The sequence below is a fragment of the Trachypithecus francoisi genome, unplaced genomic scaffold (assembly GCF_009764315.1).
Source record: "Trachypithecus francoisi isolate TF-2019V2 unplaced genomic scaffold, Tfra_2.0 Lachesis_group4, whole genome shotgun sequence".
Taxonomy (NCBI): domain Eukaryota; kingdom Metazoa; phylum Chordata; class Mammalia; order Primates; family Cercopithecidae; genus Trachypithecus; species Trachypithecus francoisi.
This window is the reverse complement of record NW_022681469.1, coordinates 16772997-16917175: the sequence shown is the minus strand read 5'-3', so window position 1 is coordinate 16917175 and position 144179 is coordinate 16772997. Positions and strand designations below refer to the sequence as shown.

Here is a 144179-nt window from a genome sequence, read left to right as displayed (position 1 = left end):
CCCAGTGATTAATGATGTTGACCATCTTTTCATGTGTTTATTGGCCATTTGTGTATCTTCTTTGGAGAAATGTCTATTCAAGTCGTTTGCCCCCCACCCCCTTTTTTTTGGAATGAAGCAACAAAAGCAAAGATGTATTGAAAATGAAAGTATACTCCACAGTGCGGGAGCAGGCCCAAGCAGCGGGCTCCAGGGTCCAATACAGAATCTCCCAGGTCCAAATACCTGCTAGAGGTTTGTGTTTCCACCTTCAGAGTGGCGAGTTACCCTAGGCCCTGGGAGGGTCCACAGATGATATCTGGGAGCCAGGGACTGAAGTAAAAAACCTTAGAAATTTACCTGGTGTCCCATTCTGCTGAAGCTAAGCTGGCACTTGAACCACAAGACAAAATTCTTCCTATTCTTCTCTGCCCTTTCCCCAGGCAGAGGAGCCTGTCTTTGTGGCCACCACCATCACGATTCCACAGGGAGCTCTGCCAGGCCTCCACTGATGTTCACTTAAAGATTAAGAGCTCTTCAGTCAGCTTGCGATGAATGCTGCCAGGCCTAGAGCTCATTCTTCAAGGTAGTGGATTTCCCTCCAGCCCAGGACAGGCTCAGAAATACTGACCAAGAGCTTAGACCTGGATTCAGGGACCCCAAGATCCTGCTTGGTGCTCTGACCTACTGTGGCTAAATTGGGACCTAAGGTGGAAGACAGAGCCCCATTTTCTTTTCCTCTTGCTTTTCTCAAACAGAAGGGAGTCTTTCACCATAACCACCACAGCTGGAGATGTGCTGGATCACACCCAAAGCCAACATGTCTCAGAGCCCAAACTGCAGCATATTATGGGGATATCACTGTTGGTTATTCAGGGCCCAGGGTCTCTTTAGTCTGTAGGTGATGCATCCTGCCAGGTCTCCACTTTGACAGGGCAGCACTGAGTTCAATGTAAAGTCTCTCAATCACTGCACTCTCCCTATTCCAAAGAAATTGATTTCTCCACATTGTGTGGCTGCTTCCGGGGTGCGTGGGCAGGGTGGCACAAACACTGTCTTAGCCACTCTGACATAGGTCACTTGCCCCCCAAGTTGACTGGCTTCGAGCCTAGGCTAGCACTAAGATTTGACTAGGAATTGCAATCCTTGTGGCCCAATCTGCCCCTCAAGTTTACTTAGAGCCCTAGAGCACTCCATCTTGCAGTGGTTAGGTTGGCCAGAACTTAAGTTCTGGCCTCTGGGATAGGCTTTCTGGCTAGGGCCAATTCAAATGCTCCCTCCATGGACAGATGTCAGCTGACTTTTACTTGGTTCTGCTTTCTGCTGTGACAGGGCAGCACTGAGTTCAATGCAAAGCCTCACACCTGCTGTGCCCTCCCTCAAGCATACAGATTCTCCATGCCATGTGGCTGTTGCCAAGGGATGGGTAGGGGTATAGGCTTATATTCAGCCACCTTGCTGCATCCCTTCCTCTGTCCTTTTCTAAGCTAAATAATTCTTTAAATAAATTAGTCTTTTTTTTTTTTTTTAACGGAGTCTCACTCTGTCACCCAGGCTGGAGTTCAGTGGTGCCATCTTGGCTCACTGCAGTCTCTGCATCCCAGGTTCAAGCAATTCTCCTGCCTCAGCCTCCCTAATAGCTGGGATTACAGGCGCATGACACAATGCCTGGCTAATTTTTGTATTTTTAGTAGAGATGAGGTTTCACCATGTTTGCCAGGCTGGTCTCCAACTCCTGACCTCAAGTGATCCACCTGCCTCAGCCTCCCAAAGTGTTAGGATTACAGGCTCTTAAAAATGAGCCACCGTGCCCAGCCTAAATTAGTCTTTTAAATTATTTACAAAACAAAACATGGAGTTACAAACCAAAGTTACAATAAAACTAGCTTTTAGACTCATAATTTTTTAAGTGTATTAGTCCCTTTAATTATGTAGAGAACAAAAAGTGGAGTTACAAACTGTTGTTACTAACTTACGCTAGCTTTTATTAACCGCCCATGTAGCTTCATTAAGGTCTTTTTTTTTTTCATACAGCTTTGAATTCCTATCTAGTGTTGTTTTGTTTCACTTTGCAGGGCTCCCTTAAGCACTTCTTGCAGAGCAGATCTGCTGGTAATGAACTCTATCAGATTTTCTTTGTCTGAAAATGTCTTAATTTCTTCCTCACATTTGAAGGACAGTTTACTGAATACAGGATGACTGACAGTGTTGTTTTAGCACTTTGAATATATTGGTCCAGTGCCTTTCTCTTAACAGACAAATTTGAAAAATAAAGAGAGATTTGAAAGTAATAGGATAGAAAAGTTAACCAAGTGATATAGTTTGAATATTGTTCTCTCTAAATCTCATGTTGAAAGGTAATCCTTAATGTTGGAGGTGGGGCCTGGTGGATTGTGTTTAAACTATGAGGGCAGATTTCTTGTGGCTTTGTGCTTTCCTTACGATGGTGAGTCAGTTCTCATGAGATCTGGATGTTTAAAAGTGTAGCGCATCTCCCTTCCCCTCTCTCTCTTGCTCCGGCTCTTGCCATGTGAGATGCCTGCTCCCCCTTCAGTTTCCATCATGACTGTAAACTTCCGGAGGCCTCACCAGAAACAGATGCTGTTGCTGTGCTTTCTGTACAGCTTGCAGAACCATGAACCAATTAAATCTCTTTTCTTATAAATTACCCAGCCTCAGATATTTGTTTACAGCAATGCAAGAATGACCTAACACACCAAGAAAACAAAAAGCATGTGAAAGCTAGAGTGACTATTTTAATATCAAAGTGAACTTCAAGGCAAATATTATAAGAGATGAAGTATTATGAGAGATAAAGGTAATTGTAAATTATTTTATAATTCTAAAATTATAAAAGGGTAAATTCATCAAATACACATAGCAATTATAAAAATGTAAGAATTTAATATCAGAGCTTCAAAAAGGATGAAGCAAATACTGACAGGACTACAGAGAGAAGTAGACAAATCCATAATTGTGGTGAAAGATTTTTACACTTCTCTCTCATTATTTGAGATTAAAATGAGACAAAAAGTCAGTAAGAATGTAGAAGATCTAAATAACACTATCAAGCACCTTGACCTAACTGATAGTTATGGGGCACTACATTCAACAACAGCATATCTTTTTCAATGTACATGAATTATTCACAAAGATAGACAATATGCTGGGCCATAAAGTAAGTCTCAATAAATTTCAAAAGGTTGAAATATTACAGAATATGTTTTCTGATGGCAATGGAATTAAATTAGAAATTAGAACCAATAAGGTATCTAGTGAAGTCCCAAATTCTTAGAAATTAAACAATGCAATTCTATATAAAACATTGGTTAGAAATTAGACCAAAGAAATAATAAATAATAGAACATAAATAGGAAGAAATAAAAGAAGTAGAGAAAATCAGATGAAACCAAATGATGATTGCTTGTAAACATCAACAAGTTGATGAATCACTGGCTAGAACAATAAATAAAAAGAGACAACAAAGTAATCAAAACTGAGAATGAGGGAATAGAAAACCGTCTACTACAAACATTCTGATCAAATTTATGGCAAAAAGTTAAAAACTTAGATAAAATGGACAAACTCCTTAAAAAATGAAACCAAAATAGACACAAGAAGAAACAGAAAATCTTAATGGTACTATATCTATTAAATAGGTTGTAATTGCTTTGAAAAAAGCAAACCTTCCTGAATAAAAAACTTCAGGTCCAAATGGTTTCTCTGGTGAATCATATCAAATATTTAGAGAAGAAATAATACCAATCTTACACAAAGTTTTAAGAAAATAAAGATGGAGGAAATGTTTTCTAATTTGTTTCATTAGGCCAGAATAACCTTGTCACCAAATCTTGACAAAGATATGTAATTAAAAAAAGAAAAAAGAAAAATAGAGGTTGGTATTCCACATAAACATATATACAAAGATCCTTAACAATATATTAGCAAATAAAGTAGAGCAACATATAAAGAGAATAATACACTAAGTGAGGCTTATACCAGGAATGCAGAGTTTATTTAACATTCAAAGATTAATCAGTGTAATTCACCATGTTAACAAAATGGAGAAGAAAAACTGTAGAATCATCTCAATAAATACAAAAAAATTTAAAATAAAATTCAAGACTCATTAATGGTAAAAATTGTTAGCAAAGTAGGAATACAAATGGGCTTTTTGCATCTGACAAAGGGAATCTAAAAATGACCTACAGTTAACTTTATACCCAATGATGAAATAGTGAATATTTTCTTCCTAAAAACAGGAACAAGGCCAGAATGTGTATTCACATTAAATCTAATCAGCACAACACCAGAGATCCTAGCCAGTGAAATACATTTTTAAAAAATAAAGGGCATATGTATGGAGAAAGAAGAAATAAAATTGTCTTTATTTGCTGATGACATGATTAAGTATAAAATTTCAAAGAATCTTCAAACAGCTACTAGAACCAATATATTAATTTGGTATAGTTATTTTGAGGTACGTTCCATCAATACCGAATTTATTGAGCGTTTTTAGCATGAAGGGCTGTTGAGTTTTGTCAAAAGCCTTTTCTGCATCTATTGAGATAATCATGTGGTTCTTGACTTTGGTTCTGTTTATATGCTGGATTATGTTTATTGATTTGCGAATGTTGAACCAGCCTTGCATCCCAGGGATGAAGCCACTTGATCATGGTGGATAAGCTTTTTGATGTGCTGCTGAATCCGGTTTGCCAGTGTTTTATTGAGGATTTTTGCATCGATGTTCTTCAGGGATATTGGTCTAAAATTCTCTTTTTTTGTTGTGTCTCTGCCAGGCTTTGGTATCAGGATGATGTTGGCCTCATAAAAAGAGTTAGTGAGGATTCCCTCTTTTTCTATTGATTGGAATAGTTTCAGAAGGAATGGTACCAGCTCCTCCTTGTACCTCTGGTAGAATTCAGCTGTGAATCCATCTGGTCCTGGACTTTTTTTGGTGGGAAGGCTATTAATTGTTGCCTCAATTTCAGAGCCTGCTATTGGTCTATTCAGGGATTCAACTTCTTCCTGGTTTAGTCTTGGAGAGTGTAAGTGTCCAGGAAATTATCCATTTCTTCTAGATTTTCTAGTTGATTTGCATAGAGGTGTTTATAGTATTCTCTGATGGTAGTTTGTATTTCTGTGGGGTCGGTGGTGATATCCCCTTTATCATTTTTTATTGCATCTATTTGATTCCTCTCTCTTTTCTTCTTTATTAGTCTTGCTAGCGGTCTGTCAATTTTGTTGATCTTTTCAAAAAACCAACTCCTGGATTCATTGATTTTTTTGGAGGGTTTTTTGTGTCTCTATCTCCTTCAGTTCTGCTCTGATCTTAGTTATTTCTTGCCTTCTGCTAGCTTTTGAATGTGTTTGCTCTTGCTTCTCTAGTTCTTTTAATTGTGATGTTAGAGTGTCAATTTTAGATCTTTCCTGCTTTCTCTTGTGGGCATTTAGTGCTATAAATTTCCCTCTACACACTGCTTTAAATGTGTCCCAGAGATTCTGGTATGTTGTATCTTTGTTCTCATTGGTTTCAAAGAACATCTTTATTTCTGCCTTCATTTCATTATATACCCAGTAATAATAAGAGCTATTTATGACAAACCCACAGCTAGTATCATACTGAATGGGCAAAAACTGGAAAAATTCCCTTTGAAAACTGGCACAAGACAGGGATGCCCTCTCTCACCACTCCTATTCAACATAGTGTTGAAAGTTCTGGCTAGGGCAATCAGGCAAGAGAAAGAAATCAAGGGTATTCAGTTAGGAAAAGAAGAAGTCAAATTGTCTCTGTTTGCAGATGACATGATTGTATATTTAGAAAACCCCATTGTCTCAGCCCAAAATCTCCTTAAGCTGATAAGCAACTTCAGCAAAGTCTCAGGATACAAAATTAATGTGCAAAAATCACAAGCATTCTTATACACCAGTAACAGACAAGCAGAGAGCCAAATCAGGAATGAACTTCCATTCACAATTGCTTCAAAGAGAATAAAATACCTAGGAATCCAACTTACAAGGGATGTAAAGGACCTCTTCAAGGAGAACTACAAACCACTGCTCAGTGAAATCAAAGAGGACACAAACAAATGGAAGAACATACCATGCTCATGGATAGGAAGAATCAATATCGTGAAAATGGCCATACTGCCCAAGGTTATTTATAGATTCAATGCCATCCCCATTAAGCTACCAATGACTTTCTTCACAGAATTGGAAAAAACGGCTTTAAAGTTCATATGGAACCAAAAAAGAGCCCGCATTGCCAAGACAATCCTAAGTCAAAAGGACAAAGCTGGAGGCGTCACGTTACCTGACTTCAAACTATACTACAAGGCTACAGTAACCAAAACAGCATGGTACTGGTACCAAAACAGAGCTATAGACCAATGGAACAGAACAGAGTCCTCAGAAACAATACCACACATCTACAGCCATCTGATCTTTGACAAACCTGAGAGAAACAAGAAATGGGGAAAGGATTCCCTATTTAATAAATGGTGCTGGGAAAATTGGTTAGCCATAAGTAGAAAGCTGAAACTGGATCCTTTCCTTACCCCTTATACGAAGATTAATTCAAGATGGATTAGAGACTTAAATGTTAGACCTAATACCATAAAAACCCTAGAAGAAAACCTAGGTAGTACCATTCAGGACATAGGCATGGGCAAGGACTTCATGTCTAAAACACCAAAAGCAACGGCAGCAAAAGCAAAAATTGACAAATGGGATCTAATTAAACTAAAGAGCTTCTGCACAGCAAAAGAAACTACCATCAGAGTGAACAGGCAACCTACAGAATGGGAGAAAATTTTTGCAATCTACTCATCTGACAAAGGGCTAATATCCAGAATCTACAAAGAACTCAAACAAATATACAAGAAAAAAAACAAACAACCCCATCAAAAAGTGGGGAAAGGATATGAACAGACATTTCTCAAAAGAAGACATTCATACAGCCAACAGACACATGAAAAAATGCTCATCATCACTCACCATGAGAGAAACGCAAATCAAAACCACAATGAGATACCATCTCACACCAGTTAGAATGGCAATCATTAAAAAATCAGGAAACAACAGTTGTTGGAGAGGATGTGGAGAAATAGGAACACTTTTACACTGTTGGTGGGATTGTAAACTAGTTCAACCATTATGGAAAACAGTATGGCAATTCCTCAAGGATCTAGAACTAGATGTACCATATGACCCAGCCATCCCACTACTGGGTATATACCCAAAGGATTATAAATCATGCTGCTATAAAGACACTTGCACACGTATGTTTATTGCGGCACTATTTATAATAGCAAAGACTTGGAGTCAACCCAAATGTCCATCTGTGACAGACTGGATTAAGAAAATGTGGCACATATACACCATGGAATATTATGCAGCCATAAAAAAGGATGAGTTTGCGTCCTTTGTAGGGACATAGATGCAGCTGGAAACCATCATTCTTAGCAAACTATCACAAGAACAGAAAACCAAACACCGCATGTTCTCACTCATAGGTGGGAACTGAACAATGAGATCACTTGGACTCGGGAAGGGGAACATCACACACTGGGGCCTATCATGGGGAGGGGGGAGGGGGGAGGGATTGCATTGGGGAGTTATACATGATATAAATGATGAATTGATGGGTGCTGACGAGTTGATGGGTGCAGCACACCAACATGGCACAAATATACATATGTAACAAACCTGTACGTTATGCACATGTACCCTAGAACTTAAAGTATAATAAAAAAAAAATTTGGTATAGTTGTCAGATAATGGTTAACATACAAAAATCAATTGTATTTTTACATGCTGGTAGCGAATAAAAATGTAAACAACTCTATATACAATAACATTATTAATATTAAATACTTAAGAATAATTTTACCAAAAGACCTTTACACTAAAAGTTACAAAACATTGTTGAGATAAATTAAAGACAAAAAATAAAGAGATATGTTTATAGATTTTCAGACAGAATCTTTTTGAATATTTAAAAACTCACTAGTAATCTACCATAATCCAAAAGTGAGGTATTGGTTAAAGTCTGGACAAATAGATCACTGGAACACAACATAGAAACCAGAAAAAGATTCATGCATATATAGTTGTATGGTTTTCAACAAGAGTTCAAGTCAATTAGAAAATAAAACTCTTGGCCGGGCGCGGTGGCTCAAGCCTGTAATCCCAGCACTTTGGGAGGCCGAGACGGGTGGATCACAAGGTCAGGAGATCGAGACCATCCTGGCTAACACAGTGAAACCCCGTCTCTACTAAAAAATACAAAAAACTAGCCGGGCGAGGTGGCGGGCGCCTGTAGTCCCAGCTACCCAGGAGGCTGAGGCAGGAGAATGGCATGAACCCAGGAGGCGGAGCTTGCAGTGAGCTGAGATCCGGCCATTGCACTCCAGCCTGGGCAACAGAGCGAGACTCCGTCTCAAAAAAAAAAAAAAAAAAAAGAATAAAACTCTTCAACGAATGATATTGGCATACTTAGATAGACATATAAAAACAGTAAAGTTCAGGCCTACTTAATACTACACAAAAAAATTAATTCAAGATCAATTATAGTCCCAAACAAGGAAAAACTATGAAAATTCTAGAGAAAATCATAGAGACTGTTTTTGCATGTCAGAGGCAGGCAGATATTCTTTCTAGCAGACATAAAAAGCACAAGCATTGTAGAAAAAAATGACATTAGGTTTTATTAAAGTCATCATTTGTGCTTATCAGCACACTATTAAAAAATAAAAAGGAAAACCACAGTCTGGGCCAAAATATTCACAATGCATATATCAGACAAAGGACTTGTATCTGTATATGTTATATATATGTATATTTTTCGTATACATATATGTATGTATATACACACACACAAATCAATGAACTTCTACAAATCAATAATAAAAAGATAATATAAAACAGTTGTGTATACATAGGCGTTGTATATGAATACATATATGTATATTATCAGACATATACAAATGCTACAAATCAATAAATTCTTATAAATCAATCATAAAAAGATAACTCAATATTAAAACGGGTAGTTACTTTATAATAGAAAAAATACAAATAGCCAAGAAGCACACACAATTGTTCTGCATATCATGAGTTAGAATACAAATGCAATGGAAACCACAATGAGATACCATTTCATCCCCACTAGAATGGCCAAAATTAAAAAGACTGACAACACCGAATGTTGTTGAGAATGTGGAACAGCTCTCCTACCTTATTGAGGGGAGCATAAAATGTTAGGATCACTTTGGAAAACTCTTTAACAGTTTTTATAAAGTTAAATGAATATAAATGTTTTAACATAGTAATTTCACTCCTAGGTATTTACTTGAGAAATGAACCTATGCCTACAAAGAAATGGATTCAAGAATGTGTATAGAAACTTTATTCATAGTAGCCCCACACTGTAGGCAATGCAAAATGTTCAGAAATAGTGAGCAAGTAAGCAATCAGTGACTCGTATAATATTATGGGTGAATCTCAGAAATACAATGTTAAAAATAAAGCCATACAAATAAACATATGAAAAGATGCTCCATCTCTACACCGACAGGGCATCTAGAAGAGCGGATCTCAACATTGGCTGCACCCTGAAATCACCTGAGGAGCATTAAAGAAAAAGAAGCCTCATTTTGTCTCAAGATATTTGATTTTATTGGTCATATTTGGCCTGGACATTGAGATTTTAAAAAAGCCCCTTAGATAATTTCAATGTGCAGCCAAGAGCAAGGACCGACGTCTTTGAGGGAATCCTGGGACAACTTCAGTGTCCACCAAGGAGAGGAAGCCAGATGAAGTTGCAAATTTTGTAGCCACTGGAGGCTAATTTTTGGAGGAAAACTGAGGTGAAGATTTGGATCTATTAAGACCAAGTGCCTGAGAGGAGGAAACAGTTCTCTGGCCCCACAGCTGGCAGAACTAAGAGCCTTGCTGGTGAGCTGCTACAACTGTGAAGCCTGTGAACTGTGAAGCCTACCAAGATTTAAATGTCTCGTATACCTTGTTTTCTCCTGAGTCTTTCAGTACTTGATTTGAGGAAAGCCTTCCTGGCTGGGTTGCTGTGCAGGAATACAGAGAATGCCAAATCTCTACAAATATACCTTTCAGCTAGGCGATTTGGATAGGGACCCCAACTAGAGAGACAAATACTTGGTACCAGGCAAAGCACCATCTTCAAAGGCAAATTGGGCATAGCCAGAAAGTCCACACAAGGCACCTACTGGCATCCAGGTCACCTACTAAACAAATATCTGCTTTTCTTCCATCATTATAAAGTAGGTCAAAGTGCATTTCTGAATCAGTGTATTTTCAGACAAAATACACTATTCTCTTGTGCCTCTTGTTTTTTTTTTTTTTTTTTCTCTTGTGCCTCTTGAAGTTACGTGGTACCTCTTGAAGCTGAAATTATGACATAACTATCTTTCCAAGTTTGTCTTTGTTTCCATGAAAATTGTGGAGTTTGAAGAGGATTATACACTTATTGTAGTAGTGAATATTTCCAAATATGATGCTAGCACCAGTTCTGAGAAAGAGGTTTAGCAGTCACGTTAAAAGTCAAACATATAATCTTGGGATATAGATATTTCAGAAGAGGTGATTTCTCATGGTTTGATTCATACCAATAATAAGCTATAGTATATAAAGGATTTACACCAAATATCTCACCTAATTATTTTGTTCATTTTATCAAAACAAACCTAGGGTACCAACAACATTATTCTTGCCTAGGCCATGTATAGTGCATAATTATTTTATTCATCTATAAGTTAGTTCACGGATACAAAGTGGAGAGACTTTCCATTGTGTTTTACAGAAGAAATCGGAAGGCTTTGTGAGGAATCAGAGTTGTATTCCTGAGGAATCAGAGGCATATTCATGAAGACTCATGGGCGTATTAAGGAAGAGTTCATTTTATGTCCATTCTCAGCACAGTGTCTTGGAATCTGCCATGTGGTCGGCTCTTACCTTCAGGCTGCTCTGAGCCCAGAGCAGAATGGTTGTCACAGCTCTCCTCAACTTGGCATTGCCTGAGATCAGGACGGCTGCATGCCCAGAGGGACAAGCTGCCATTATCCCAACACAAACCATCACCCCTATTTTGTCATGCCACAGAATAAGTAGGGGCACTGAGATGAAGGCAGCACAGGATGATATCACAAAGAAGCAGAAAAATGAGATAAGAGACTTGAGGGCTTTAATGTGGGCCTCCAGGCTGGGGTCACGAGAGTCTCTGGTATAGACCTTCATTGTCCTCATGTGCCTTCCAAGGGAGACAGTCAGCATCCCAGAAGAAACTAGAAACAATAGGAAAGGAGGGACAGACCACAGATAGCAGAAGAGAAAGGAATAAAATAAGTTGAGATCTTTAATCTGCCAGTTGAGCCTTGTATTGTTATTCATGAATAGCACAGTTGTGACTGTGAAGTGAAGTCTGCTAAAAAAGCACCAAACACAGAGGACAGTGCAGATGCAGGAGCAAAGAAAAATACCCAGGAGCATCTGGGAGATCTTCCTGGAGACCCAGCTTGCCAAATGGATCAGGAAGGTGTGAGAGAAACGGATGAGCTTGGAGCAGTAGAGTAGGCTGAGGCAGGTGGCAAGCCAGAGGTTGGCTTGGTTTGCAATCATCCATAGCACGAGGATGGCTTCGTAGCTGTGGTTCAGTGGTTCACTCAACTTCTGGAAGTGGGTAAGCTGGATAGCACTCAGGAAGAGCAGTCCATGCAGGAAAAGCCGGCTGATGCTGAGACACAGAAGCACACAATCACTGTTGCTCAGTGGCTGCCTCTTCACTATGTCCCAAAAATTCACCAAGAAAATGAAGGCGTTGGTTAGAAACCCCACTGCAAACTCCAGGACTGAAATGAACAGAAATGTGCTCCTGACTTCATAGGACACAGTGCAGATGTGAGTTAGAGTCAACATGATGTCACTTCTCTAATTGGCTATTCTACTTCTCTTCTCTAGTTGGCTAATCTTCTCTAGTTGGCTAATCTAAAGACCTAGTTGCCACCCAGTGGAGAAAGGTAAATGTACGTTCCAAGCCAGGACCTTTCCTTCACAAAGCATCCAGTCCTTTGCCTAGATCTATCCCAAAGCAAGAGCATAAAAAGTTCTGGCAGGAAACTTAGAGGGATGTTGTTTCTCTAGAACATCTCTTGGATACATATAAGAGCTTATCATACGGTGGAAGGCTGATGGTTCTACCCTTGGGTGATGCAAGATTAATAAATCCAGGTGTTCCTGTACAACCGCCTCCCCAGAAGGCCACAGCACAGCATCAGGGATGCAAACAAAACAGAGCCTCAATTTCCCAAATCCAGTTTTGCATGCCCATCTGGACCTGTGAGGGTAGAGTAGAGAACAGGATTTGCTTATGGTTTTGAGAAAACCCGCAGCAGGCAAAGCAGATATTCTTGGTGATCTAAGGTTCGAAATAGAGTCTCTTTTCATTTGCATTCCTTCTCTCACCTGTGAAGTAATGACTTATCACAGACTGTGTTTTTAATATAGACAAACGCATGGTTCCTTTCCATGTGTCAGTGTATGACTGCAGTTTTATTTGCTCTTGCCAGAGGTTTCATGCAATCATCATTATTATGCCAGGCACTGTGCTTGGCAAGGAGAATATTAACATGAACAAGACTAGCACTGTGTCATGAAGGGAGAGGAAAGGGGGCATAGCTGGTTCAGATTATTATTATTTTTATTTTTTTAATTAGTATACTTTAAGTTCTGGGGTACATGTGCAGACCATGCAGGTTTGTTGCATAGGCACCCATCAACCCGTTATCTACATTAGGTATTTCTCCTAATGCTGTCCTTCCTCTTGCCCCCCAACCCCTGACAGGCCCTGGTGTGTGATGTTCCCCTCTCTGTGTCCATGTGTTCTCATTGTTCAACTGCTACTTACGAGTGAGAACATGTGGCATTTGGTTTTCTGTTCTTGTTTTTGTTTGCTGAGAATGATGGTTTCCAGCTTCACCCATGTCCCTGCAAAGGACATGAACTCATCCTTTTTTATGGCTGCATAGTATTCCATGGTGTATATATGCCACATTTTCTTTATCCAGTCTGTCATTGATGCGTATTTGGGTTGCTTCCAAGTCTTAGCTATTGTGAACAGTGCTGGCTTGAATTATTACAGGAGCCTTTTAACTGTTCTTTCTGCTTCCCAACTCTCTTACTCTATTTTCCACAAAGCAACAGTAGCAATCTTGACAAGATGTAACTTACAGCCTGTCATTCCCCTGTTTAAACCTTTCAGGGCCTTTAAACTCCCTCACTATTGTTAAAAGAAAAACCTTATTCAAATTAAGTTTAACAGAGTTTAGTTGAGCAAAGAACAATTGATGAATTGGGCAGCCTTCAGAGCCAGAGTAGGCACAGAGACTCCAGCGCAGCCACGTGGTGGAAGATTCAGGGACAGAAAAAGGAAAGTGATGTATAGAAAACAGAAGTAAGGTACAGAAACAGCAGGATTGCTTACAGCTTGGCATCAGCCATATTTGAACACAGTTTGAATAGTTGGCCACCACTGATTGGTCAAAATTTGGTGATTGGCACAAGAGTAGGCTATGGTCTGTTTACAACTCTGTTTATGTTACAGTTCACAATGTACAGAGAAACGTTTAGGCTGAACTTAAAATATGTAGTAAGGTAGCTTTAGGCTAAGCTAGATTTAACACTATAAAAAAACTAAGTTCCTACAGTGGCCTACAGGTCCCACATAATCAGAGCCTCTGTTCCTGCTCAGATGTCATCTTTGTCTCTGTTTCCGTACCAGCCTCATGGACCTTGTTCCTGTTCTGTGAACTCACCAAGCACCCTCCTACCACGGAACCACTGAACTTGCACTTTCCATTCCCTGAATTATTTTTCCTCTATGTCCTCCTGTGTCCCACTTTATTTTTAAAAGATCTCCTCTCAAAAGTCATCTTATTAGAGAGACTTTCCCTATAAATTGTATCCCTTGCCCTATATTAGGTGCATACTATAATACTTAACCTGTTTTGTATTTCTGCATATATTCAGTTATTTATTGCCTATACCCACCACCCCCCACTAAAAATGTAAGCTTCTTGAGGGTATTCATTACTTAACACATATTTTTGAATGAATGAAATTTTTGTAAACGAAACATTTAGTAGTCTATAGCATCCCCACGTTATATTTATAACATAATGTTGTATTATATTTTTAACATTCCAGGAATTATATTCTAACATACATGTCTATAATTTCTGAAGTCTAGCTTTTTCCCCTTTTAAATATTTTCAAATATTTGTTGAGCTCTGGCCTTCCAATATTTCTAACTCTCTTTGATTTCTAAAGGAATTGGATGGATTTCATGATCACATCTATAAGCTTTGGAAAAATTCAGGCTAGTTACTCAGTGGAGATTGGAGAACTGATTATTTAGAGACTGGTTGTTATTTTCCAACATTTCCTCCCACTCTGATGCTTCTTTCCCACTCTTACAAATGCTGTGACTTTTCCAGTTCTTTTATGATTGCTCTTCATGTTTCACTCACTCATACTGGGGAATGAGTGAAGATGGAAGGAGAGGAGCAGTCGAGTGGCTCTGCCTTGGCTTTCCATCTGTTGTGTGATAACGTCTTCTCTAAGAAGTGGAGCTTGCTCTGCCTAGTGCTTTGCTGGCCCCCTCAACTTACTCTTTATACACAGCCACACTTTGGGCATCCTACTTTCTCTAAGTGTGCTCCCAGCTTGGAGGCAAAGGCTTGTGTTGAGAGTGTGGGCTCTGGATCCAGGCCACCTTGAGTTAAGGTCTGGCTCTCCTGCTGACTCATTGAGTGATCTTGACAAGTGATCAAACTCTTTCCATTCATATCAGATGAAATGGAGATGATCAAAATAACACACACCTTAGAGGGATGCAAGGATTACCTAACTTAACACACGTGATGTGCTTGGAATTGTGACTGGCACATGATGGCCCAATCAATAAATGTTAGTTATTATTACCACTGTTCTAATGTGTTGCTCTTGAAGTTCCTTACCCAGTCCTATTTTTTGCATATTCATTTAAAATACTCCTTTAATCATTCAAGAGCTATTGGCGCTGCCCCTTTGGTGTTTTTAGATACTTTCTCTTTGTATTTTTAAAGTTTTCTTTTGACTAAAGCTCCTTATGTATTATTAGTAGTGATATAAGTCAGTGATTACTAAAGATGTTCACTCTTGTTTTATTCCGAACTGTTCATATGCAGATATTTATATAGTCCTTATTTGTGCATCATGATGTAGCAGTTGTATTTAGTTAATTGTGTTTGTGACCACTTCATTTGGGTCATTCAATCTTACAGGGTATCAAACACAGACAGAGTTCTGCACTTTGAACTTAAGCTAATTTTCTCCTTGTCTTCACCACACCAGGTGGCGGTATTGCACTAAAGGTGTTTAGAAAAGATGTTTGCCTCCCTAAAAAGTCTAGGTAGAAACTCGCTCCACTGCACAAGCAGAGATATGTAACTGTACAGTTAGAGCCATTTATATCAAGATTATAACCTTTTATTAAAAAATAAAGCTCTTTATGTTATTTCTTGGAACACCAGATCCAACCTTAATTTTTCAATAATTGAGACCATCCTGGCTAATGCGGTGAAATCCCGTTCTCTACTAAAAATACAAAAAAAGTAGCCGGGGGTGGTGGTGGGCGTATATAGTCCCAGCTACTCGGGAGGCTGAGGCAGGAGAATGGCATGAACTCGGAAGGTGGAGCTTGCAGTGAGCTGAGATCATGCCACTGCACTTCAGCCTGGGAGACAGAGTGAGACTGTCTTAAAAATAAATAAATAAATAAAATAAAATAAAATAAAATAAAAATTTCAATAATCAAGGGCTCTAAGGGCTCTTTCAGAGAAACGTAACACAAACCTTCGTTGATACTCCCTGTCCATTTGACTTATATACATACATTGGGATCATCTAAATAATCTCCTTTGTAGATAGTCTTTAGCAATTGGCTATTTTTTGAAAAATAGTTTACTCAGGAAGCTAAAAACAGTAAAGTGAACTACAGTGCCAGTAATAGCAGTGGTAGGAACACGAAAGCTCCTTATTTGTTATGTAAAGTGATGTAAGTCAGTGATTACATCTTTATCAGATGTAATAAAAAAAATCTTAGTCCCTGGATTTTGCAACTAAACAGATGTTAAAAATTCTTAACCTATATAAATTTGTGTTTAGACTTTTGCTGCCATTTATTTTTGGAGATTGGAATTCCGTTCTTTGGATTGATTTTTAAAAATTGGTCTTCGTTAGCTTGACAGAAGAACACTATTATTAGTAATATCAAACCTCATTCCCTTAAAATACCTTGCTTAGATGTTTCCACTGACTAGAGAAATGGACATACCAATATATGTTTATTAAGAATAAAATATATTCCAGTTGTTGCAATGGGCATTGAGGACACACTGGTGAACAAAAGGTATTAGAGGAACTGAAAGAGCACAGCCTTAAAGTCATAAAAGTAAAGCCATGAAGCTTAAAGTAAGCCATACCTTATTTCAGAGGAAAAACACCACTAGATGACTTCAGATAGCAAAGTTAACTGAAAGAAACAATGTTGGGGGAGAGACAACGGACAGGAAACAGACAACTGGGGTAGTGTCAATAGGAAACACTGGCAGTAGCCACCATCAACAGCACTCAAACAGATGAAATGGCACCTAGGAAGTCGACGAGGCAGGAAGGAGCTCGGTGCTTTCACCGGGAGACGGGAGGCCCGCGTGGCTGGCTTGTAGCCACAGGTGAGACTGAAGGTGAGACTGGGCTCAGGGCCGGGGCTACTTCTTCCACTACCGCGTGATTACAATATAAAGTAACCAGTGATTGGCTATCTCCCATCCTTCCCCCGTGATTGGCTATCTCCCGTTCTCCCCCTGCCCGAATTCCTAGAACAGCGAGACAGCTGGGAAAGAACAGACCTAGGAGGAGTCTCTGCACCTCCAATCTCCCCGAATAATCAGGCAAAGCAATGGATTCCAGCTTTTCCAGGAAGTTCCAGCTCCCCTGCGGCCAGGTACGCCCCGATCGCTATTTAACAGCTCCCACCAGGTGGCGCAGAACACCGTGAGGCCTGGAACTCCGGGCAGTCTCGCGGTGCATCCTCACCTCAGCCATTTAACTCTAGCAGTAATGTGGTCCCATATCTCACGCAATTGAAATTTTAGACTCCACTTACTGCGTTATGATAGTCTGAATTTCCTTGAATCTCACAGTTGCCCTGCGAAGAATGTAATGACATTTCCATTGTACTGATGAGAAAGTGGTTTCAGGACGGTTAAACAGTTAAATATCGTGGCCAAGGAAACTAACCTACTGAGGCGCTGGGATTCCAACCACAGGTATTCTGATTTCACCTTTGGCGTTCCTTCCTCTAAGCCTAACTCCCAATCTAGAGTACGGGCTGGAGGAGATACCCTTGCTTTGATAAGATGCCTGGTAACATTTTTCCTACCTCAGCCCTATCTGAGCTTTTCTCTTTTTCTTGTTTTTTTTATTTTTTTATTTTTTTGCGTGGGCAGGGGGAGTGCAGTTGCTCTTGTGGACTCCTTAGGGCGATAGAGGGAGGCAGGTGATAGCTCATTCCATTCCCAGGAGAGAGAGAAACATTGAGTCTGGATAGGTTTATATCTCAGGAGACCACTGTTCTGGGAAGGAGTGGGGGAAAATTTCGCTGCGCTCGTTGAAAGAACATGTCGATCTATGCAACAGGTTAACATAGCTATTCATAAGTTAGAGCCCTAGAGCATAAAAGGAAATTCCTCAGAATTTTTTCAGGTGGATCTGGGATGATGTCTTCCTTTACTCACTTTCTACAGGCTTCTTGTATCTTCTTTGCTTCCATTATACTTTGTTCATAGCACTATTGTAACACTTACCATATGTATTGAAATATGTATTTGTGGCCGGGTGCGGTGGCTCACGCCTGTAACTCCAGCATTTTTGGAGGCCGAGGCGGGCAGATCACAAGGTCAGGAGATCAAGACCATCCTACCTAACACGGTAAAACCCCATCTCTACTAAAAATACAAAAAAAATTAGCCAGATGTGGTAGTGGGCGCCTGTAGTCCCAGCTACTTGGGAGGCTGAGGCAGGAGAAGTGTGAACCCTAGAGGCAGAACTTGCAGTGAGCCGAGATCGCCCCACTGCACTCCAGCCTGGGCGACAGAGCAAAACTCCATCTCAAAAAAAAGTATTTGTTTACATGGGTATCCTCAATTATATTGAGTTCTTCAAGAGTAGGGATTATATATTGTTCTTTTTTTACTCCTTATTGTGTATGACAAGTAATTAGATTTTTGTTGGTTTATTTGGCCATTCACTTTAAATCCAAAGTAATGGTTTGACCAACCTTGCTTTCTTTTGAATGTAGGTACATTGGCCATGCTTAAATCTAGGTGAATTCACTCCTGGGATTCTTTTTATATTTATTTCCTTTTATGAGACAGGGCCTCACTCTGTTGCCCAGGCTAGAGTGCAGTGGTGTGACCTCGGCTCACTACAACTTCTGCCTCACGGGATTAAGCCATCCTCCCGCCTCAGCCTCCAGAGTATCTGGGACTACAGGTGCACGCCTCTATGCCCAGCTAAGTTTTGTATTTTTTGTAGAGACAGGGTTTCACCATGTTGCCCAGGCTGGTCTCAATCCCCTGAGCTCAAGCCATCTGCCCTACTCAGCCTCCCAAAGTGCTGGGATAACAGGCGTGAGCCACCGCGTCTGGCCTCCTGGGATTCTAACATGTTTTCTGCACAGAAGATCAAAGGCTGAATGTCTTTAGAACCCATTATGTAGCCATTCAGGAGGGCACTCATCCTAAGAGAAGAAAAAATTAGGTAGTGAAATGATCCAGTAACAAAACTGTAGGCACCAAAGTGTAGGCAGGCTCTTGTTCGCGGGACATGATGTTTGCTATGAGGCCTTGTCCTCTGTTCCGGTCCTATGGACTCTGTCCGAATCCAAAGAACAATTCATTAAGTAGGTGCTTTTGGCTGCAAGCAGTAAAGATTCATTCAGGTGAGCTCCAGTAATAAGGATTTTTATAAGCTATATCAATAATTCTCAAGGCTTAAGGTGCCCCACACTAGGGAGATCAGGATCACCAGGGACTTGTTAGAAATGTAAGGCCCCTGACCTGTTGAATAAAAACCTCTGAAGGTATTCATGACTCTGGTCTAACAAGCCATTCAGGTGATTCTGATGCACACTCATGTTTGACAACTACTGGGATATAAGAAAGGATGATTTTCCAGGACTTCAGCAATGAGCCACACTTCACAGAGATTAAACATCACTTGGGTGCTGAAACTTTATTCAGGACCCATATTGGGTTTTTTTTTTTTAGCAGTAGGAGTTAATTGCCATTCACCTGAATGCTCCGTTGTAAGTGAGATTCAGACTCTTGTTAGAAATTGAAGAAGGCCTTTGATGGTTTTAGGTGGTATAGCACCAAGAGTTCCAGGAATTCCCAAATCTAGCTCTGCCAGTTATTCCTGTTACCTGAGAAGAATAGCAGCGAAAGGGGTGTAATGTGGGTATTACCCTTTTAAATGTGACAGCAGCACCCAACAGCTCTCGCTGCAGAGCCCTGGCATCAGTTGGGTTGAAGCAAGCAGTAGGCCTAGGTAGAATCCACACACCCAACTTGCCATTCTTTCCAGGGAAGTTACTACCAATCGCCTATGCAGTATTCTCCCCATTGTCAACGGAACTTTGGTGTTTATTAGGCATGTCAGTATTTCCAACTTAAAAGAACTGCAAATCTCATCCTTCTTTCAGATAGGAATGTCCAAATGACACAAGAAAAAGTAATTGGATGGAATTTCTTAGAAAGCCCTTGTTGCATTTCCCTTTTTCGAGTTCATTGCCTGAACTCGAATGTTATTGTTGGACTCTAACCATGAGGCAAAAGCCAAGAGAATCTCAAAGGCTTCACTCTGAAATCCTTGACGGCTGAAACCACACCAGCAACTACTCTTTTCCAGCCTTCTCATTATGTGATAATGGGAAACTTATGTCCTTAAGCCACAATGCTTTGAACATTATTATCAGAAGCTGAGTGCAATTACTAACTTATCCAATATTAAACCTATACCTTGGGACCAGAATGCGCAAGAGTGGAGAGAGGGAGAGAAGAAGTTGGGGGTGGGGAGGGGAGGGGAGAGAGAGAGAGAGAGAGAGAGAGAGAGAGAGAGAGGGAGAAAGAGAAAGATTACTTACCTACTTATTTGGAGAAAGAAAGAAAGAAGAGATAACTTACCTGCATGAAGGATATTGGATCTAATTGCCCATCTAAGCATGTGAAGCCAAGGGTGGAATGGAGAGAAGGGCAGCCTGCTTCCTGTCTAGGTTTGCTTGTCAAGAAGAGGCAGGAAACAAGAAGTACAATAGAGGAAACCAAAGAAAAGATGTCTTTCTACATTTTAAGACATATTGTTTTTGTCCACATGTATTTGTTAAAGGGAGGTTGGCAGAGTGGTACTGGTATAAGGACATGTGGTTAAAGATTTTCTCTCACATGAGTTTTTATTTCTGTTTTTCTATTTTTTCATTTTGTTCTTGCTACTAATTGATCTTGCTAGCAATTCTTTCTGTGTCTTACACTGAGAAAGAGAATCTGAGTCGTTGAGTGGTGACAGAGTGGGATGCTTCCTGAGCTGTAGGCCAATTTAAGGATTGGCTGTCTTTGGGTTAGGTGCCCATCCCTGGTCCCAGCATCGTTAATGGCAGCATGGAACCTTGTGATTAGGGACATAAGATCACTTTTCTCAGCAGGGACCCGTGGGTGGGGATTCCTTTTGAGGGATCTCTGGACCCCTCTTAGAGTTTTATTTTGTTCACAAACATGAGCTAAGGGTGAGGAGGTTTTAAGTAAAAGCTGATAGAGTTGTAAGCCATTGGATGACAGCCCTTTCGTGCTTCTTCCTAGCAGATTTCACATAAGAGAACACTGTGCAGCACTGACACTTCTGACACTTGGAGGATTCTTTCTCTGTCTGCAGACATGGGAGCTCAAGCCATACCCAGAGACAGTGTGGACATGGCGATTCCCAGAGAGCAGGCCAGGAGGAGAGGGAGGTACCTGGAGGAAGGATGCTGAGCCAGAGAAGACAGCAAACATGACAGAGACTGTACATGGCTGTAAGACATTGTTTGTGAATTTAAGACATTTCCTACTGCATTCTTTTCACATTTTTTCCCTTGGGGTAGGGGACTGAGGGGAAATATACCTATCAGTGGCTCATTATAGGGGAAAATTTCTGTAGAATTTAGTGTTTGATGTTGAAAAACAATTGTGTACATTTGCATACTATTATACTGCCACAATTTTAGCAATTCAAAATATTGATTGAAATTACTTATTCTTTTCCACAAATCTTGAACTAAAATGGAATTTCCAAGAAAATGCATTATGAATCTCTCAATATGCCACCACATACCTCCTATGGTATATGTACCCTCATCTAAAAAATAGAACTCAATGGGGATGCCCAAACCCCATGGGGAGGGACTTTGTGGAGATTTGGAGGTCCTACAGTTGCAAGTGGTGGTAAAGCCAGAAAAATGCAGATAACAGGAGGATAACGTTTTGCTCATAGGGTAGACTATGATTAGACATTTTTGGTGGATATATTTATTTATACCGGACAATGGGAGACAACCCGACCCTGTCATAGCAGGGCTAGCAGGGACCATTTTGTCACATGGCACAGAAACTCACAGAAACTGGAAGTTAGGATAGTGGTGGTGCTGGTGGTTGTGGTGGTAGTCATAGGCATAGTAAAGGTAGTGTTTTGGTGAAGAAATAGGAGAATCACATGAAATTAAGTTGTACCCTGGCTTTCACAGAGATGAAAAGAATACTGGCAGTTAATGTCTCTGCTTTTCCTTTGGGTTTGAATGTTTTCTTTCTGCTACTCTCTACATGTGTATCCCATTCTCTTTCAGACAAACAAGGATTTTCACTAAAACGAATTTCTGCATCTTAATAACATGCCGTAATCCCACAGACATAGTGCTCACTCAGTGCAGTATGATTCAGGCACTGTGTCTCAAATCCAAATTTTTGGGAGGGCGAATCCATCTGGACGAGGTCGGATCATCTGTCCAGCTGGTTCACTTGGCTGAGATCAGAGTATTAGGGTCATGTTGAGCTTCCCATACAGAAGTGGACCGTACAGGTGTCAGCGAGGCACAGGGGAGGGGGCCGTGGAGGAAATGATGGGGGTTTCTAGAACAAGATTTGAGCTTGAAGAGAAATAGCCATCTCTGAGGTGAGGATGGTAGAATTTGACAACTGATAGGATTTGAGGGATTCCTGTTTGGGAGACTTGGTGGCAAATCCACTTTGAATTTGTTGAATGAATGAACAAACATTTAGTTTGAAAAAGCCATTTTCTGTATTTACTGCTTTCAAACCCTACGAACATTGGATTCCTGGATTGAAATTAAATTAGTTTAATGAGTTTAATTAAATGAGTTTAACTCCACCACTATATGAGTGACCTTTAGCAACTCATTTCTTATAGTTTCTGTTTCCTCATTTATACATGGTCATTAAAAATACCTGCCTTATCTTAAAGGATTGTTGTGATCAATGAAATAGTACAGATTAAAGTACTCTGGGGCTGGCTGTGGTGGCTCATGCCTTTAATTTCAGCACTTTGGGAGGTCAAGGTGGGTGGATCACCTGAGGTCGGGAGTTCAAGACTGGCCAACATGGTGAAATACCATCGCTACTAAAAATACAAAGATTAGCCGGGCGTGGTGGTGGATGCCTGTAATCCCAGCTACTCTGGAGGCTGAGGTGGAAGAATTGGTTGAAACTAGGAGGAGGAGGTTACCGTGAGCTGAGATCACACCATTGTACTTTAGCACTTTAGCCTGGGCGACAGAGCAAGACTGTCTCAAAAAAAAAAAAAAAAATTAAAAGGTACTCTGAAAACTGCAAAGTGTCATACAAATGCAAATCTTTTTTTGGTTTGTTTTTTGTTTTTTGTTTGTTTGTTTGTTTTGAGACAGTCTCACTCTGTCACCCAGGCTGGAGTGCAGTGGCGTGATCTCAGCTCACTGCAATCTCTGTCTCCCAAGTTCAAGCAATTCTCCTGCCTCAGCCTCTTGAGTAGCTGAGATTACAGGTGCCTGCCACCACGCCTGGCTAATTTTTGTATCTTTAGTAGAGACAAGGTTTCACCATGTTGGCCAGGTTGGTCTCGAACTCCTGACCTCAGGTGATCCACCCACTTTGGCCTCCCAAAGTACTGGGATTATAGGCATGAGCCACCGTGCATGGCCAAATGTAAAGTTTTATGTGAATACTAGGTGATGTGTTATTCCTAAAATTCTCTCTGTACTCATACGTGTGTGTGCATGTGTTCTTGTCTGTGGTGGTGAAGAGGAAGGAGTAGAAGACAGTGTAAAGCTGCTAAATAATAGACATTTCACAAGACAAGGAAATGCTGTAATGTCCTGTGTACATTGTTTCTGCTCTTACCTTCCTCTGAACATTTCTGGGCAGAGAAATTACTCCTCCTCCAACCAACTCCTTTTTGCCCTTTGCAGGTGGCATGCGATGTTAAGGTCTTTTATATAGGACGAAAGAAGGAAAACAACTTGGCTGCAACAAAAACAGAGGTAAAAATTAATGTTTATAGGCTATGAAGACTGTGAGAAATCATTTTGATAGGTAGGGGATGTAGATGCCATTTGCTTGTGAATGTGTGTGTGTGTGTGGCACATGCACATGTGTGAGAGAAACAGAGAGAGAGGGGGAGAGAGAGAGACAGAGTCTTGTAGTAATGGTTTTTCTCCATTGGCCTGTGGAATCAGTTCAGTGTGGGATGTGTTGACTGTTTACTGTGGCTATTCCTAAGGGTTGAGGAACTGGAGGAGTAGTTCTTAACAGAATTTAAGCTAATGATACTGCTTGTTGGATATGATTTCATTTTCAGAAAGGACTGGCTGAGGAGGGGTTGGGAAACTGACATTGGATGTCAGGTACTTATGTCAGCTTAGGCTCAAAGTAACATCATGAAGTACTCAGGATCTTCCCTGATTTCCAGATAAGGCAACTGAGCTTCAGGAAATTGAAATGATTGTCCAAGTTCTGCAGAAAGTAAGTAGACGACCTCATGTTTAAGCCCAGGCTAGTTTGATTTGAAACTCCATGTTCTTCCTTCTTTTTTTTTTTTATTAGAGACAGGGTCTTGCTGTGCTGCCCAGGATGGAGTGCAGTGGTGCTGTCATAGCTCTCTGCAGCCTCAATCTCCTGGGCTCAAGTGATCCTCTTGCTGCTGTATGGGGGCTGAGAATCCCTAAAGAGCATTCTCCAAATTTTCCAAAATTCCTCAATTTTTATGGAAAATTCCCCAAATTTTCAGACTAAATCATTTGAAAATTTAACATGAAAATACTCTCCAAGCAATGATTTATCTTGAATGAAATACTATATTTGACAATTTCATACTAAAAGGATACTTTTAGGGACACCTAATCCACCCACCGTTAATTACCAGTCAAATCCACACAGATAAAATTATTATTTTCTACAAGGATTTTATTCCAAGAAGGGAGAACACAAAGTCATGTTCCATGTAGGAGGAGGAAGAATGCACACTGGGCCTCATCTGTCCCTTCTGGGCTCAGCATTCAGAATGGGCTCTTCATGTGGGTCTGGCTTTGACAGAGAGTTTGAGGAAGCTCTGTGGGCAGGGACTTAAGGAGTGGCTAGCATTCCTCTGAGCACTTTGGGGAATGCACACCTATAAAACAGAGCAATATATTCTTGAATGCACTATTAAACTGGCACTGTAGTAAATAAAGAGTTTAGTAATCACAGGGCTGGCCAAACAAGAGCAGGGAAAAACTTCTCAATCCCATCTCCCCCAGGATTCAAAGGCTTAGGTTTGTAAAGGGTACTTTGGTGGGTATGGGGCTGGAGAACTTGTGTAATTGATTGGCGGGGAATGAAATCACAGGAGCACCTAAAACTGTCTTTGTGCAGCCGAGTCAGTTCCCGGGAGGGGTGTGTGTGTTGGGGGAGCCTCAAGACTAGGTGGTGTCTCTTGGTCTACTGAAATGCTAACAAATATCTAGAAGACCAGTTATTTAGGTTTCACAATAGTGATTGATATGGTTAGGCTTTGTGTCCGAACCCAAATCTCATCTTGAATTGTAATCACCATAATCCCTACATGTCAAGGGAGGGACCAGGTGGGAGGTGATTGGATCATGGGAGTGGTTTCCCCCATGCTGTTCTCTTGATAGTGAGTGAGTTCTCGCGAGATCTGATGGTTTTATAAAGCAGTTTTCCCTGCTGTTGCTCACTCTCTCTCTGGCATGCCGCCATGTTAAGATGTGTCTGAGTCTACTTCCACCATGATTGTTTCCTGAGGCCTCCCCGGCCTTGCAGAACTGTGAGTCAACTAAACCTCTTTTCTTTATAAATTACCCAGTCTCAGGTATGTCTTTATAGCAGTGTGAAAACAGACCAATACAGTGATGTTATCTTTGGTAGCTGAGGAAGTTATAAATTTTATGACATTGGTTATGTGACTGGGGCAGCAAGCAACTAACAGAAAACAAACTAAGCCATGGTGGGACATTGTTTATGCCTATTCTTTAGCAAAGTCCAAGCCCCTACCATAATGCCAACCTTGCCTTATGAATGTGGCTTTAAGCTCCAGGCAAGGAGGGGGATCATTTTCCCTTGACTCCAAGTTTAACTATAAACTAAATCCCTCTCGTAGTTATGTTGGCCTTTGTAGTAGAATAAGCAAAAAGCCAACCAAAAAAAAAAAAATCCCCCAGAAAACATAATTTAGCCTGGGAGGTTAGAAGCAAGATGGAGTCAGTCATGTTAGATTTCTCTTATTTATAATTCTGCAAAGGCCGTTCAAGAGTCACCAGACTGTTAAAGGATTTCCATACTGCAAACAAGCTTAAGGACACCTGAAAGAAGAAAGAAGAAAACTATTTTAAAAACATTTTTTTTTTTTTTTTGAGGCGGAGTCTCGCTCTGTCGCCCGGACTGGAGTGCAGTGGCCAGATCTCAGCTCACTGCAAGCTCCGCCACCCGGGTTTACGCCATTCTCCTGCCTCAGCCTACCGAGTAGCTGGGACTACAGGCGCCGCCACCTCGCCTGGCTAGTTTTTGTATTTTTAGTAGAGACGGGGTTTCACCGTGTTAGCCAGGATGGTCTCGATCTCCTTACCTCGTGATCCGCCCGTCTCAGCCTCCCAAAGTGCTGGGATTACAGGCTTGAGCCACCGCGCCCGGCCTTAAAAACATTTTTAAAACAACTTCCTTCCATCACAATCATCAGATTGTGCTACTAAATGTCAATGAGTTCCTGAGAGATTCGGAGTCACTGCAAGACACCTGGGCTCTTTTGGAATACTGGGGTCATTTATTTTTTGCTCTTTATCATCTACAAATTGTGTCTGTGTTCTCTTACCAGACACACGGAGTGTCCTTACCACTGATTAAACATTCAGTGCCTGGAGGGGATGGAGTGGGTCATGGGAGCTGACTTTTCCTTCCAAAAGTCGTAGGGATGTCCTTCTTAGAGCAAGACCACGATTACTAATTAACTAAAAATTCTGATGCTGGAAATAAAAGCTGGCCATTCATTTGTGTTTGAAAGCCATTAACATTTTCTTGATAGGTAAGTAAATAGTTACCAGATCTTTGGTTGCTTTGGTGAACTGTGCTCCTCTGCTTTTATTGCTAAGCCATCCTTCAGATAGAGAGGGAGCGGCTGCAGGAGGTAATGAGGTATGTTTGTGAACCTTGGGTTCTTTTATGGTTACAGATGTGTGTCTACAAGTGTGTGTGAATTTGAGTTGGTCTCTTTTAGTCAAAATGCCCTTGTCAATTTGTTAAACACAGACAAGATAAACAACACCAATAATAAATCAAAAATTATGCAGATGCATACACATGGAACAAAATTCTCATTTATCTTTTTTTCTTAGTGTGTGCATATTTTTCTGAACTAAGGCCGGATCTATAAGCCTGATGTAGTGAAACCTGTGTTTTTATATGTGTGTTTCTGTGTGAGGTGTGATGAATTACTTAATACTTAGGTTGAAGTAGCAGGCAGAAATTCTTTCAGATTCTGGAAATGAGGTGAGAGAAATGAATAAAAGGAGTTAGAATTTGGGAGTGAGATTAGAGCATTTCTCTCTGAAAGGATGTGGAGTTATGATTGAGAAAATGTAATTGGAGAACCAATTATAGTCAGAAAATTGAGAAATCTATCACTATGCTTATGAGTTTGGTACCTCTGTTGATCAAATACAGAATAATTTTAGAGAATAGACTGAGGGTGTGTGTAACATACTGGGATGCATTTATGAGTTGGTATGCACTGGGGGTTAGGAGTGGTTTCCTGTGGAATCTGGAAGGAGGTCATAAAGAGAAAGGTAGGGTATCTGTCCTGGCAGTCATGTGTGGAGTAGAATGGGAGTGCCCGTGGGAAGAGGAGAAGGTGATAAATTGTTTTTGGCCCTCCCTGGTAATACTTAAAATAAAAAAAAAATTGGATCCTTACTAGTTGCCAGAGTCTAGCTAGACACATGCAGGCATTTCTTTTCTGACTGGTTACAGAGGTGGGAAGGGAGAGTTACTCTTGGGGAAGAGAAAGAAATTGAGACTAATCCCCATGGGTCTCCCTGAAAAAGGATATCAGTAGGTTCTTGTTGCAGAATCTGATCAGTGGCTTTGCTGGGCGAGGAGGACTTCCCAGTGTCCAAACTGTCTACAGTCTGTGTCCTGGTGTGGGACAATAAGTGTATGTCTGCAGGTGTGCAAGAGGGGGTGAGATGGAGGGGGTCTTTGGTTTGTTGTGCTGGTAGGACCCTGTGCTACCAGGGACCAAATGAAGTGCTACACTAAATTTAAGACAGCTCATTGCTATTTCACTCACACTCTGACAAGATGCCAATGATCATTTTTTATTATCAGGAATTCCCTCACAAATAAATTTTAATGAGCTAATAAAATTACTATAAAAATTGTTCTGTAAGCAGGGAATGGAACTAGAATAAGAAAATTTCCATTTAAAATTAGTTCAGGTGGCAGCTGTGGAACGTGATGAGAAATATAAGCCTTCGCATACTCTGTTGCTGGGCTTGAGGAGGAGTTAGCTGTCTCCTAGAGATGATCCCTTTGCAGTTCAGATGGGGAAACTGAGACCCAGAGGGGTTAAGTTGTTTTTCCAAGGTCACACAGCAGGCTAGGGTAAGAGCTTACTCTTAGATCTCTCACTTTGGATGTGACCAGACTTGCAAGAAAAAAGCCATTCATTAGCTACCTTATCCCTTCCCACTCACCAAGCAGCTGGGAAAGGATAACCCAACCTACTAATATTGCCCAGCATTTTTGATGAATAGCTATGGCTTGCTGGGGTCCTCTTTGCAAGTTGTTCTTGGTCTATCTACAATGAATCCTCTTTTCCACTAGATCTCATGCCTTGTGTTAGCAAAGGATTTTAAAAGAATGGCTTAGATCTCCATATACACATCAAACACTGGCCATAATGCTGAAAAGAGGACAAATATCTAGTTTTTCCAAATTAATTTAGATAGCCATTTTAGTAATTTGGGCCCCCATGTGGTTTGTCTACTTTGCCTAAAGAACTATAATGGTTCCAGGACAATGAGCTTTGACAATTATTCATATACTAAATAATTCAAGAAGAAAAATTCTATTGCTTTTGCATAATGTATATATATTAATAATTCTTTTTTAAAATTTTACTTTAAATTCTGGGATACATGTGCAGAAGGTGCAGGTCTGTTTCATGGGTATACATGTACCATGGTGGTTTGCTGCACTTATCAACCCATCATCTAGGCCCCACATGCATTAGGTATTTGTCATAATTCTCTCCATCCCCTAGTCCCCCATCCCCTACCAGGCCCCGGTGTGTGATGTTCCCCTCCCCATGTCCGTGTGCTCTCATTGTTCAACTCCCACTTATGAGTGAGAACATGTAGTGTTTGGTTTTCTGTTCCTGTGTTAGTTTGCTGAGAATGATGGCTTCCAGTTTCATCCATGTCCCTGCAAAGGACATGAACCCATTCTTTTATATGACTGCATAGTATTCTATGGTGTATATGTGCCACATTTTCTTTATTCAGTTTATTATTGATGGGCATTTGGGTTGGTTCTATGTCTTTGCTATTGTAAATAGTGCTGCAGTAAACATACATGTGCATGTGTCTTTATAGTAGAATGATTTATAATCCTTTGAGTATATACCCAGTAATGGGATTGCTGGGTCAAATGGTATTTCTAGTTGTAGACCCTTAAGGAATTGCCACACTGTCTTCCACAATGGTTGAACTAATTTACACGCCAAACAGTGTAAAAGTGTTCCTATATATATAGTAATAATTCTTACATTTCAGTATGATTTTTTTCTGACCAACCTAATTAAAATTGCAACCCTTACCCCAACATTCCTCATTTACCCCCCCACTTTTTCTCCATATACTTATACAGTATAACCTATTGTATATTTATTTATTTTGTTTATTGTTTCTTTTTTCTACTCATGGGAATGTAAGTCTCATGAGGGCAGGGATTTTTATCTGTTTTGTTCATTGTATAGCCAGTGTTTGAAAGAATGCTTGGCACATTGTAGGGACTTAATAAATAATTCATGAATGAATAAATAAACTGCAAGCAGATTTCTTTCTTCCAGAGATATAGCTTAGATAATGATGAATGAATGTGGCAAATAAGGCACATCAGTAGCTTCTTCCAGGTCTCCCAGAGAATTTAAAACAGTGCTATGGGCCATAAATTTAATGTGGTTTTATTTGATAAAACTACAATCTCACAGAAAGCCCAAGCTGGTGTACACTGTGGGGCATTATAGCATAGACTATAGAGTAACGGTTGAAAGCCATGGCTGTGGAGTCCAAAGGGCAGGTGTTCAAATTGGGGCTTTGCTCCTTATCAGCTGTATGACATCTGGCAGGTTATTTGATGTTTCTGAAGCTTAATTTTTTCATCTGCAAGTGAGGATAGTAGCCATAATCAACTTGCAGTTGTTATAAAAATTGCATGTGACAAATTATGGAAGCCTCTTAGGATATCTTCTCAATCACTGTTAACCATTATTATCATTAGCACTAAAATTGCATAATTATATATTTGTCCTATAAAAATAATAGTCAAAGATTAAGGACAGATTGCCAAGTAGCGTTTTTTTTTTAAACATTTTTAAAAGCACTTCACCCTATTTAAATTATTTCCTTTTTTATTTGCCTCTTGCCATTTTTCTTGATCTTAGTTTTTCTTCAATTGCATTTCTAATTGAGATAGGAAGCTTCACCACCAAGGGTTCTATGCTGCAGGAAGTAAGGTCAATCAGATAATGCTGGAGTTTTTTTTAAAGGTTTAAGGAAACCTTTCTCTTGTATAGCTAGAAAACAGATATTATTGTTCTGTAGAGCAAGTAACCATATTTGAATATATAGAGCAAAAGGACTATTGATAAACAGCAAGTTTTTAAAAAAATGTTAATGATATTTTGTTAAAAAGTCATATTTACCTATGCATATTAGTTATCTATTGCAGGGTAACAAATTACCTTACAATTTTGTAGTTTAACACAACAAACATTTATTATCTCCCAATGTATACAAGTCAGAAATATGGGAGTGGGTTAGCTGAGTGGTGCTGATTCAGGGTCTCTCATGAGTCCAGCCGAGACGTCAGCCAGGACTGCAGTCATGTGAAGGCTTGAATGGGGATAGAGGCCTGCTTTCAAGGGGACTCACTCAGATGGCTCTTAGCAGAAGACCTCAGTTCTTTGCTAGAAATTTCCATAGTCTTGCTTGAATGTTATGATGGCATGGCAACTGTTTTCTTCAGGAATTGATCCAAGAGAAAGAGCAAGGAGGAAGCTGTAAAGCCTAGTCTTGGAAGTTAGATGCCATCCCTTCTCCATATCCTATCTGTTGAGAGTGAGTCACTAAGTCCAGCTCATCCTCAAAGGGTGGAGTTGTGGGGACTTGGCCTACCTCCTCTTCAAGAGAGGAGTATCAAATAATTTGTGAAATTAAAAATACCTGCCATGTCGTGATTTTTAAGTAACATTGTATTATATTTTACTTCACATATTTACTGAGTACTATCTCTATGGATATTTACACTGTCCTCAATCTTTTGCTGTTACATGTAATACTGTGATGAAAGCCCTTTATTTGTGTATACATTGATTCCCAAATGTGTAAGTGTATTTATGGGATGAATTTCTATAAATGCAATTGCTGGGTAATGGGCATCAGTAATTTTAATAGTTTTTGCCGAGTCTTCATTGAGCATAGGGTGTTTATAGTTTGACCAGCAATGGGTGGGTGTTTCTTCACAGTGTCTAACATAGTGTGTTAATAAACATTTGGAAAAAAATTAAATATTATTATAAAAAGCAGTCTCACATCTTACAACTATTAGCATCTACCAAACAGGAGACATGGTCACTTGGATAGACATTCTAACTCCCCTTCTTATCAGTGAACATAAGATCACTCTTTGCTTTATTAGTTCATTTAATTATACCAGGCATGAAAGGTTATTCATCTTTATGGAATTTAACAAGCAAGTTTAATTTTATAGGATTTCTTATGAAGCTCTTTGGAATGTGAGATCGTGGAGACAGTCATGGTAAGAAAGACTAGAATTGGAGTAATTTATTCTAGAAAACACAAGACAATCCTTATTGTAGAGAAAGATTGCTTTCACAGCTCCATTTCCTTTTGCATAGTAAGATGGCATTATGTTGACTAATAACAGTTTCTTATCAATGTATGAGAAGTAAGTCCTCTTATTCAACCAGTCCTTGGATAAATGACTAAGGAAGACTGCTTCCTACTGAAGAGAATACGGGAGGAAATGTTGATTGGGTGGAGAATGAGACTGCAAGGAAATATCAAATTCCTGATTTAGGGAGTCATGAACTAAGACCTCTCAGGAGAAGAAAGGGGATGTTCTTTTTGAGTAAAGAGAGTATGATTTACAAGGCAGCCTGGGAAAGCAAGCGTTGGTGGGTTGGTGGGGAAAGTAGGCCTTGTATAGGCAAGACTGCAGCTATGGCTTCTCTTCCTGGCTTTCTGCACTTATGTCCCAGGCAATGCATGAGTCATTCAACACATGGGGCCATAAAGCACTTAATGGAGGTCATACCAGAGCAAGTGAACCAGGACAGCAGTCAGCATTGTTCATCAGCTGCTCCACCAGAACACCAAGTCGTGTGTGGTGCCACACTCAGGGAAAGTAGGACTGACATATTTTGTAGAAACATTCTGTTTCTTACCCAGGACCCACTACCTGTCTTCTCTTTGGTAAATAATAATATAGTGAGACCTATGCTTTATGATTTAGAATATTTTTACTTGACTTCCACAATAAGAAGCTGGCAATAGATAATAATAACAGAAGAAATTGTAGTTTCGTTTTACAGATAGGAAACTTGAGACTCAAGAGTATTACATAAATTGTTTTTTTTTTTTTTTTTTTTTTTTTTTGAGAGGGAGTCTCGCTCTGCCACCCAGGCTGGAGTGCAGTGGCCAGATCTCAGCTCACTGCAAGCTCCGCCTCCCGGGTTTTACGCCATTCTCCTGCCTCAGGCTCCCCAGTAGCTGGGACTACAGGCGCCCGCCACGTTGCCCGGCTAGTTTTTTTTTTGTATTTTTTAGTAGAGACGGGGTTTCACCGTGTTAGCCAGGATGGTCTCGATCTCCTGACCTCGTGATCCGCCCGCCTCGGCCTCCCAAAGTGCTGGGATTACAGGCTTGAGCCACCGCGCCCGGCGAGACTCAAGAGTATTACATAAATTGTTACAGCTACCACAACAAAAAATGGTAGGGTTGGGAATCAAGCTCAGGGATTCTCGTGCTCTATTTAGCACTGCCCTCTCTTCCGAGAAGAACTTGGGAATAGAATAATAAAAAAAAAAGACACTAATGAAATGTTTAGCACATGTGTCTTTTGTGAAAGGGAGAAATAGAATAGTGTGAGATTTCTGTGACTCACTTGAAAATGAGTTTTAAAAACTAATATTGAAGCCAACATCACCCTGATACCAAAGCCAGACAAAGACACAACAAAAGAATAAAACTACAGACCAATATCCCTTATTAACATAGATTCAAACATTCTTGACAAAATACTAACAAACTGAATCCACCAGCACGTGGAAAAGATAATACACCATGATTTAGTGAGTTTTATTACAGATACGCAAGGATGGTTCAACATGCACAATTCCATAAATGTGATTCATCACACACACAGAATTAAAAACAAAACCCATATGATCATATTAATAGATGTAGAAAAAGTATTTGATAAAATCCAGCATTCCTTCATTAAAAAACCCCCTAACAACCTTGGTGTAGAAGGACCATACCTCAAAATAGTGAAAGCCATATATGAAAAACCCATAGCCAAAATCATACTGAACAGGGAAAAGTTCAGTATGATTGAAAGCATTCCCCCTAAATGGAGACAAGACAAGGATGCCCATTGTCACCACTCATATTCAACATAGTACTGGAAGTCCTAGCTACAGCAATCAGGCAATAGAAGAAAATAACAGGCATCCAAATTGGAAAAGAGGAAGTCAAATTACCTCTGTTCACTGATGATATAATCTTATACCTAGAAAACTCTAAACCCACCAAAAGACTCCTAGATTTAATAAATGACTTCAGTAAAGTTTCAGGACTCAAAATTAATGTACAAAAATTAGTAGCATTTCCATACACCAATAACAATCAAGCTGAGAACCAAATCAAGAATTCAATCCCATTTACAATACAATAAAAGAAAATACCTAGTAATACATTTGACCAAGGAGGTTCAAGGATCTCTACAGACAACTATAAAACACTGATGAAAGAAACTGTAGAAGACACAAATTGGAAAACATCCCATGCTCAAGGATTGGAGGAATCAGTATCATCAAAATGACCATACTGCCCAAAGCAATCTACAGATTCAGTCTAATTGTTATCAAATTACCAACATTATTCTTCACAGGTTTAGCAAAAACAATCCTAAAATTCATATGGAACCCTGAAAGAGTGTAAGTAGCCCAAGTAATCCTAAGCAAAAAGAATAAAACTGGAGGTATCACATTACCTGACTTCAAATTACTCTAAAAGACTATAGTAACCAAAACAGCACAGTACTGGTATAGAAATAAACATATAAATCAGTAAAAAAGAATAGAGAACTCAGAAATATAGCCACATACCTACAATCAACTGATTCTTGACAAAAATATGCACTGGTGAAAGGACTCCCTATTCAATAAATGGTACTGGGAAAACTGGAATGTCATATGCAGAAGAATGAAATCTCTCACCGTGTACAAAAATTAACTCAAGATGGATTAAAGACTTAAATGTAAGACCTGAAACTATAAAATTCCTGGAAGAAAAACCTAGGAAAATCTCTCTGAACATTGGCCTAGGCAAAGAATTTATGACCAAGTCCTCAAAAGAAACCACAACAGAAACAAAATTAGACAATAGGAGACTTAATTAAACTAAAAAGCTTCTGCACAGTAAAAAAATAAAATAGAGTAAACAGACAACCTACAGAGTGGGACAAAATGTTTGCAAACAATGTATCTGACAAAGGGCTAATATCCAGAATCTATAAGTAACTCAAACAACTCAACAGGAAAAAAAAAACACATAACCCCATTAAAAAGTGGGCAAAGGACATGAACAGATATTTTTCCAAAAAAAGGCATACAAGTGGCCAGAAAACATGAAAAAATGCTCAACATCACTAATCATGAGAAAAATGCAAATTAAAACCACACATGAGATGTCATCTTGCACTGGTCAGAATGGCTGTTATTAAAAAGTCAAAAAACACATATTGGTGAGGATGCAGAAAAATGGAAATGCTGATACAGTTTTAGTGGGGATGTAAATTAGTGCAACCTCTATAGAAAACGGTATGGAGAGTTCTCAAGGAACTAAAATTAGAACTACCCTTCAATCCAGCAAGTTCACTACTGAGTATCCCTACACAAAAAATAAATTGTTTTATCAAGAAGGCACCTGCAATTGTATTTTTATTGCAGCAGTGTTCATAATAGTAAAGTCATGAAATCAACCCAAGTGGTCATCAACAGATGATTGGATTAAAAATGTAGTGTACATATATGCCACGGAATACTACTCATCCATAAAAAACAATGAAATCATATTTTTATAGCAACATGGATAGACCTGGAGGCTATTTTTTTCCTGCATGAAATGACCCAGAAACAGAAAGTAAAAAACTGCATGTTCTCACTTATACACAAGAGCTAAACAGTGAGTATATTTGGACATACAGAGTCATAGACACTGGAGACTCCAAAAGGAGAAAGGGTGGGAGGAGGGTGAAATACTACTCATTGGGTACAATGTACACTATTTGGGTGATGGGTACACTAAAAGCCCAGTCTTCACCACTATGCATACAAATCCATGTAACATGTTTGCACTTGTACTCCTAAATCTGTAAAAATTAAAATCAGTAAAAAATATTTTTAAAAAGTGAAAAAAATGCTGGTAGGAATATCATAGATCTTCTAGTTGAATTTCTTTCATTTGTAAATGAAGAAACTGAGAATGAGAAACCTTAAGTAAATTTTCCAAGGTAATCTAGCTGGTTATTTTCAGAATGAAGATTGCAAAAAAGAAAATTAACTAGATTTAAAGTCTCCTGGAAGATGCTATATCATCTATGTACCATTCTTGCTAAAAAAACAAACTTAAATCTGATAAAACTATAAAGCTAATAATTAATTTACAGGAACTATAAGGATAGAGAAATATGTTAGCATGCATAGAGATGTAATCAACAAAATTCAGACTGCAGGAAAAATCTACAGAACAAATTCTGTTTCTTAAAAAATACATAACAGATATAAACCAATTACGAGATATAAATCTTACTTGCATCCTCAGGAGAGCAGAACAAATTGTAAAAGTTTATCAGACAATGAAAGAAAATTCAAAATTTACTAGATATTTGATGACAGTAAAGAATTATTATAAACATAGGTGTGATAATATTTTGCCTTTTGCAAAATTTCTTATCTTTCAAAGAAACATACTGAGTATTTTTGGATTAAAAGACATGAGACCTGAGATTTGCTTCAAAGTAATTCGGGGTAGGGAGAAAAGTGGACCAGAATAAAGACAGAATGAATTGGCCATGAGTTGATAATTTTTAAATTTAGATAAGGGGGCTTGGGAGGCTTGTTACCGTATCCATTGCATACATTTGAGCTTTTCCATTAAAAATCTTACTAGTTATATAGTAAATCAAGTTCACATCTAAAATTGTTTTCTCTTACTTTTTAGAGATGGCAAGAAAGAAGCTGAAAAAATTTACTACTTTGGAGATTGTGCTCAGTGTTCTTCTGCTCGTGTTGTTTATCATCAGTATTGTTCTAATTGTGCTTTTAGCCAAAGAGGCATTGAAATCAACAGGTAAGAAGTAACTCTGGGGCTCTCTCCATGTGTTGTTTTTATTAGAGCAAATCTTCATCAATGGCAGGAAAGTAATGCTTTCATGCTCATGTGTGTTGTTTGTTGTGGGGGCTGTTATATGTGTGTGTTCTATGTGTTTTGGGCAGCTCAGTAGATATTCATTGTCAGTTTAAGTTGTGATACTTTGATTTAGCAATTAATGCATTGCAGGATTCCATAATTGATATTTTACATACATTTGCCAAATTTCCTTAAATAGCTCTAATTCTGCTAAGAATGGTAATTAACAATACCCTTACGTGAAAGGCAAGCAAATGAGTATATGAGAGACTTCAAAAAGTTTGTGGAAAAATAGAAATATAGAAATAGAAAGACAGAAAGATAAAAATAAAAACAATAAACTTTATTTCTCAATGTAAACTCCACCAAGTTCAGGACACTTTTGTAAAAGATGATACCAGCCATTTAGTCCATCCATAAGGACTAAGGGTCCTGGGAATTTAACCTTTTTAATGCAGTCTTTTTTACATTATTAACTGAAAAAAATGAGTGCGCTTTATAGATTTTTTTTTAAGATTAGGAAACTAAAAGAAGTCAAAAGGAGCCAAATAAGAACCATAAGGTGGATTTCCCATCAAAACTCTTCAAAATTGCCTTTGTTTGATGACGAAATGAGCAGGAACTTTGTGGTGGTGGAGAAGGACTCTCTGTGAAGCTTTCCTGGGCGCTTTTTCTGCTGAAGCTTTGGCTAACTTTCTGAAAGCACTCTCATAATAAGTAGATGTTACTGCTCTTTGGCCCTCCAGAAAGTCAACAAGGAAAATGCCTTGAGCATCTCAAAAAACTGTTGCATGACCTTTGCTCTTGACTGGTCTGCTTTTGCTTTGACTGGTCCACTTTTACTGTGACTAGGCCACTTTCCCCTCTTGGGAGCCATTGCCTTGTGCTTTGTCTTAAGGCTCGCACTGGTAAAGCCATGTTCCATCTCCTGTTACAACTCTTGAAAGAAATACTTCAGAATCTTGATCCCCACTTGTTTAAAATTTCCATTTAAGGTTCTCCTCTTGTTTGCAGCTGATATGGGTGCAACAATTTTGGCACCCATAGAGTAGAAAGTGTGCTCAACTTTCATTTTTTCAGTCAGGACTGTGTAAGCTGAACCACTTGAGACATCCGTGGTTTTGCCTATTGTTTCTGCTCTTATTTGTCAGTCCTCTTCATTGGGGCATGACAAAAATAATTTTTATCTTCACAAATGGATGTGGATGGTCTGCTGCTGTGGGCTTCATCTTCGATATTGTATTGGCCCTTCTTAAAATGAGTTATCCTTTTATAAACTGTTGATTTCTTTGGGGCATTGTCCCCATAAACATTTTGTAAGTATCAGTGATTTCACCATTTTTCCACCCAAGCTTCATCATGAGTTTGATGTTTGTTCTTGCTTCAGTTTTAGCAGAATTTATGTCGCTCTGATAGGTGCTCTTTTCAAACTGATGTCTTATCTTTCCTACTGACTTAAGCTAAGTCCTGTTCAGACATTTTGTAACAATCTACTGTGAGTACCAAAAATATTTGAAATTTCTACATAGTTTTTTCATAATACATATTTTTCATGGACTTTCTGAAGACCCTCATCTAATCGAAGTTTTTTTGTTTATTGAATTTTTATATCCCCAAAAGGAGCTGGATTATGCAGAGTTATCCATGGTTTCTTATCTGATTCATCTAGGAGCAACTTCCTAGGAGAACCAGGCAATCAAGGGTTAACCTGTGGCTTCTCTGTCCCTCCTACCCCATCCCTTGTTAGAACAATTTCTACTTTTTGTAGAAAAAAGTCCCAAAGGTTGCTCAGCTCTTAAAATTATGTGATTCTAAAGATGTAACTAAAACCATTGTGCAGACATTGGCACAATTTGAATCTGAAACCCTGAATGAAAGGAAAACCAATCAAAAGACTAACTGTTTTGTCTTAATGTCATTATTAATTTATTGTAGAACACCTTCAAGAAACCTCACCTCCTTATTTTAGGATACAATAAAAACACCTTTTCTAATTTACTGATTTTTAAATCTGAAATCAAAGTTCTCCAGCCCTTAGATAAGTCCTAGCTGTCAGTTTTTAGACTGGTGGGCTCCCTTTACATCTTTTGTCATGTAGGACTTTGTATTTACAGAAGAATGACGTTGCTCAGAAGCATTCTTTGTCCTGGGGATTGGTTGTTGACTGAGCAAGCAAAGTTAAGGTTACTGTGACTAGGATGGCACTTGTACTGCACATGTTCTGTGTGCCCTTGCTGCTGGGGTTGGAAGTAAAGAATCAGATCAGAGATCTGCAGACTTTACTGTAAAGGACCAGATAGTAAATGTTTTAGATTTTGTGGGCCATACAGAGTCTGCCGTATGACTTAATTTTGCCCTTGTAGCACAAAGCAGCTAAAAATAAATGAGTGTGTAATGTGTATAACATGTAATGTGCATGTGTGTAATTTTCCACTAATACTTCGTTTGTAAAACAGGCTTTGACTTAATTTGGCCTGAAGGCCATAGTTACTGACCCCTAAACTAAAGGAAGGGTGGTCCCCAACTTCATGAGCTTCTCGTCTAAAGGTGGAGTCCTTACTCTTATACATACCATCTTGTAGGGGATGGAATTGGGAGTAGAAGGAGATGATGTAGAGATACACAGAGGTAAATACAGTCAGCAGGAACAAAGTGACATTTTATAAAGTGAATGCATAAATTTTGAGGTCATCAGAGTGAAGCCCACTCAGTAGTGGAGTTAACTGGAGGTGTTGAGAACTATTGAATATCTGTGAAATTAAATTTGTTTAATGGTCATTTTATGTTTGCTTTTGATATAGCCCCAGATCCTGGGACAACTGGTACCCCAGATCCTGAAACAACCGCTTCTACGCAGCCTAGGACAACTGGTCCCCCAGATCCTGGAACAACTGGTACCACTCCTATTTCTGCTGAATGTCCAGTGGTAAATGAATTGGAACGAATTAATTGCATCCCTGACCAGCCACCAACAAAGGTTTGAGTTATGAATTTTGTTTCCATTTCAGAATTTATGCAACCTGATAGTTGTTTTGTTTGTTTTTGTTTTGTTTTGGTTTTCTTCATTAGTGACTCTCAGGAGAGGTGTTTATGTTGCAGCCATTAGCCGCTCAGGCAAATTAACCTTTGTCCATGCTGGCTGTGCAGCTTCGGGAAAGGAAGACCTGGAATATTCCCCTGGGTTGCCAGATTCAGCAAATAAAAGTGCGGTTGCCCAGCCAAATTCAAATTTCAGAAAAACAATGAGTCAGGTTTTAGTATAAGTGTGTCCCATGAAAGATTTTGGGCTTACTTACTAAAAGTGTATTTGTCTTTTATATGGCAACACTACATGATTACTAGTTCTTTCTGCCTCTGTTCTTGCCCTGTATGTCTCTCCTTCTCCTTTCAGAATTTCCAAAGCTCATCTGGGATCTACAGTAAAAATTCATACACGTGCACAAAGCATTATTTAAAATAAGGGCAAAGTTTCAAGGGCTATGTTTTGGAAGGAAGGAGGTAATTAATGCCAGATTAAAGATAGTGCAGACATCTGGGTATTTACTTTAGCCCATTGTTTCTAGATTATCGGCTGAAGTCCAGCTGATTATGATGATTATAAAGTACTTTGCCCACACCCTATGTTTGTTGTGCGAAACTTACAGAAAGCTGATGCACACGCATTTACTTTCCCTGTCATATTGTGCAAGTTACTCAATAGCTCAACTGGGCTGTACTCAATAGCTCGCTAATTACTTGGAAGCTCACCTAGATTATCACATTCTCAGTATGTCACGCTACTGCAACACTCCATCTTGTTATTGGGTATTGGTGAACTTCAGATACAGCCATAGTAATGTCTCTTTGGTGCTTTATTGTAAGATCTTTTGATAAGTACTGTGGTATCAAGATTGAAGTTCAATAAATGATCTTTGGCTTTTCTACATGTCATACCCAACTGAATTACTCCATGACCTTGGCGTGTATTAATTGGCATGCTCAGCCAGAGAGAAATACTGGCACTTTCAATGATTCATTTTCTTGTAGAAGGTACATCTTAGGCCTTTTGTTGTATGTTTCACGAATCCTGAGAGCTGTATGCTGATCCAGATTGTTGTTAAGAGCTGAGGCTATGGATAGTGATGTGTTTGTATGGCGTTCACATTAAAGGGAATATAGCTGAAAGAGGATGGTGGGAAGAAGTTATGAACACAACAGATAGGGTAGGCAGAATGTTCTGGTGTTGAAGCCATTCCCATATAATTTTTTCATTCTTATCATCTGTCCTCCAAGATTATATGTAAAAGAACTAAAAGAATAACTTTCTCTGCAGATGGTTCTTGGTTGTAAATACCATTGTTTCATTCTACCAATTATGGGAGGGAATCCTTTTCCAGTACAGAAGGAAGTAATGTATCAAGCCACCCTGACACCCTGAGTACTCTTGGGAGACTCTTCTTTGTCGAGAGAATGGACTCTAGGAGTCCCCTTCATGGATCTTAGAAAAAAAGATCACTCAATTATCTAACTCCAGTTCGTATCTTTAGTTCTGGGCTTGAAACTGGGCATCTTGAAGAGGGCATCTTCACTGAATCCCTTCCTATCACATCAGCTGAACTCATTACCTCCTCACCAAATCTGCTTTTTCTTCTCAGCTACCAGATTTCTGTTAGTAGTTCTATTAAGCTTCTCGTTCTTGAGGCAGAAACAGCAGAACTTCTGCTTGGCTCATCCCTTCTATCCCTTTGGCCAGTATTTCATATATTTTAAAATGTTTTCCTTAACAGTATTTTCCAGAAGAGGCATTTCATTTTCATTCTCACTGCCATCCCTAGATCATCATTTCCTCATGCTTGGGTTGGTCCAGGTGCCGCCTGGCATCCCTTCTGAATTCCATTTCTCCCATCCATTCCATTACATGAGGGATTAGAATTGCTCTTTTTTACATCCAACTTTTGTTATTAGTTCTACCCAACTCCAGTACATATAGTGGTTTATTACTGTATGTTGAGTCAAGTTCAAACACTGTCTTCTATCATCTAAGACCCTACCTCTGTGCCTCTATAGGTTCACTTAGGCTATACTTCTATGCAGATTTTAAAGACAACTCTCTACACTTATTCTGAACCTTTGAATTCTAAAATCCTTTCCACTTCCTTGATAAAGTCTTTTATCCCCAATTCCAGAACTCAGAGTTGAAAGATCCCATTGATGGCAGGGAGCAGGAATATTTCATCAAATTCCAGATATCCGGCTTAGGAAAGAAATGATAGTTAATACTTTTAAATACTTTGATTTTTCAGGGCTATAATGCACTGTGTAAACATGGGAGAGCAGGTTACATGCTTAAAGATAAACCCGCGTGTCCTAAGTGAACATTGTAGAGTAATTAAGCTGAGAGAAATTCACAGTTGTTTTCCAAGGATAACAATAATATAAGTGGTAATCTGAGTAATTTGAGAGGTTACCATATTTCTTAAGCAGAAGCTTTGCCATCTTTTACAGCAAACACACTTGGTAATTGTCTGTGTATTACTCATTTATTTGGCTTATGATATCTTTTGGCAAATTCCAGTTTATTATCAATGTGTTGGGGATCATGTTTTATGATATAGCAGCAAGGGTATTGCATTTTGCCAAGGTCATTGTGAGTCTTCATCTTTAAATTACTCTTTGTTTATACAACATCAGTTAATAGCCATTATATGGTGCTAGGAAGAGCAGTGAGCCCAGATACAAACTTAAACTCTTAAAAGACTTAAGTTTATGTTTGGCACCTTGAAATGATAGTGTAGCCATTGGACAAGTGAAAGTATGTAAGGGGAGCCAGGTTATTGAGTTACTCAGTCCTGGCTTTGCTTCTGGAAAGCTCTTTGACTTGATCAGTAAGTCACATTTTCTTATAAACTGTCAAATCCTTCTAAGTAAAATGAGACAGTGTGCTCAGCTAAAAGTGCTCATTAAACAAATAACTATTGAACACTATACTAACCTCAAAATATTTTAGAATAGTGATCTCTAAGGTTCTGGGAAATGTTTCTCTGAAAATTCATCACAGTCTGATTTGGGGGACTAGAAAGACTGGATTCTGGTGGCAACTTTGTTTTAAAAAATCTTTGCTGTTAGACTTCACCTTGAGGTTAAATGAAGTGGCCAATCTAACAAGCTAAATTTCAAAACCTAACTCAAGATGCACATATTATAAAATAGCCTAAAATTAAGATATTTCACAGAGTCGAGACTAATTTTATTCATTCATTTGTTCAAACTTGCTGCACATAAAAACAGCTAGAGAACATTTTGATGAATAGAGGGTGATTTGAAATTCCTTTATCATCAAGTGCTTTCAACTTCTAAAATTCCTGCTCTATTTGAAGATGGGATACTTTGTTTCATTCTATTCATTTTCTTCATGTGGAGACTTTCTGATTCCACCTTTTTTGTTCACAACATCAGGTTCTTTTGTGCTGCTGTAACATAATGCCCAAGACTGAGTAATTTATCAAACACAGAATTTTACTTCTCAGTTATGGATGGAGACTGGAAAGAACAAGACCAAGGTGCTGGCATCTTGTGAGGACCTTCTTGCTACATCTTCACATGGTGGCAGGCAGAAGGCAAGAGACAGCTCACTGTCTCCTTTATAAAGGCACCTAATTCCCTTTGTGTGGGAAGAGCCCTCATGGCCTAATCACCTCTTAAAGGCCCCACCTGTTAATACTAACATATTGGCAACACCTGAATTTTGGAGGGGGCCCATTCCAGCCAAAGCACCAGTCTAACTAAAATTGCTCTAAGTCTTCTATTTTCTTAGACTTCTGTTTTCTTAGAGCACAACTTCTCCATTTGTCTACTGAATTACAAACTACCCAAACTTACTGGTTTGCAACAACGATTGTTTTATTATATCTAGTGATTTTATAAGTCTGAGATTCTGGCAGGGTTTGACTGAATGGTCCTGTTCCACATAGCATTTACTGAGATTACATGATGTGGTGGTATTTAGTTGGTGGCTGGTCTGGTCTGGAGGTTTCAAGATGACTTTACTTACATACCTGGTACCTTGGCGAAAATGGCTGTAAGGCTGACTGCGCCCTCTTCCCCTCCATGTAGTCACAGAGTCTGTCTTGGTACTCTCCCCAGCAGGATAGCTGAACTTCTTACATGGTGGCTCAGTGCTGCAAGAGACAGAGACTTAAGCTTCCAGTTCTCTTAAATACCACACCTAAGCCAGCATAGCATCACTTTTGCTGCATTTTATTGATCAAATCAGTCTCAGGCCGGCCCAGATTCAACAGGAACAATGATAGACTCCACCTCTTGATGCAAAGTGTGTCGGAGAACTTGATGGCCATTTAAAACAGTTGCAGAGGAATGCTTATTTTTTTTTCTTCAGAGTAGCATAAAGGCTGCTATTAATGGTCAAGGCTGTGGTGAACTGGACAGTACAGAACAGAGCAGGATGGGGTGGCACAGGTTATTGGAGTCAGCACTGGGAATAGGTTGGGTGGCAGAGCTGAGTGACTTGAGGTCTAATGCGAATGGGAAGGAGTGCCTCCTGTTCCCTCCAGTGGCAGGAAATGGTTGATGCCACTGACACACTCAAGCTGACTCTCCCTCAGTCTGGGATCATGTCCTTTTAACCAGTTTGCATTTGTCCTTGCAACTTTGCCCTCTTTCTCTTCTGAATGCTGCAGCTGCTGAAATTTTGATTTTCTTTTTTTTAAATCTTAGATCTGCTGCTTCCTAATGACCTAATGGTTTATGCATTTCAAGGCACCTGTAATCTTATCAGTAAATTATTTTCACCTCACATTGTGGAAAGACATAGGGAATTACTTCTGAGAAAGTTTCTGGTTGATAATTGATTTCACCTTTAGAATAGGCTTTTGCGAATATAGGGTGGCGATTTCTCTTTTTTGTATACAAATATGTGAGAAAGTATTTTTAAAACTAAAAGGCCCACATACTTACTACAGAAAATGTGTTAGGAGAGAAAGTCTGTGACAGGATGATCCCTTTAGGCTTCTTCTGGTTCTTCTCTCTACCCATTACACTGATCAGCCCAGCAAGCACCTGGGGCTTCTCTGGTTTCCTGTAATAGTAGGAATCATGGATTATCATTTAGTGGTTTTCATTTTACTACTTTCTGCTTGCTTCTCTTTTTCTGTACTTCCCAGGCTCTGTCCCAGAAATTCTGATTTAATTCTTAAGGAGTGGATCCCAGGCCTGCTTATTTTTGTAATTTTCCAGGTGATCCAAATGTGCAACTAAGATTAATAACCACTGGTCTAGATCTGTTTTAGCATCACCTAGAGAGCTAATAAAATCCTTAGCACTCCAGCTTCAGTGAAGGAGGATAGGGCCTGTGCTTTTACACTTTTCCTAAAGTTTCCAGGTGATTCTGAGAGGTACCATAGTTTGAGAGTATAGTAAAATGTGTTTGACACAATGTGCAAAGTTGTACATTTTCAGCAGTTCTGTAGGTCGTTATGTAGGAAGGGATTTTGGCAAAATATAGAATGTTTTCAGTCTGTATTTTTATATTGTTAGTCATGATTATTATAGTCTTCTTGGTAATCCAGTATATGAAAGCTTGAAAAATAATGACATATTAGGTACTTGTTAAAAGCTGGGGAGCTGAGAAAATAGGCAGTTCTATATTCTTTCCTATTATTTATTTTCACATTGGTTTTGATTTTTTCTATGTAGCACTAACTTCTTTGAAATAATTATTAATAAATCTTTAAGATATACAAAAATATATAACCATTATCCAGCTTAAGAGATAAAATATTATCAGCAGAGATGAAGTCCCCTGCATATCCATTCTGTATTATTACCTTTTCCTCCATCCTCATTAGAGGTCACCACACTTTTGAAATTGATATTTACCATGCATTCCCTTCGACCTTTACTACTTCTATATATCCTTGTAAATAAAAGACATATACAGCCTATAAACATTTTTGCTTATGCACTTAACATTGTGAGATTTAACTAAGTTGATAGATATCTCTAGTTCATTTATTTTTGCCATAAAATTGGTACACAATTGTATAAAATTGTATATCAATTTTACGGCAAAAATAAATCAAAATCACTCTTTCTAAGTAAAAAGATTAGTTTTTCTCCAATATCTTGAAGTTACATCAGTTCTATTCTGAATATCTTTGTAAGTTTTTTTACTTGCACCTGTGTGATTTTAGATATATATCTTCAAGTTTACTAGACATTATCAAATTGATCTCCAAAGCAGCTGTGCTGATTTACCATCTCACTTTCATTCTCTGTATCCTCTTTGGAATTGACAGTTGATTAAAGTTTTGCCATTTGGGGATTATAAGATAGTATTCTGTTGTGGTTTCAGTGCTAATTTTTCTGAATACTAATATTGGTGAACATCTCTCATTTAGTTCTTTTCTGTGAATTTTTCTGTCTTGCCCAATTTTATATTGAGATGTTTTTCTTCTTGATATGTACAAGCTTCCTGTTCATTCATTGATGTGATTCTGGATTCTTATTCTTATCATATGTGTTGCAAATATTTACTGTTTTGAGGCTTTGCTCATCTATTTTATATTGTCTTGATGAACAAAAGTTTTACATTTTAATAGAGTCAGGCCTATCAACAATTGTGACTTATGCTTTGATAACTATATATTCCCATATTACATTGTATCTCAGGAACAATTCCAGGAAGACTAAAAGCCTAGAGGCAAAAAACAAAAAGTTATAGATTTAAGAAGAGAAAAAAAGAATCTAATATAATAATAATTGAGTTATTTATTCTATTTTTTTCTATAAATTTTCTTGAATTTCTACCTAGACAATATTTTGTCTGGAAGTAATGAATTATTTGGCTTCATTGTATTCAGTTTTGTACATTTTTTTCTTGTTCTCTTGAATTGTTAGGCCCTCCAATATATTTTTAAATTATAAGCAATCGTAGTGATGGGTCACTTAGGTTATTTTTCCTGATTTTACAAGGAATCCTTTTAATATGTTACCATTTAGTAAGATACTTCTTGTATAGTTTTGGTGGATATCCATTATCAAACTGAGGAAGTTGTTTTCATTCCAAGTTTGCTAAAAATTTTATTATAATAGCTGATGAATTCAAATGATTATATGGTATACTTTTTAAAATAAGTTTTTTTTTTTTTATTATACTTTAAGTTCTAGGGTACATGTGCATGACGTTTATATCATGTATAACTCCCCAATGCAATCCCTCCCTCCTCCCCCCTCCCCATGATAGGCCCCAGTGTGTGATGTTCCCCTTCCCGAGTCCATGTGATCTCATTGTTCAGTTCCCACCTATGAGTGAGAACATGCGGTGTTTGGTTTTCTCTTCTTGTGATAGTTTGCTAAGAATGATGGTTTCCAGCTGCATCCATGTCCCTACAAAGGACGCAAACTCATCCTTTTTGATGGCTGCATAGTATTCCATGGTGTATATGTGCCACATTTTCTTAATCCAGTCTGTCACAGATGGACATTTGGGTTGATTCCAAGTCTTTGCTATTGTGAATAGTGCCGCAATAAACATACGTGTGCATGTATCTTTGTAGTAGAGTAATTTATAATCCTTTGGGTATATACGCAGTAGTGGGATGGCTGGGTCATATGGTACATCTAGTTCTAGATCCTTGAGGAATCGCCATACTGTTTTCCATAATGGTTGTAAACTAGTTTACAATCCCACCAACAGTGTAAAAGTGTTCCTATTTCTCCACATCCTCTCCAACACCTGTTGTTTCCTGACTTCTTAATGATTGCCATTCTAACTGGTGTGAGATGGTATCTCATTGTGGTTTTGATTTGCATTTCTCTGATGGCCAGTGATGATGAGCATTTTTCATGTGTCTGTTGGCTGTATGGATGTCTTCTTTTGAGAAATGTCTGTTCATATCCTTTCCCCACTTTTTGATGGGGTTGTTTGTTTTTTCTTGTAAATTTGTTTGAGTTCTTTGTAGATTCTGGATATTAGCCCTTTGTCAGATGAGTAGGTTGCAAAAATTTTTTCCCATTCTGTAGGTTGCCTGTTCACTCTGATGGTAGTTTCTTTAGCTGTGCAAAAGCTCTTTAGTTTAATTAGATCCCATGTGTCAATTTTTGCTTTTGCTGCCGTTGCTTTTGGTGTTTTAGACATGAAGTCCTTGCCCATGCCTATGTCCTGACTGGTACTACCTAGATTTTCTTCCAGGGTTTTTATGGTATTAGGTCTAACATTTAAGTCTCTAATCCATCTTGAATTAATCTTCGTATAAGGGGTAAGGAAAGGATCCAGTTTCAGCTTTCTACTTATGGCTAGCCAATTTTCCCAGCACCATTTATTAAATAGGGAATCCTTTCCCCATTTCTTGTTTCTCTCAGGTTTGTCAAAGATCAGATGGCTGTAGATGTGTGGTATTATTTCTGAGGACTCTGTTCTGTTCCATTGGTCTATATCTCTGTTGTGGTACCAGTACCATGCTGTTTTGGTTACTGTAGCCTTGTAGTATAGTTTGAAGTCAGGTAGCGTGACGCCTCCAGCTTTGTCCTTTTGACTTAGGATTGTCTTGGCAATGCGGGCTCTTTTTTGGTTCCATATGAACTTTAAAGCCGTTTTTTCCAATTCTGTGAAGAAAGTCATTGGTAGCTTGATGGGGATGGCATTGAATCTATAAATCACCTTGGGCAGTATGGCCATTTTCACGATATTGATTCTTCCTATCCATGAGCATGGTATGTTCTTCCATTTGTTTGTGTCCTCTTTGATTTCACTGAGCAGTGGTTTGTAGTTCTCCTTGAAGAGGTCCTTTACATCCCTTGTAAGCTGGATTCCTAGGTATTTGATTCTCTTTGAAGCAATTGTGAATGGAAGTTCATTCCTGATTTGGCTCTCTGCTTGTCTGTTACTGGTGTATAAGAATGCTTGTGATTTTTGCACATTAATTTTGTATCCTGAGACTTTGCTGAAGTTGCTTATCAGCTTAAGGAGATTTTGGGCTGAGACAATGGGGTTTTCTAAATATACAATCATGTCATCTGCAAACAGGGACAATTTGACTTCTTCTTTTCCTAACTGGATACCCTTGATTTCTTTCTCTTGCCTGATTGCCCTAGCCAGAACTTCCAACACTATGTTGAATAGGAGTGGTGAGAGAGGGCATCCCTGTCTTGTGCCAGTTTTCAAAGGGAATTTTTCCAGTTTTTGCCCATTCAGTATGATATTAGCTGTGGGTTTGTCATAAATAGCTCTTATTATTTTGAGGTACGTTCCATCAATACCAAATTATTGAGCGTTTTTAGCATAAAGGGCTGTTGAATTTTGTCAAAAGCCTTTTCTGCATCTATTGAGATAATCATGTGGTTCTTGTCTTTGGTTCTGTTTATATGCTGGATTACGTTTATTGATTTGCGAATGTTGAACCAGCCTTGCATCCCAGGGATGAAGCCCACTTGATCATGGTGGATAAGCTTTTTGATGTGCTGCTGAATCCGGTTTGCCAGTATTTTATTGAGATTTTTGCATCGATGTTCATCAGGGATATTGGTCTAAAATTCTCTTTTTTTGTTGTGTCTCTGCCAGGCTTTGGTATCAGGATGATGTTGGCCTCATAAAAAGAGTTAGGGAGGATTCCCTCTTTTTCTATTGATTGAAATAGTTTCAGAAGGAATGGTACCAGCTCCTCCTTGTACCTCTGGTAGAATTCAGCTGTGAATCCATCTGGTCCTGGACTTTTTTTGTGGGTAGGCTATTAATTGTTGCCTCAATTTCAGAGCCTGCTATTGGTCTATTCAGGGATTCAACTTCTTCCTGGTTTAGTCTTGGGAGAGTGTAAGTGTCCAGGAAATTATCCATTTCTTCTAGATTTTCTAGTTGATTTGCGTAGAGGCATTTATAGTATTCTCTGATGGTTGTTTGTATTTCTGTGGGGTCGGTGGTGATATCCCCTTTATCATTTTTATGGCGTCTATTTGATTCCTCTCTCTTTTCTTCTTTATTAGTCTAGCTAGCGGTCTGTCAATTTTGTTGATCTTTTCAAAAAACCAACTCCTGGATTCATTGATTTTTTGGAGGGTTTTTTGTGTCTCTATCTCCTTCAGTTCTGCTCTGATCTTAGTTATTTCTTGCCTTCTGCTAGCTTTTGAATGTGTTTGCTCTTGCCTCTCTAGTTCTTTTAATTGTGATGTTAGAGTGTCAATTTTAGATCTCTCCTGCTTTCTCTTGTGGGCATTTAGTGCTATAAATTTCCCTCTACACACTGCTTTAAATGTGTCCCAGAGATTCTGGTATGTTGTATCTTTGTTCTCATTGGTTTCAAAGAACATCTTTATTTCTGCTTTCATTTCGTTATGTACCCAGTAGTCATTCAGGAGCAGGTTGTTCAGTTTCCATGTAGTTGAGCGGTTTGGATTGAGTTTCTTAGTCCTGAGTTCTAGTTTGATTGCACTGTGGTCTGAGAGACAGTTTGTTATAATTTCTGTTCTTGTACATTTGCTGAGGAGTGCTTTACTTCCAATTATGTGGTCAATTTTGGAATAAGTGCGATGTGGTGCTGAGAAGAATGTATATTCTGTTGATTTGGGGTGGAGAGTTCTATAGATGTCTATTAGGTCCGCTTGGTGCAGAGATGAGTTCAATTCCTGGATATCCTTGTTAACTTTCTGTCTCGTTGATCTGTCTAATGTTGACAGTGGAGTGTTGAAGTCTCCCATTATTATTGTATGGGAGTCTAAGTCTCTTTGTAAGTCTCTAAGGACTTGCTTTATGAATCTGGGTGCTCCTGTATTGGGTGCATATATATTTAGGAGAGTTAGCTCTTCCTGTTGAATTGATCCCTTTACCATGATGTAATGGCCTTCTTTGTCTCTTTTGATCTTTGATGGTTTAAAGTGTGTTTTATCAGAGACTAGGATTGCAACCCCTGCTTTTGTTTGTTCTCCATTTGCTTGGTAGATCTTCCTCCATCCCTTTATTTTGAGCCTATGTATGTCTCTGCATGTGAGATGGGTCTCCTGAATACAGCAGACTGATGGGTCTTGACTCTTGATCCAGTTTGCCAGTCTGTGTCTTTTAATTGGAGCATTTAGTCCATTGACATTTAAGGTTAATATTGTTATGTGTGAACTTGATCCTGTCATTATGATATTAACTGGTTATTTTGCTCGTTAGTTGATGCAGTTTCTTCCTAGCCTCGATGGTCTTTACATTTTGGCATGTTTTTGCAATGGCTGGTACCGCTTGTTCCTTTCCATGTTTAGGGCTTCCTTCAGGGTCTCTTGTAAGGCAGGCCTGGTGGTGACAAAATCTCTAAGCATTTGCTTATCTGTAAAGGATTTTATTTCTCCTTCACTGATGAAGCTTAGTTTGGCTGGATATGAAATTCTGGGTTGAAAATTCTTTTCTTTAAGAACGTTGAATATTGGCCCCCACTCTCTTCTGGCTTGTAGAGTTTCTGCCGAGAGGTCTGCTGTTATTCTGATGGGCTTCCCTTTGTGGGTAACCCGACCTTTCTCTCTGGCTGCCCTTAGATTTTTTCCTTCATTTCAACTTTGGTGAATCTGGCAATTATGTGTCTTGGAGTTGCTCTTCTGGAGGAGTATCTTTGTGGCGTTCTCTGTATTTCCTGAATTTGAATGTTGGCCTGCCCTACTAGGTTGGGGAAGTTCTCCTGGATGATATCCTGAAGAGTGTTTTCCAACTTGGTTCCATTTTCCCCCTCACTTTCGGCACCCCAATCAGACGTAGATTTGGTCTTTTTACATAATCCCATACTTCTTGCAGGCTTTGTTCATTTCTTTTTCTTCTTTTTTCTTTTGGTTTCTCTTCTCGCTTCATTTCATTCATTTGATCCTCAATCGCTGATACTCTTTCTTCCAGTTGATCGAGTCGGTTACTGAAGCTTGTGCATTTGTCACGTATTTCTCGTGTCATGGTTTTCATCTCTGTCATTTCGTTTATGATCTTCTCTGCATTAATTAATCTAGCTGTCAATTCTTCCACTTTTTTTTCAAGATTTTTAGTTTCTTTGCGCTGGGTACGTAATTCCTCCTTTAGCTCTGAGAGGTTTGATGGACTGAAGCCTTCTTCTCTCATCTCGTCAAAGTCATTCTCTGACCAGCTTTGATCCGTTGCTGGCGATGGGCTGCGCTCCTTTGCAGGGGGAGATGCGCTCTTATTTTTTGAATTTCCAGCTTTTCTGCCCTGCTTCTTCCCCATCTTTGTGGTTTTATCTGTCTCTGGACTTTGATGATGGTGACGTACGATGGGGTTTTGGTATAGGTGTCCTTCCTGTTTGATAGTTTTCCGTCTGACAGTCAGAAGGACTGTCTGTTGGTCTGTTGGAGATTGCTTGAGGTCCACTCCAGACCCTGTTTGCCTGGGTATCAGCAGCAGAGGTTGCCGAAGATAGAATATCTTAGAACAGCGAGTGTACCTGTCTGATTCTTTCTTTGGAAGTTTCCTCTCAGGGGTGACGCCACCCTGTGAGGTGTGGGGTGTCAGACTGCCCCTAGTGGGGGATGTCTCCCAGCTAGGCTACTCAGGGGTCAGGGACCCACCTGAGCAGGCAGTCTGTCCGTTCTCGGATCTCAACCTCCGCGTTAGGAGATCCACGGCTCTCCCCAAAGCTGTCAGACAGAGTCGTTCGCGTCTGCACCGCCCCCGCTCTTTCCCCTAATGGACTGCAGCTGTGCGCTGTCCGCAGAGGTAGAGTCTACAGAGACAGGCAGGCTTCCTTGAGCTGCTGTGAGCTCCACCCAGTTCGAGCTTCCCAGCGGCTTTGTTTACCTACTTAAGCCTCAGCAATGGCGGGCGCCCCTCCCCCAGCCTCGCTGCTGCCTTGCGGATAGATCGCCGCAGACTGCTGTGTTAGCAGTGAGGGAGGCTCCGTGGGCGTGGGACCCTCCCGGCCAGGTATGGGATATATTCTCCTGGTGTGCCTGTTTCCTTAAAGCGCAGTATTGGGGTGGGAGTTACCCGATTTTCCAGGTGTTATGTGTCTCAGTTCCCCTGGCTAGGAAAAAGGGATTCCCTTCCCCCTTGCGCTTCCAGGTGAGGCGATGCCTCGCCCTGCTTCAGCTCACGCTGGTCAGGCTGCAGCAGCTGACCAGCACCGATTGTCCGGCACTCCCTAGCGAGATGACCCCAGTACCTCAGTTGAAAACGCAGAAATCACCGGTCTTCTGTGTCGCTCGCGCTGGGAGTTGGAGACTGGAGCTGCTCCTATTCGGCCATCTTGCTCCGCCCCCCTAAAATAAGTTTTTATTATGAATTACACAAGTAGATTTTCTATCATTGAAGGATCTCCTTATTTCTGGAGGAAACACCACTTGGTCATTATTCATTTAATATGTTACTGATTTCTGTTATTAATCCTGTGTGCTTTTTCTTTTAGGCTTTTGCATTTATGTTCATGGATATGACTGGGCTGTAGTTATCCTTTATGCTTCATGTTTGCTTTTGACATAAAGTACTTTCTTTGTTTCTTCCCTTCTCTCTCTTTTAAGTGTTAACAAGCATTGGGAGTTGGAGGAGGAGGGGATTAGGGTGAACAGAGCTTGATTTACTCTTAAGCAGTGTCTTCAGGATCTGACTTCTCTCTATCTCTGAATTCTATTCACTCCTCCTCTTCATGTTGGCAAAAGAGCCTGTATAGCTATTATATAAAAAGTAACATATCTTTCCATCTTTTTTTTTTTTTTTTGAGACGCAGTCTCGCTCTGTCGTCCGGGCTGGAGTGCAGTGGCCGGATCTCAGCTCACTGCAAGCTCCGCCTCCCGGGTTTACGCCATTCTCCTGCCTCAGTCTTTCCATCTTTTATGTACATTATCCATCAATTACTCTGGGTGCTCTTAAAATATTCTGTTATGTACTATCTCCCTTAATTTTACCTTGTGATTCTTTAAACTTTTCTTGTATATATTTTGAGTCTTTATTATTAGGTGTATATCAAGTTTGAGCTGCAATATCTTGAAACTTTAATCATCATGTACTGACTCTGTCTCTCTAATAATGAATTTTTACTTAAAGTCTATTTGCCTGATATTAATATGGTTTTTATTTTATTTTATTGTTTTGAGATGCAGTATCACTCTGTCATCCAGGCTGGAGTGCAGTGGCACAATCTCAGCTCACTGCAACCTCCACTTCCTGGGTTCAAGCAATTCTCCTGCTTCAACCTCCTGAGTAGCTGGGACTACAGCCACAAACCACCATACCTAGCTAATTTTTGTATTTTTAGTAGAGACAGGGTTTCACCATGTTGGCCAGGCTGGTCTTGAACTCCTCACCTCGAGTGATCTGCCTGCCTCCCAAAGTGCTGGAATTACAGGCGTGAGCCACTGCCCTCAGCTGGCATTCTTTTTACGTATTTGTTTTCCACTTAACTTTCAGGGTTTTTGTCAATTTAAGTTTAGGATGTGTAAACTACAAGAAACATTTAGTTGGACTTACTTCTTTAAATGTAATCTATCTTTGTCTTTTAAATATTTAAACCATGTAATAGTTGACACGACACATTCTTTCTAAGGTCTCATTTTGTGCTTTCTCCTTCATTCTGTTTATGTGCTAGTCCCCACCCCCACTCCTTCATCAACTTGTCTTTTTTCTTAATTTTTTGGATCGAGGATTTCCACACTCCCCCCAACTCCAACACTTTTCCTTCAGTACTGTTTTGGTAGTTACACATTCTATGTTATTTTGGCAATTTCCCTTAAATTTTTAATTCTCATATCCAACTTAAAGGGGCATTTTGTGTCCTGGACCTAATTTTTCTGTGTGCCCTATTTCTATTCATGCCATCATTGTCCATAGTTTCTTTCTAAATCTATTTTCCTAGGTTTTATATACTTTGTTTTCTCTTATTATGTGGGTCTTGCTCCATGTCTCTTCCCACTTCTTGCAATGGCTCAGCTCTACTGTAGAAGCTGGCATTTTTGACTTGGCTAGCAAAGACTGTTTGCATTCCTTGCTCTTTTGGCCACTCTGATCTTTGTCCTTTCCAGTTTAATGGAAAAATTATTAAACTCTGGGCTGTATACAAAAACCGCTATGCTTAACACCCTCCCTTTTCAACACTTTTTTCTTTTTATGCTGAGGTTTCATCTGAGTGGGTTTTACAAGAACAAAGACAAAACCGTGGATTGAGGTTGAGTTCACAGTGAAACCTGATCTTACAGCAGTATAAACCACATGTGGACATCATTGTTTATCCCTCATATTGGCTATTAGTGTAAAAAATAGCATTTGATTAAATTTCATTGTTTGTATAACTAAGCAAAACATTTTTTCTTACCATTTGCAAGGCTGCCTTCTTGTGAAAATGTGCTTAGAGATACTCAACCCAGAGTATAGAAAAAAAAAGAAATGGATAGTAAGAGAACTAAGTTATGTTCTTGCCTTTTCAATAGCTGAGTAACCTTTGGCAGGTCACTTTATCTTGGAGAAGCTTTACCACTCTGGGCCAAAGGTAATTTATCTGTAAAGTGATCTGGCAGGAGGTATTAGTTATCTATTGCTGTGTAATAAATTATACCAAAATTTAATGGCCTAATAGGACAAATATTTACTCACAGCTTCTGTAGTCAGACATCTGACCTTGGCTTAGGTAGGTGCCTCTGGCTCAGTGTCTCTTGGAAGGCTGTAGTCAAGGTGTCTTCCAGAATTATGGGATGATTGTTTTCAAGCTCACTCATGCAGTTGTTGGCAGGACAGCTCTTCAGGTGTTGTTGGACTGAGAACCTCAGTTCTTTGTGGGCTGCTAGCTGGAGACCTCCCTCGGTTCCTTGCCATGTGAGCCCCTCCACAGTATGACAACTTGCCTCTCCCAGAACGAGGACTCCAACAGTGAAAGTGAAAGAGAGCAAGCAAGACGGAAGCTTCAGTCTCTCTGTGATCTAATCTTGAAAGCAACATCGTGTTATTTTCTCTGGTTTCTATTACTTGCAAATCACTTGATTCAGTGCGCACTCAAGAGGAGAGACTTCTTTGTTCTTTTTTGTGTTTAACCTGGTTGCTTTTCCCAAATTAGTTGGTGTGAGAAAGAAACTATCTTCATTTTGGCCTCCACTTGATTCAGTCATTAATTATGTTAGAAGGCACATACCTTTCTTAAGTAAGAATCTATTTGGGTGTCAAGAGGGACTACTTTCTGCCTCTGGAGGAGTTCAGGGACTGTGTACATGTCATATATCTCACATATGTATAATCCACATAAATGTAAGGCATATATTTAAAAGTCAAAACAACATTAGTTTGATTTGAAAGCTTCAGAATAAAATTGATTGCAAAGTCTTATTTTTAAAAGTCAAAGCCAATATAAATGAAACTCCATTTGTAATTTTGGATTACTGGTGATATAATTATATTATTGTTTAGACTATTTAAATATATTTATGATATATATTTGTGATACATATATGAAATATATTTGTGATAAAAGATACAAAATGCATTTTGCTTCCCATACTGTTACATAGGAAGGACACTGGTCAGAAAAATTGGTTATAGGTAGAAGCTCTGCCATTCCTTGGTATATGGCACAATTTATCTAAATATCAGTTGCCTTATTTGTAAATGAAGTTCTTGATACTATAGTCTCAGATGAGATGTTTTATGCTTTATAAATGATCGTGTTCTACGACTGAATGGAGCTTCTTTGACTAACCTGTTGTTTCAGGCCACATGTGACCAACGTGGCTGTTGCTGGAATCCCCAGGGAGCTGTGAGAGTTCCCTGGTGCTACTATTCCAAGAATCATAGCTACCACTTGGAGGGCGACCTTGTAAACACAAATGCAGGTAAGCCAGAGTCTGCCATGATGCAGGAGGTCCAGACCCTCTGGAGGCTGACTCTGTATCCCCCAGAGGAGAGCTGGGGCAGCCTGCAGAGTTCTGCTCTGTGGGGCCACATAACCACATGTGACAGAAGGTAGGCACTGCTCTTAATCAAGGACTAGAATCTATGTGGGCACCAAGCAAAAAATTATTCTCTGCCTTGGGAGTTGAGAGGCCGTGTCCTCTTTCCAGCTTCCCCATTATGGACCTTCATGACTGTGCAATAATCATTGATCATTTTTGTTTTCAAGTTTATCCCTTTTAAAGTGGGGGATTCGAAATCAGTAACCTCTCAGACTACTTCCAACTCTAATTTTATGCTATTTTTATGAAATGGAAATAATTCCAATTTTATAAACATGTTGTGAAAGTCAATATAAGTGTTCATGGAGTGAATAGCCCCTCTTCTTCCTCTTCCTCTAAAATGCAGAGCATAGGCTGGGCGCAGTGACTCACACCTGTAATCCCAGCACTTTGGGAGGCCGAGATGGATGGGTCATGTGAGGTCAGGAGTTTGAGACCAGCCTGGCCAATATGGCAAAACTCCATCTCTACTAAAAATACAAAAATTAGCCGGGTGTAGTGGCATGCGCCTGTAGTCCTGGCTACTCAGGAGGCTGAGGCAGGAGAATGGCTTGAACCCAGGAGGCAGAGGTTGCAGTGAGCTGAGATTGTGACACTGCACTCCAGCCTGGGTGACAGAGCTAGACTCCATCCAGCACCCCCCCAAAAAATACAGAACATAATGATGACCATTCTAGGGGATGGCAGAAGGTGACGCTTTAGGGAGGCTCTCAGTGGAAAGGAAGAGGCACGTTCCCCTTTTAGATGCTCTGGGCCTGATGGACTGTTCCAATAAGGTCTCAACTTTCACCTGGTTTACCATTTAATTAGGGAGATGGCATCAATGGATATAATCACCTGTAATGCAGTATGAAAATGACTGAGAAGGAATTGTGTATATATATGTCAGGTCTGAGAATGTAAAGGGAATCTGATTAACACCAGATGACTGATGGGCTTGTGGAATGAGTGTTAGGCTTATTGGGGGAGGTTTTCAATCAGATTTTGTAGAAGAGAGACGGATTTTTATATAATGTAATGATGATATCTAGCGCCATAATCTGCCATAGATAGTATGTGCATATGATGGCGTCTATGCCTGTATTTTCCCTTCTTTTGAGAAATAAAGCCTTTTCATCAATCCCTTTGACATGTATCCTGATCTTGTTTTTTTTTTTGAGACGGAGTCTCACTCTGTTGTGTGGGCTGGAGTGCAGTGGCGTGATCTCGGCTCACTGCAACCTCTGCCTCCCGGGTTGAAGCAATTCTCCTGCTTCAGCCTCCGGAGTAGCTGAGATTACAGGCGTGCACCACCATTCCCGGCTAATTGTTGTATTTTTAGTAGAGACGGGGTTTCACCATGTTGGTCAGGCTGGTCTCGAACTCCTGACCTGGTGATCCACCCGCCTTGGCCTCCCAAAGTGCTGGGTTTACAGGTGTGAGCCACTGCACCCAGCCCCATGTATCTTAATTTTTATGTAGGTATTATTTGAGAATTTGCAGAGTCAACTATGAAAACCTTTTTTTTTTTCTCTCCTGTGTTAGGGTTCACAGCCCAGTTGAAAAATCTGCCTTCTTCACCCGTGTTCGGAAGCAATGTTGACAATGTTCTTCTCACAGCAGAATATCAGACATCTAATCGTTTCCACTTTAAGGTTGTAATTTGTCTATTTTTTTTTTAAGTTTTTTTTGAGAGACTTTTGTTCCCTATCCGATGACTGCAGTTACTACAAAATAGAAAAATTCGTTACTGGAGGTATTTTTCTCTACTGTCATTATTCATTGGCATCTGTATGTTAAAGACATATACGGAATAGTCTTCCTTTAGTGTGACAAATGCAGGTAATGCAAATGGAGGTAAGCCAGAATAATAACTTCCTGAATATGTATTACAGTTTACTAGTGAGTTTGGCTTTCATTTATTTACTCTAGATAACATGTGGAATGTGGTAGGAAGATAAAATAAGGGAGATCACAGCTTTCAATCCATCTTTGCAGATGTGCTGTGTATGTCTCTACCTAAAGACCAACTTATGCCCAAAGGTGAACCCTTTGAATTTGGTAACATACTGAGTACATCTACCTTAGATATGAGGTCAGTTTGATCAGTACCTGATTCCAGTATCATAAGTAGGGATATTGGGAAGCTCTGACAAGTTTTTATTTTGGCTTTCCTTCTATTTCTGTCTCTGCACAGTTGACCGACCAAACCAAGAACAGGTTTGAAGTACCCCATGAGCATGTGCAGTCCTTTAGTGGAAATGCTGCTGCTTCTTTGACCTACCAAGTTGAAATCTCCAGAGAGCCATTTAGCATCAAAGTGACCAGAAGAAGCAACAATCGTGTTTTGTAAGTTTTGGAAACCTATCGAAGGATCAGAGTAGGAAGGTTCCAGGGAGGTCTGTAAGCATGCAGAAGGGGGTGTTTCAACAATATTCCTGAAGGTTGTGAGACCATTATTAGTGACCAGACCCTTTACCTTCTAAAGTATGTATTTTTTTCTGACTTTCCTTCTCTTTCTTCTGTTTGCACAATCTTTTTTTTTTTCTCTTTAGTTTTCCCTTTATTTCTCTCCATCTATAATATATAATCAGCTGTCCACCAGTAAATATTTACTGAACATCTCCTATTGTAAGTATAGTGTTCTGGTCATGTCTGGTCTGGGAGTAAGAAATTTGCACATGGTCCCTTTCTTCAAGGAGTCCTAATCTCTTGTTGTCCATAGAAAAATGTCACAGGATGGCAAATGGGACTGAATGAATGGGGGCTATTGAGTCATTGAGATATAAAGGATGCTTTTCCAAACACTTACATTCTCTCCACACCGCTTGCTCACCCATCCTTGTGTTCTCCACCTGTGTCTAGGTTTGACTCAAGCATTGGGCCCCTCCTGTTTGCCGACCAGTTCTTGCAGCTCTCCACCCGACTGCCTAGTGCTAATGTGTATGGCCTGGGAGAGCATGTGCACCAGCAGTACCGGCATGATATGAATTGGAAGACCTGGCCCATATTTAACAGGGACACAACTCCCAATGGAGTAAGCTTTCAGATGGGTCCCTTTCCACTGAATATCATAGTCTCATTCTTGAAGGTCACCTCTAGTATTACAGTGTAGTGTTTAAGAGTAAGAGTCTAGAGTGGGACTACCTGGCTTTGAATTCTGGTCTTGCTACTCACCAGTTACATGGTTCTGGGTGTTACTTACCTCTCTGTCTTCAGTTTCTTATCTATAAAATGGAAGTAATATCTCAATAGGGTAGTGGTGAGGATTAAATGGACTGATACATGTAAAGTATCTAGAAGAATGGCTGCCAGAAGGAAAGTGCTCAGTAAATGCCAACTCCTTCATATTTTTCCTAACCAGATATGGAGAAGATCTCATTAATATCTGTACTCTGAACAACAGTTGATTGTGATCACCATACTTTTAGGTTCCCCTTTAATCACTGACTTACCAGGTTTATCAAAATAGGATAAAGTCTCAGCTAAAACAATCATGTTTTGTATAAAGAATGATTGTGGTAGTGAAAGAATAGACAGAGTTTTGTCGTTTTATTTTATTTCCACTTTTGTTTGTTTTGACTGCTAAAACTGGAAATAACATTGTTTTCTGAATTTGGCAGTACTCTGTTGTTCAGGGCCTTTCTTTTTCTTTTCTTCTTCTCTCTTTTGTTGAGATGGGATCTCACTGTTGCCCAGGCTGAAGTGCAGTGGCGCAACCATGACTCACTTTAGCCTCAACCTCCCTGGGCTCAGGTAACCCTCCCACCTCAGTGTCTGGAGTAGCTGAGACTAAAGGTATGTGTCACCATGCCTGGCTAATTTTTTTTTTTTGTATTTTTTTGTAGAGACTGGTTTTTGCCATTTTGTTCAGGCTGATCTCAAACTCCTGGATGCAAGCAATCCTCTGGCCTCGGTCTCCCCTAAGTGCTGGGATTACAAATGTGAGCCGCTGTGCCTGGCTGGGCTTTCTTGACTAAACAGAATTAATGGATAGATGAAAGGAGATTACAGCAATAATTTATTAGTCAACAATTTATATATATATATATATATATACACACACACATATCACACACATACATATATGTGTGTGTATATATATATTTCTATTTAGCCATAGAGTCTAGAAAATATAATAATTTCTTGTTAGATAAAACCAAGGTCCAGAGAAGCCAAATTAATAGCTCAAGGCAAAAGAGTTTGTAAGAACAAGAATGGCCTGAACCCGGGAGGCGGAGCTTGCAGTGAGCTGAGATCATGCCACTCCTCTCCAGCCTGGGCGACAGAGTGAGACTCTGTCTCAAAAAAAAAAAAAAAAAAAAGAAAAGAAAAAAAAAGAGTTTGTAAGAACAGAGGAAGAATCTAATCCCTTCTCTGTGTAATTTTAAGGCCAGGCTCTGTACTGTACGTATATGCCTATCAGAAAAGTAGAAAAGCTGTTGAGTCAGAGCAACTTAACCTAGGAATAATTGGTGACAATTGTTTCATTAAGGAGCCTCAGATCCTTGCTACTCAAAGTGTGTATGTAGCAGGGGAACCACCATGTGAGAGAGGTGAGTTTTCAGCCCCTTCTTCCATCTATTGAATTAAAATCTGCATTTAGTGCCAGAAGTAGTGGCTCACGCCTGTAATCCCAACACTTTGGGAGGCCGAGGCATTTGGATCATTTGAGGTCAGGAGTTCAAGATCAACCTGGTGAAACCCCATCTCTACTAAAAATGCAAAAAAATTAGCCATGCATAGTGGCAGATAGTAGTCCCAGCTACTCAGGAGGCTGAGGCAGAAGAATGGTGTGAACCCGGGAGGTGGAGCTTGCAGTGAGCTGAGATCATGCCACTGCACTCCAGCCTGGGCAACAGAGCGAGACTCCGTCTCAAAAAAAAAAAAAAAAAAAAAATTTAGCCAGGTGGTAGTGGCATGCATCTGTAATCCTAGCTACTCAGGAGGCTGAGGCAGGAGAATCGCTTGAGCCTGGGAGGTAGAGGTTGCGGTGAGCCAAGATCGTGCCAGTGCACTCCAGTCTGGGCAACAGAGTGAGACCCTGTATGAAAAAAAAAAAAAAATCTGCTTTTAGATGCCCATGTAATTTGTGGATACGCCAAATTTTGAGAAACACTTTTCCAGAGCAATAGTTATCAAATGTGACTACATGTGGGAGTTATCTGGGGAAATTAAAAAATAACAGCTATGTCTGCTTCTATCTCCAGGGATTCTGTTTTAATTGGTCTGGCATGCAGTCTAGGTTGAGAACTCCTGTTCTGGAGTCTCGAAGACAAGCCTAGACTAGAGCTCCATCTAGTTACCTGATTCATATTAAGGCATATTGATGGAGCTTAAGTCAGGTTAAGACAGGCCTCTTTGAGAGGGCAGCTTTTTTGAATTACGTTTTAAAAATTCCTATCCTCTCACCTTGTAAAAAACATCACAGCCTTCACATCCCTTCTGGATGAATGATCATAGCTGGCTCATTCTGTAAGAAAACAGGAGTTCACTTGGTTAACATCAACTAGATATAGACCCCATCTTTTAAAAATGTGTCTTTATGACCATGAATTTCCTGTCAATTAGTTGCATGATTAGGACTGATTTCCTAAACCAACCACACAGTGTGGTGCTGAGACTTCTTGGTTGTAAATTTTGGTTTTTAATTATCTTTCTGCAGAATGGAACTAATTTGTATGGTGCGCAGACATTCTTCCTGTGTCTTGAAGATGCTAGTGGATTGTCCTTTGGGGTGTTTCTGATGAACAGCAATGCCATGGGTAAAGGAATATTAATGGAAAAAACAAGCGCAAGAGTGATTTTCAGTCCCTTTCTTACAGCACTTTGATAAAAGGAATGGATCCCTTTAAGAGTGACTGAGCCATAGTGTAGGGAGGGCCATATAGATTATCTAATTGTGCTATCCCTACTTCATTACCTGTTGATCCATGGTAGCCACGAGTAGGGGATTTTCTCCTAGTTTATGATTTTCCTGAATCTGGTGGCCTCTGTTGGAATATTTTCTATTATCAAGTTGAGGGAGCTAACCCTTCCCTATAATTTACTCTGAGATAGTTTCCACCAATGTGTTCTTCTCCATCGTCAGCCTTTTCGTCAGTAGATCCCAGTGGCAATGAATTGCCACAGGGGAAGAGAAGATGTATCAGAAGCTCCCAGGATTGATGGTGGGCATAGGGTATTGATCGATACCTCTTCTCAATTGAGAGTCATTGATTCAATCAGTGCTCCTCAAAGTGTGGTCCCTGATTGGGTCACAGACTGTTTCAGGTCTATAGTAAGATGAGTATAGAAATGGCGAGTAAGCAGTGCTGTAGCCTCCACATGCACACATGAACCTTTTTCTAGTAATTCATTTTCATGTTGTTTTATGAAAATATCAGCTTGCAGTGAAATGGAAATTAAACAAAATAAAGATCTGATTCTCCAACACAGATATCTGAGAAACACTCTAAATCATCTAAAATGATTCTAGGACATCTAAGAGATGAATCTAAGATGATTCTAATAGAATCTTAGATGATCCAAAGGTACTTGAAATGCCAAACAACCTAAGAATAGACTGAGATAATATATTACAAGGACTGTACAGTTTTAGATAGGTGAAAGGAACCAGAAAATAAAATGAGTCAGACTTAGTGGGAAAGGCCACAAGATCCTAGATACTCTGTGTGAGTTGTTCCTATGACCAAAGAGTACATTGCAATATTTCTTGAGGCATTTTATTCCTGGATACAAATCAGTGTAATGACACAACTTTTGAGAATGGTGATTGGCACATAGAGGGATTTTGAATTTATGGCACAATTTCTGACTTTTTTTTTTTGGTTTGGCTTTTGTTTGGTGTGAGATTTACTGAGGATAGTTATGTCCATGTCTAGTTGAATTATATTCTCACAATAATGATAGGGTATGTGGTGGGACATGTTCTGTGGTTATGAAAGTCAGAGAGGAAAAGCTTTTCCTCTAACCTCTTAGGGTTAATTCTTGGGAGCCTGCAAATTAAACTGGCAAAAAGGTAGATTAGCAATAGAAAAGACAATGTATTTACACATGTAATGCGTATACACACAGGATTTCTCAGTGATGAGTAACTCAAAGCAGAGATTAGAACTTGGGGCTTCTATACCATCTTAATTAATAGGTGAAAGGGAAGGAGGAAAGATGCTTAGGAGAGAACAAATGATGTTTTGGAAAGATAAATGGGTCCTTAGAAGATAGGGAGGATGAGATAGTCTTGTGACACTGTCTATCTGGGAATGGTGCCTGTTGTCTCAGAAGAGATTAGAGGTACCCCTTGGTGCAGATTTATGACAATTGCTTTTTATTGAGTTTTTTTGGGAGGCTATGCTTTTAGACACATCAGGGATTTCAGTAACTTAAATGCCTTCAGTCTAAAATAATTTTTTTTTATGTCACAGTGGCTTATTCTGGACCCCTTCATGAGCCTGGCTGCTTTTTCCCCAGAGCCTGGGGCCTGGCACAAGGCACTAAGACACTCCAGTCAGTATTATTAAAATCTGTCACAGAAAAAATGCCTTGGCTGCCATGTGCTGTGAGGGTGGACTTGGATGGTCAGGGTTTGTCCCTTAGTATTCAAGATGTGAGACACTAGGGTCCCTTTGTTCATGTTCACATGGTTAGTGATCCTGCATTATTTTAAAACTTGGTAGTTGCTATTCAGTAATCAATTCTGATTTTCATTTTCTTCATTTTTAACCTTTCAAGAGGTTGTCCTTCAGCCTGCGCCAGCCATCACTTATCGCACCATTGGGGGCATTCTCGACTTCTATGTGTTCTTGGGAAACACTCCAGAGCAAGTTGTTCAAGAATATCTAGAGGTAAACTTAGGATGTCGAGATTGTGACTGAGGAAATCCTAAACAGCAAATATTTTATAAAAGTAGATTTCCTGTGCAAGTGTGACCCACAAAATCTGCTGTTACAAATTTCAGTTATTAAAGAACAGATTTCATATATGCAATGGAAACCTGCTGTATAGCATTTTTATGTTATAAGAACGTGAGAGAATATAAAGATGCCCCAAACATGGCCCTACCCTCAAACATTTATGAAGGGTTGGAAAAATAGACTAACATTCTAACATTAATGAATCAGTGCATTGGGAAATGGACTATGTTTGGTGCTCTGAAAGCAATGCTTCAAAAACTTTTTATTAAGAACAGAATATTTGCTAATTTTCACTTCACATATGTCTTTCAGCTTATTGGGCGGCCAGCCCTTCCCTCCTACTGGGCACTTGGATTTCACCTCAGTCGTTATGAATATGGAACCTTAGACAACATGAGAGAAGTCGTGGAGAGAAATCGCGCAGCACAGCTCCCTTATGTAAGCAAGGTTTTCAATAGTTCTCCAAAAGTAAAGAAATTTCCTTGAAGAAAAAGAACAACTATTTGTATTTTCTCTCCCTGAGTTTAATTGATTTATTTATTTGGTAATGAAAGGAATTTTAGATACTCAGAATACTAGACTTTTTTTTGTTGGACCAATCATTTTTTGAAGGAACCGTAGTTCTTTATAGTATGAAATAGACTAGGAGACCACAGTTATGTGTTGGGAGGTAATCTGTTTTTGTCTCTATTTTTCTTATCGTGTATTTTATTAGTAAACATTTTTTGTGCTTACTGTATTGACTACATTTTACAGGTTTTTTTTTTTTTTATTATACTTTAAGTTCTAGGGTACATGTGCATAACGTTTATATCATGTATAACTCCCCAATGCAATCCCTCCCTCCTCCCCCCTCCCCATGATAGGCCCCAGTGTGTGATATTCCCCTTCCCGAGTCCAAGTGATCTCATTGTTCAGTTCCCACCTATGAGTGAGAACATGCGGTGTTTGGTGTTCTCTTCTTGTGATAGTTTGCTAAAAAAATATGGAACGCTTCACGAATTTGCTTGTCATCCTTGCGCAGGGGCCATGCTAATCTTCTCTTTTACAGGTGTTTTTATTTGAGTTTTCAAGGCATTTGTCTCTTCAGTTTGAATTGTAGCATTTTAATGCTTCTCAGTAGGGATTTTCTTGCCTTACGCGTGTTCTTGGTTTGTTTTGACTCAAAAGTGTCATGGCAGGAACTTACCATAAAAGTTGTATCATAATTTTAGAAATTCCTCTAAGATTCTGGCATAAGATTTAATGTCTAAATTCTTAGGTTCTTAGGTTTAGTGTCAGGTCATGAATGATGCAGATTCCCAGTCTCCCTACCTATGTTTTAACAGATGTTTTAAAGAGGAATTGAGGAAGCAGAGTAGTTCTAGACCCCATGAATTTAGCTCAAAATAATTATATTACTGGAAGGACTATGAGCCATCTGGGTTAGCATCTTTTTTTTTTTCACAGATAGTAAATTGAGGCTGTCAGGGGAAATAACATGACCAAGACCACATAGATAATTGATGACAGAATGAATACTGCATGACTACATGAATGTGAAAAATAATACAACAAGTTTCAGGTCCATGTGTTTTTACGTTAGTATTTTGATTACTATTAAATTGGGAATGAGCAGAATTTGCCTTTCTCTGTAGTGTGGTCATTTCACAATTGAAACCGAGCTTCAGTAGACATTTTGTAATTTGGCAGAAAGTTCATAAATATGAAGTGTAAAAGAAAGTGCTTAACGGAATTGAGATTCAAAAAGCCTAGGAATTGAGGAGATGGGGGAAGCAGAAAGTCAGGGCAGATTAAGACGTTTGGGTCAATGAATCCACTCTCAGGCTAGATGCAGGTCCCACTACTCATTCTCCAGCACGACGTGGCTTTATACGTGTGGGGGAGCTGAGGCAGGCAGATCACAAGGTGAGGAGTTCAAGCCCAGCCTGGCCAACACAGTGAAACCCTGTCTCTACTAAAAATACAAAAAAAAAAAAAAAAGATTAGCTGGGTATGGTGGCAGGTGCCTGTAATCCCAGCTATTCGGGAAGCTGAGACACGAGAATCACTTGAACCCAGGAGGTGGAGGTTGCAGTAAGCCGATATCGTGTCGCTGTACTCCAGCCTGGGCGACAGAGCTGGACTCAGTCTTGAGTAAAAAACAAACAAACAAACAAACAAAAACACAGAAAAAACCCCACAAAACTCCATTTAAGATTAGAAATCTCATTTAATATTAGAAAACCAGAGGAACTAGTTTTCAAGCCCAGATCTCTAACATCATAGTGGCCATCTCTTTTTTTATGCCATTTTCCTTACATGTAAATAGACATTTTCTTTTTAAGTGATCCAGGAAAGGAAAGAATTGGACTATTACTGCTGCCTAGCGGTGTGAGATGTGAAAGGGGGTGTTTAGACAGGGAATTGAACACTATTACCTGAGTTCAGTATACATGTCAAAATCTGTCACTTTAAGTGAACAAAAAGGTATAATATGGACGTGTAATAAAACATTTTTGTGCTTTGAATGGCTAACTTTGAATGTACCTATGATATTGGGTACTGTTGGGCGTGAAATTTAATAAGAGATGCAAAGGGAAAAGCTTAGTAGTCTCTAGAATAATCCTCTTCTCTCCCCTGCTCTATTCCCTTGGAGACAAACCTAGGTGGTAGAGAAGGGTACATTTTATTCTGGGCTTCACTATGTTTATACAGGTAAAATTGGGATAGCATAAACAGCAAAGATGTGGGGTAGAAGCGAAGTAACAGAATAAAATGTGGGGTAATAAAATGAGGGAGATGTGGGAGAGAGTCTCTTCCCTTCTTTATTTTGTGAATAAGGTGAAATTTAGGTCATTTCTTAGGTGGATATGTCTGATTGTCTTAGGGGTTTGTCATAATTGGTGTTGTTTGCTTGATTGGTTTTTAATGCCAGAGTGCCAGGCAAGGATAGCATGATGCAGTTAACCTGATGGCAGGGATGAGGCCAAGCCCTAGGGAACCAACCGGTCATGTGTTTTTGAAATCACCATTGGAAAAGAGGCACTCAGCTTCCAGGAACTGATTAAGAACTCTGTTTAGAGCCCAGAACAGAGTTGTTGTTTATCCTGAATAATCACAGTGAAAATTTGATTTCGTTTTACCATGGAAATTTCTAGGCGCTAATTGTGGACTTTGTATATTCTTCCAGGATGTTCAGCATGCTGATATTGATTATATGGATGAGAGAAGGGACTTCACTTATGATCCAGTGAATTTTAAAGGCTTCCCTGAATTTGTCAATGACTTACACAAAAATGGACAGAAGCTTGTCACCATTGTGGTACGTACTGCCCTCTTTCCTCCAGATTAGGTATTTGCTCCTCCGTTTCATACACCCATCTCCTTTGCTTTCTCCCCAAGTTCCCAGTCTCCTTTCAGTGCCTCCAGCTTCCAGTTGGTTTCTTCATTGTATTCTTTCTCTTTTTAGGATCCAGCCATCTCCAACAACTCTTCCTCAAGTAAACCCTATGGCCCATATGACAGGGGTTCAGATATGAAGATATGGGTGAATAGTTCAGATGGAGTGACTCCACTCATTGGGGAGGTAACTTAATGGGAAGGCTGGAGGCGGTAGAGGGGCTGCATAGGGGTGTGTGAATGTGTGTGTGTTTGTGCAGGTAATTGTTTTATTGTACATTTTCAATGTATTTATATATTCTGGGAATAAATTCTCCTCTGCCCTTTTGTGCCCAAGTGCATGCCAGCCATCCTAGATTTTTGATTCCCTTCACAGCCAAGTCCCTTTAAACAACAGCTCACACACTGAGTGTCCACTTTCTCACCTCCCACACACTCTGCAGCTGACTGTGGTCTCCTTTCTTCCCCCATCACTTCCCTGACACTGCTCTGGCAAAAAACACCCATTACTTTCTCATTGGTAAGTCCAGGGGAACTGTTTCTTGCCTCTTCTTACTCAATTTTCCTGCAGTATTTGACAAGTGTACCCACTTCTTTCTCAAATGTTTGTTTGTCCTTGTCTTTTCAGGAAGGTGTTATCTGCTTGTTCACTTCTAAGGTCTCTGATGACTTTTTCAGAGTGTAGTGTCTGGGGGAAATTGGATAGGAAAGAAAGGGAAAAGTGAATGATGTTAGAATCCACAGCTTATAATGGACTAGCTGAAATTTACACAGTGCTCTTCCCCCATTTACTATTCCCAGAATTAAGAACAAAAAAAGTGTGGAGAGTTAAAGATGACTAAGTTAGTCAATGCCTTTATCCACAAATTTATTCATTAAGGACTTAAACATTTTTTGAAATGCATTTTTCTTCAAGTGACCCTGGCATTTATTTTAAATATTCTGAGCACTCCACCTTCCTAACTAAATAGGATGTGTTCCTGGGTACCTCGGTTGCTGTGATCATGTTAGGAATTTCTTTGCAAAGTACTTTATTTTATTCTATATTTGTTTAATTTACTCTTATCAGTGTTTTTCTTTTTCTCCTGAAGGTCTGGCCTGGACAAACTGTGTTTCCTGATTATACCAATCCCAACTGTGCTGTTTGGTGGACAAAGGAATTTGAACTTTTTCATAATCAAGTGGAGTTTGATGGAATCTGGATTGTGAGTTGTTTACACTTGGATTATTGAGTGACAGATATTCAGATTGTGTATATCTGTATCTGTAACTTTGAGTCACAGAGCATAGGGAGAGGAGGAGGAGGCGAAGAAAGGAAGTATAGCAATCATTCTCAATATTCACTATCTTTCTATTCAAATAATCTTACTAAAACACATAGCTTAGAATAAAAATCAAGTTGTTAGAGCTAAAAGGAAACTCAGAAATTTTTTCCCAAGTCTAGCTCTTTTTTTCTTTTCTTTTCTTTTCTCCCTTCCTTCCTTCCCCCTTCCTTCCTTCCTTCCTTCCTTCCTTCCTTCCTTCCTTCCAGGAATGAGCTGAACTCAGAACAGGTCATGTACTCCTTACCTTGTCGCAAAGTATACAAATTATTCAATTGCTAGTTCAAGGCTCTTCCATTTGGACATGTTGAACAAATTGATCAGAGTCAAAGCACTCAGGTGCATGAACAGACTATGCCTGTGGTAAAGAAAAATGTCTCATATGATGTCAGGTGAAAGAAAGTAACCCAGCCGAGGGTTAGCAAAATTTAGGGAGCTCCAGAGTTGAAACTTTTTCTTTTTCTAACAGAACTGTAGAAAATTCAAACAATACAGAGAGTTAAAAAGATAAAAGCAAAAATCCTCTGAAATTATAGCAACCAAAGACATTTATTATCGATATGTTAGAATGCATCTCTTTAGACCCTCATGTGCTCTTTCCCTCCTTTTCTGTGTATGTATGTTTATATGTATTTTTATGTGTATGTATTTACAGTTATATTTTGATATATGGAAAATGTATAAGTTGAAACATGTCATCATATAAATTGAAATTTTTTTCACCTGGTATGTTTAGGAATTGTTCATTTTCAACAGTTATAGACATATCTGAAGAAATGTTAAGAACCTTCTTCATGAAGCCTTCAGTGGGTAGACAAGAACACCCACTCTATTCCATATATATAAATACCCCCTTAAAATATCTGGAATAATTTATCTGATTAATTAAAAAAAGACACCATCAGTACATCATAAGATAACATGTTACTTTTTCTTAATAGTTTTTGCTCTTCGTCTTGCAGGATATGAATGAAGTCTCCAACTTTGTTGATGGTTCGGTCTCAGGATGTTCCACAAGCAACCTAAATAACCCCCCATTCACTCCCAGTAAGTCTTGGTGGTCAGCAGATTAAAGTAGCAATGTGTATTTCATATTATAAATTCGTAAGAACAGATCTGAAAAATTTGACAAGGGAATTTGTTCATAAGTGTGCATAGAAAAAGAAAAATGTGGGTAATATATAAGGAAAACTAGGAAGGAAAATAAAAACATGCTATGCTTTCCTAAAAGAGGCACAAATTCAAAAGGGGCAATGTAGTACTTCTACTGATAGTCAAAGCTATTTCTAGGGAAGATCTAGAGAGGATATGGTGTAGAGGCTGGAGGCTAGTGGTAAGTTTATGTCATTCTCAAGTGTACACCCGCAGGCCAGGGTTTACTAGAGAGACACCAGGTAAACAGCCTTAGTCTTAAGGTGAGGGTCATGTCTGACATGTCCACAGTGTGAAGAACTGAGCCACAGGATGAAAAGACAGAACTAGTGACTTGGGAGGTCAAAGTCAGTGAACCTGATGATATCCAGCTTTGACTGAACTTTGGACAACACTATCTCTTAGGGTGTGGCCTTGGAATCATAGCATTGGCCATAGTTTGAAGAACGCTGGAAGTTCAAGGATAAATTATATCTTGATTGAGAAAGGAAAAAACTGCTAAGATGATAATAACTTATGAAGGCTTCAATATGGTGAGAAGAGAGGAAATTGGGGCAGGTAGCGTAGAATCAAATGCTGAGGGTCTTGGATGAGAGGCTAAACAGTTCATATTTTATTCTTTTGGTGTTAGAAGCTACTTTCTCTCTTAGTAAGAGAGAAGCATGGTGGTCAGATGGTTTTGGAAATTTGAACCTGGCATTAATATATAGTGTGAACTAGAAATAGATACATGGGAGGTAAATAAGACATGATGAAGCTACTGCAATAGTTAAGATCCACAGATAATGTGGATCTCATCCAGAGTGGTGCAATGGGAGCAGAGAGGAACAAATGAATACAGGAGAGACTGGAAATCATTCTCTAAAATATATGATCAGGGGAGAGAAGGAGTCAGAAATTAATTTACACTTTCATTCAGTATTTCTATTCTTGGACCATTTAACTTAGCTCAGTTTGGAGAATTCAGATTGAACCTCAGGGCTGACTGAATCTTCTTGCTTCCGAGTGTCTGCCTCTAATCACATGAGAGCTCGGGTGGGAGGATGTGTGTGAGTCAGCAGAATTCATTTATATGTCAGAGAAACCACTCCATGTGGATAGCGTTCTCATAGTGAGGGAGCAGTGTGACTGTCTACAGGATGCCCACAAGAGTGCCTGCCTGGGGGGCTGTCATGTCGGATTGTGTGATAGTCAAGGAGCAGGAAATGTGCAACTTAGGCTGTCGCTGATTGATCCCACTTTGGTTTCAGGAGTCCTGGATGGGTACCTGTTCTGCAAGACTCTCTGTATGGATGCAGTGCAGCACTGGGGCAAGCAGTACGACGTTCACAATCTGTATGGCTACACCATGGCGGTTGCCACAGCAGAGTAAGACCACTGTGGCTACGACCTGCTAATTATTGAATATAAAGAATATATATATGTTTTTAATTCTTGGAGATTATGGGGCTAATGCATAAAATTTCTTAAGACAAAACAAAGCAAAACAAAACATATTTAATGATACAGAATGCTCCCAACAGGGACTCTAATTGTACTGAAAGGGAGTTGGAAGAGAGTGGGTTATTCACTTTTAATGTCTTTGGTATTGTTTCTGTATCCCATGGACTGAGACAAACTAAGATCTCACACTGGCTCCTTCAATCTCTCTCCCTTTCTAGAGCTGCCAAGACTGTGTTCCCTAATAAGAGAAGCTTCATTCTGACCCGTTCTACCTTTGCGGGCTCTGGCAAGTTTGCAGCACATTGGTTAGGAGACAACACCGCCACCTGGGATGACTTGCGATGGTCCATCCCTGGCGTGCTTGAGTTCAACCTTTTTGGCATCCCAATGGTGAGCTGCTACCTCAAGCTCTCTTATGAACCTGAATTTCCAGGTAGCCTCATTCTAGAAAGTTTTCAAGCCGCAAAGCTCCCCTCTCCTGCCTGCCATGGCTGGGAATTTAATGTCTTGAGAGCATGTGTTTCATCCACATCAGCAGGGCTTTGATACCATACCATTCTTTCCTGTACTGCCTTATGAAGACAGAAGGTGCAACTTTGATCTTTCTATTAAAGTATAACATGTGTAACATACTTTATACAGAAAAGTGTATGTATCCTTAAGAATACAGCTGATGAATTTCACCAACTGAACACTTCTGTGTATCTAGTGCCGAGATGAAGAAGTGTAACATTGCCAGCACCCTACAGGCTTTGGCATTTTTTAGTTAAATCCAACATATTTATGAATTGAGCTCTTAGAATGTTCAAGGTCTTGAGCAGAGTAGGCATGGTGAGAGGGGAAGGAAAGCATAAATATAGTAAAGATGTACCTCCTCTTTGCCCCAAGGGTTTGCAGTTTAGGAAGAGGAGACATATGTGTAAACAAATAATTATGACAAACTAGGGTAAAAAGACCGACAGGGACATATGAGTTAAATGTTATGGGAGATCCCGAGAAAGGGTTTTATCTGACAAAATTATGAGGGACAAAAGGAATCAAGGCAGGGAGCCAAGGGACACTTCATGGAAAAGATGACATTTGAGATTAACCTTGAAAGGTGAGTATTTTTTCATCTGACTAATGAGGGGGGAAGTTCATTTTAACACTGAGAAATAAAAGTGAGCACAGACAGTAGAAGGGGGATTATTTGATGTATCTATGAGGATTGGTGTGTGGGACTGGAATGATAAGTGATGCTAAAAAGATGGGTTGGAACCAGGTTTTAAAGATCTAAAAGGATGAACAGCAAGGAAGTCCTGGAGACTTTTTAATAGGCGAGTGACATGGTCAGAGTTAGGCTTTAGAAAAATAATGCTGATAGTAGTGAGGTCAAAATAATAATATCAGCAGTATTAGGTACTATGCATCCAAAAGCTCTCGTATGTAAAGTATATTACTTTCATTATCTCACTCATTTACTAAATGCCTGTGTAGTAATTTAGTACTCACTGACAAAATGAGGAAATTGAGGCACAGAAGGATTGAGTAACTTACTCAAAGTCATCCAGCATTCAAGAGTGGACACAGGCTATACCCGAATTTTGACCACCCTCCTAGCCTTCTCAGTAGGAAGTTTAAGCAAGGTTTAGTTGGGAGGTCCCTGGTGGAAAGCAAAGGAGGGTGGTGGAAGGAAGTGAGATATACCTGTTGTCTGTGTGTCCTTCCAGGTGGGTCCTGACATATGTGGTTTTGCCTTGGATGCCCCTGAGGAGCTCTGTAGGCGGTGGATGCAGTTGGGCGCATTTTATCCATTTTCTAGAAATCACAATGGCCAAGGCTTCAAGGTAAGGCTCCTAAGAAATAGAGTCAGAATGAATTTGGCGTACATTAGGACTAGATCTGTCTGCATCCTTGCCAAGAGATCTGCTGAACCAACGTCTTACCTGGTCTTCACTTACTCTGATTTGCACCATCATGTGCAATTAACCAGAACCTGTGCTGTATCATCGAAATGCCCAACAGTCTCAGCCTGTTATTTACTGCTGCATTCAAGGAAATGGCGTGTCTGTAAAGGTCTTTCATCAAACTTCTGTACACTTTATTTATATTGTTTGCTTTTAAATAAGAAGCAAACGAGGAAATACTTCAAAATTATTTAAATTGCAGCCTCCCAAGAGAGGAATCTTAAAGAATGAGGGAGGCAGGATGAATCGAAAACCCAAGGAGAGACCCTTACTTGGTACTGCTCAGAAGCGAGGTTTGCAACCTTGGCCTCTGTCATTCAGGAGGGAAATTCTTGGTTGTAATGAATGAGGTCTAGAATTCTGCAGGTGCTTCTGATATTCTGCAGCCAAACCACAACTGTAAACTCCTATTTCCTCCCAGGACCAGGATCCTGCCTCCTTTGGAGCTGACTCCCTGCTGTTGAATTCCTCCAGGCACTACCTTAACATCCGCTATACTCTATTGCCCTACCTATACACCCTCTTCTTCCGTGCTCACAGCCGAGGGGACACGGTGGCTAGGCCCCTTTTGCATGAGTAAGTTCACCTAACCTCCTCAAATTTATTAATGCATCTGGAATGACATTGACTATATCATCAAATATCGGAGTGAAAACTGAAACAATTCGGGCAGTTATTCATATCTATCTATATCTATATCTATAATCTATATATCTCTATTCATTTATCTATCTAACTGGAATACCTAGTTGGTATTTGTAAACCTCGCCTGTTCCATTTTGGTGAGAGAATTAGACTAAAAGTCATGGGACTACAGGTCTTTTCTTTGTTCTGCCGCTCACTAACTCACTCTATATCTTAGGGGAATCATTTTTTCCTTAGTTTCTTCAGTCTTAATTTAAAGGATTTGAAGTCTTGACTGTGGTGGTCTCGTCTGTAATGCGCTATAATGCCAGAACTATGTTCAAGCTATAGGAATGAGCCTATAATATAAATACAAATGAGGCTATTATAAAGGATTTTTAGAATTTCAGAATTCTTATTTCTCAGGCAATGAACATCTCTAATTTAATTCTAAAACAAGGCACTTAAGAGTATTTTCTTGTCAAAATACAGTCAACTCCCTTATGTGGGTGACATATGAGGCCCTCAGGCACATATCAAGCTATCATATATTCATTATTTTGGGAAGTTTTTGTCTGTTCATGAAATTTCTTGTTAAAAAGCAAATATCCTGAAAGAGAAAAAAATAAAAGGTTAAATTATCTGGTATATTTTATGATCAGATCCAATTTCTTGATAGTCAGCTGAGGTTATGAAATGTATTGATTATTTAACTTAATTTTTTAATTTTAAATTTTTGTGGGTATATAGTAGTTGCATATATTTATGGGGTATATGAAATGTTTTGACATAGGCATACAATGTGAAATAAGAACATTATTGGAATGGGGTATCCATCCCCTTGAGCATTTATCCTTTCAGTTATAAAGAATCCAAGTACACTCTTTAAGTTACTTTTAAATGTACAATTAAGTGATTATTGACTATAGTCACCCTATTTTGCTATCAAACGGTAGGTTTTACTCATTCTTTTTAACTATTTTTTTTTGTATCTGTTAACCATCTTGACCTCCCTCCCAGCCCCTCACTATCCTTCCCAGCCTCTGGTAACCATCCTTGTACTCTCTGTATCCATAAATTCTTGGTTTTTAGATCCCACAAATAGGTGAAAACATGTGATGTTTGTCTTTATATGCCTGGCTTATTTCATGTAACATAATGATCTCCAGTTCTATCCATGTTGATGCAAATATCTAGATCTCAACTTACTTTTTTTAAAAAGGAGGGATATGGAAAATAGAATTACAGCCTGAGACCTGCCTAGCATACATACTGGAATAGAAGCATCTGTTTATCCTGAGGGAATAGGAGACATAAGCTGGGGAAGGGGAATCTGTCTAGGGGTGCAGAGGGGCTTGAGTAGGTGTCACAGAATAATTTGGGAGGTTTGCCCAGGCAGGCGGCCTGTATGCTTTCAACAGGTTGTGAGTAGAACTGTGACAAATCTCATTGGCAGTGGCTCAAATCTCAGTGAGCTGTCTTTCTGGTCTTCAGGTTCTACGAGGACAACAACACTTGGGATGTGCACCAACAGTTCTTATGGGGGCCCGGCCTCCTCATCACTCCAGTTCTGGATGAAGTAAGTGTTCCCACAGAGATACACTAGGGATCTCCACTTCTGTTCCTGCTGCCCTGCAAATTCCTCTCTCCTCCTTATTCCAAACTAATTTCTGACATCTGTGACTGAGTCAGCCTTGAAGAGAGTGTGCTAGGTTTTGAGAAGCTAGACATCTGGTAATTACACATTTTTCTTTCTAGAATTTTTTTTCCCTCGATCAAGTTCCCAACCAGTTTAGAAGCATCTACTGGAAACTCTAGATTTAAAAGTTATGTTAGGTTGTTCTTGCATTGCTATAAAGAAATTCCTGACACTGATTAATTTACAAAGAAAAGAGATTTCATTGGCTCACAGTTCTGAAAGCTTTACAAGAAGCATGATGCTAGTATCTGCACAGCTTCTAGGGAGGCCGCAGGAAGCTTACAGTCATGGAGGAAGGGGAGCAGGGATGTCACATAGCAAAAGCAGGAACAAGAGAGAGAGTGGGGGGGGTTGCCACGCATTTTTTTTTTTTTTTTTTTTTTTTTGAGATGGAGTCTCACTCTGTCACCCAGGCTAGAATGCAGTGGCACAATCCCAGCTCACTGCAACCTCCAACTCCCAGGTTCACGCGATTCTCCTGCCTCAGCCTCCTGAGAAGCTGGGATTACAGGCACCTGCCACCATGCTCAGCTAATTTTGTATTTTTGTAGAGATGGGGTTTCATGTTAGCCAGGCTGGTCTCAAACTGCCAACCTCAGATGATCCACCTGCCTCCGCCTCCAAAGTGCTGAGATTACAAGCATGAGTCACTGTGCTCAGCTGCTGCGCACTTTTAAACAATCAAATCTTATAAGAATTCACTCACTATCACCAGGACAGAACCAAGGGAATGGTGTAAACCATTCATGAGAAATCCGCCCTCATGATCCGGTCACCTCCCTCCACACTCCACCTCCAACACTGGGGATTACATTTCAGCATGAGATATGGGCAGAGACAAACATCCAGACTATATCAGGAGTGGTCCTATTTGTTTTTGGATTCTCATAGCAGATCCTGACTTGCTCCATGATGCAGAAACAGGATGGAGCAGTCCCAACACTCACTCTAAAGTCAGGCGGATAGGGATGTGATTGTTGTCTCTGCCACTTTGAGCCTGTGTGATCAGGGGTGACAGTTGTACTGGCTTCTTATCTGTAGAGGTGTAATAATAATAATAATAGTACCTACCATTTGGGAGTGTTGGGAAAATTGAATGATATAATCATGTAAAGCTGGAATGTTTGTCACCACATGTTTTATTATTATTATTATTCCTAATGTGGCTACGTTTGGGATTTCTCTCTGGGTTGCCAAGTTACAGCTTCTATTATTTGTATTAGAGGAGAAGCAGAAGAAAGGCATAATAACAGAGGATGGAAAGGGCATTCCTGCCCTCTCTGTGTATGATTAAGAAGTTCCCTAGATAATAAAAAGAAATCCATTTTATTTCTCTCAGGGGACACTATACTGTTTTAATTTCAGGGTGCAGAGAAAGTGATGGCATATGTGCCTGATGCTGTCTGGTATGACTACGAGACTGTGAGTAGCTTTGGCTTTTCTTCTACTCCTTAAGACTGTAGCTGCAGCTGCATAGACAAGTTACCTTTCCTGAGAGAGAAACATCCATCTACCTGCTGAGGAGTATTTTGGTAGTGTTTTCTGTAATTTCATAGCAGAACCTGGGTAAAGTCAACCTAAATCCCTAACATCAGTCATGATGAAATGTGAAAAAATACCTTCATATACTTTATTCAGCAATAAGATAGAGGCTGACATAGTATCTCATAAATGAATATTGGAGGAACTGATGGACAATGTGAGCTTGGTCAGGAATCAGATTATTTGTTTAGAACTCTCAGTTTATATAATATTTATCAAATAGCCTCAGCATGGCGTAAATGTTTTCACAAACCCCCAACTGGTGGCAGAACATGTTATTCCTGATTTTTTTCCTTCTGTTGTTTGATTGCCTGGCTAGACTGTAATTCAACTAATTGGAAAAGGGAGAGAATTGTGGATCACTCGGCACGTAGATAATCAGTGGAGGGCAATATGCTGTCATGCCAATATGTTTGATTTATCTGCATGCATCAGGGGAACCAAGTGAGATGGAGGAAGCAAAAAGTCAAGATGGAACTTCCTGGAGACAAAATTGGACTTCACCTTCGAGGAGGCTACATCTTTCCCACACAGCAGCCAAATACAACCACTCTGGCCAGGTATAGCATGGCTGGAGTGTCCTTTAAGAATTGATATCCTTCCTGAAACCCTTTGAATTTCTTTTTGAAACTAACAGCCGGGTGGTCAGCCTTTTTTGTTTGGCCAGGACTGTTGCAGTTTTAGCACCAAAAGTCCCTTCCCTTGGGATGCTTCTTGATTCTGGGCAAACCAGGTCAGTTGATCCCTCTGTCTGCCTTGGCCACACTGTGCATCCATGTTTCTTTACTCTTGACTCACTTGTTCTCTTTTCTAGAGAGTCAAGATTCAATTTCCACCCTCCTAGAATTTCAACTTCATATTTCTTTTCTCCCATTAAGTTTTCTTTCTTGTGATTCAAATATTACCTTCTGCAAACCTCAAATCTCCAAGTCACTGACTTTTCCTTTATACTTAATTGATTCCAAAACAATAGATTCCATCTGTACTAAAGAGGTACACATTTATATCTTCATGCGTTTGAGAGTATTAGCCTACTTGTCTTTAATAGACTAGGAGTTCTTTGGAAGCCAGAAACCTGTCTTTTCTTTTGAACTTCTCTTACTGCTTTAATTTTCCAAATTATAGACTTTTTATGATGCTAATGGAAAATATCCCTAAATCCAACACCAGTTGGCTTCTTTTTTCGAATTGTTCACTTTCAAGCTGTTCTGCACAGTGATACCAAATTGATTTTTCCAAAATGAAAATCTCGACTGGTTGCTCCCAGGCTTTAAGTCCAAAGTCTTCTATTAATAGGGTATTTAAAACCAATCACAACCTGGTTACATGTTACCTTAACAAGTCTTATCTCCTGCCATACCTTCATGTACATACAGACCAGCTAGTCCAAAAGCCTGCTATTTCCCAGACATACCTGTGTATTTTACTGCATTTGGGCTTTTGAATTTATCCTTTCCAACATCTTTGCCCTGGTGTATTCTTAATGACCCAAATGAAACTTACATTTCAGTAGCAAGAAATCTTTCCCTAATCTTCCAGCGGAGGAAGCACTGCCACATTCAAATTTCTGGTCATTTCATATATATATATATAATATATATATATATATATATATAGCTCCTTAGAAGATTTTGTCTTCCTTAATACTGTTAGCATTTCAATAATAGTTGTATACTCTGTGCTAGAAAATTTTATTATCTGAAATGTTTAGGGGAATCTAAGTCTATTGTTACTTACCTTTGCTGACTTTCTTTCATGTTGACTTATTACCTTGTGTGCTCGGTGATCTTATTTTTTTTAAGCTATGATAATCTTATAAATGTAGGTCTCATTCCTTCAGAGATGATTTGCCTTCTCCTCTGTTTGCAAGCCAAGAATTGCTTCCAACTGGCATTACGTTAGCTTCCTTTAAGGATCCCGGCTTCATGTGGGAATCAGAGGTTCACATTCTCTACCTTGGATTGCTAGGCTTAGTAGCCCAGTTTTAACCTTGCTATGGGAATTTGCTGCACGGAGATTCTGGGTTTTGCTTACTAAGCACCCTTTTAGTTTTAGCTCAGTGTTTTGTTATCCTGTTATTGTTTTGGTCTCTTGGACATATTTCTTACTTTCTTGCAAATCCAACAATATTTTAACAGGAATATGTGTTGTAATTTATCTAGAATCAGGGAATATTTTACTGGGTAAGTCTCCAGAAGAATATCCAGTCCACCATATTTCTGGAACTGTGGTTCTGGACTCCTAGAATATCTTAACTTTTGTGTTGTGTTCACTGTCCGCCTCCGTTTTTTTAATGAATGTGCCTAATTTTTCCGGTAATATTTAAGGTCATTCAGGTCAGGACTTGTGATTTATTAATTTTTGTATCTCATTGACTTCCTAGAAATGACTGCTACTCAATACATGAATATTTAATGAAAGCAGATGATTTTGTTGATAATAAAAACTAACTCTTGTATAGTGAAAGGCTGAACTGTGAAATAATACAATGGAGAATGTGAGTCCAGTGACAGACAGAGAAGAAACAAGAAGAGCAGGAAACTTGGAGGTTGCCTAGAGGAGTGACAGAATGAGGAGAGATTCCAAATAAAAATTTTTCTCTCTCCCCCTCTTCCTCTCTGTCTGTCTACTTTACCATGTCTTTGAGTAATGTTTTGTGTTTCTTATTCTAAATTATAAAGTAGATCATTAGAATGATTTGTTTTTCTTTCAAAAGAAACTAATACCTGATAATCAGATAAGTTACTACTAAATAGATGGGCCTTATTGTGTGTTGTTGATTTCTGGGTATAAATGGTCCTTAGGCAGGTGAAACTCTATCTTCCTCACAGCACTGGACACTTCTCCTGAGGGCATCATTGCTAAAATGATCTGACTGAACCAGTTATTGCCTAAGATTTCTTTCTCTTCTCATAGTCTGTATTCTAAGTAGTAGTTGCAGAAGCAGCTTTTATTTGAGCTATTGAAGAGACTCTGGTGCTTAAATTCTTGCCTCCAACATAGATGTTATTGCTAATGTTTGGGGTATTTCTATCTATTGTGACACTGTTGATATTAAAGATAGGGGCGCCTGTCAATTTTGTGTTTGTGCCTGAAGAAAAGCAGAACCATCTGCTGCTAGTAACTTTTTCAATTTGAAATTTGATGGAAACATTCTCAATTCAGTTGGCAAAATTCTCTGACTCCTGTCTTTGTCTCTTGAATCTTGTTCCCCACAGTCGAAAGAACCCTCTTGGTCTTATCATTGCCCTAGATGAGAACAAAGAAGCAAAAGGAGAACTTTTCTGGGATGATGGGGAAACGAAGGGTGAGCGCTGAAACGATCATGTTGCTGTTTCCAAACCCGCACCTGTGACTTATGGTCCTTCCCTCCTGCCTGTCATTGAGCTGTGGGAGAAATCTCAGCAGGCACAGCAGCAAGAGTCACTGAAGTATTTTGTTTCTGGTTGCACCATTCAGAGGTAGTGGTAGATGACCTACAAAGGAAGAAAAAATACATTTCTATCTCTGACAATTCTTCTGTTGGCCAGTGATATCAATAATAGGCTCTCTTTTGTTTGTTTGTTTGTGGTGGAGTTTTGCTCTTGTCGCCCAGGCTGGAGTGCAGTGGCACAATTTCAGCTCACTGCAACCTCTGCCTCCTAGGCTTAAGTGATTCTCCTGCCTCAGCCTCCCTCATAACTAGGACTACAGGTGCCTGCCACCACGCCTGGCTAATTTTTTGTATGTTTAGTAGAGATGAGGTTTCACCGTGTTAGCCAGTGTCAGTCTCCTAAGCTCTTGATCTACCCGGCTCAGGCTCCCAAAGTGCTGGGATTCTAGGCGTGAGCCACCACGCTTGGCCAATAGGCTCTCTTTTTATTGTCAATGGGTGCTTAGAAGAGATGGTTTCAAGACTGTTCCTGTAATTCAATGTTAATGTCTTCCACCCAAAATTCTTATGAGCAAATGTCGGCGATACAGAAATCATGCCCCTGCCAATGAGGCAGTGAGAATATACTGTTGTAGTGTGTACTCACCTGGCCATACTTTTTAGTATTTGTGGGTCCAGTATACTAACAATTCCTGTGCTTCAAGTTTAGGAAACAGATCCCCTTGAGGCATATGCCTTGGAAGCCTTTGGAAGGGAAGCTTTGCAATGTTCCAGTAGGAAAGAGAAGGAAAAACAATGGCTTGACCTTAGAGACTCTTGTCCATCTAATCCAATATGTAGATTTAAATATTTATTTATTTTTTAATTGTAAAATATTTAAAAGATGAAATATATCCAAAGTGGACATGGATGTGAGGATTTAATATATATATAGGCATAGTATAATGATTACCACAGCTATTTTAAGGAACACATCCATCGCCATCCATACTGTAGACTGGATCCCTACAACCTATTCATCTAATAACTAAAAGTTTGTACCCTTGACCATCATCTCCCCATTTTCCACACCTGCAGGCTCTAAGAACAACTGTTATATTGTCTGCTTCTAGGAGCTTAACTTTTTTAGATTTCACATGTAAGTGAGACCATGCAGTATTTGACTTTCTGTCTCTGGCTTGTTTCACTTAGTATAATGTCCTCTAGATTCAACCATGCCATTGCAAATGGCAGAATTTTCTTCTTTTTATGTCTGAATAATATTCTTTGTATATATGTACCACAATTTCCTTATTCATTCATCTATTGATGGACATTTAGGTTGTTTTCATCTCTTTGCTACTGTGCAATGTAAAATTAAACACTTAAATGTAAGGGCTGAAATTGTGAAGCTCCTAGAAGAAAACAGGAAAAAACCTCCTTGACATTAGTCTTGGCAATGACTTTTTGGATATGATACCAAAATCAAAGGAAAAATAGCAAATAATAGCAAATAATAAACAAGTATGATTACATCAAACAAAAAGTCTTCTGCACAACAAAAGAAACAATCAACAAAGTGAAAAGGCAAACTACAGAATGGATAAAAATGTTTGCAAACCGTATATCTCAGAAGAGATTAATATGAAAAAATAAGGAACTCAGGCAACTCAGTAGCAAAACATCAAATGACCCAATTAAAAACTGGGTGAAGGACCTGAGCAGATGTTTTTCCAAGGAAGACATACAAGTGGCTAACTGGTATGTGAAAAGATACTCAACATCACTAAATTACACAGAAATGCAAGTCAAAAATCACAGTGAGATATCACCTCACACCTGTTAGCATGGAAAGCATAAAAAAAATAAGAGATGGCCGGGCGCGGTGGCTCAAGCCTGTAATCCCAGCACTTTGGGAGGCCGAGACGGGCGGATCACAAGGTCAGGAGATCGAGACCATCCTGGCTAATACGGTGAAACCCCGTCTCTACTAAAGAATACAAAAAACTAGCCAGGCGACGAGGCGGGCGCCTGTAGTCCCAGCTACTTTGGAGGCGGAGACAGGAGAATGGCGTGAACCTGGGAGGCGGAGCTTGCAGTGAGCTGAGATCGGGCCACCGCACTCCAGCCTGGGCGACAGAGCCAGACTCCGTCTCAAAAAAAAATAAAATAAAATAAGAGATAAGTGCTGGCGAGGGTGTGGAGAAAATGGAATTTTTTAGACTATTGGTGGGAGTGTAAATTGTTACAACTGTTATGGAAAATAGTATGGAGGTTCCTCAAAAAATTAAAAACAGAACTTCCATACAATCTCATGAAATTCCACCTCTGGGTGTATATCCAGAGGACATGAAATAAGTGTCTTTAAGAAAGATAGTCACTCCCACATTCATTATGGCATTATGTGCAACAACCAAGATACAGAAACAATCTAATTGTACATTGATGAATGAATGAATAAAGAAATGTGATACACATATACAATTGAAAATTATTTATCGATAAAGAAAAGGAAAACTGCTATGTGCAACCTCAAGACATAGCTGAAAGGAGTGGCAGGTGAAATCTTTTCTTCTGTGGTGGGAAGGCTAGGATCTGACTTGTCTTTCTCTCACTTTCAGATACTGTGGCCAATAAAGTGTATCTTTTATGTGAGTTTTCTGTCACTCAAGTAAGTAGCATACTTTTCTGAATCTTAGGTGTGGGCTTTGGACTGACCACTAGCACATCTGTGCTTGTGTATATTGTATATGCGTGATTGTATTTGTAACTTTATATGCATTATTGGCTATAGGTGAGCACATTTCTATTTATGATTTCATAGATGTTTTGAAAAAGAGGCATTAATATAGCAAGTAGTGTTTTTAAATACAGTTTTTAAATGTCTCTGTGTTTTTATGATTGTTTTAAATTAGAGGATTATCAAAATAATTATGTACTTCTTGAGCACACACTAGTAGAGAAAGCAGAGAGGCATTCAGGGCAGTGGGGGGTATCCGGTCTGGAATGGAATATTTGAGTGACTTGAGAATCTGTGTATTACAGACATACCTTTAGGCATAATTGGACTTAATTGTTTTGCAGAACCGCTTGGAGGTGAATATTTCACAATCAACCTACAAGGACCCCAATAATTTAGCATTTAATGAGATTAAAATTCTTGGGACGGAGGAACCTGGTAATGTTACAGTGAAACACAATGGTGTGCCAAGTCAGACTTCTCCTACAGTCACTTATGATTCTAACCTGAAGGTAAAAACTCATTTTGTTGAAATGGTGTATTGAGAATTCTCCATAGTATCATGGTGTTCCTTATGCCAAGGTCGCATGGGTTCCTGAAGGAACAGAGCAACTTTGAAGCCTGTTTTGGGGAAGTTAGAGGACTGGGGAAAAATATGAGGTGGCCAGAGATAGAATGAGTTGGGTGTTTACCTTCTTATTCTCTTCTCTGCCTCTCAATGTTCTCTCTCTAACTGGTTCCACTTCCTTTTCCCAAAAGTAGAATTATAATTATGATGAGACACAAGAAGAGCAAAGTTAGGAAAGTGGGGAACAGCCTTACATTATTAGCCTGTGAAAATTATATGACTGGAATAGCATAGATAAGATTTAGTTTTGAAAAAGAGGCGAGTTTGCATAGGAAACTTGTGGTCAGATTTTGGAGGGTCTTAGGTACCAACTTGATTTAATTCTCAAAGGGCCTCATGTTATCCTTGAATGAAGGCTGTGCTACTGTGTGTGAGCATTGCTGGGAGTGGGAGTGGGTTTTGGGGACTAGTAGAACAGGGAAGTACAAGATGGTTTGGACTGGGAGGAGACTGGGAGAAGGATGATAATTTTAGAATGTGATTTTATTACTCCAGACAAGTGAGAACTTTTAACTTGGGAAGTGTTGTTTAAAGAAGTATCAAAGATAAGAAAAATATGTAGAAAAATATTAAATATTTGAACTAATGGTATTAAAGGAAGATTTCAAAGTTGGAGTCTTCAGGCTTAGAGAAATGAAGAGGCTGGGATGTTAGAAATGGAAAGAAATATAATTTTTTTCCAACTTTTCAATTTTGCTGTTGCTAAAATTGAAACCCAAAGAAATGAAACAGAATGCCTGACCTACCCTGATGTGATGATTATTCATTGTATGCCTGAATCAACATATTTCATATAACCCATAAATATGTATACCTATTGTATACCCGTTAAAATTAAAAATTAATAAAAGAAATCATTTGTCCAACATTCTACAGAAATGTGGGCTTGATAACTAGGTCATATGATTCTTATTGCTGTGTTCTTTCTGCCACTCCATGCCAATGGGGGATACTGGTTTGGGGACTGGAGAGCAAGGGGATCAGCTGACTTCGGGATGACACCATGTGTCATGCTAAAGAGGAAGTGCAGAAGAGAGCCTGCGTGACAAGACACAGAGGGCTAAGAGGAGTCAGGGCAGAAAAGAATAAGGGGTGATCATGACGGGTTTTATTTGACCGAATTGTTTTCATTATGCTATGGACAACATTCTGCTAGAGGGGAGACATTTGCCCTATTGCTGCTAAGTAGTTTCCCACAATGTGCTGTTCTCTTCTTAGGAGCTCAGGTCATATGTTGCTTGGATGGTTGAATGTCTGGTCTAATTTCTATTTTTTTTTTCTTGAAAAACAAAAGCCTCAGATCTTGCAAGGCCTATCTCCTAAAGATGAATTTCCTTGTGATTTCTGCATTCCTACAGGTTGCCATTATCACAGATATCGATCTTCTCCTGGGAGAAGCATACACAGTGGAGTGGGATATAAAGATAAGGGAGGATGAAAAAATAGACTGTTACCCTGATGAGAATGGTGCTTCTGCAGAAAACTGCGCTGCCCGTGGCTGTATCTGGGAGGTAACCATGCTGCTGGGGTTCGTGTACATGAACATCCTCCACACCTAATCTATAGTTTCTTAAGCATAGCAGTGGTACTTACATAAGTACTTAAAATCCTTAGAAAGAAAGGACTTCTTAGGGGACATGCTCTGGATATGAAGAGTAGGTGGGGACATGTGTGAAAATTTTTAAAATGAATATTTTGCTTGGAGACCAGGAAATTAAAGTTATGTTATTGCCAAGTGATGAGTGATAAACTGGTTTTATTGTCATATAAAATGACTTTATTAACCCTGTTTAGGTTAGAGAACTTTAAGACCACATGCTGTGCTGATCTATGACTTTGGCCTTACTTTTCAGGCATCCAATTCTTCTGGAGTCCCTTTTTGCTATTTTGTCAACGATCTATACTCTGTCAGTAATGTTCAATATAATTCACATGGGGCCACAGCTGACATCTCCTTAAAGTCTTCCATTTATGCCAATGCCTTCCCCTCCACACCCGTGAACCCCCTTCGCCTGGATGTCACTTACCATAAGAATGAAATGCTGCAGTTCAAGGTAAACAGAGTACATGTATCAGGTAGTGATTAGACCCTTTTCAGTTCCATTACCTTTTTTTGGTCCAGGCACAGAACCCTAAAATAAGTTAATCTTGCTACAATAGACTAGATCATTATCCAGAGAGCAGTGAGAAATCATTGAGGGAACAATGAGACCTGCCCTGATTTTCATTTGGAGAAGATTACTGTGGCTGCTGTTAGGAAGATGGTTGGGAGAGCAAGAGTGTATACAGAGAGACAAGTTGGGAGGCTGCCAGTTAAGCAGGTCAGGTGAGGGCTTAGGCTTGGACTAGACACTGGAAGGAAGGTGGAGAAGAGTGCACCTGTTTGAGATTCAGAAAGTTGAGTTACAGGATCTGGTGTGTTGGTATCTTGCATCTTGATATGGATGGTGCTGACATGAACTGGAATAGGAATACTGAAAAGGTTTGTGCTTGATCAGTGTAAGATGCTATGTTCAGTTTGGGATACTGAATTTGAGATATCTCTAAAATAGCCACCAATGTGCAGTGATTTCATTTCTTTCCAGGATTTAATTGCATTTAAGGACTAGGGATGGACTAGGTATTATGTCTGTTTTTCTATTAAATTAGGCTTCTCCAGGACAGGAATGTGCCCTTTTTCTTTGTTCTTCTGAAATCGAATACAGAGCCTGGCAGATAGTTAGCGGTGTAATGTTATTGACATAGTAAGTGAAAGTGATCAGGACATTGTTGCATTACCTGAAAGATTCTTTACAATCTGTCATCAACCCGAATTCTGAGTTCTTGTACATCCTCTAATGCAGGGAAGATGCTCTTGTATGTCTGTATCCTCATCATAGTGCTAGCATGTTGTAGGCACCTAATGGGTTTGAAATGAATGAACCTCCTTGGAGTTTTAGCCTTAACCATTGCCTACTCTACCCCTTGACGATACAGTAGCTCTTTCCAAAATATTTGTCTGTTTCTGGCCCACATTTCTCTGTAGTTGTTATTCTTCAGCAGAATGACTTGATCTCCTTCCTTTGTTTGGTTAATGCCTACCAAGCTTTTAATACTCTAGACTGTATTTCTCTCGTGACACCATCTCAATCTCCCAGAAACAGTGTTAGGCATTTCCTTCCCTAGAATCTCACAGCACTTCTACATAGCTGTCCCTTAGCACACATCCCCCAGTGTTGTTAGCTGCTCTCTTTCACTTCTCATTCGCATGTGAATTTTGTAAAACCATAACACTTCCTTATTCAGCTCACATCCCTAGTGTCTTGTGCAGTGTCAGGCAGGGACATAGTAGATACTCATGAGTCAGTTTAGATACCACCTTCAGCAAGGAGATTTTGATAATTTTAATCAAATAGATTTCATTTTGGGAAGACAGGGTTTTTTTTCAATTCATAATGGTTTTAAGGTATTTTTATATACTCATATGCCCACAGAAAATAACAAGTAACATATTCATAAATACCACACTGATTCCAGAATGACTTTCCACATTAGCACTAATGTCCCATTGAGTATATTAATGTAATAGAGGCCTTAATAATGAGAAATGACAGAAAAAATGTTTAATCTGACATTGTTACTTGATATATTAATTAAATCTCAGATGTCATCAACTTAAAGTAGACAGAAACATAGCATCTGAACTTTTTGTCCAAAAATAAAAAAGGTTCTGCTAAGGGTATAGGTTTCAAGAGCACTATTCTTGCCTAAAATCGATTTCCTCTGGCCTAGATTTATGATCCCAACAACAATCGGTATGAAGTTCCAGTTCCTCTGAACGTACCCAGGGTGCCATCCAGCACCCCTGAGGGTCAACTCTATGATGTCCTCATTAAGAAGAATCCATTTGGGATTGAAATTCGCCGCAAGAGTACAGGCACTATAATGTGAGTGGCTTCTAGTGTGACTCAGAGCTGATGGCTACCTGTGCCTTCGCGGCCAGGTCCATCATCCTTGGATGTATCCTGGTTCCAAGCATCACATTGTCCACTTCCAGATCCATGGATGAGTTGTTTCCTTCAGACCTGTTCTCATGGGAAATCTTTAGCATTCTGGAAATAATGACTGAGGCAGTTGAGTGTGCCTGAGGATTCATCCAACAAATGTTTATGGGGTGCCTTGTCTAGAGGAGGTGCTGCTCCCTGTAGACAGCTGAGGGTTCTCTTCTCATGACAACCAATAATAAGTAAACATCACTTTGAGTGCTATGTAGAAAATGTGCTGAGGGGTGCAAGGGTGGAAGGCGGAACTGGTGTGGAGTGGTCCCAGCTGTGATGGTGAGGTGTGCTTGGGTTGGTATGTTGGAGAACCACTGAAAGGAGGCAGTGACAGTGGGAAACAGTTGAATGAAGAATAACTCCTGGGCTTTTAGTGAGGATATCTATGATACTTTAATCAAGTTGAGTTTCTGTTTTGTTTTGTAGATGAACAGGTTCTGGATAAAAATCAAGCATTCTGTTGTCCTTGAAAAGTCAGCTGCTGGAAGCAGAGAGAAAACCCATTTTCTGTTTCAAATCTGCCTTTTTGTGTTTCAGTTGGGACTCTCAGCTCCTTGGCTTCACCTTCAATGACATGTTTATCCGCATCTCCACCCGCCTTCCCTCCAAGTACCTCTATGGCTTTGGGGAAACTGAGCACACATCCTATAGGAGAGACTTGGAGTGGCACACTTGGGGGATGTTCTCCCGAGACCAGCCCCCAGGGGTAAGGACAGAGCATTTGGGATCTGTGTCTCTGCTTCTCTCCACCCACATTGCTCAGGCTTCGGGCTTCATCTTCCCAAACTCCACTTGGTCATCTCATTCTGGTTTTAGATGAGTGGGCCAATTCTCAGGCTTCTTTGTTTCACGTGTTTAATTGATTTCATGGAGAAAACTAGACCCATATTAGCAAACACTTTTATGTTGAGTTTCTTTCTCAGGTGTAATATCTTTTAAACTCCTACTGCTTTTCCCCATGACTTTCCAGTACAAGAAGAATTCCTATGGTGTCCACCCCTACTACATGGGGCTGGAGGAGGATGGCAGTGCCCACGGAGTGTTCCTGCTGAACAGCAATGCCATGGGTAAGGCCTTCCAGCACCTCCCTTATTTTGGGGGCTACCAATCATGCTTGAGTCAGTTTGGAATGTGTTTAGCCTAATTCTTCCTTGAAGTCAAAATTTTCATTTTACGGGCATTGTTGTTTATTTTTTCTTCGTCTTTAGCCTTTCTGTTTATTTCAGTATAGGATCATGTGATAAGAGGATTTAACCCAACTCTTATTTTGGTAAAAATCACATAAGAAACGATAGTAACACCACGTGGGTCCCAAATATCCTGGAGGCCAGCTCGTGGAAGCCAGTTATATAATTTGAATTAGGGTAGAACTATGGGTCAGAGAAGTTAGTCTAGGGGTATCAGGGTGTATGGTACATTGAAAAATTACCTACCAGGTACTATGTTTGCTATCTGGGTAACAGGATTCACATCCCAAACCTCAGCATCGTGCAATATTCCCATGTAACAAATGTGAACGTGTACCTCTTTATCCAAAATAAAAGTTGAAGTGTAAAGAATAAATTCTATATGAGAAGAATGACAAAATATAGTAAAGTACCCCAAAGAGAATCAAACCCAGGAATAGGACCTGTAGACTTCCACTGATCTTCTTCAGTTCTGTGTGAGTGTGATAGAAAATGCCTGTTCTTACCACTCTGTGATAGGGAGGGAGCAGGAAGACGGAGAATGTGTGGATTTCAGGGGTGATTCGTGATGTGGAAGGTTTCCCTCGTGATGTGGAAGGTTTCCATCTGGCTTGGCATTTTTCTTCATTTTCAGACGTGACGTTCCAGCCCCTGCCTGCCTTGACATACCGTACCACAGGGGGACTTCTGGACTTTTATGTGTTCTTGGGGCCAACTCCAGAGCTTGTCACCCAGCAGTACACTGAGGTAGAATGAAATCCAGCAGTTTATCAAGCACTTATACAGCACATTCTGGGTGCCAGAGCCTACATCCATTAGTATGACTCTCAGATGATAACTGGAATTATTGGTCTTTCTTGGAGAGAGATTATAAAATAAGAAAAAATAAATACATTCTGATTATCATTAAATGTATAGCCTCTGTAAGCATTGCAGAAGAGCAGAAGATATAGTGGTACTAGTGGTGGTGATGGTAGTGATAGTGTGGTGGTGGTGGTGTTTGTGGTTATGGTGTTGGTGATGGTGATGATGGCAGTAGGGGCTGACGGTGGGGATGCTGATGTGGGAATGGTGATAATGATGGTGATAGTAGTGGTAGTGGTGGTGATGGTGATGGTGATGATAGTGGTGGTAGTGGTGTTGATGGGTGTATTGGTGATAATGATAGTGGTGGTGATGGTGACAAGGGTGGGGCTGAGGATGATGTTTGTGGTAGTGATGGTGATGATGATGGTGGTTATGGTGGTGGTGTCAGTGGGGTGGTGTGAGGAGTGTGATGTTGGTGATAGTGTTTGTGATGATAGTGGTGATGTTGGGGATGGTAGGGGTGGTAGTAGGTTGGTCGTGATGGGAGTGAAGGGTAATGATAATGGTAATGATAGTGGTGGGGGCACAATCATGCTACTGGTGGTGATGGTGAAAATAGTGATGATGGTGGCGGTGATGATGGTGATGGTGACCACGACCATGGTGGTTGTGGCAGCAACAACAGACACTTATATACTACCAAGCGCACATCACTGATTTATCACTTGCTGCATGTTAGAGCACTTCACCCGTATTAACTCATTCATGCCTCACAGGAATGCTATGAAGCAGATGCTATTATTATCCTTTATTTACAGATGAAGAAACTGAAGCACTAAGAGATTACTTAATTTTTGCCTAAGGTCACACAGTTAGAAAGACTGGAGCCTGTATGCGAAGCCAGGCATTTTTCTCTGATTCTGGGCTTCTTAATGAGTTACCTACAGTGTCTCTAGGAACAGAGTAACATCAGATTTTCCATAATTTTTAAGAAGGAACTTAAGTCTAACAGAAAGCTTTCAGTTGTCTAGATTGGGCATCGAAAAATATTCTTGTTACTTGATGTAAAACTTTAATCTGGTGTCTCTTTTCTGAGGACTAATATTTTCTGTCTATTTTCTAGTTGATTGGCCGACCTGTGATGGTACCTTACTGGTCTTTAGGTTTCCAGCTGTGTCGCTATGGATACCAGAACGACTCTGAGATCGCCAGCTTGTATGACGAGATGGTGGCCGCGCAGATCCCTTATGTACGTTCTCAGTCATGGCTCTGGAGTTTCATAAGTAACCCAGGTGCCTCTGTGTCTGGGTTCACTTGTCTAATGTTTGTGGGATTCTATGAAGACATAATGTTCTTTTTCAGACAATATCACAGTTAGCCTCACCCCAGCACAGTAATGTAGGTAAGGGTGCTTGTTTCCATCTTCTAGAGATGATAGCTCAAGACTCACCGTGACTTGCCAGAGGGAGATAGGCTGGCTCCAGGGCTCTTTCTGCTATCTCATGCTTCCTTCTGTTTCTTTCACATGTCTTCAAAACATTTAGTCAAAACGTCCTGGGTTCCATAAGAATAAATGATATCCCACAGTTCTTTTACTTAATTCCTGAAAAAAACTAACCCCAGTCAGACCATTGTATACGTGGATATGACCTCAGTTCCTGCATCAGCTCTGAGCTAATAACTGATGGATTACACAGATCCTGGGATGAGTTTGCAGAGGAGATACATATGGAAATAAACCTTATTCTTCAATGGAGGATGGGAGGGGACCCAGTCATCAGATAATTGATTCCATGAACCATCCCACATTTAATTTTATCCCACTTTTCTATTGTTTACAATTGTTCCATTAGTGGAACATAGTGTTTCCATTAGTGGATAGTGAAATGCAATATTACAGTCTCAGGAAGAATGTTGTGTATTATTACCCTCAAGATTCAGTATTCCAAAGCAACTATACATCTTTGCTTTGTTTTGTAGTAGATTTACCACTAGCCCTGGATAATTAACAGTATTTTTCCTCAATGTGAACCACTGATACCAGGGGCAGCCTCTTGTAGGAGGTCATCACAATCACACCTGATATGGGCAATTTATAAAGCACTTTCTAAACCAGTTTTTTTCTTATCCTCAGAATAGCCATGCTAGAGACACATTCTTATCCTATTTATGCTGACTTCAATTTTTTTCTATCTTGTCACTGAACATTTAAAAAATTAAGTGAATTTCCCAGCACCTGTACCTAACAAATGGCAGAGCTGGGATTTGAAAGCATCAACAAGAAGCTGTCTGGAATTCCACCATGTGTAGTGGAGGGTTGTTCTACTGTAAAGCTTGAGCGTGTACAGCAGCAGCCACTCAGCTCCCGGTGTCCTCCCGCAGGACGTGCAGTACTCAGACATCAACTACATGGAGCGGCAGCTGGACTTCACCCTCAGCCCCAAGTTTGCTGGGTTTCCAGCTCTGATCAATCGCATGAAAGCTGATGGGATGCGGGTCATCCTCATTCTGGTTAGTCCTGATGTGAATGTGTGCGGTCTGTTTGGGAGCAGGTATGGGCTTTGGTGGAGAAAGAATTATACTTTATTTCCATGTTTCAAATAGATAAATTGAAGTGCAGTAAGAATTCTGTATTTCCCAGGACTCACAGAAACTCTACAGTTCAGGAAGAAGCCAGCGAGTTCGCCCTGGAGGGGTTTTGCTTTATTCTGTTTCTCTTCATTCTCTGGCTTTGGTTTTCCCAACTGACTTATGCTTTGATTTCAGGATCCAGCCATTTCTGGCAATGAGACACAGCCCTATCCTGCCTTCACTCGGGGCTTGGAGGATGACATCTTCATCAAATACCCAAATGATGGAGACATTGTCTGGGGAAAGGTATAATCCTCAGGGATGATCCACTAGTCCCTAGCCTGAGGGTGGGTCACGGTTAGTGGGTCACAGGCCTGTGTATGTTATTTTTGGCATTTTCTATTTTGGCCCAGGGTCTGAAGCTCTCCTTTTCTCAAACAATATTTGTTGATACAATTAATGACTTTTTTTTTTTTTTTTTTTTTTGAGACGGAGTCTTGCTCTGCCGCCCAGGCTGGAGTGCAGTGGCCGGCTCTCAGCTCACTGCAAGCTCCGCCTCCCGGGTTCACGCCATTCTCCTGTCTCAGCCTCCCGAGTAGCTGGGACTACAGGCGCCCGCCTCGTCGCCCGGCTAGTTTTTTGTATTTTTTAGTAGAAACGGGGTTTCACCGTATTAGCCAGGATGGTCTCGATCTCCTGACCTCGTGATCCGCCCGTCTCGGCCTCCCAAAGTGCTGGGATTACAGGCTTGAGCCACCGCGCCCGGCCCAATTAATGACTTTTAAAGTAATGTAACATGTTATGGGATTCACTTTTCTTTTATGTCAATCCTACATGATAATCAAAGTATCATTGCTCCTAGGACATGGTTTATACAATAATTTCTTCGGAAATCCTATGTAAGGGCAACTGTCTCGTGCATCGCTGCTGAGCGTGTTTCTCTCCATAGGTCTGGCCCGATTTTCCTGGTGTTGTTGTGAATGAATCTCTAGACTGGGACAGCCAAGTGGAGGTAAAAGGGGCTTTGTAAATGTGGGTGGAGTCAGGATTTCTAGGCAGGGGCAGCCCTTCCTGGGATTCTAGACATGCCTGTACCGTGGACATGGACATGACAGGGGACAAACACTTAGGTCATGTGTCTTGGGTGTCAGTCTGTGCCCATTACCTTATATGGGGTAATAGTTTACTGTCCACTGGGATGTAGATGTGTATTATTATCCTTGGGATTCAAGACCAGAGAGTTTAAATTATTTTTCCCCAGTTTTAGGTGACAGAGTGGTGATTTCAATTCCAAGACTGTCAGATTCCAAAGGCCCAGGAAATTTCCACTGGGTGATACCTCCTAGAAGTGCTATCGTTTCCCTGGACTGGCATACTTACTGTTGCTGCCGTGGTTTTCTCTTTCTAACAGTCTTCAACCCTGGAAGACTGACTAGGTCTTTTTCTTTGTATATCTTTCTTTTTTTCCCCCATGAACAAGTTTTCCATCTTCACACTTATAAGTCCTCCTCTGAGCCCAATCCTTCCTTGGGTTTCTCAACTTTGCTTTTACCTCTCAGTTTCCAGCCTTATTGTAAAACCTGCTCTCTCCTGGGGACGGTTTGTTGCTTATAATGGATCCAGGTAGCCCATGCTTCTGGACCTGAAGTTTTTTCCAGATTCACTAAGCATTTCTTGCTTGAATGAATAGATGGCTCCTTACAGGTCTAGGAAGCCTACAGCCCCATCCTCTGGCCAAGATGCGTGTCTCCTAAACTGAGGCAGCCTTTGAGCTTTACTATCAATTTTTGTGACAGTTCCTACAGGCAGGGTTGTTGGGGTGGGGCCGAGGACTTCCTGGAGAGCAAGTACCTTGCCCTACCTCTTGAGCTGTTCTTCAATAATGGTTATTCTATCTGGTCAGGAATGGTAGCAGGGCACGTGTAGCCTATGTGACCCCCACAGGAGAGCTGGGGAGACAAGGAAAAGGCCTCTTTTCTAGGACATCTGCCAGGAATTGAAGGGACAAAGAAGCTGGCCTGTGCAGTCAGCAATGTGGTATATGTTGTAGAGTCTAGACACTCTCTCAGGATCAAGTATTAATCAGACAAATATCCATATTGTGAGAACAAATCTCAGCAGTTGTAAATTCAGTTAGCAGCCACTCAGAAGCCCAGGGGCAAAGACCTGTTTTGGGGGTTCTTTCTACATAATGAAAGATTGTAGCTCATGGAGAGAGGTGCAGGAGAAACACTCATCACCAGGAATGTGACTGGCAACAGGCCAAAAATTCATGCCTTATCCAGATAAGCTGGTTTTCAGGGCAAGTGGTGAGTCCTAGAGGGAAAGACGTATATTAGATACAACCCCAAAATCTGGAGCGTGAGCCTAGGACCTCAGACAGCTCCAACAGGGTAGTGAGAGCAGAAGGTACTGCAAGCCTGTGATGCCTACTTCTCTGTTGTCAGTCTCTGACTTCCTGGATGCAGTTGGCAGCTGTTGCTCTTTTTCAATTTAAAATGAGACACACTTGGGACCAGGTTGCTTGGCTATTGGACTCCATGTCTTTATTTTCTGTTGGTAAATTCAGTAAAACAATACAAACAAAAGAGAAGCTGTGGCAGGTTTTGAAGATTGACAAGAATGAGTCAGACTCAGTTCAAGGCTGTTTTCCTTTTATCTAGTACTGAACAAGTATCTATCTATATCTATCTATCTATCTATCTATCTTCTATCTCTATCATCTCTATGTATATGTGTGTATATGTATATGTATGTATCATCTATGTTTAGCATCTTTCTGTATATGAATCTGTCTTTCTTATCTATTATCTATCTATCTGCCTATCTTTCTATATTTACCTATCTATCCATCCACCCACTCTATCTAATCTATTTATATATCTATCAATCAATCTATCTATCCATCCACCCACTCTCATCTATTTATCTATCATCTGTCTCTATCTATACCTCCACTCTATTTACCTATTTATCTATCTAACTGCCTACATCTATCTATCTATCTTTCTGTCTGTCTATCTATGTATCTATCTATCTATCTAACATCTTTTTGTATCCCTATTTTCTGTCTATCCATCTATCATCTATCTCTATCAATTCATCCCGTCACCCTATCCATCTGTCTATCCACTGTATCGTCTATCTATCTATCTACCTATCTATCTATCTATCTATCTATCTATCTATCTATCTATCGTATCTATCCATTTACCTACTATATCCACTCTATATCTATCTATCAATCATCTATCAGGTAAGTATTCAAAGGAGAAGACCTAGCTTCCTGTCTGCTCGTCACTCCTCACAGGAATAACTAGAAGCTTAGGGGTCCAAGCAGCCCACTTGGACACAGGAACCTGCCCAGCCAGAGAAGTTCTGGGTCATTGGCTTCCTGACTTTTATCAAGTAGTCAGGTACTACATTATGAGCCCCACAGCTCAGCAGCCAGTAGGAGCAACACTGCCACCTTGAGGCCATTTGGAAATCTGAGGGCATTGTTGGTTATCACAGGGACACCAGGTGGCATTTAATGGGCAGTAGGCAGGGATGCCGATAGCTCTGATTGCAGGGAATTCTCCACAAAAAATCTTATGCCTCAATGCCAGTTGGGTTTCTGATAAGAAACATTCATTAGGGGATTCACATAATCTTTTAGGTAGCTCATAAGAGATTATTGGTAGATAGAATAATTGTAACTGTTAGGTTGGTACACAGGTAATATTTGCCATTACTTTTAATTCCAAAACCGCAATTACCTTTGCACCAATCTAATATTTATATAATTAATAGTGAGACCCACTTGACGAGGCTGGTGAGGATGAAGCCACTGATGTCCAGGCCTGGCTTCGCTGAGCATAAATCAGCCAAGAAGCCTATGAAAAGCAGATTTCTGAGTCCAAAGCTCCAGCGATTTAATTCAATAAGTCTGTGATGGGATCTATGAATTGCGTTTTGTAGCATGTGATGTGCTACAAAAAGACTGCTAGGTGAACTTGAGGCCCAGTGTGTGGGTGGGTACATCACTGTTTGAAGACTGGAGAAAGTGAAGGCAGAAGCCACAAGGCAAGACTTGAAAATGGGCAGGCAAAGCCAGCACCTTGGAGAACGGCAGAACATTTTTATGAAGTTGGTTGGGGTTGTCCGAGCAGTACTCAGGGAAGTTCATATGTCATGGCTGGACAGTTTCCCCATGTGTACCCCGTATGGGATACAATTCTGACTCAGATGTGGCTGATACTCTCTTTATTCTAATTCTCCATCCCCCACCCATTCCATTGTTTCTAACCCTGCCTGATCTGGAGCTGTCAGTTTCTGGTGAAAAGTTCTTTTGTCAGGTTTCCTGGTTTCTACCTCCATTTCCTCACAAAAGGCATCCCTGGCATGCCCAATTCTCTCAAGATTCTGCGAGATGTGACCCACTGCCTTCTCACGTCCTTGACAGCCAGACCCATGCAGGCTGATCTGTTTCTGTTTTCTTGTGTTCCTTCTTTTGCCCTTTATCTAGACATCTGGGTTCCTACCTGCATTTTATCTGTGGTGTATAAGAACTGGAGCTCCCCTAGACCAAGTCCTCCTTCTGTTGCCTCCCCCACCCTCCTCACCAGCATTCTTTAGCTCTTTAACTCTTACAGTGGTGTGATTAGCATAGAGGAGGCTATTTACTGAGACATACAAAGGACCATAATGTTCCATAACAAACAACATGAGTGTATTAAAATGTATGGCTATTTATTTGCTGCTTCTAAGTGGTGTGAACCCACTATTAAACATTGAGTATTTATTTTGTGTCAGGTTCTAAGCTGAACACTGTGAACAATATAAATATCACTCAGAAGAATATAAAACATACTTCCGACTCTCAAAAATCTAAAATGTAGTTAAAAAGTTGTATCTTGAATCTGTCTTTCATATAAGTGAAGACACAGCTTTTATTATTTGAGGGAAGAGGAAAATAAGGGGAAGTTGATGCATTCTCTTTAAGTCTTCTCAATTTATGCTCCAACAGCTGTAGTTGTCATGTGATTCTGAAATTGTAGAAAACACTGAGGCGTAGTGGTCTAATATCCTGAAGTGTAATCTTACTCCTTCCTCCCCTCTCTCAGTGGGAATGACATAGGTGGGACTCCCTGGGAGTTTCTTCCTAATCTGTTACCATGCATCTCATGTCTGCAGTCTCTCCCTGGCTTTGTCTTTGAGGAGAGCTTAGGAAATGGCGGGACTGACGTTGAGGGTTGGACATCGAATGCATGAGGTCACTAGTTGAGGTCATTGATTATCATCAACCATGTGTATATGAAGAGAACAGTTTTTGGATGTTTTCCAAATGCTGGGAAGGTGTGCAAATTGCACTAATTTCTCTTCTCAGTCTACATTTCTCTAATTAGTTAATAACATTATTTAGGCCCTGTTCAGGCCGTCTGTCACCATGCAGTTCAAGTATCTGTGTGAGTTGCATTCTCAGTAAGTGTCTGTTTGCTGTCTTATATATTTGTGTGGGACATACAAATTATATTTATATTTTACAGCTATATCGAGCTTACGTGGCCTTCCCAGACTTTTTCCGTAATTCAACTGCCAAGTGGTGGAAGAGGGAAATAGAAGAACTGTACAACAATCCACAGAATCCAGAGAGGAGCTTGAAGTTTGATGGGCTGTGGATTGTAAGTGTGTGTGTCTGTGTCTGTGTCCCTGTGGCACTTGTCTATCTTTGTGTGCCTGAGTATATGTACCACTGACCTTCAGTCAAGAGGATAGTCATTGTCCAAGGAAGACTTTGGACATATCAGATACTTCCTCCTCTCAGGAGTGGGACATCCCTGATAGCCCTCAGACCGTGTACCGGACCTAACGCTCCTACTGTAAAACCTCTCAGGCCAGGCCGGACCAGGTGTGGTGGCTCACGCCTGTAATCCCAGTACTTGGGAGGCTGAGGTGGGCGGATCACCTGAGGTTGGGAATTTGAGACCAGCCTGACCAACTTGGAGAAACCCTGTCTCTACTAAAAATACGAACTTAGTCGGGTGTGGTGGGGTATGCCTATAATCCCAGCTACTTGGGAAGCTGAGGCAGGAGAATTGCTTGAACATAGGAGGCAGAGGTTGTGGTGAGTCAAAATCGTACAGGTGCACTCTAACCTGGGAAACAAGTGAAACTCCGTCTCAAAAAGTGGAAAAAAAAAAAATCCTGGGAAGCAATTTACTAGGAATTTCTTGGAAATTTGATTGCCTCACAGCCACCTGGGAAGAGATTTATTTCTTGAAACCTCTAGCCAGTCATTCTGTAGGAGTGAATCAATCTTTCCAGCCAGTTCTCACCAGGATTTGATGAAGTTCCCAGGGCTGACATCTACAGGGATTACTGGATGTTGAACAATGTATTCACTGCTTCCTTGGCTCAGAATTGGCCGGACATAATTATCTTAAAAAGTGAGGTATGTCTGTGTTTGGCATTTCTAGGATATGAATGAACCAGCAAGCTTCGTGAATGGGGCAGTTTCTCCAGGCTGCAGGGACGCCTCTCTGAACCACCCTCCCTACATGCCACGTAAGAACCCTTGGTCTCCTTGGCTGGCAGAGCTAGGACTGGAAAGATGGCCACGGGAGGAGCCCAGAGGCCAGGGTTGTGCCTGCACAGCTCAGGGCACATCTTCATGGCTGCTGTGGTTTACTGGGGACCAGAGACAAAAACGCTGCACTTGCTTTACCCAGATGGGCATGTGCAAGTGTCTAGACTCATTGAGCAAATTTCTTGAAATTTGTCCAGAAAGCACTTAGCAGTGCTCATGCCACAAAGGATTCTCACAGCTAGGTTTCTTAGTTTTTCGGCTTGTGTAAATTCCATCACAGGAATTTCTTGTGTCATCAGTGGGTGGGAATTACTGGCTTCCCCTTATGATGGAGCTGATGGACTTTGGAGTTATACTTGGGTTCATATCTTGGCTCCAGAAATTGTTCTCTCTAGGAGTTTTGTGGCTTTTCAGAGATTATGCGATATTTCCAAATCTCAGTTTGCTAAACTGTAAAAGACAGATAATGATGTCTTCTTCATAGAATTACGGACATAATTGACAAGTCAGAAGCCTAAAAAGGAGTCTGTCATGTGCTATTCGACAGCTGTACCCTCTTCCTTACACCCCCGCTTTCTTCAGTGAACTTGGTGTTGGAAACACTGCAGGTGCCATTACAGCTCACAGCTGGGGGCTCTGTGCTCGTGTCTCTGGGAAGATGGAGAGTGACACAGGCAGGACTCAAGTTTGTCTTAAGATCCAGTGTCCAATCCCTTGAGGAGAGGTCAGGGATAAGCAGATTCGGGGCTGGATTTCACCTCACCCATTCTTCCTCGTCAGATTTGGAGTCCAGGGACTGGGGCCTGAGCAGCAAGACCCTGTGCATGGAGAGTCAGCAGATCCTCCCAGACGGCTCCCCGGTGCAGCACTACAACGTGCACAACCTGTACGGGTGGTCCCAGACCAGACCCACATACGAGTGAGTCTCTGCCTTCTCCAGCTGTCACAACCCGGAGGGATTGCCAGGGACTGACATAGCCACCCTAGTTTTCCTTTCATTCTCCATTCTAAGGGTTAAGAAGATTCTCATGACAACCGTGTAATGATTCTTATTAAACAAATGCTCATTGACATGAAGCCAGGCCCTCTGATTAAAAGGAGGAGGACAGATTTAAATAAGACATGGTCCCACCAGTGAAAAACTTAATGATCCTAGTAGGAAAGACACACATGGAGACACCATAATGGTCACACAGGGCAGCCGGCGGTGCAATAGCTTTAGTTACAGGAGGTGAAGAGAACACAGAGGACTGGGCATCTCTCCCCTTTATTTCAAAAGTAAATAATATTTTGTATTTTGAGTTTTTTTTTTTTTTTTTTTTTTTGGCCATTCTTGTTGGAGGGTAACTGGTATTCTACCGAATTAGCACAGTCCTGCTTTGCAAGCTCAATGAATGATATGAATTCTTCTAAGGGCAATCTTATAATCTTCATTGTGTTCCTCCTCAAATATAGAAAACTATGTATTGAGGAAACCAATAGCAAGATTTAGTAATTTCTTACTATTTTTGGCCACTCCTGTGAGTTCGCTACAGTGAAGTTCTTTGTAAAGCACTGTGAGAACACGTGACTGATTATCTCCATCATCTGGGATCAGTGGAGTCCCCATTACAGCTCAGACTCCCATGTTCCCTCCAATCACGCAGCAAACATTGACTAGGCTCAAGGGCTCCGGGAGCAGAAGCTCTCTGGCCTTTGCTCCCTGGCCGTGCCCTCAGTTCACCTCCTGTCGCCCTCCAACCAGAGCCATGCAGGAGGTGACGGGACAGCGAGGGGTCGTCGTCAGCCGCTCCACATTTCCGTCTTCTGGCCGCTGGGCAGGACATTGGCTGGGAGACAACACAGCCGCGTGGGATCAGCTGAAGAAATCTATCATTGGTGGGTGGCTCCTTCCCAGGGCCTGTGCCGGTAGGGCAAGGAATTGGGATCCTTGGGGAAGAGGTGAGGAGGCGGGTGGTGAGAGCCTGGTGTGACACTGCTGTGCTTCCCATTGCAGGCATGATGGAGTTCAGCCTCTTCGGCATATCCTATGTGAGTGTCCTTTGGATCCTAAGCACCAAGAAGGTTGGGATATCTTTCAGAAATCATCAGCAGGCTTGTTTTATTTCCTCTTGTTTCAGACAGGAGCAGATATCTGTGGGTTCTTTCAAGATGCTGAATATGAGATGTGTGTTCGCTGGATGCAGCTGGGGGCCTTTTACCCCTTCTCAAGAAACCACAACACCATTGGGACCAGGGTAGGACAGTGGCTCCTACCTCCAGTGTTTCACTTGAAACACAACCTCCATTTCTGATCTAAAGTTAATGCAGTCTGATTTCCTGCGATACCTTTAAAAAAATTTTTTTTCTTTTGAGACAGGGACTGACTCTGTTGCCTAGGCTGGATCATCCAGTGTCCCAATCATGGCTGACTATAGCCTCGACCTCTGGGGCTCAAGAGACTCGCCCACATCAGCCTCTTGAATAGCTGGGACTGCAAGCACACACCAATGTGCCCAGAAAATTATTGTGTTTTATATAGATGGGATCTTGCCGTATTTCCCAAGCTGGTCTTGAACTCCTGGCCTCAGCCTCTGAAAGTGCTGGGATTACAGGCATGATCCACTGCACCCTTAAAAATTATTAAGCCCTGTGGCCTCAGTGAACCATATTCCTCTGTGTTCTTTAGATTATTATTATATTTTGTTCTTGTTGTTTAGGCAGAATTGTACCAAATGTACCCAAAAAGAATGTCTTACAGTGAAATTTCATTAGCTGTCCTAGGAGAACTACAGTAACCTTTTCCAGTCTATTAAGAATATTCTCTGGGCCTCTTGTATGGTTATCTGTTGTTTAGCTGTGAGTGATCTTCAATTGGAATATGCTTTCTTAAATCTCCTAGAAATTTCAGGCGACCTCCCAACACTGTTCTCTTTCTCCTTTAGAGACAAGACCCTGTGTCCTGGGATGCTGCTTTTGTGAACATTTCCAGAAATGTCTTGCAGACCAGATACACCCTGTTGCCATATCTATATACCTTGATGCATAAGGCCCACACAGAGGGTGTCACTGTTGTGCGGCCTCTGCTTCATGAGTGAGTGTCCAGCAGGGATCCCAATGACTAATGGCTGACTTACTGGATTCTATATGGTGGGAGTTGAGTTCTTCCAAATTAAAGACATGATTGCCTTTTGACGTGAGCTCTTCAGGTGAAGACCGTACTTTGTTACTCTCTTTAGCATAGCGCTATACATGCCGTAGGTCATTAATGAAAGGCTATTTATTGAATGAACAAAACTGAAATGATGCAGTACAGCATGGAATAATTTCTTTCTAATTTGACTGTGCAAAGACCTATCTACCTTTTGTAGCAGTTTGGTTATATGTAGCCAGGTCACAGGAGAAGGATTTCAGGAAGAGATTTGAGGGAAAAGGGCCATCCTTGCATTTAAAATGTGAAATGGTTAAGAAATGAGGTAATAGTTTACAGGAGAGAACACATCTACATGTGAGCATTTTAGGCACATCCGTGGGGAGAGCAGAGGCTGGGTGCTCCTGATGAAGCCAGGCCTAGGGAAAAAGCAAGGATGGCTCAGGGGCAGCTGGATTTCTGACTGGATCTGAACTTAAGGAGCTTCTTGAGTCTCGGGATGGGCTCTGTTGGGCTCTGTTGGGCACCTTCATTTCCCTTTCCAGGTTTGTGTCAGACCAGCTGACGTGGGACATAGACAGTCAGTTCCTGCTGGGCCCAGCCTTCCTGGTCAGCCCTGTCCTGGAGCGCGTGAGTATGGAGGCCTCCGATGTGGGGAGGATCCCAGCTGTGAGGCTTGGAGAAAAGGACAAGGAGAAGAGACCTGAGCTGGTGGGGATCTTAAGACATAGTTTCTTATTCTCCCTGTGTCTCTTCCTCTCCTTCTGAGCTGAAGTCCATCACTTAGGTCTTCTGGGCCTCAGCTCCTTCATCTTTAAAATGAGCGTAACAATTCTGGTTCATAGGATGATCAAGAAGAAAACACCTCATGGTATATTCAATGATACAATCGTTTCTTCATTAACTAAAATAAGGAATAGAAGGTCAGATGGGGGCAGTATTGTAAAGAATTTGCAACAGTCCTCTAGCGCTATTACAACTCTTCAGAAGGATTACTTGGCAATGTGTGTACTTGTATTGCTGTTGGCTACCCCTTCCTTTCCTCTGCAGGATTACCTCCCAGCAGTAAAAGCCATTTCTTTACTTCTGTTGTTGATTAGGCTTCTGATTAAAATACCAGTTAATTGAACCTACCCCCAGTGTTCTTTTCTTTTTTTTTTTTGAGACAGAGTCTCTATCTGTTGTCCAGGGGGTACTGTAGTAATGTGATTTGGCTCACTGCAGCCTCCGCTCCCCGGGTTCTAGTGATTCTCTTGCCTTAGCCTCTCGAGTAGCTGGGACTACAGGCACGTGCCACCATGCCGGGCTAATTTATTTTTATTTTTATTTTTAATAGAGAAGGTATTTCACACTCTTAGCCAGGAAGGTCTCGATCTCCTGACCTCATGATCCGCCCCCCTCAGCCTCCCAAAGTGCTGGGATTACATGCGTGAGCCACCACGCCCGGCCCCAAAATCTTACTGTACCCACAAAATTTTCTTCTGCCAAACACAGCCTCAGTTGTTTGTCTCTTATGAGGAAATGGGGTAAGTCTATGTCTATAAGCAAACAGTGATTTATTTTTTACCGAAGTCCTGGATACCAAAGCGCTTTATGAAAGCCACTTGTTTTGGGTAGACAAAGCTCCCGTTTAAGAAAGAAAACGGGAAGAAAGTTGCTCCAATTGCTAACCTCTTGAGACATGAGGCAGATGGGCCCAAAGCCATCACAATTATTTCACCTCTTTCCTAAGCAGTTCGGTTTCTCTGTCCTGGAAAGTTGTGCCCACTGCTTCACCTGGCTTGTGTTTCATTTTAGAATGCCAGAAATGTCACTGCATATTTCCCTAGAGCCCGCTGGTACGATTACTACACGGTAAGTTTTTCTGAATGTTTATACAACGTGGGAATATGGTAGAGTCCAAAGGCTTTAGGTCTGATGGACCTTAGGTCAAATGCTGGCTCTGTAACCCACCTGCTGTGTGGTCTTAGATAAGCCACTTTAACCCTTGTAACCTCAGTTTTCTCACCTCCAAGTGGGGAAGACCACTTCCCTCATAGAACTGTTATGAAATAACACAGAAAGCATCTCACTTAGGGTCTGGTTTTTTGTGGGTGTTCTCTTTGTGTTAGTTTTTAATATTTCCTTATATCACTGCTATTTACCATGTTGTATTAAGGCAGATGCTAGCCAACATTTGAGATGGTGTTGCAAACTATAGTTTTTGTTTTTAATGTTGATATCTTTGCCTGCTGTAAGTTTGTAAGCATAGAGGCCGTTTTGTCTCTTTTTATTAAATATCTCCTTCCATAGCATAGACGCTCAAAGAAGGGCGATGCACATAATTACCTAAGGCACACAAGTGATTAGGCAATGTGCAAAACACACACAGAGGTGTGGTACTCAACCCTTGTGAGTCTAAGCAGTGCAAGTCCATTTAGAAATGAGGCAGCAATGAAGAACTCCTTGTTGCATAGTTTCCTTGCTAGTATGATTCCAAAGACTCAGCTGAGAAGTCAGGGTCTTCCAGGGCAGCTCTGGGGTGGTGGTCTCTTGCTGGGACCCTGACAAGTCAGATCCTGATTCTTGGGGAAGAATCAAAGGAGATACTTCCTTTGTTTCTAACCAGGCCTCTACTTCTGATTTTCTGAGGAGAACATAGTTGAGGGCTGGCAATACAGCAAAGGGGTACAAGCAGGGAAACAAGAAGCAGAGCATGTGCTGGCCCCTTGCATCCAAGGGGATTGCAGTGAGATTAGGTGAAAACTGGAGAAGGAGGTACAATCTTGTTCCTTCTCTTATCGGTCCACTGGAGCCCAAGTCCTCGCCACTGCCCCAGGCTCCCCTTCCTGATCCTAGTCTGGATCTGCCCTTAGGGTGGTAACATGTTAAGGCTCTGTGGTGTGCTTCCCAGCCAGGCCTTCCCTAGGAAGAGTGGCCAGCTTTCTTTAAGTGAGACTGGCCTTTGTCCTGAGTGTGCATGTTGAGTCTCCCATTCAGTAACAGAAGATATCTTTGATTGAAGAGGGAAAGACAAAATAAATCATGGAGCAAACTGTTTAGAAAAAGATGAAATTGGGCCAGATGCTGTGGCTCACACCTGTAATCCCATCACTTTGGGAGGCCGAGGTGAGCAGTTCACAAGGTCAGGAGATCGAGACCATCCTAGCTAAGATGGTGAAACCCTGTCTTTACTAAAAATACAAAAAAATAGCTGGTGTACTAGAGATCACCTGTAGTCCCAGCCACTCGGGAGGCTGAGGCAGGACAATCGTTTGAACCTGAGAGGCAGAGGTTGCAGTGAGCTGAGATTGTGCCACTGCACTCCAGCCTGGGCGATGGAACGAGCCTTTGTCTCAAGAAAAAGAAAAAAAGAAAGAGATGAAATTTTTGATGTTTAATTAAAATGAAGATGAATCTCATAGTTCACATTAATGAAGAAGTGTCCCCTTAATTAATCTTCCCAAGTTTGGGTACCTATTACTCGTTCTAGAGCACAGCCTGGCAAACTGTGGCCTACAACAAAATCTGGTTGTTAGCCGATTTGCAAATAAAGTTTTATTGGAACACAGCCATGCATATTTGTTTGCTTGTTCTCAACAATAACAGCTTCTTGCCTATAAAGTAGAAGCTCTCAAATGAGAGGATTTTGCCTACCAGGGGACATTTGGCAATGCCTGGAGATATTTTTGGTTGTCACAACAGGGTGCGGGTGAAGAGGCGATGCTGCTGACATCTGAGGATTCTGCTGAATATCAAAAGCCACAGGATAGCCCCATCACCAGAGAATTGTCTGGCTGCAAATCTCAATCGTGCTGAGACTGAAAAGCCCTGCTCTAGTTGAGAACATGTAGGATGGAAGGATGGTCCCTTAGGTTAGGTTTCTGATTCAGGTGAGAGAGTAGCACCTCTTTCTGTCACACATCAGGCAGATGTAGTTTGTACGGTGGAAGCAAAGGCATAGACCCTAACAAGATATGATAGCAGCCTTGCGAGATTTCATGCAGCACTGGGTGAATGCAGAATGGGTAATGGCAGGTAAGTGGTGAAGGGTGATGACCAGGCATAAGTTCAGAGGGGAGGATGAGATGTCTGGCAGGATGAGTTGTTCAGGGAGGGGCCTGTCCTCTCCTTCTTCATCTCTTCCCTTCTTCTGCCCACAGGGTGTGGATATGAACGCAAGAGGAGAGTGGAAGACCTTGCCAGCCCCTCTTGACCACATTAATCTTCATGTCCGTGGGGGCTACATCCTGCCCTGGCAAGAGCCTGCACTGAACACCCACTTAAGGTGAATGACAGGACTCAGATTTTCCTTTACATGTCAATTAGCTCAACAATGTGTAATGAAGTTCGCCAAAACGTAAGCATCACTCTCAAGCCCACATGCAATATTATTCAGCACTTGTTTTTCTTTGTTTGCTTGTTTGTATGTTAATCTTTTTTCAGACTCTATACTCTGACTAATTATTAATAACCCTTTGAAGTCTAAGGGAGTGAGATGATAGGTCTAAGAATGTCATTTTTAATCTCCCATCTGAGATGAAGTCAAAATAGGAACAGCCACAATTCACAACAGCTTTGCAGAAGCTGCTGTTTTAGAACGGTATCCGATGGAATTTGAAAGACTGTAGTTCATGTCCTTCCTTAAACCCTTTGAATTTCTTTCCTTTTTTTTTCTTTTTGAGATGGAGGATCGCTCTGTCGCCCAGGCTGGAGAGCAGTGGCAGGATCTCAGCTCACTGCAAGCTCCACCTCCCGGGTTCATGCCATTCTCCTGCCTCCGCCTCCTGAGTAGCTGGTACTACAGGTGCCCTCCACTGAGCCCAGCTAATTTTTTTTGTATTTTTAGTAGAGACGGGGTTTCACTGTGTTAGCCAGGATGGTCTTGATATACTGACCTCGTGATCCGCCCGCCTCGGCCTCCCAAAGTGCTGGGATTACAGGCGTGAGCCACCGCGCCCGGCTGAATTTCTTTTCAAAACACGCTAACAGCCAGGTGATCAGCCTCCTTCGTTTGCCAGGACTCTTGGAATTTTAGTACCAGAAGTCTCCCCTCTTGGGGTGCTTCTCATTTCTGAGAACCATCTGCTGCTAGTATCTTTCCCAGTTTGAAATTTGATGGAAATATTCCCAACTCAGTTGGCAAAATTCTCTGACTCCTGTCTTTGTCTCTTGAATCTTGTTCCCCACAGTCGAAAGAACCCTCTTGGTCTTATCATTGCCCTAGATGAGAACAAAGAAGCAAAAGGAGAACTTTTCTGGGATGATGGGCAAACGAAGGGTGAGCGCTGAAACGATCATGTTGCTGTTTCCAAACCCGCACCTGTGACTTATGGTCCTTCCCTCCTGCTGGTCATTGAGCTGTGGGAGAAATCTCAGCAGGCACAGCAGCAAGAGTCACTGAAGTATTTTGTTTCTGGTCACACCATTCAGGGATAGTGGTAGATGAACTGCAAATGAACAGAAAGTACATTTGTACCTCTAATAATTCTCCCATTAGCCAGTGATATCTACAATAGGCTCTCATTTTATTGTCAGTAGGTGCTTAGATGAAAAGGTTTCAAGACTGTTCCCTAATTCAATGTTAATATCTTCCTCCCAAAATTCTTATGAGCAAATGTTGGTGATATAAAAATCATGCCCCTGCCAGTGAGGCAGTGAGAATATACTGTTCCAGTGTGTACTCATCTAGCCATACATTTTAGCCTATTGGTGGCTCCCATATACTAACAATTCTTGTGCTTGAAGTTTAGGAAATAGATTTCCTTGAACCATATTCCTTGGAAGCACTTGGAAGGGAATCTTTGCAACGTACCAGTAGGAAAGAGAAGGAAAAAACAATGGCTTGGCCTTGGAGATGCTTGTCCATCTAATCTAATATGTAGATTAAAATTTATTTATTTATTTAGTTGTAAAATATTTAGTTGGCAAATAAAGATTGAATATATTTAAGAGGGACAATGTGAGGATTTAATATACGTAGGCATAGTATAGTGATTACCACAGCTATTGTAATGAACACATCCATCACCACCAATGCTGCAGACTGGATCCTCAGAACTTATTCATCTACTAACAGAACGTTTGTACCCTTGACCATCATCTCCCCATTTTCCATGGCCGCAGTCTCTAAGAACAACTGTTGTAGGCTCTGCTTCTAAGAGATGGACTTTTTTAGATTCCACATATAAGTGAGACCATGCAGTATTTGACTTTCTGTCTCTGCCTTATTTCACTTCCTATAATGTCCTCCAGAGTCATTCATGCTGTTGCAAATGGCAGAATGTTCTACTTTTTATGTCTGAAAAATATTTTACTGTATATACGTCCCAGAACATGTTTATCTGTTCATCCACTGATAGACACTTAGGCTGTTTTCTTATCTTGGCTACTGTGAGGAAAGAAATTAAAAACTTAAATGTAAGGGCTAAAATTGTAAAGCTCCTAGAAGAAAACATCGAAAAAACCTCCTTGACGTAGTCTTGGCAGTGACTCTTTGGATATGACACCAAAAGCAAAGGCAAAATGCCAAAAAGGTAACAAGCATGACTACATCAAATAAAAGGCTCCTGCACAGCAAAAGAAATAATCAACAATGTGAAAAGGCAAACTACAGAATGGATAAAAATCTTTGCAAACCATATATCTCAGAAGAGATTAGTATAAAAAATATGGAACTCATGCAACTGCAAAAGATCCAGTGACCCAATTACAAACTGGGTGAAGGACCTGAACAGTTGTTTTTCCAAGGAAGACATACAAATGGCTAACTGGTATGGGAAAAGATGCTCAACATCAGGAAATGACAGAAATTGCAAATCAAAAATCACAGTGACATATCCCCTCACACCTGTTAGCATGGAAATCGTAAAAACGGTAAGAGATAAGTGCTGGGGAGGGTATGGAGAAAATGGAATTTTTTAGACTGTTGGTGGGAATGTAAATTATTATAGCTGTTATGCAAAATTGTATGGAGGTTCCTCAGAAAATTAAAAACAGATCTTCCCTGCAATCCCATGAAATCCCGCTTCTGGGTGTATATCCAGAGAACAGGAAACCAGTATCTTTAAGAGATATACTCACTCCTCCCATATTCATTACAGCATTATTTGCAACAGCCAAGGTATGGAAACATTCTAAGTGTACATTGATGAATGAATACAGTGGAATATTATTTATGCATAAGGAAACGGAAATACTGCCATTTGTGACATGAGGATGTAACTGAAAAGAGTGGGGGTGTGAAATCTGTTTTTCTGTGGTGGGCAAGCCAGAATCTGACTTGACTTTCTCTCACTTGCAGATACTGTGGCCAATAAAGTATATCTTTTATGTGAGTTTTCTGTCACTCAAGTGAGTAACATATTTTTCTGAATCTTAGGTGTGGGCTTTGGATTGACCATTAGCACATCTGTGCTTGTGTATATTGTATATGTGTGATTATATTTGTAACTTCATAGGCATTATTGGCTATGAGTGAGCACATTTCTCTTTATGATTTCATCAGAGTTTTCAAAAGAAGGCATTAATATAGCAAATAGCATTTGTAAATACAGTTTAAAAATATCTGTATGTTTTTATGATTGTTTAAAATTAGAGGATTATCAAAATAATTTTGCATTTCTTGAGCACACTAGTAGAGAAAGCAGAGAGGCATTCAGGGCAGTGGGGGTATCCGGTCTGGAATGGAATATTTGAGTAACTTGAGAATCTGTGTATTACAGACATACCTTTAGGCATAATTGGACTTAATTGTTTTGCAGAACCGCTTGGAGGTGAATATTTCACAATCAACCTACAAGGACCCCAATAATTTAGCATTTAATGAGATTAAAATTCTTGGGACGGAGGAACCTGGTAATGTTATAGTGAAACACAATGGTGTGCCAAGTCAGACTTCTCCTACAGTCACTTATGATTCTAACCTGAAGGTAAAACCCCATTTTGTTGAGATGGTGTATTGAGAATTCTGCGTAGTATCATGGTGTTCGTTTTTGCCAAGGGTGCATGGGTTCTTGAAGGAAGAGAGCAACCATGAGGTCTGTTTTGGGGAAGTTAGAGGACTGGGAATAAAATGAGGTGGCAAGAGCTAGAATGAGTTGGGTGTTTCCCTTCTTATTCCCTTCTCTGCCTCTCAATGTTCTTCTCTCTCTAACTGATTTCACTTCCTTTTCCCTCCAATAGAATTATAATTACAATGAGGCACAAGTAGAGCAAAGTTAGGAAAGTGGGGAACAGCCTTACATTATTAGACTGTGACAATTATATGACTGGAATAGCATAGATAAGATTCAGTTTTGAAAACGAGGCGAGTTTGCATAGGAAACTTGTGGTCAGATTTTGGAGGGTCTTAGGTACCAACTTGATTTAATTCTCAAAGGGCCTCACGTTGATCCTTGAATGAAGGCTGTGCTACTGTGTATGAGCATTGCTGGGAGTGGGAGTGGGTTTTGAGGACCAGTAGAACAGGGAAGTACAAGGTGGTTTAGACTGGGAGGAGACTGGGAGAAGGATGATAAATTTAAAATGGAATTTTATTATTCCAGACAAGTGAGAACTTGGGAAGTGCTGTTTAAAGAAATGTCAAAGATAAGAAAAGTATATAGAAAATATTAAATATTTGAATGAATGGTAATCAAGGAAGGTTTCAAAATTGGAGTCTTTGGGGTTACAGAAACGAAGAGGCTGGGGTGTTAAAATGCAAAGAAATATATGATTTTTTTCAGCCTCTCAATTTTGCTGTTGCTAAAATTGAAACCCAAAGAAATGAAACAGAATACCCGACTTACCCTGATGTGATTATTATGCATTGTATGCCTGAATCCACATATTTTATATAACCCATAAATATGTATACCTACTATATACCCATTAAAATTAAAAATTAAAGAAAGAAATCATTTGTTCAACGTTCTATGGAAATGAGGACATGATAACCAGATCATATGATTCTTAATGCTGTGTTCTTTCTACCACTCCACGCCAGTGTGGGATACTGGTTTGGGGACTGGAGAGCAAGGGGATCAGCTGACTTTGGGTGACACCATGTGTCATGCTAAAGAGGAAGTGCAGAAGAGAGCCTGCGTGACAAGACACAGAGGGCTAAGAGGAGTCAGGGCAGAAAAGAATAAGGGGTGATCATGACGGGTTTTATTTGACCGAGTTGTTTTCTTTATTCTATGTACAAGATTCTGCTAGAGAGGAGACATTTGCCCTGTTGCTGCTAATTAGATTCCCCCAATGTGCAGTTCTCTTCTTACAAGCTAAAGACATATGTTGGCTGGATGGTTGAATGTCTGGTCTAATTTCTATTTTTTTTTCTTGAAAAACCAAAGCCTCAGATCTTGCAAGGCCTATCTCCTAAAGATGAATTTCCTTGTGATTTCTGCATTCCTACAGGTTGCGATTATCACAGACATCAATCTTCTCCTGGGAGAAGCATACACAGTGGAGTGGAGCATAAAGATAAGGGATGATGAAAAAATAGACTGTTACCCTGATGAGAATGGCGCTTCTGCAGAAAACTGTGCTGCCCGTGGCTGTATCTGGGAGGTAACTATGCTGCTGGGGTTCAAGTGCATGGAAATCTTCACACCTAATGTATAGTTTCTTAAGCATAGCAGTAGTACTTACATAACTACTTAAAATCCATAGAAAGGACTTCCTAAGGGACATCTGGATGTGATGAGTAGGTGGGGACATGTGTGAAACTTTTTAAAATGAATATTTTGCTTGGAGACCAGGAATTTAAATTTATGTTATTGCCAAGTGATCAGTGATGGGCTGGTTTTATTGTGGTAGAAAATGATGTTTCTACCCCCGTTTAGGTTAGAGAACTTTAAGACCACATGCTGTGCTGATCTATGACTTTACCCTTACTTTTCAGGCATCCAATTCTTCTGGAGTCCCTTTTTGCTATTTTGTCAACGATCTATACTCTGTCAGTAATGTTCAATATAATTCACATGGGGCCACAGCTGACATCTCCTTAAAGTCTTCCATTTATGCCAATGCCTTCCCCTCCACACCCGTGAACCCCCTTCACCTGGATGTCACTTACCATAAGAATGAAATGCTGCAGTTCAAGGTAAACAGAGTACATGTATCAGGTAGTGATTAGACCCTTTTCAGTTCCATTACCTTTTTTTGGTCCAGGTCACAGAACCCTAAAATAAGTTAATCTTGCTACAATAGACTAGATCATTATCCAGAGAGCAGTGAGAAATCATTGAGGGAACGATGAGACCTGCCCTGATTTTCATTTGGAGAAGATTACTGTGGTTGCTGTTAGGAAAATGATTGGGAGAACAAGAGTGTATGCAGACAGACAAGTCAGGAGGCTACTAGTTAGGCAGGTTGGTTGAGGAATTAGGTTTGGACTAGACACTGGAATGCAGGTGGAGAAGAGTGAACCTGTCTGAGGTTGAGAAAGTTGGGTTACAGGATCTGGTGTGTTGGTATCTTGCATCTTAATATGGATGGTGCTGACATGAACTGGAATAGGAATACTGAAAAGGTTTGTGCTTGATCAATGTCAGATGATATGTTCATTTTGGGATACTGAATTTGAGATTTCTGTATATAGCCATCAATATGCAGTAATTTCATTCCTTTCCAAGATTTAATTGCATTTAAGGACTAGGATTGGGCTAGCTATTATGTCTATTTCTCTATTAAACTAAGCTTCTCAAGGACAGGAATGTGCCCTTTTTCTTTGTTCTTCTGAAATCGAATACAGAGCCTGGCAGATAGTTAGCGGTGTAATGTTATTGACATAGTAAGTGAAAGTGATCAGGACATTGTTGCATTACCTGAAAGATTCTTTACAATCTGTCATCAACCCGAATTCTGAGTTCTTGTACATCCTCTAATGCAGGGAAGATGCTCTTGTATGTCTGTATCCTCATCATAGTGCTAGCATGTTGTAGGCACCTAATGGGTTTTAAATGAATGAACTTCCTTGGAGTTCTAGCCTTAACCATTGCCTACTTTACCTCTTGAACACAGAGTAGCTGTTTCCAAAATATTTGTCTGTTTCTGGCCCACATTTCTCTGTAGTTGTTATTCTTCACCAGTATGACTTGATCTCCTTTCTTTGTTTGGTTAATGACTACTAAGCTTTTAAGACTCATCCTGTATTTCTCCCATGACACCATCTCAGTCTCCCAGAAACAATGTTAGGCATTTTTTTCCCTAGAATCTCACAGCACTTCTACATAGCTCTCCCTTAGCACACATCACCCAGGTGTTGTGAGCTGCTCTATTTTACTTCTCATCTGCTTGTGAATTTTGTAAAACCATAGCACTTCCTTATTCAGCTCACATCCCTAGTGTCTTGTGCAGCGTCAGACAGGGATGTAGTAGATACTCATGAGTCAGTTTAGATACCACCTTCAGCAAGGAGATTCTGATAATTTTAATCAAATAGATTTCATTTTGGGGAGACAGGTTTTTTTTTCAATTCATAATGGTTTTGAGGTATTTTTATATACTCATATGCCCACAGAAAATAACAAGTAACATATTCATAAATACCACACTGATTCCAGAATGATTTTTCACATTGGCACTAATGTCCCATTGAGTATATTAACGTAATAGGGGCCTGAATAATGAGAAATGACAGAAAAAAATGTTTAATCTGACATTGTTATTTGATATATTAATTAAATCTCAGATATCATCAACTTAAAGTAGACAGAAACATAGCATCTGAACTTTTTGTCCAAAAATAAAAAAGGTTCTGCTAAGGGTATAGGTTTCAAGAGCACTATTCTTGCCTAAAATCGATTTCCTCTGGCCTAGATTTATGATCCCAACAACAATCGGTATGAAGTTCCAGTTCCTCTGAACGTACCCAGGGTGCCATCCAGCACCCCTGAGGGTCAACTCTATGATGTCCTCATTAAGAAGAATCCATTTGGGATTGAAATTCGCCGCAAGAGTACAGGCACTATAATGTGAGTGGCTTCTAGTGTGACTCAGAGCTGATGGCTACCTGTGCCTTCGCGGCCAGGTCCATCATCCTTGGATGTATCCTGGTTCCAAGCATCACATTGTCCACTTCCAGATCCATGGATGAGTTGTTTCCTTCAGACCTGTTCTCATGGGAAATCTTTAGCATTCTGGAAATAATGACTGAGGCAGTTGAGTGTGCCTGAGGATTCATCCAACAAATGTTTATGGGGTGCCTTGTCTAGAGGAGGTGCTGCTCCCTGTAGACAGCTGAGGGTTCTCTTCTCATGACAACCAATAATAAGTAAACATCACTTTGAGTGCTATGTAGAAAATGTGCTGAGGGGTGCAAGGGTGGAAGGCGGAACTGGTGTGGAGTGGTCCCAGCTGTGATGGTGAGGTGTGCTTGGGTTGGTATGTTGGAGAACCACTGAAAGGAGGCAGTGACAGTGGGAAACAGTTGAATGAAGAATAACTCCTGGGCTTTTAGTGAGGATATCTATGATACTTTAATCAAGTTGAGTTTCTGTTTTGTTTTGTAGATGAACAGGTTCTGGATAAAAATCAAGCATTCTGTTGTCCTTGAAAAGTCAGCTGCTGGAAGCAGAGAGAAAACCCATTTTCTGTTTCAAATCTGCCTTTTTGTGTTTCAGTTGGGACTCTCAGCTCCTTGGCTTCACCTTCAATGACATGTTTATCCGCATCTCCACCCGCCTTCCCTCCAAGTACCTCTATGGCTTTGGGGAAACTGAGCACACATCCTATAGGAGAGACTTGGAGTGGCACACTTGGGGGATGTTCTCCCGAGACCAGCCCCCAGGGGTAAGGACAGAGCATTTGGGATCTGTGTCTCTGCTTCTCTCCACCCACATTGCTCAGGCTTCGGGCTTCATCTTCCCAAACTCCACTTGGTCGTCTCATTCTGGTTTTAGATGAGTGGGCCAATTCTTAGGCTTCTTTGTTTCATGTGTTTAATGGATTTCATGGAGAAAACTAGACCTATCTTAGCAAACACATTTTTGTTGAGTTTCTTTCTCAGGCATAATGTCTTTTAAACTCTTACTGCTTCTCCCCATGACTCTGCAGTACAAGAAGAATTCCTATGGTGTCCACCCCTACTACATGGGGCTGGAGGAGGATGGCAGTGCCCACGGAGTGTTCCTGCTGAACAGCAATGCCATGGGTAAGGCCGTCCAGTGCCTCCCTTATTTTGGGGGCTGCCAATCAAGTCAGTTTAGAATGTGTTTAGCCTAACTGTTCCTTGAAGTCAAAATTTTCATTTTATGGGCATTAGTGTTTATTTTTTCTTCGTCTTTAGCCTTTCTGTTTATTTCAGTATAGGATCATGTGATAAGAGGATTTAACCCAACTCTTATTTTGGTAAAAATCACATAAGAAACGATAGTAACACCACGTGGGTCCCAAATATCCTGGAGGCCAGCTCGTGGAAGCCAGTTATATAATTTGAATTAGGGTAGAACTATGGGTCAGAGAAGTTAGTCTAGGGGTATCAGGGTGTATGGTACATTGAAAAATTACCTACCAGGTACTATGTTTGCTATCTGGGTAACAGGATTCACATCCCAAACCTCAGCATCGTGCAATATTCCCATGTAACAAATGTGAACGTGTACCTCTTTATCCAAAATAAAAGTTGAAGTGTAAAGAATAAATTCTATATGAGAAGAATGACAAAATATAGTAAAGTACCCCAAAGAGAATCAAACCCAGGAATAGGACCTGTAGACTTCCACTGATCTTCTTCAGTTCTGTGTGAGTGTGATAGAAAATGCCTGTTCTTACCACTCTGTGATAGGGAGGGAGCAGGAAGACGGAGAATGTGTGGATTTCAGGGGTGATTCGTGATGTGGAAGGTTTCCCTCGTGATGTGGAAGGTTTCCATCTGGCTTGGCATTTTTCTTCATTTTCAGACGTGACGTTCCAGCCCCTGCCTGCCTTGACATACCGTACCACAGGGGGACTTCTGGACTTTTATGTGTTCTTGGGGCCAACTCCAGAGCTTGTCACCCAGCAGTACACTGAGGTAGAATGAAATCCAGCAGTTTATCAAGCACTTATACAGCACATTCTGGGTGCCAGAGCCTACATCCATTAGTATGACTCTCAGATGATAACTGGAATTATTGGTCTTTCTTGGAGAGAGATTATAAAATAAGAAAAAATAAATACATTCTGATTATCATTAAATGTATAGCCTCTGTAAGCATTGCAGAAGAGCAGAAGATATAGTGGTACTAGTGGTGGTGATGGTAGTGATAGTGTGGTGGTGGTGGTGTTTGTGGTTATGGTGTTGGTGATGGTGATGATGGCAGTAGGGGCTGACGGTGGGGATGCTGATGTGGGAATGGTGATAATGATGGTGATAGTAGTGGTAGTGGTGGTGATGGTGATGGTGATGATAGTGGTGGTAGTGGTGTTGATGGGTGTATTGGTGATAATGATAGTGGTGGTGATGGTGACAAGGGTGGGGCTGAGGATGATGTTTGTGGTAGTGATGGTGATGATGATGGTGGTTATGGTGGTGGTGTCAGTGGGGTGGTGTGAGGAGTGTGATGTTGGTGATAGTGTTTGTGATGATAGTGGTGATGTTGGGGATGGTAGGGGTGGTAGTAGGTTGGTCGTGATGGGAGTGAAGGGTAATGATAATGGTAATGATAGTGGTGGGGGCACAATCATGCTACTGGTGGTGATGGTGAAAATAGTGATGATGGTGGCGGTGATGATGGTGATGGTGACCACGACCATGGTGGTTGTGGCAGCAACAACAGACACTTATATACTACCAAGCGCACATCACTGATTTATCACTTGCTGCATGTTAGAGCACTTCACCCGTATTAACTCATTCATGCCTCACAGGAATGCTATGAAGCAGATGCTATTATTATCCTTTATTTACAGATAAACTGAAGCACTAAGAGATTACTTAATTTTTGCCTAAGGTCACACAGTTAGAAAGACTGGAGCCTGTATGCGAAGCCAGGCATTTTTCTCTGATTCTGGGCTTCTTAATGAGTTACCTACAGTGTCTCTAGGAACAGAGTAACATCAGATTTTCCATAATTTTTAAGAAGGAACTTAAGTCTAACAGAAAGCTTTCAGTTGTCTAGATTGGGCATCGAAAAATATTCTTGTTACTTGATGTAAAACTTTAATCTGGTGTCTCTTTTCTGAGGACTAATATTTTCTGTCTATTTTCTAGTTGATTGGCCGACCTGTGATGGTACCTTACTGGTCTTTAGGTTTCCAGCTGTGTCGCTATGGGTACCAGAATGACTCTGAGATCGCCAGCTTGTATGACGAGATGGTGGCCGCGCAGATCCCTTATGTACGTTCTCAGTCATGGCTCTGGAGTTTCATAAGTAACCCAGGTGCCTCTGTGTCTGGGTTCACTTGTCTAATGTTTGTGGGATTCTATAGAGATAAAACGTTATTTTTCAGACGATATCACAGTTAGCCTCACCCCAGCACAGTAATATAGATAAGGGTGCTTGTTTCCATCTTCTAGAGATGGTAGCTCAAGACTCACCGTGATTTCCGAGAGAGGGAGATAGGCTGGCTCCAGGGCTCTTTCTGCTATCTCATGCTTTCTTCCATTTCTTTCACATGATTTCAAAACATTTGTCAAAACGTCCTTGGTTCCATAAGACTAAAGGATATCCCACAGTTCTTTTACTTAAGTCTTGAAAAGACTAACCACAAATTGGTCAGACAATTGTATATGTGAATACAACCTCAGTTCCTGCATCAGCTCTGAGCTAATAACTGATGGATTACACAGATCCTGGGATGAGTTTGCAGAGGAGATACATATGGAAATAAACCTTATTCTTCAATGGAGGATGGGAGGGGACCCAGTCATCAGATAATTGATTCCATGAACCATCCCACATTTAATTTTATCCCACTTTTCTATTGTTTACAATTGTTCCATTAGTGGAACATAGTGTTTCCATTAGTGGATAGTGAAATGCAATATTACAGTCTCAGGAAGAATGTTGTGTATTATTACCCTCAAGATTCAGTATTCCAAAGCAACTATACATCTTTGCTTTGTTTTGTAGTAGATTTACCACTAGCCCTGGATAATTAACAGTATTTTTCCTCAATGTGAACCACTGATACCAGGGGAAGCCTCTTGGGGGAAGTCATCACAATCACTCCTGATATGGGCAATTTATAAAGCACTTTCTAAACCAGTTTTTTTCTTATCCTCAGAATAGCCGTGTTAGAGAGGCATTCTCATGCTATTTTATGCTGACTTAAGGTTTTTTCTATTCGATCACTGAACATTTAAAAAATTAAGTGAATTTCCCAGCACCTGTACCTAACAAATGGCAGAGCTGGGATTTGAAAGCATCAACGAGAAGCTGTCTGGAATTCCACCATGTGTGGTGGAGGGTTGTTCTCCTGTAAAGCTTGGGTGTGTACAGCAGCAGCCACTCAACTCCCCGTGTCCTCCCTCAGGACGTGCAGTATTCAGACATCGACTACATGGAGCGGCAGCTGGACTTCACCCTCAGCCCCAAGTTTGCTGGGTTTCCAGCTCTGATCAATCGCATGAAAGCTGATGGGATGCGGGTCATCCTCATTCTGGTTAGTCCTGATGTGAATGTGTGCAGTCTGTTTGGGAGCAGGTATGGGTTTTGGTGGAGAAAGAGTTATACTTTATTTCCATGTTTCAAATAGATAAATTGAAGTGCAGTAAGAAGTGTGTATTTCCCAGGACTCACAGAAACTCTACAGTTCAGGTAGAAGCCAGCGAGTTCGCCCTGGAGGAGTTCTCCTTTATTCTGTTTCTCTTCATTCTCTGGCTTTGGTTTTCCGAACTGACTTATGCTTTGATTTCAGGATCCAGCCATTTCTGGCAATGAGACACAGCCCTATCCTGCCTTCACTCGGGGCTTGGAGGATGACATCTTCATCAAATACCCAAATGATGGAGACATTGTCTGGGGAAAGGTATAATCCTCAGGGATGATCCACTAGTCCCTAGCCTGAGGGTGGGTCACGGTTAGTGGGTCACACGCCTGTGTATGTTATTTCTGGCGTTTTCTATTTTGGCCCAGGGTCTGAAGCTCTCCTTTTCTCAAACAATATTTGTTGATACAATTAATGACTTTTTTTTTTTTTTTTTTTTTTGAGACGGAGTCTTGCTCTGCCGCCCAGGCTGGAGTGCAGTGGCCGGCTCTCAGCTCACTGCAAGCTCCGCCTCCCGGGTTCACGCCATTCTCCTGTCTCAGCCTCCCGAGTAGCTGGGACTACAGGCGCCCGCCTCGTCGCCCGGCTAGTTTTTTGTATTTTTTAGTAGAAACGGGGTTTCACCGTATTAGCCAGGATGGTCTCGATCTCCTGACCTCGTGATCCGCCCGTCTCGGCCTCCCAAAGTGCTGGGATTACAGGCTTGAGCCACCGCGCCCGGCCCAATTAATGACTTTTAAAGTAATGTAACATGTTATGGGATTCACTTTTCTTTTATGTCAATCCTACATGATAATCAAAGTATCATTGCTCCTAGGACATGGTTTATACAATAATTTCTTCGGAAATCCTATGTAAGGGAAACTGTCCGTGCATTGCTACTGAGCATGTTTCTCTCCATAGGTCTGGCCCGATTTTCCTGGTGTTGTTGTGAATGAATCTCTAGACTGGGACAGCCAAGTGGAGGTAAAAGGGGCTTTGTAAATGTGGGTGGAGTCAGAGTTTCTAGGCAGGGGCAGTCCTTCCTGGGATTCTAGACATGCCTGTACCATGGACATGGGCTTGGTAAGGGCGAAACACTTAGGGGATGTGTCTTGGGTGTCAGTCTGTGCCAATTAGTTTACATGGAGTAATACTTTACTGCCCACTGGGATGTAGATATGTGTTATTATCCTTGGGATTTAAGACCAGAGAGCTTAAATTACTTGTCCAAGGTTTTAGGTGACTTATCCACGGTTTTAGGTGACAGAGTGTTGATTTCAATTTCAAGGCTGCACATTACAAAGGCCCAAGAAGTTTCCACTTTTCCTCCGAAAAGTGCTATCTTTTCTCTGAACTAATATACTTACTGTTGTTGCCTTGGTTATCCCTTTTAAACAGTCTTCAACCCTTGAAGACTGACTAGGTATATTTTTTTGTATATATTTTTGTTTTTTTCCCATGAACACGTTTCTCCATTTCCACACTTGTAAGTCCTCCTCTGAGCTCAATCCTTCCTTGAGTTTCTCAACTTTGCTTTTACCTCTCAGTTTCTAGCCTTATTGTAAAACCTGCTCTCTCCTGGGGACAGTTTTTTGCTTGTAATGGATCCAGGCAGCCCATGCTTCTGAACCTGAAGTTTCTTCCAGATTCACTAAGCATTTCTTGCTTGAATGAATAGATGGCTCCTTACAGGTCTAGGAAGCCTACAGCCCCATCCTCTGGCCAAGATTTGTGTCTCCTGAACTGAGGCAGCCTGTGTGCTTTACTATCAATTGTTGTGACAGTTCCCACAGGCAGGACTGTCAGGGTGGGGCCGAGGATTTCTGGGTAGCAAGTACCTTGCCCTACCTCTTGAGCTGTTCTTCAATAATGGTTATTCTTTCTGGGCAGGAATTGTGGCAGGGCCTGTGTAGCCTATGTGACCCCCACAGGAGAGCTGGGGAGACAAGGAAAAGGCCTCTTTTCTAGGACATCTGCCAGGAATTGAAGGGACAAAGAAGCTGGCCTGGGCCGGGCGCGGTGGCTCAAGCCTGTAATCCCAGCACTTTGGGAGGCCGAGACGGGCGGATCACGAGGTCAGGAGATCGAGACCATCCTGGCTAACACGGTGAAACCCCGTCTCTACTAAAAAATACAAAAAAATTAGCCGGGCGAGGTGGTGGGCGCCTGTAGTCCCAGCTACTCGGGAGGCTGAGGCAGGAGAATGGCGTGAACCCGGGAGGCGGAGCTTGCAGTGAGCTGAGATCTGGCCACAGTACTCCAGCCTGGGCGGCAGAGCGAGACTCCGTCTCAAAAAAAAAAAAAAAAAAAAAAAGAAGCTGGCCTGTGCAATCAGCAATGTGGTATATGTTGTAGAGTCTAGATACTCTCTCAGGATCAAGTATTAATCAGAGAAATATCCATGTTGTGGGAACAAATCCCAGCAGTTAATTCGGTTAGCAGCCACTCAGAAGCCCAGGCGTGAAGACCTCTTTTGGGAGTTCTTTCTACATAATGTGAGATCGTAGCCCACGGACAGAGATGCAGGAGAAACATTCCAGTCACCAGGAATTTGACTGGCAAGAGTTAGGCCAAATATTCATGCCTTATCCAGATAAGTTGGTTTTCAGGGCAAGTGGTGACTCCTAGAGGGAAAGACGTATATTAGACAGAACCACACAATCTGGAGCCAGGGGCTAAGGCCTGGCACAGCTCCAGTAGGGTAGGGAGAACAGATGGTACTGCAAACCCATGATGCATTCTTCTCAGGTGTCAGTCTCTGACCTCCTGGATCCCAGAGCCAGTTGGCAGCAGTAGCACTTTTTAATTTAAAATGAGACACACTTGGGTCCAGGCTGCTTGGCTATTGGACTGCATGTCTTTATTTACTGTCAGTAGATACCGTAAAACAAAACGAACAAAACAGAACCTGGGGCAGGTTTTGAAGATTGGCAAGAATGAATCAGACTCAGTTCAAGGCTGGTTTTCTTTTGTCTACTACTGAACAAGTATCTATCTGTTTATGTATATCTATGTATTTATCTATCTTCAATCTATCATGTCTATGTATCTACCGGTCAATCTATTAATTCATCCACACACTCTATCTATCTATCTATCTGTCTATCTATCTATCAATCAATCAATCAACTATCTATCATCTACTTCATCTATCTGTATCTATCTGTCTATCCACTGTATCTACTCAGGTTATATCTATCTATCTATCTATCTATCCATCCAGCCAGCCATCCTATTCATTTATATCTATCTGTCTGTCTATCATTCTATCCTATCTATTCTCTATCTCTACCTTTATTCGTCCACTCACCCTATCTATCCAAATCCCTCTTCTATCTGTCTGTCTATGTATCTATCTATCTATCTATCTATCTATCTGTCTATCTATCTATCATCTATCTACCTATTTATCTATCATCTATCTCTATGTATGTATGTATGTATATATGTATATATACTATTCAAGGGAGAAGACTTAGCTTCCTGTCCTCTCATCACCTGTCACAGAAAATCACTTGAAGCTTAGGGGTCTGGACACAGGAACCTGCCCATCCAAAGAAGTTCTGGGTCATGGGCTTCTTGACTTTTATCAAGTAGTCAGTATCAGAACCCCACAGTTCATCAGCCAGTAGGGGCAACACTGCCATCCTGAGGCAATTTGGAAATCTGAGGGCAGTGTTGGTTATCACAGGGACACCAGAGGCATTCAGTGGGCAGTGGGCAAGGATGTCGATAGCTCTGATTGCAGGGAATTCTCCACAAAATATCTCTCACCTCAAATGCCAGTTGTGCCCCGATGAGAAACTCTTCATTAGGGAGTCACAGAATCTGTTAGTTAGCTCATAAGAGATAAGTCTTCGTAGATAGGATAATTATAACTGTTGGTTGGTACAAAGGTAATTGCGGTTTTTGCCACTGAAAGTTATTAAAAGTAGGCCGGGCACAGTGGCTCACACCTATAATCCCAGCACTTTGGGAGGCCGGTCACGAGGTCAGGAGTTCGATACCAACCTGACCAACATAGTGAAACCCCATCTGTACTAAAAATACAAAAATTAGCCAAGTGTGGTGGCACATGCTTGTAATCCCAGTTACTCAGGGGTTTCAGACAGGAGAATCACTTGAACCCGGGAGCAGAGGTTGCAGTGAGCCAAGATTGACCCACTGCCTCCAGCCTGGGCAACAAAGCGAGACTCCATCTCAGAAAAAGAAAGAAAGTTATTAAAAGTAATGACAAAAACTGCAATTACCTTTGCACCAACCTAATATTTATATTATTAATAGTAAGACCCACTCAATGAAGCTGGTGAGGATGAAGCCACTGATGTCCAGGTCTGGCTTCACTGAACATAAAACAAACAGCCAACAGTCCCACAAAAGCAGATTTCTGAGTCCAAAGCTCCAGTGGTTTAATTCAATAAGTCTGTGATGGGATCTAGGAATTGTGTTTTGTAGCACGTGATGTGCTACAAAAAGACTGCGAGGTGATCCTGAGGCCAGTGTGTGGGTGGGTACATCACTGTTTGAAGACTGAAGAAAGTGAAGGCAGAAGCTGCAAAGGCAAGACTTGAATATGCACAGGTGTAAGGCAGAGCCAGCACCTTGGAGAATGGCAGAACATTTTTATGAAGTTGGTAGGGGTCATCATGGCTGGCCAGGTTCCCCACGTGTACCCTGTATGGGATACAATTCTGACTCAGATATGGCTGATAATCTCTTTATTCTAATTCTCCATTCCCCACCCATCCCATTGATTCTAACCCTGCCTGATCTGGAGCTCTCTGTTTCTGGTGAAAGGTTCTCTTTGTCAGGTTTCCTGGTTTCTACCTCCATTTCCTCACAAAAGGCATCCCTGGCAAGCCCACTTCTCTCAGGATTCTGCGTGATGTGAGCCGCTGTCTTCTCACGTCCTTGACAGCCAAACCCATGCAGGCTGATCTATTTCTGTTTTCTCATATTCCTTTTCTTGCCCTTTATGTAGACATATGGGTTCCTACCTGCCTTTTGTCTATTGTGTATAAGAACTGGAGTTCCCCTAGACCAAGTCCTCATTCTGTTGCCTACCCCACCCTTCTCACCAGCATTCTTTAGCTCTTTAACTCTTACAATGGTGTGATTATCATAAAGGAGGCTATTTACTGAGACATACAAAGGACCATAATGTTCCATAACAAGCAACATTTATTTGCTGCTTGTAAGAGGTGTGAACCCACCATTAAACAGTGAGTATATATTTTGTGTCAAGTTCTAAGCTAAGCATTGTGCAAAATATAAATATCACTCAGATGAATATAAAACATACTTCCGACTCTCAAAAATCTAAAATGTAGTTAAAAAGTTGTATCTTGAATCTGTCTTTCATATAAGTGAAGACACAGCTTTTATTATTTGAGGGAAGAGGAAAATAAGGGGAAGTTGATGCATTCTCTTTAAGTCTTCTCAATTTATGCTCCAACAGCTGTAGTTGTCATGTGATTCTGAAATTGTAGAAAACACTGAGGCGTGGTGGTCTAGTATACTGAAATGTAATCTTACTCCTTCCTCCCCTCTCTCAGTGGGAATGACATAGGAGGGACTCCCTGGGTGTTTCTTCTTAACCTATTACCATATGTCTGCAGTCTCTCTCTGGCTTTGTCTTTGAGGAGTGCTTAGGAAATGGCAGGACTGATGTTGAGGGTTGGACATCGAATGCATGAGGTCACTAGTTGAGGTCATTGATTGTCGTCAACCATGTGTATATGAAGAGAACAGTTTTTGGATGTTTTCCAAATGCTGGGAAGGTGTGCAAATTGCACTAATTTCTCTTCTCAGTCTACATTTCTCTAATTAGTTAATAACATTATTTAGGCCCTGTTCAGGCCGTCTGTCACCATGCAGTTCAAGTATCTGTGTGAGTTGCATTCTCAGTAAGTGTCTGTTTGCTGTCTTATATATTTGTGTGGGACATACAAATTATATTTATATTTTACAGCTATATCGAGCTTACGTGGCCTTCCCAGACTTTTTCCGTAATTCAACTGCCAAGTGGTGGAAGAGGGAAATAGAAGAACTGTACAACAATCCACAGAATCCAGAGAGGAGCTTGAAGTTTGATGGGCTGTGGATTGTAAGTGTGTGTGTCTGTGTCTGTGTCCCTGTGGCACTTGTCTATCTTTGTGTGCCTGAGTATATGTACCACTGACCTTCAGTCAAGAGGATAGTCATTGTCCAAGGAACACTTTGGGTATATCAGACACTTCCTTCTCTCAGGAGGGGAACAGCCCTGATAGACCGTGTACCGGACCTAACGTTCCTACTGTAAAACCTGTCAGACCAGACCAGGTGTGGTGGCTCATGCCTGTAATCCCAGTACGTTGGGAGGCTGAGGTGGGCAGATCACCTGAGGTTGGGAGTTTGAGACCAGCCTGACCAACATGGAGAAACCCCGTCTCTCCTAAAAATACAAACTTAGTCGGGTGTGGTGGGGTATGCCTATAATCCCAGCTACTTGGGAAGCTGAGGCAGGAGAATTGCTTGAACATAGGAGGCAGAGGTTGTGGTGAGTCAAAATCGTACAGGTGCACTCTAACCTGGGAAACAAGTGAAACTCCGTCTCAAAAAGTGGAAAAAAAAAAAATCCTGGGAAGCAATTTACTAGGAATTTCTTGGAAATTTGATTGCCTCACAGCCACCTGGGAAGAGATTTATTTCTTGAAACCTCTAGCCAGTCATTCTGTAGGAGTGAATCAATCTTTCCAGCCAGTTCTCACCAGGATTTGATGAAGTTCCCAGGGCTGACATCTACAGGGATTACTGGATGTTGAACAATGTATTCACTGCTTCCTTGGCTCAGAATTGGCCGGACATAATTATCTTAAAAAGTGAGGTATGTCTGTGTTTGGCATTTCTAGGATATGAATGAACCAGCAAGCTTCGTGAATGGGGCAGTTTCTCCAGGCTGCAGGGACGCCTCTCTGAACCACCCTCCCTACATGCCACGTAAGAACCCTTGGTCTCCTTGGCTGGCAGAGCTAGGACTGGAAAGATGGCCACGGGAGGAGCCCAGAGGCCAGGATTGTGCCTGCACAGCTCAGGGCACATCCTCATGGCTGCTGTGGTTTACTGGGGACCAGAGACAAAAACGCTGCACTTGCTTTACCCAGACGGGCATGTGCAAGTGACTAGATGCATTGAGCAAATTTCCTGAAATTTGTCCAGAAAGCACTTAGCAGTGCTCATGCCACAAAGGATTCTCACAGCTAGGTTTCTTAGTTTTTCGGCTTGTGTAAATTCCATCACAGGAATTTCTTGTGTCATCAATGGGTGGGAATTATTGGCTTCCCCTTATGATGGAGCTGATGGACTTTGGAGTTATACTTGGGTTCATATCTTGGCTCCAGAAATTGTTCTCTCTAGGAGTTTTGTGGCTTTTCAGAGATTATGCGATATTTCCAAATCTCAGTTTGCTAAACTGTAAAAGACAGATAATGATGTCTTCTTCATAGAATTATGGACACAATCAGTGCCTGTCATGTAGTATTCGACAGCTGTACCCTCTTCCTTACACCTCTGCTTTCTTTAGTGAACTTGGTGTTGGAAGCACTGCAGGTGCCATTGCAGCTCAGAGCTGGGGGCTCTGTGCTCATGTCTCTGGGAAGATGGAGAGTGACACAGGCAGGACTCAAGTTAGTCTTAAGATCCAGTGTCCAATCCCTTGAGGAGAGGTCAGGGATAAACAGAATCAGGGCTGGATTTCACCTCACCCGTTCTTCCTCGTCAGATTTGGAGTCCAGGGACAGTGGCCTGAGCAGCAAGACCCTGTGCATGGAGAGTCAGCAGATCCTCCCAGACGGCTCCCCGGTGCAGCACTACAATGTGCACAACCTGTACGGGTGGTCCCAGACCAGACCCACATACGAGTGAGTCTCTGCCTTCTCCAGCTGTCACAACCCGGAGGGATTGCCAGGGACTGACGTAGCCACCCTAGTTTTCCTTTCATTCTCCATTCTAAGGGTTAAGAAGATTCTCATGACAACCGTGTAATGATTCTTATTAAACAAATGCTCATTGACGTGGAGCCAGGCCCTCTGATTAAAAGGAGGAGGACACATTTAAATAAGACATGGTCCCACCAGTGAAAAACTTAATGATCCTGGTGGGAACGACACACATGGAGACACCATAATGGTCACACAGGGCAGCCGGCGGTACAATAGCTTTAGTTACAGGAGGTGAAGAGAACACAGAGGACTGGGCATCTCTCCCCTTTATTTCAAAAGTGAATCATATTTTGAGAGTTTTTTTTTTTTTTGGCCATTCTTGTTGGAGGGTAACTGGTATTCTACCAAATTAACACAGTCCCTCTTTGCAAGCTCAATGAATGGTATGAATTCTTCTAAGGACAGTCTTATGATCTTCACTGTGTTCTTCCTCAAATATAGAAAACTACGTATTGAGGAAACCAATAGCAAGATTTAGTAATTCCTTACTATTTTTGGCCGCTCCTGTGACATCGCTACAGTGAAGTTCTTTGTAAAGCACTGTGAGAACCCGTGACTCGTTATCTCTGTCATCTGGGATCAGTGGGGCCCCCATTGCAGCTCAGATTCCCATGGTCCCTCCAATCACACAGCAAACATTGACTAGGTTCAAGGGCTCTGGGAGCAGAAGCTCTCTGGCCTTTGCTCCCTGACTGTGCCCTCAGTTCACCTCCTGTTGACTTCCAACCAGAGCCATGCAGGAGGTGACGGGACAGCGAGGGGTCGTCGTCAGCCGCTCCACATTTCCGTCTTCTGGCCGCTGGGCAGGACATTGGCTGGGAGACAACACGGCCGCGTGGGATCAGCTGAAGAAATCTATCATTGGTGGGTGGCTCCTTCCCAGGGCCTGTGCCGGTAGGGCAGGGAGTTGGGATCCTTGGGGAAGAGGTGAGGAGGCAGGTGGTGAGAGCCTGGTGTGACACTGCTGTGCTTCCCATTGCAGGCATGATGGAGTTCAGCCTCTTCGGCATATCCTATGTGAGTGTCCTTGGGATCCTCCTAAGCACCAAGAAGGTGGGGACATCTTTCAGAAATCATCAGCAGGCTTGTTTTATTTCTTCTTGTTTCAGACAGGAGCAGATATCTGTGGGTTCTTTCAAGATGCTGAATATGAGATGTGTGTTCGCTGGATGCAGCTGGGGGCCTTTTACCCCTTCTCAAGAAACCACAACACCATTGGGACCAGGGTAGGACAGTGGCTCCTACCTCCAGTGTTTCACTTGAAACACAACCTCCATTTCTGATCTAAAGTTAATGCAGTCTGATTTCCTGCGATACCTTTAAAAAAATTTTTTTTCTTTTGAGACAGGGACTGACTCTGTTGCCTAGGCTGGATCATCCAGTGTCCCAATCATGGCTGACTATAGCCTCGACCTCTGGGGCTCAAGAGACTCGCCCACATCAGCCTCTTGAATAGCTGGGACTGCAAGCACACACCAATGTGCCCAGAAAATTATTGTGTTTTATATAGATGGGATCTTGCCGTATTTCCCAAGCTGGTCTTGAACTCCTGGCCTCAGCCTCTGAAAGTGCTGGGATTACAGGCATGATCCACTGCACCCTTAAAAATTATTAAGCCCTGTGGCCTCAGTGAACCATATTCCTCTGTGTTCTTTAGATTATTATTATATTTTGTTCTTGTTGTTTAGGCAGAATTGTACCAAATGTACCCAAAAAGAATGTCTTACAGTGAAATTTCATTAGCTGTCCTAGGAGAACTACAGTAACCTTTTCCAGTCTATTAAGAATATTCTCTGGGCCTCTTGTATGGTTATCTGTTGTTTAGCTGTGAGTGATCTTCAATTGGAATATGCTTTCTTAAATCTCCTAGAAATTTCAGGCGACCTCCCAACACTGTTCTCTTTCTCCTTTAGAGACAAGACCCTGTGTCCTGGGATGCTGCTTTTGTGAACATTTCCAGAAATGTCTTGCAGACCAGATACACCCTGTTGCCATATCTATATACCTTGATGCATAAGGCCCACACAGAGGGTGTCACTGTTGTGCGGCCTCTGCTTCATGAGTGAGTGTCCAGCAGGGATCCCAATGACTAATGGCTGACTTACTGGATTCTATATGGTGGGAGTTGAGTTCTTCCAAATTAAAGACATGATTGCCTTTTGACGTGAGCTCTTCAGGTGAAGACCGTACTTTGTTACTCTCTTTAGCATAGCGCTATACATGCCGTAGGTCATTAATGAAAGGCTATTTATTGAATGAACAAAACTGAAATGATGCAGTACAGCATGGAATAATTTCTTTCTAATTTGACTGTGCAAAGACCTATCTACCTTTTGTAGCAGTTTGGTTATATGTAGCCAGGTCACAGGAGAAGGATTTCAGGAAGAGATTTGAGGGAAAAGGGCCATCCTTGCATTTAAAATGTGACATGGTTAAGAAATGTGGTTAAGTATTTTACAGGACAGAACACATCTACATGTGAGCATTTTAGGCACATCCGTGGGGAGAGCAGAGGCTGGGTGCTCCTGATGAAGCCAGGCCTAGGGAAAAAGCAAGGATGGCTCAGGGGCAGCTGGATTGCTGACTTGGGTCTGAACTTGAGGACCTTCTTCAGAGTCTCGGGCTGGGCTCTGTTGGGCGCTGTTGGGCACCTTCATTTCCCTTTCCAGGTTTGTGTCAGACCAGCTGACGTGGGACATAGACAGTCAGTTCCTGCTGGGCCCAGCCTTCCTGGTCAGCCCTGTCCTGGAGCTCGTGAGTATGGAGGCTTCTGATGGGGGCAGGATTGCAGCTGTGAGGCTTGGGGAAAAGGACGAGGAGAAGAGGCCTGAGCTGGTGGGGATCCTAAGACAAGATTTCTTATTCTCCCTGTGTCTCTTCCTCTCCTTCTGAGCTGAAGTCCATCACTTAGGTCTTCTGGGCCTCAGCTCCTTCGTCTTTAAAATGAGCGTAACAATTCTGGTTCATAGGATGATCAAGAAGAAAACACCTCATAGTGTATTCAATGACACAATCATTTCTTTGTTAACTAAAATAAGGAATAGAAGGTCAGATGGGGGAAGTATCGTAAAGAATTCATAACAATCTCCTAGTACTATTACAACTCTTCAGAAGGATTACTTGGCAATGTGTGTACTCGTATTGCTGCTGGCTACCCCTTCCCTTCCTGTGCAGGATTACCTCCCAGCAGTAAAAGGCATTTGTTTACTTCTGTTGTTGATTAGGCTTCTGATGAAAATACCAGTTAATTGCACCTCCCCAAAATCTTTTTTTTTTTTTTTTTTGAGACAGAGTCTTGCTCTGTCGTCCAGGCTGGAGTGCAGTGGTGCTATGCCAGCTCAGTGCAACCTCTGCCTCCCAGGTTCAAGTGATTCTCCTGCCTCAGCCTCCCGATGTAGCTAGGACTACAGGTGCCCGCCACCATGACCGGCTAATTTTTTTTTTTTTTTTAGTAGAGTCAAGGTTTCACCATGTTAGCCAGGATGATCTTGATCTTCTGACCTCATGATCCACCCTCCTCAGCCTCCCAAAATGCTGGGATTACAGGCGTGAGCCACCCCACGCCCAGCCCCCAAATCTGATTGTACTCACAAAATTTTTTTCTGCCCCAGACACAACCTCAGTTGTTTGTCTCTTTAAGAGTGAATGGCGTAAGCCTATTTCTAGAAGCAAATACTGATTTTTTTTGTTCCTAAAGTCCTGGATACCAAAGTGCTTTATGAATGCCACTTGTTTTGGGAAGACAAATCTCCCCTGTTTGAAAAAGAAAAAGGGGTGGAAGGTTTCCCCAATAGCCGACCTCCTGAGAGATGAGGCAAGTGGGCCCAAGGCCATCACATTTATTTCACCTCTTTCCTAAGCAGTTCGGTTTCTCTGTCCTGGAAAGTTGTGCCCACTGCTTCACCTGGCTTGTGTTTCATTTTAGAATGCCAGAAATGTCACTGCATATTTCCCTAGAGCCCGCTGGTACGATTACTACACGGTAAGTTTTTCTGAATGTTTATGTAACACGGGAAAATGGTAGAGAAAACAAAGGCTTTAGATCTGATGGACCTTAGGTCAAATGCTGCCTCTGTAACCCACCTGCTATGTGGTCTTAGATAAGTCACTTTAACCCTTGTAACCTCAGTTTTCTCACCTCCAAGTGGAGTAAGACCACTTCCCTCATAGAACCGTTGTGAAATAACATATAAAGCATCTCACTCAGGGTCTGGTTTTTGTGGGTGTTCTTTTTGTGTTAATTTTTAATATTTTCTTAAATCACTGCTATTTACTACATTTTGTAAAGGCAGATGCTAGCCAACATTTGAGATTGTGTTGCAAACTATAGGTTTTATTTTTAATGTTTATGTATTTGCCTGCTGTAAGTTCGTAAGCATAGAGTTTGTCTCTGTCTTTTTATTAAATATCTCCTTCCATAGCATAGATGCTCAAAGAAGGGCGATGCACATAATTACCTAGGGTAAACAAGTGATTAGGCAATGTGCAAAACACACACAGAGGTGTGGCACCCAACCCTTGTGAGTCTGAGCAGCGCAAGTGCCTTTAGAAATGAGGCAGCAATGAAGAGCTCCTTGCCGCATAGTTTCATTGCTAGTATGATTCCCAAAGACTCAGCTGGGAAGCCAGGGTCTTCCAGGGCAGCTCTGGGGAGGTGGTCTCTTGCTGAGACCCTGACAAGTCAGACCCTGATTCTTGGGGTAGAATCAAAGAAGGCATTTCCTTGGTCTCTAATGAGGCCTTTTCTTCTGACTTTTGAGAACATAGTTGAGGGCTGGCAATACAGCAAAGGGGTGCAAACAGGGTTACAAGAAGCAGAGCATGTGCTGCCCCCATTCATCCAAGGGGATTGCAGTGAGATTAGGTGAAAACTGGAGAAGGATGTGCAATTTTGTTCCTTCTCTTCTCAGTCCATTGGAGCCCAAATCCTCCCCACTGCTCTAGACTCCCCTTCCTGTTGCTAGTCTGGATCTGCCTTTAGGGTGGTAACATGTTAAGGCTCTGCTATGTGCTTCCCAGCCATGCCTTCCCTAGGAAGAGTGGCCAGCTTCTTTAAGTGAGACTGGGCTTTATCCTGAGTGTGCATGTTGAGTCTCTCATTCAGTAACAGAAGATGTCTTTGGTTGAAGAGGGAAAGACAAAAGAAATCATGGTGCAAGCTGTTTAGAAAAAGCTGAAATTTTGATGTTTAATAAAATGAAGATGAATTTTATAGTTAGGATTAATGAAGGAGTGTCACCTTAATTAATCTTCCCAAGTTTGGGCACCTATTACTCGTTCTAGAGCACAAGCTGGCAAACTATGGTCTATAACCAAATCTGATTGTTAGCTGATTTGCAAATAAAGTTTTATTGGAACACAGCCATGCATATTTGTTTACATGTTGTCAACAATAATTGCTTCTTACCTGTAAAGTAGAAGCTCTCAAATGAGAGGATTTTGCCTACCAGATGACATTTGGCAATGCCTGGAGATATTTTTTGTTGTCACAACAGGGTGAGGAGGAGATGCTGCTGACATCTGAGGATTCTGCTGAGTATCAAAAGGCACAGATAGCCCCATCACCAGAGAATTGTCTGGCCCCAAATCTCAATCGTGCTGAGACTGAAAAGCCCTGCTCTAGTTGAGAACATGTAGGATGGAAGGATAGTCCCTTAGGTTAGGTTTCTGATTCAGGTGAGAGAGTAGCACCTCTTTCTGTCACACATCAGGCAGATGTAGTTTGTACGGTGGAAGCAAAGGCATAGACCCTAACAAGATATGATAGCAACCTTGTGAGATTTCATGCAGCACTGGGTGAATGCAGAATGGGTAATGGCAGGTAAGTGGTGAAGGGTGATGAGCAGGCATAAGTTCAGAGGGGAGGATGAGATGTCTGGCAGGATGCATTGTTCAGGGAGCGGCCTGTTTTCTCCTTCGTCATCTCTTACCTTCTTCTGCCCACAGGGTGTGGATATTAATGCAAGAGGAGAGTGGAAGACCTTGCCAGCACCTCTTGACCACATTAATCTTCATGTCCGTGGGGGCTACATCCTGCCCTGGCAAGAGCCTGCACTGAACACCCACTTAAGGTGAATGACAGGACTCAGGTTTTCTTTTACATGTCAGTTAGCTCAACAATCTGTGATGAAGTCCACCAAAATGTAAGCATCACTCTCAAACCCACATGCAATTTTATTCAACACTTGCTTTTTCTTTGTGCTTGTTTGTACTTTAACCTTTTTCAGACTCTACCCCCTTCGACTAATTATGAACAGCTCTTTTATGTCTAAGGGAGTGTCATCTTTCAATCTCACGATTGAAATGGAAGTCAAAATAGGAGCAGCCATGATTCATAATAGTTTTAGTACACTATTGGGTCTAATTGAAGCTTTCCTAAGAAAACTATTGCTGAAAAATTGTTTATTCCTCTACAAGATGTTAAAATTCTAGATCAAAGTCTATGTATAAATTAACCATAAGTAACATCCAGTGAGTGCTTGCCCTGTGCCTAGAGCTACATGAATATGGGCATTTCCATGTGGAAATTATCTATTTTTTCTTAGCAAAAGGAAAACATAAATTCTGTGAGATTAGTAGTGTTACCACCATTTATTTCATAGATGAGCAAAAAGGCTAAGTGATTTGCTCAGAGTCACACAGCTAGTAAGTACATGGACGTGGACTAAAATTCACATCTCTCTGGTATCAATACTAAAATTCTTAGACTCCCTATTCATTTGATTCCAAAGATTTAAATAAAAATGAAGAACTTAAGACATTTGAAAGTAGAACTGCCTCCACATGTTTTGGATATTAGGTCACGAAAACAGAAAGATTTCAGCATCAGGATTTTCCTTTCAAAAGGTGAAGAAAGAACCCAGTTAGTTTGGTTGTCATTACTTTAAGAGCCTTAAAGGAGAATCCTCTTGATTCATTCACTAATTCATTTGTTCATGATATGAAGTCATATAGCCAGATGGAGACAGAATTAGAACTAAGTCACAAGTCTCTTGAATTCTAGTATGCAGTTTTTATCCCCCCAAAGCACTTCCCTTTGCTGCTTTATGTTTGTATATAAACTCTTGGTGTGTGGCTGTGGCTTTGCTTTTAGCTAATGCCTCTCTCCTACCTCACTGCAGCCGCCAGAAGTTCATGGGCTTCAAAATTGCCTTGGATGATGAGGGAACTGCTGAGGGCTGGCTCTTCTGGGATGATGGGCAGAGCATTGGTGAGTAGGGGTCACCTGGGATTCATGCTGATGGCACTGACTACATTCCTGGATTATCTTACAGGCCTGCTTTCACCTTTTCCCTGGTAAAACAATGTTGCATTTAAAAATATAATCATTTGTTAATTCAAGGTTGTAATCCACATTGGACATGATCTTTATTCCTCATGTAAATGAAGCTCAGTTCTGAGTCACCTCCCATTATGCAACTGTTGTAGTCCACTATAGAAGGTAGCAATATGGGAGCCATGGGGAAAGTTTATCTGTAGCCAGCTGAGGTAAAATTTCAGAGGATTTATGGTCAAGGACACATTGCCTAATTACATGGTTTACTCTCCCAGTAAGAGGGGTAATACCTCTATCAATTGTATTTTTTATGGGATATTTTCTATTAGGAGTTTATAGGAATTGGTAAACTCTCAGGAGGATTGCTCAAGAAATTATTAGCTATTTCTAGACAAGTGCTGTCCCACAGAACTTTCTGCAGTGATGGCAATGTTCTATATCTTCTGCTGTTCAATATTGTATCTACTAGGCATATGTGGCTATCGAGCACTTGAAATGTGTGACAAGTGCATCTGAAGAATTGAATTTTTAATTTTATTCAATCTTAACAAGCTTAAGTTTAAACAGTTACATTTTACTAGTGACTACTCTCTTAGCACAGTTGTAAGGGATAGCCAGTGGCAACTGACTGAGTAGTGAGTCATTTAGAAAGGCGCCAGCATGACCGGGCTCAGTGGCTCATGCCTGTAATCCCAGCACTTTGAGAGGCCAAGGCGGCCAGATCACCTGAGTTTGGGAGTTCGAGACCAGCCTCACCAACATGGAGAAACCCCATTTCTACTAAAAATACAAAAAAATTAGCCAGGTGTGGTGGCACATGCCTGTAATCCCAGCTACTAGAGAGGCTGAGGTAGGAGAATTGCTTGTACCCGGGAGGCAGAGGTTGCAGTGAGCCGAGATCACACCATTGCACTCCAGCCTGGGCAACAAGAGTGAGGCTCCATCTCAGAAAAAAAAAAAAAAAAGAAAGAAAGAAAAGAGAAAGAAAAAGAAAGGGGCCAGCACACAGGGAAGAGTGCGACAGCCACGAGGGCAGGGTGGAGGATGGGAGTACTTGAAACCAAACTGTTGAGTAGTTCACGTTCACTGGCTGTGCTGAACTCCACATTCTTCCTGGGCCTGTGGCACACATTTAGTATAAAGGACAAAGAAGCCTTTTCTTTGATCATCTTTGTTCTCTGGAGATCACATTTTTAAATTTGCCTAATACCTCAAGATAAACCCACCAAGACACCAGTGTCGGTGTTTATGTATGTATGTGCATATAAATGTGTGTGCAGACGTGTACACACAGCAAAAGAAACCTGGAAATTCTGAGCTGATTAGGAAGATGCTGGGAATAGTAGACCACAAGGAAGAAAAGTGACTTAAAAATGGTGTCAGGAAACTGTGTTATATGAAGTGACTCTGTCACACAGATGCATCTATACACATTCATTTCAAACATTTTGTGCAAACTGAGTATGGGGGCAGGGTTTGATTAGTCTCCATAAAGAGGACTCACATTTTAAAATAGAACACTCAAAAGACAGAAAATAAAAACGAAGATAAGCCTTACTCTCTTAACAAGTAACTTGGAAGTCTACTTCTCCAAGACAAGGAGAAAATTAGAAGAGCATTTACATATTCTATAGCATAGAGTTCTACAACACAGGCCCAGGCCATGTTTATCTTGTTGTTTGTTTGCAGATACCTATGGGAAAGGACTCTATTACTTGGCCAACTTTTCTGCCAGCCAGGTGAGTGTGACTGATATGAAGTGAGAATAGGATTCCACTGGCTTAGGAGGATGCTGAATATCATAAGGGCATAAAATACCACCTAGAAATTCTTCATTGCTCATGTTGCTAATTCACATTCTTCTACTTCTCTAGACTTCTGGTGGAAATTTACTGTGCTCCCAGGAGGCTTTCTGCAATTAAACCTATCCTCATCTCATCAGTAATGATCATTATTCCAGTTTACCATGTTACAGATGGATGGGCTGTTTCTGTTATCTAGCCCTTGTTCCTAAGTTACCTTGGAGTGGTCTGCACATTTTGTGATTCCTCCACCTGTAGAATATAAGTATCTTGACAGTTAAGACTTTTCTCTCCTGTAGAGTTCAGGGCAGTGCAAAAGACCCTGCAGCTGTTTGTCAATGCAAAGTGGATGGGAGTTGGCAATAGGAGACAGAGTGATGAAATCATGATTTCCGTGATCCAAAGACACAAGATGGTGACTCTGAAGCTGTCTTACTTTATGATCTACATTTGTGCCTAAAAAGAGGTTAGAAAAAATGTGAACTAATTCTGCTATTATCTTTTTTTTTAATTCTCCAATTCGACAGAATACGATGCAAAGCCATATAATTTTCAACAATTACATCACTGATACAAATCCTTTGAAACTGGGCTACATTGAAATCTGGGGAGTGGGCAGTGTCCCCATTACCAGTGTCAGCATATCTGTGAGCGGCATGGCCATAACACCCTCCTTCAACAATTACCCCGCGACACAGGTTTGTGACCGGCGAAAAGTGCAAATGGTATTTTCCACCCTTAATATGCCTAGTGCAGTGCCTGACTGCTTCCCTTCCAAATGATGCCCTCTCCTACCAGGCCCTCCAGGAATCCCTGAGTTTTCAGTGTGTTAGGAATGGACCACATGGACATGAATGAAAAATCATGGTTTATCATCATTTGGAATCCATGGCCTGGATTCTTACTTTCCATGTTTGTCTCCTTGTCTGCAAACCTATGTAAAACTTTGTCTTGACTCCCTCACCTCTGCCTCAGAGATCAACTTTCCAAATAGGTTGAACTATCATATTTTATCAAATATGATACCAAATATGATATCAAATATGCTTCATTATTTCATGTGCCACAAAGAAAGAAAAAGGGATGACAAAACTATGATAGAATGCTTCCTTATCACTCAATTTTTTTTTTTTTTAAGACGGAGTCTCGCTCTGTTGCCCAGGCTGGAGTGCAGTGGCGTGATCTCAGCTCACTGCAAGCTCCACCTCCCAGGTTCACACCATTCTCTTGCCTCAGCCTCCCAAGTAGCTAGGACTACAGGCGCCCGCCACCACGCCTGGCTAATTTTTTGAATTTTTAGTAGAAACAGGCTTTCACCATGTTAGCCAGGATGGTCTCGATCTCCTGACACTGTGATCCGCCTGCCTCGGCCTCCCAAAGTGCTATGATTACAGGTGTGAGCCACCGTGCCCAGACTCAAATTTTTATAATAAACTTATAGAAGGTTGTTGAAACTTCTTTAGACATAAATTTTTAGCTATATGTTTCATTACTGTAAGTGATAATATGGAGGAAAATGTTGAGTGGAGAGACATTGCTGATTCTGCCTCAAAGTAATTTAGAAGAGGTAGACCCTAAATATGAAGAAGCACTAGAAATAGCTTAACCAATTTGTATCATATTTAAATTGTACTATTTAAATTTGTATTAAACTGTTTTTTTATTATTTAAATAGTTTATTGTATTTATTATTATTTTGAAGAAAAATATGTGTTAGTAAGATATTTCCTCTGTACCGCAAAAGGTGTTGGTGATTCAGCACTTTATAAAAATCCTTCCACTAGTGTCTATGAAGTTTTTTCCCGAGCCACTGACACACTTTATATACATTTTTATCCTAGTGCTTTCTTGATCTTACTAACTATTCCTTCCTGTAATAATCCTTAAATGTTTTCAGCCCATCCATTCATAACACAGTAATAGCAATGAAGCTTACGCGGGCACAGACAATAATGATTATGCCATGAGTGCTGCCTGGCTCACAGTATTCTATGGTTATCGATTACAAGACACACTCTGGTCACATGAAAAATCTCTACCTTGGGATTAATGCAGTGTAGTGGTTCTGACACTTATTATCCCCATTTTTTCCTGAACTTTTTTTCTTTCATAATCCTTCCTGATGATTAAACCTGAAACAAAAGTTTTCTTTCAGTTTTGCATTTTTTACATTTACTTCCTCATACTTGTGGTTTTCTTGTCAACAACTTCCCCAACTATACCTTAAAGGACTTTGCCCAATCCTGCTGCTGACCAGCTCATGGACAGACATGCAAGCTGATGAGGGCACATGCAGTGAAACCTTCTTGACAGCATCTGCCTAGGAGGAAGCAGGAATAGTGGACTCTTGCTGGGCAAACACTGGGGTGGATAGAGGAATAGGAGAAGGAGGAAACAGAAGGATGGTGCCAAGGAAAATCAGCACCTCCGTAGAATGGAAAAGAGGGCGTTCTCTCCAGTTTGTGCAGTTGTTTCTCTTCAGTGGTTGCATATTGAACTTTTTTTTTCTTTTTTTGTTTTTGTTTTTACATTGAATCTCACTCTATTGCCCAGGCTGAAGTACAGTGGTGCAATCTTAGCTCAGTGCAGTCTCCACCTCCTGGGTTCAAGTGATTCTCCTGCCTCAGCCTCCCAAGTAGCTGGGATTACAAGCACCCACCACCACGCCTGGCTAACTTTTGTATTTTTAGTAGAGCCGGGGTTTCACCATGTTGGCCAGGCTGGTCTCAAACTCCTGACCTCAAATGATCCAACTGCCTGGGCCTCCCAGAGTGCTGGGATTACCGGTGTGAGCCACCGCACCCGGCCCATCTCTACCATTTAATATTTTGAATGGTAAACATAAAATATTAAAACATAATATAAATAAATCTTGAATTAGTTAAAGGCCCATCTCAGGCCGGGCGCGGTGGCTCAAGCCTGTAATCCCAGCACTTTGGGAGGCCGAGACGGGCGGATCGTGAGGTCAGGAGATCGAGACCATCCTGGCTAACATGGTGAAACCCCGTCTCTACTAAAAAAATACGAAAAACTAGCCAGGCGAGGTGGCGGGCGCCTGTCCCAGCTACTCCGGAGGCTGAGGCAGGAGAATGGCGTAAACCCGGGAGGCGGAGCTTGCAGTGAGCTGAGATCCGGCCACTGCACTCCAGCCTGGGCGACAGAGCAAGACTCCGTCTCAAAAAAAAAAAAAAAGCCCATCTCTACCATTGAATATTCTTTGTACTCTAAAAAATTAGAAAACACTTTTCTCATCTGAAACTTTGAGGGCAATCTTTTAACTAGACAATACAATATAGAAGTATTAGGGGGTTATTTGGACCATATACTTGCACCTAATTTATTTGCATGCAGTAAATTTCAATGCCAGATGCCCAATTCTTTTCCTTTGGTTTCTAACAGGTATTAAGCATCGATGTGACTGACAGAAACATCAGTGTACATAATTTTACTTCATTGACATGGAGAAGCACTCTGTGAATTTTTAGAGCAAGATTCTAACTATGAACGACTTTGAAACTACTTATACTTCATACTCATAAAAATTATTGTGTTTTGCTAATTGGTTCATACCCACTGTTGGTGAAATATTTTTGTTAATTTTGTTATATGTTTTGTGTGTGAACCCTAAAGGTTAAATCTTAGCCCTGTGGGATGGGCAGTTAGGGAGGTGTGGAAAATCTATGCATTACCTGAATGTCTCTGTGTGGTTAGTATGGTACTGATCGTTCCTCATTGACTGAAGATGAACCGGGTCCATGATGAAGTGTATGTATGTATGTCCATGTGTGTAATCATGGAATGGACCCCATTCTCTTGTTAAACACACAAGAAAAAACTTTCCGTGACAGTTCCAGGTCTTGAAGGTAATCAGCATCTCAAGAAAGTATCCAGAAAGAATATCTGCTAGTTGATTATAGGCAGCAGGGGGAATAATACACCTAATTGGTTATTGGTGGGGGGAGCATGATAAGCAAACAAAAGGCAAACACAAGGAAAGATCAGAGGAAACAGAAGATGTTAGTAAAAGTGATCATAGTAAGAGCATAATGTAAAATTATCAACAGCCTCATGGGGAGGAAAAAGGAAGAGTCAACTCACCTGAGACAAGAGGGTCTTGCGAAATCTTTAGCATAAAGGGCTAGTGGTGAGATTGAGATCTGAGCAGGCAAAGCTGAAAAGAGAGTTTGGAGGTTAAAAATAATTTATTTTTGCAGTAGTGTGCTTTGAAGTGTGTAAATCTTATTTCTAATGTATATAACCACATTTCACATAAAAATATGCAATTTATATGCCGGATAAAAATAAAACAAGTGAATTTGCAAGTAATTTTGAATTTTGTGCTATTTTGAACATGAGTAATCTCTGTTTGGGGTTAAGGTTGTTGTTTAGCAAACTCTTCTGAGTTTGTCTTTCTGGTTCTCTTTGGCATCACAGAACCTGCAGCCAAATGCACCAGTAGGATGATAACCTTTATAATTGTCTTTTTCTTACATCTCTGCAAGGAGTCTTTTATAAGATGTAGGTTTGTGGAAGGGTCTATTGATTACTATTTTAATCATCATAGCAATTGCTAAATTTAGGAAAATACCAACTCCGCCAACTCTGGTAAAAATAGGGATTGCAACCCTCTTGCTTAAAATTCTATAGGGTTAAAATTTGAGATAAGGAAATTATATATTAATGTTCAACAGGAATATTAACTTTTAATATTACCTGAAAATGAGTTGAAAATGAATGTGTTTGGAATGAGTGAGTCTACTTCCCTGTGTTTTCTTCTTTTCTTACGACCAGGAAGTCATTCATTCTCCCTGCACACTCATGTGTCAGCACCTGCATAAGGCTAGAGACAAACAATATTGTTAAATCATGTAATTATCACAATAAGGGGTGTTTGGATGAGGGCCTGAGCTAACTAGAAAACTGGTGAAATACCGAAAACTGGCCATGAGAATCCTTTGATCAAAAATGTGGGAAACTTGTCAACTCTAACAAACTCAGGAAGGTCACAATGATGAAAACATTATTTACTTGATATTTAAGAAATATTTAATGTTACCATCAAGGATCTATTGGTGGAATTTGGCTCTGGCTGCCACAGAGTGCTTAAAGAGAAGCATTCTGACTACATAATTCTGACGGCCGAGGCCCTGGTGAGGCCAGTGGGGTTTTGGAGCATGTGAAGTGTCAGGGACCCCACTGACAGCCTAGTGAAACCTACGGAATTCCTCCTCACAACATTGTTTTTAAATGCATCAAGCAAAATGCATGCTATTTGAAAGAAAACTTACATTACAAGATACTTATCCAAATATTAAAGAAAAATTGATATAGTAACCCATGAGATGTGTTTTTTTCATTATCAAATTAAATGAAAAGATCCAACAGTGGAAGTAACAATGCCATAATTTCAATGTAATGATCAACATCAACAATATTTTGAGATATCCACTAAAATATCATAATGTAATGTGGAAAGATGTGTGATTCCATTTTTGACAAACTCATGCTCTGTGAAAACTACTGTGCTCTGTTGTCTACATTTATAACCTAACAAAATGCTAAATTTCAGCCAGAAATGTATGAAAAAGAGATATCGGCTGGAACCAATATGGCTTGCCGGAGTTAACGCAGAGAGAGCTTGCTGATGTCACAGCCTGAATTTCCACCATGGTTTCATACTAACTCCCTCCCAAATTTGCACATGGGACCCATGATGAGGCCTGAAGAGATAACTGTGCATGCCTGAGGACTTTCTAGATCTCCCCTTTCTTTCACCAATCACCTGCTAATCCCAGCATCCATCCCCTAAGCCTTTTCTGATAAAAATACTTCCTTAAAGCCAGCACAGGAAGACAGGTTTGAGCTGGACTCCTGTCTCCTGTGAGTCGACTTGCAATAAAAGCCTTTTCTTCAAAACCCTTTGTCAGAGTATTGGCTTCTAGCACATTGAAGAGTGAGACCACACTCTGAGAACCACCTCTCATGGAACCATATCCATTTGTGGCCATCCCAGAGCAGCCCCTACAACATGGACCTATGCTTACAACTCCTGCCCAGCTATTCAGGAAGAGGCTGGGGGCCTTCCTTTTCCACATATGCTCTGTTCTTCGGATCATATAATTTTACTTTCTTTCTTCATAGGTGTGCCAAAATAAAAAATAACACTCTCAAACTCTTTCACTTAAATAGGAAGACATCTATTCCTTTCTTATTAATGTTATAACATTAAATGTCATATATACCTACAAAGATAAGTTTTTGTTGGCCGTGGCAGATGTTGTCAAGATCTCAACAATATTTCTTTGTTCTTGTCATAGCAGCAGAGTCATTGAGAGTTTTGCACCCGGCCTTGAAGAATGGTGTTTTGGAGGTTAGGGGTGACTCATATTACAAGTTTCTGATCTGATGATTCCAACCAGCAGCTTGCTTTGACAACTGTTTGAGTTCCACCAAGAGGTAACTTTACTGTGCCTTGTTACCGATAGATAACTGGAAGATGTCAGGTCACGTGCCTGTCTCTGCCCTTCAAAGTGGCTCTGTTATTTTCTCGTTGGTCAACACCAGTGTGGTGATCCAATATCTTCCAGGTAGTTAGCAAGAAGGGATGGTGAAGGTAGCTATTTTCTGCACTTTAGGAAACAGGTTATAGATTAGCTGGGATTGTTGGTTACCACCATTACATAAACGAAGTCACAAATGTGCACAGCATGTGGGGAGTTAAAGGTAAAATATCACACAAAGAATAGAAAGATCTTATGTAGCAATAAATCTCCCTTCTTGATCTTGCCAGGATGTCTTCCCAATTTGAAATGAGATCTTGGTATGTTTCCCCTGTAACAAAGGCCACCTTGTACTGGGGCAAATGAAAAGCTGGATATGTCATTCCAGGAGTTCATAAATGCAGAAACCTAGTCTCTCTCTCTCTCTCTCTCTCTCTCTCTGTGTGTGTGTGTGTGTGTGTGTGTGTGCATATGTGTGCTTTTCCATATACTGAGCATTTGAAGCAAACACAAAGGATTCACTACTATGAACACTGTTATTTACAGTTCTTAGGTGCCACCAAAAGAGCCCTCTCTACCCTCATATATTACTGGCAGGAATGGGGATGTAAAATGGTGCTGCCACATTAGAAAGCAGTTTTGTAGTCCTTCAAAAAGTTAAAGACTTATCACATGACCTGTGATTCCACTCCTGGGTATATACCAAGCAGAATTTTAAAAAAAACCATGCCGGCTCATAGCACCATTGTTCATAACAGGCAGAAAGTATCAACAACCTAGATGTATATCAGCTGATAGATGGATAAACCAAATGTGGTCTATCCATGCAGGGGATACTATCCAGACATGGAAAGGAACAAACACTGATACCTGAAATGGCATTGATGAACTTGGAAAATATTATGCCAAGTAAAAGAAGCCAGACACAGATGGCCACATATTGTATGACTGCATTTATATGAAATGTTCAAAATAGGCAAATCCATAAGGACAGAAAGTAGGTTAGTGGCTGCAGAAATGGGGGGAGATGGGGATGGAGAGTGACCACTAATTGTTTTTTGGGGGTGTGACAAAAATATTCTGCAATTAGATAGTGGTGACTGTTTCAGAATTTTGTAATTTTTTTTTTTTTTTTAAACACTGAATTGTGTACTTTAAAAGAGTGAATCTTATGGCTTGGAAATTATATGTCAATTAAAAAATCCACTTTAGCTAGCTTAAGAAAACTTTAAAAAAGATATTGGTGACTCATTGAAACTCCAGTAGGACTAGAGAGTCAGGTTTGTAGGCCATGTGGCTAGGGACAAGCCCCAGGTTACCCTGTAGGGGTTTCTACTGCCACTGCCCTGAGCACATATCTGGCAGCTTGCAACCTCAAATACTGAGCATAGGATGCCCCTAGGTCTCTTGTCCCTGCTGCCTCTGAAACGAGCTATCTTTCCAACATCCTGGGTTTTACA

The 144179-nt window shown here is 40.8% G+C and overlaps 2 protein-coding genes, 1 long non-coding RNA gene and 1 pseudogene across 8 annotated transcripts; 1 reads left to right on the top strand and 3 right to left on the bottom strand.

The window, feature by feature from the left end:
• Positions 1-8971: 8971 nt before the first annotated feature.
• Positions 8972-12564, bottom strand: TAS2R38 (taste 2 receptor member 38). Its single transcript, XM_033193713.1, has one exon. It carries the CDS (start codon positions 11926-11928, stop codon positions 10927-10929), a length of 1002 nt encoding a protein of 333 aa, XP_033049604.1. The 5' UTR covers positions 11929-12564; the 3' UTR covers positions 8972-10926.
• Positions 12565-23543: 10979 nt separating this feature from the next.
• MGAM (maltase-glucoamylase) lies at positions 23544-142135 on the top strand. Of its 6 annotated transcripts, XM_033194336.1 has the most exons (73): positions 23544-23668; positions 24097-24149; positions 36425-36553; positions 39415-39435; positions 39484-39590; positions 56263-56383; positions 58028-58137; positions 58680-58831; positions 59348-59519; positions 62148-62247; positions 64214-64326; positions 64708-64833; positions 67568-67699; positions 67847-67963; positions 68868-68981; positions 70061-70145; positions 71501-71618; positions 71912-72083; positions 73403-73519; positions 74061-74215; positions 75758-75842; positions 77328-77384; positions 77940-78064; positions 80723-80811; positions 83478-83527; positions 83941-84108; positions 85583-85735; positions 86078-86278; positions 87996-88150; positions 88799-88967; positions 89232-89328; positions 90083-90195; positions 91379-91504; positions 92638-92766; positions 93022-93132; positions 93776-93838; positions 98355-98489; positions 99285-99372; positions 100175-100313; positions 101139-101272; positions 101391-101425; positions 101515-101631; positions 102319-102467; positions 103070-103154; positions 104322-104378; positions 106667-106791; positions 107696-107784; positions 109807-109856; positions 110267-110434; positions 111903-112055; positions 112390-112590; positions 114309-114463; positions 115112-115280; positions 115545-115641; positions 116390-116502; positions 117682-117807; positions 118947-119075; positions 119331-119441; positions 120084-120146; positions 125134-125268; positions 126053-126140; positions 126922-127060; positions 127872-128005; positions 128124-128158; positions 128251-128367; positions 129055-129203; positions 129811-129895; positions 131067-131123; positions 133088-133212; positions 134263-134351; positions 136107-136156; positions 136747-136917; positions 139619-140545. In XM_033194336.1, the coding sequence occupies exons 3-73, from the start codon at positions 36427-36429 to the stop codon at positions 139694-139696; spliced, it is 8190 nt and encodes a 2729-aa protein (XP_033050227.1). In that variant the 5' UTR covers positions 23544-23668; positions 24097-24149; positions 36425-36426; the 3' UTR covers positions 139697-140545. The 6 variants fall into 6 exon arrangements, with proteins under 6 accessions (XP_033050227.1, XP_033050226.1, XP_033050223.1 ...); XM_033194335.1 differs by lacking the exon at positions 139619-140545 and adding an exon at positions 141789-142135 and having other exon boundaries at positions 39415-39590; XM_033194332.1 differs by having other exon boundaries at positions 39415-39590.
• Positions 39585-55418, bottom strand: LOC117073451. Its single transcript, XR_004433239.1, has 4 exons — positions 55158-55418; positions 44567-44687; positions 43648-43770; positions 39585-40771 (listed from the first exon to the last, which is right to left on the bottom strand). It is a non-coding gene; the product is annotated as an uncharacterized LOC117073451 (long non-coding RNA).
• LOC117073817 lies at positions 65375-65468 on the bottom strand (annotated as a pseudogene).
• Positions 142136-144179: the final 2044 nt, after the last annotated feature.

Excerpts from the sequence above, each read along its gene's own strand:
- TAS2R38 (XM_033193713.1), bottom strand. The coding sequence starts at position 11,928 with ATGTTGACTCTAACTCACATCTGCACTGTGTCCTATGAAGTCAGGAGC.
- MGAM (XM_033194332.1), top strand. The coding sequence starts at position 36,427 with ATGGCAAGAAAGAAGCTGAAAAAATTTACTACTTTGGAGATTGTGCTC. Across the intron at positions 39,591-56,262 it reads CTGACCAGCCACCAACAAAG|GCCACATGTGACCAACGTGG; the intron begins GTTTGAGTTATG and ends CTGTTGTTTCAG. Across the intron at positions 64,327-64,707 it reads TTGTTCAAGAATATCTAGAG|CTTATTGGGCGGCCAGCCCT; the intron begins GTAAACTTAGGA and ends TATGTCTTTCAG.